Here is a 144,179-nt window from a genome sequence, read left to right as displayed (position 1 = left end):
TTAACATTAAAGCCTAAAAAAAATCTAGATCAAATATAAAATGTAGATACAACTACACAATAAGGGAATGTAAAAAAAGGCATATAATAAAATTAAAAATAAAGTTAAATAAAGCAGCGCAAGGCAAATGACAGATATAGTGCAAATCAATGAAGTGAACAACAGTGCAGATAAAAGATTTTTAGTGCAAAAAAAAATCACTTATTAAAAATATCTTATTAATTCTGATTAAAGTGACAAGTGACAAGTGACAAAGGCTCAAGAGCAGTTATTTTATTTAACTGACTGATGAGGTAGTGGAATGACGTCAGTTCCATGCCGAATGAGGTAGTGAGCAGACCAATGATGCACAAAGTGACTAGTGCATGCCATCATATACTTAGTGTGGGGGGGGGGGGGTGGGGGTTCATAGTTCAGTGGTGCCTGGGGAAGAAGAGGGGAGGGGGGGGGGGCAACTTCGGGATGGAGTTCAGCTTCCTGACAGCCTGATGGATGAAACTGTCCTCCAGTCTGCTGGTCCTGGCCTGGGGACTCCACAGTCTCCTCCCTGATGGTAGCAGGCTGAAAAAGCTGTGTGATGTGTGAGTGGGATCACCTGTGATGCAGAGGGCTTTGCGGGTGAGACATGTTCCATAAATGTCCTGGAGGGAGGGGAGAGAGACACCAATGATCTTATCAGCTGCTCTCACTATGCGTTGCAGATTCTTTCTGCAAGAAGCGTTGCAGGCGCCATACCACCCAGTGATGCAGCTCGACAGGATGCTCTTGATCGTGACTCTGTAGAAGGTTTACATGACGGGGGGTGGGGCTCTGGCTCTCCTTAGTTTGCGGAGGAAGTAAAGACGCTGTTGTGATTTCTTGGCCAGTGCTGCGGTGTTTTCAGTCCAGGAGAGGTCCTCTACGATGTGCACACCCAGGAACTTGGTGCTGCTCACTCTCTCCACAGTTGATGGTTAGAGGAACGTGCTGAGTATGTGCTCTCCTGAAGTCTACAACAATCTCCTTTGTCTTCTCCACATTCAGAGACAGATTGTTGTCACTGCACCACTTGTCTGTGGTGGGGGCTTGTAGTCCGTAATGGTCTGTATCCCCTGCCACAGGTTCCTAGTGTCTCTGCTGTCACTGAATTGAAGAGCTATCCTCCTGGAGTGCTGTCTCTTAGCCTCTCTGATGCCACGGGACAGGTTGGCCCTAGCTGTTCTCAGGCCCACCTCATCTCCAGCTCTGAAGGCAGCATTCCGTGTCTTCAGGAGTCTGTAGACCTCCCTTGTCATCCATGGCTTCGGGTTGGCCCGGACAGTGATGGTTTTTGTGACCGTTACATCATCAATACACTTGTTGATGTAGGCAGTGACAGTCTCTGAGTACTCCTGGAGGTCAGTGGTGTTATTGCATGTGGCAGCCGGTTTAAACATGTCCCAGTCAGTTGTGTTGAAGCAGTCTTGAAGAACCTCTGATGATCCTTCTGGCCACACTTTAATCTGTTTGGTTTGGTTTGGCGACTTTAATGAGCGGTCTGTATGCAGGCATTAGCATAACAGTGATGTGGTCTGAGGCTCCGAGGTGGGGGAGGGGGAAGATTTTGTAAGCTCCTCTCTGTGTGGTGTAAACAAAGTCCAAAATGTTATTACCTCGTGTTGGAAAGTTGATGTGCTGGTGTATTTTTGGAAACACACTCTTAAGGTCAGCATGGTTGAAATCCCCAGCTATGATGAGAAAAGCATTAAGGTGTGCTGTCTGCTGCTTACTGATGTGCTGGTACAGTTCATTTAGTGCGTCGTTCCTGTTGCTGATAATGTTGAACGGGGGAATGTACACTGAAATGAGCAGTATAGCAGTATATTCCCTCGGCAGATAGAACGGCCGGCACTTAATAATCATAAACTCCAACAGGGGTGAGCAGTGTTTGCAGATCACAACAGTATCGTGGCCCCACGTGTCATTGATGTAAACACAAAGCCCGCCACCGCGGGTTTTTCCTCCCGTGACAAGAGCTCTGTCCGCTCGATAGCACGTCATCTGGTCGAGCTGAATAACGAGGTCTGGAATGCTGTTGCTAAGCCATGTTTCCGTGAACACAAAAACACAACAGTCTCTTACAGTCCTCTGAGTTGAGCGTAGTAATCGAATGTAGTCCAGTTTATTGTCCAACGAGCGTACGTTAGCCAGTACGATGGTGGGGATAGATGGCTTGTGTGGGTTAGCCGTTAGCCTAGCCTGGATACATCCGCGCTTACCCCTCTTCTGCTTCCTCTCACGCCGCTTGTGGCGCCTCCGCTGTGGGCGAGATGCAGTAGTGGGGGTCGGTGATGGTGAAGGCCTCCGTAGCAGACCAAGATCCCGCAGCTGTTCCGCGTGTGCAGAGTTTAACTGTAAAAATGCGGTTCTGCTGACATTGAGCAGAAACTCGCGACTGTATTTGCGCTTACAGACAGGTAGATGCAACAACAACGTACAAAAACACTGCGACTCACAAGACAAAAAACACAAAAACACCGTTCTGTCTGGACAGAGAGAAGCCGCTGCATGTGAACCATGCTAATGCACTTCCATTAATGCCAACAAAGTGTTCAAGTCTATGCAAAAAATGTTGTGGTCAATTGTGTCAAATGCAGCATTAAGATCCAATAAAACTAATAGAGAAATACACCCACGATCAGATGATAAGAGTAGATCATTTGTAACTCTAAGGAGTGCAGTCTCAGTACTATGATACGGTCTAAATCCTGACTGGAAATCCTCACATATACCATTTTTCTCTAAGAAGGAATATAATTGTGAGGATACCACAAGTATGGTAGAACCATCACTTCTACCACAAAAGACTGCTTGTTAAGTTATCTTCCTGATGTATCCAAATTCCTTAGCATATCAAAAACCTAAGAACAACTTGATAATGTAACAAAAACTATGGACTCTCTCTTTTCTAGCACTTTAAATACAGTTGCTCCTTTACACTTAAGGAAGGTTAAGAAAAACAGTTTGACACCATGGTATAATGAGCATACTCACACCCTAAAGAGAGCAGCTCGAAAAATGAAGCGCAGCTGGAGGAAAATAAAACTAGAGGTATTTCGTATTGCTTGGCGGGAAAGTAACCTATCCTACAGAAAAGCATTAAAAACTGCTAGATCCGATTACTTTTCTTATTTTTTAGAAGAAAACAAACATAACCCCAGGTATTTATTCAATACAGTGGCTAAATTAACAAAAAATAAAGCCACAACAAGTGTTGACATTTTCCAACTCCACAGCAGTAATGACTTTATGAACTACTTTACTTCTAAAATCGATATTAGATATAAAATTGTAACCATTCAGCCGTCAGCTACAGTATCGCATCAGACAGTGCACTGTAGACCCCCTGAGGAACAGTTCCACTCATTCTCTACTATAGGAGAGGAAGAATTGTATAAACTTGTTAAATCATCTAAACCAACAACATGTATGTTAGACCCTATACCATATAAGCTCCTAAAAGAGGTGCTTCCAGAAGTCATAGATCTTCTTCTGACTATTATAAATTCCTCATTGTCAGTAGGATATGTCCCCAAAACCTTCAAACTGGCTGTTATTAAGCCTCTCATCAAAAAACCACAACTTGACCCAAAAGAACTAGTTAATTATAGACAAATCTCGAATCTCCCTTTTCTGTCCAAGATACTAGAAAAGGTGGTATCCTCACAATTATATTCCTTCTTAGAGAAAAATGGTATATGTGAGGATTTCCAGTCAGGATTTAGACCGTATCATAGTACTGAGACTGCTCTCCTTAGAGTTACAAATGATCTGCTCTTATCATCTGATCGTGGGTGTATCTCTCTAATAGTTTTATTGGATCTTAGTGCTGCGTTTGACACAATTGACCACAACATTCTTTTGCATAGACTTGAACACTTTGTTGGCATTAATGGAAGTGCATTAGCATGGTTTAAATCGTACTTATATGACCGCCATCAGTTTGTAGCAGTGAATGAAGATGTATCATATCGATCACAAGTGCAGTATGGAGTACCTCAAGCCTCAGTACAAGGGCCGCTACTCTTCATGCTTTATATGTTCCCCTTGGGAGATCTCATCAGGAAACATGGTGTTAGCTTTCACTGTTATGCTGACAATACTCAGCTCTATTTTTCTTCGCAGCCCGATGAAACACACCAATTTGAAAAACTAATGGAATGCATAGTCGATATAAAAAACTGGATGACGAGTAATTTCTTACTGCTAAATTCTGAAAAAAAAACCAGAGGTGTTAATTTTAGGACCTAAAAACTCTGCTTGTAATAACCTAGAACACTGTCTAAGACTTGATGGTTGCTCTGTCAATTCTTCGTCATCAGTTAGGAACCTAGGTGTGCTATTTGATCGCAATCTTTCCTTAGAAAGCCACATTTCTAGCATTTGTAAAACTGCATTTTTCCATCTCAAAAATATATCTAAATTACGGCCTATGCTCTCAATGTCAAATGCAGAAATGTTAATCCATGCATTTATGACCTCAAGGTTAGATTATTGTAATGCTTTTTTGGGTAGTTGTTCTGCACACTTAGTAAACAAACTACAGCTAGTCCAAAATGCAGCAGCAAGAGTTCTTACTAGAACCAGGAAGTATGACCATATTAGCCCGGTCATGTCAACACTGCACTGGCTCCCTATCAAACATCGTATAGATTTTAAAATATTGCTTATTACTTATAAAGCCCTGAATGGTTTAGCACCTCAGTATTTGAATGAGCTCCTTTTACATTATAATTCTCTACGTCCACTACGTTCTCAAAACTCAGGCAATTTGATAATACCTAGATATATCAAAATCAACTGCGGGTGGCAGATGTTTTTCCTATTTGGCGCCTAAACTCTGGAATAACCTACCTAACATTGTTCGGGAGGCAGACACACTCTTGAAGTTTAAATCTAGATTAAAGACCCATCTCTTTAACCTGGCTTACACATAACATACTAATATACTTTTAATATCCAAATCTGTCTTGCTTAGTTGGGGTCACTTCATCTACAGCGATATCGTTGACTTGATTGCAAATAAATGCACAGACACTATTTAACTGAACAGAGATGACATCACTGAATTCAATGATGAACTGCCATTAACTGTCATTGTGTATTATTGACACAATGTTTTCCTAATGAATGTTGTTCAGTTGCTTGTGTTTTGTTTAAAGCGCTATATAAATAAAGGTGACTTGACTTGACTTGACTTGACAAAAAAAAAAAGAAAAAGAAAGAAAGAATGAATTGACTGAACTTTTTAGCACAAGGGGCCCTGATCAGATCCCGTTTCCAGAACATACAGTGGATGGATATATATATATATATATATATATATATATATATATATATATATATATATATATATTAAATTAGAATAAAAGCGAGGCTATCTTATTTGACAAATGGCCGAATGGCCAACCTGCTCTCCCTGCAGGGTTAAAATGAAGCAAAGATGGGTTTAAATACCTGGGTGTATATCTGGGAGATTATATGACTGTTAAAAAAAAAAAATTCTAAGGAGTAGAAGAAAAAATAGTTGATCGTTTGAATAAATGGAAGCTTTTACTTTACAAAACGTCTTATAGGGGACGGATTTTAATTATCAACAATTTGGCAGCCTCTGCTCTTTGGCATTGATTAACATGTATTGATCCACCACACTTTAATTTATTTTGGGATAATTTAGATTGGATTTCACAAAGTGTTTTATTTTTGTCTAAAGATGAAGGGGGACAAGGTCTGATTCATTTGCAGAGCAGAGCGGCAGCTTTTAGGATAACATTTGTACAAAGGTTCATTGATACTTCTCTAAATTAAATTTGGAGTTTTGACTTTGATTTGTATGAACCCTAAGAAAATGTCTGTATCCAAGTTACCTGTTTATTATTGTAATTTATTTAAAGTGTGGTCACTTTTTAAAGTGTTGCGATGTGAAAATACTGACTCATTGTATTGGACTCTACAAGAACCACTGAGTTTTGGTACACGTTTGGATTTGTCAAAATATTTTTTTTTCCTGTTTTGACAGACTTTCTTATCAAGTCCCATGTCACTACTCGTGGGAGGCTAGTTTATATAACTTGATCTGAACTTTCTAACACCAAAGCAATGACGAAAAAGTTTGGTCTGAAGTCAATTCAAGTAATAACGCAGCTGTTGACTAAGTGGAAAGAAAACGGTACTGAAGAAGAACTTAAAATGATCAGAGACTTAGAAGAAAGGCGGACTCAGCCTGAGAATGATGTGTTTTGTTGTTTCCGGTTTTGTGTTTTTTTGATGTGATGTGTTTTTTTTTTTTTTCTTTTTTTTTTTTTTTATAATTTAGTTTTGTCAGGGAAAGGGAAAACATCTGTTAAAACTATGCATATGTTGTGTTAAAGATTTCAACAACAACAAAGAAAAGTCTTGATGGAAAAATAGACACACCTTGGCATAATGTTCTACACTTTAGTGAAAATATAATCAAGAATGTGTTACCAAATGTCCTCATAATAATTTCTCCAATAATTAAATTGTACAAAACCTCCTGTAGAGACAACGATGCACTTACCTAAGTGATCTCTGTTACACATTCAAAAATCCAATAGTTTTAGATCAGAAATACTGTGGCTGTGTAACATTTAGTTTGTGGAATCCAACAGATTAAGTCTTTTTCTATTGGAACTATTTGTTAAAGCAGCCATCTGTCAGACTACAATGTTCTGACAGGCGCACAAGATTGAGCTGCACACCGAATTGAATAAAGCAACAGACTCTGTCCTTTAATCTCACAAACAAACCTGTGTATTCTGCATAATAATAAGAACATTGCTCGCAGCAGGGGATTTGAAGTCTGATAATGATTGCCCTGAAATTTCTTGTTTAAGTGAATTTGCACACAATCTTTAATCAGTGTAGTGGCTGTGTAAAAAAATATTATAAATAGAAGGTTTTACTTTGCTGATTGCACACTCTCAGAGAACTTGTGTTTTGAATTATTTGAGAGCTGGTTCTCTTTTTGAATGCATCACCACTAAATATATTAAACTTAGGCTATAGTTGGCATAAAAAACACAATTATATGTTTGCAGATATTTGCTAAGCTCACATACTTGTTTCTCTGAAAAACAATGCTACAGCAAGTTATTCTACTTTGAAATGTGTCTTCTGTGTCGGCATCTAAAAAGTTCCGTTACCAGAGGCTTATTAAATAAATCAACTCATTAGTTTATTTTCTCATGTTCAGCTTGTCTTGTTATAGTTTTCTTTGGGTTTTCTGTTTGGTTCCTGTTTTTCCTTATTTGGTCATGTTCGTGTTTTCATTAGTTCCTTTGCTCATTGCTTCGTTTGCTTGCAATTGCTTGCAAAATCGTGATAGAAGACAGGACCAAAAAACATGATGTCAAGGGCTGAGGACAAGCTGTGTGGGCTACTGCAAAGTGGTCGGATTGCTGTTGAGCATTATTTATATGTATAGTATTTCAAAGTAAATAATTCTGTAATATAAATAAAAATCATATCTTATCACATCTTATATAATGTAAAACATATTGCCTCCTTAGTAGTTAGCTACTTGCTACTTTTTTAAAGAGTAGCTTGACTTTGATAACAGCTTGAAACGTTTCTCTTCATTTCTCCACCTGTTTTCAGTAGGTGAGATTTGGCTGAGTGAGCGCTGTATCGTGGGAAAGTCTAGTTAAATTGGTGCCAACTTTTGCAATCCTCTTAATGTCAGTGAGAAACAGAGTAACTTTAACAGAGTTAACAGGATGTACTTTCACACAGGACAGTAACAGACTGAGTCTTTAAAATGATACTTATACTGTCCCATCTATTATAATATTAGCATCAGGGCTATTATGGTTTAAGTCTTGGTGATGAGTTGGGTGAATTTCCCTTCATCCTCCTGAGGTGTGACTGTTTTGAGTCAAAGACAGGTTTTATCATGTCAGATTTCCCTTGACCACAGACATCACGGAGATTGGCCCAAATTAGATTTTGTTTCAAATGTTCTTTTGTCAGTTTGTCAATGGCTACTTAAAATAAAGTATTGTGGTTTCAGAAAAATAAGTAGCACAACTGTTTTCAACATCATTGATTACAATCAGAAGTGTTTTTGAGAAGCAAATCAGCATATTTCTGAAAGATCATGTGGCACTGAAGATTGGATACATTGCGTTTTGAAATGGAATCAAATAGAAAATTGTTGTTTATAAATGCAATCCAGTTTCATAATATTGCTGTTTTTTTGTTCGTTTTTTAGTTTAGATTTGTTTTGTTTTGTTTGTCTGCTTTATTAATGCAGGCTTGTCTTATCTAGCCTTCACTTTTCAATGATAGTATAAATATAATTCTGAAGAATGCATCACAGCAGTTTTTATTTTGCTAAACATAATTTTATTATCTTTAGCAAACATAATAAAGTGGTTTATTTTTATTTCATTTGACAATTATTATTTTGTCTAAGATTTTCCCTGCTGAGTTACAGTATGATTATAACGAATGTAATGAAGAATATAACAGTATGAAATGTATTTTATTTTTTTTAAATCACAGTAATGGGAATAAGTCTATATGAATTATTATAATGACAGTTGGTGAGAAAATGTGCTTAACTGACAAAATAATGCTGCAATACATAATATTAAATCTATAAAATAGGCATTAATTTATTTACGGAAAAAAAGTATTCAATTTATTTTATTTTAGTTTAGTTGAGTGTTCGTGTGTGTTCTTTGTAAATTCTCTACCGTGTGTGTAACTTAAAGCACCTTGGGATATTGTGATTAGATTTTAACAAGCCTGTTTCAGTTCCAATCATCAGATGTTACTGAGAGGCTGATGTCAGAACAGTTCCAGATTGGCCTGGAAATCCTCCCGCTTTAGTTTTGTTTGGTAGCTCAGTTTGGGAGGGTTTAAGAATGCAGTCTGCATGCACTTTTACAGGACAGGTTGATGTGTATATGGGTTTTCTCTTTGCATTTTTGTGCGCATGTATGTATGTATGTATGTGGGTTAGTGTTGTGCTTTTATCTGAGTATGTGTGTGTGTATGTTGTTTCTCAGTATCTCTGTACAACAGTGTGTGTGTGTGTATGGTCTGGTCTGCACATGCTCCATTTAGACATCAAAGAGTGCTGCTGATGATTTTGCCTTGCAATCCCCCCTCTCCTCCATCTGTACAAACAAACCCCGACGGCTCGGCCCAGCCCGAGACGTGTCAGGTGATCATGCACGTGAGCGACGGGAATCAATACGCCTCCCGCGTTTATAAGGCTAAAAACCCTTTTAGCATCTCTTTTATGTAGTTTCTGAAGCGCGTTCTGATTTTCAAGGGATTTAGAGGTGCTTTTTAAGAGCCAGCCTGAGTCTCGTCAAATTAAAACCATCTCTGAGAAGAATTCTCAGCCTTTTTATCTATCAAATACAAACATTTACGATATGCAAGGCAAATGGTACAACATAAAACTCAACCCCTTAGTGGGTTATTGTATTGCTTTTTTCTTATTTTCTTCCACACAACAGTCTATAAGACAAATCAATAAGTCCTGAATAAAGGATTATATTTGTGAAAACCTTTAGAGATTACTGCCCCTTCCAACAAAAACAAACACAATGAGAAACATGCAATGGTTTGTTGTGCCATTAATGGATTTGAGTGACCGTCATTGTTTCTTGCCACCCAGTGGCAAATGTTCAATACTTCAGAAAGGGTATATATATATATATATATATATATATATATATATATATATATATATATATATATATATATATATATATATATATATATATATATATATAATCAATATTGCCTGATTATGGTTCTCATTCTTAAACACAAATGCATTTGGGAGATGCTTTGATCGAAAGAAACTTTGCATTAAAGGTATGCATGTTATCTGTTCAGGCATTACCTGGGAATCAAACCCATGTCCTTGCTATTGTTAGCACCATGCACTAATGTTTGTGCTACAGGAGTATTATTACTCAGGAGGAGTATGGAGTTACCGTATCATTCCAGCAGGCTTTTGTGCCTGACTAGTCACAATAATGTGATGTTTATTGAGAAGAAAAGAGGTCCCAATACCGAAACCTGAGGTACACCGGTGATAAGCTGGTTTCACCAGTGTGACTAGCTGTGTACAATATGTAGTGTTGAAGACTGTGCTGCTGCTCTTGCAAATATTTAGTTTGGAATGAGTGAAAAAAAAATATATATATATATCATTCAATGGCCCTAATTTTTTTTCTGATCTTAACTGTGTAAAAGCTATTTTTGTTTGAAATTTATTATGAAACCTTGCTTAAAGTTTAGAATTTGCTTGCTTGTCCAGCTCCCTATTTATTCCTGTTATTTTTTAGTTATTTATTTTTTGTCATCTGTGATAGACAAATGACTAACCAGCCAATAAACTGCAAATCAGAACTTTGTTGATGCAGTAACATATTAATATAATCACATTTCTTGTCTTGTGATACTGCATCGATTCCCTGAACCTGGCATTCTCAGTGCTGTCAAATCTACCTCTACATGCAAACTGTATGAGAGATTGAAACATTTACATTATGTGTACATTCTGAGTCTCTCTCTTAAAGGTGACATATCATAAAAATCTGACTATTCCATGTTTTAAGTGCTATAATCAGGCCCCTGGTGCATCTACCAACCAAGGAAACATGAAAAAGATAAATACAGTAAGTTTGTTTTGGTAAACATTTTTCTGCATGTGTCTAAAAAAATGAGTGCGTCTGATTTCACTCCCTTGCTAACGTGGCAAAGGAATCTCATTATAATATTACCACCCCTTGTCTTCCAGATCCTCACAGTCAGCTGAAGTGAAAAAAAAAGTGTTAATTACATTTGAAATCTATATATTGTTCCTACAAAAATGCATGGATTCGCTACAAGGGGCATTTATTCACCCCCCAGAGCTGTGTGAGGGATGTTTTATTACAGATGCAAGCACTTTATTTCACTTCTTCTGAACAGATGACAACAAACACCCACTTACCCTCATTTAAAGTCTTGGAAGAGCAAGGACAATTTTTAATATAACTCTGATTGGATTATTCTGTAAGAACAAAGTCACATACACCTAGGATGCGTCGAGGGTGAGTAGAAGATGGATGCATTTTCATATTCGGGTGAACTAACCCTTTAATATGTACGTTTCCACGCACAGTGCCATCATTTTCGCAAGCGATAACAGTGTCTAATGCCATGAAAAAAAGTTTGAGCAAAACATGCTAACTGTATTCTGCACTGATGAGCACATAACACAGTTTAGAGCGCCAACCTCAGAGGAAACAACAGAGCAGTGGATTTATTAATTTATTTACTGTATATTGCTGCTGCCACACTGATCTAAAATAAACAAGCAATTTATATCCCAGCTGTTTACCTTCACAGACATAACCGACTCATGTGTGTTTTTCTGTACATGTGCTTCAGATGTGTGTTCTGTATAGCAGTATAGTTTGAACTCATATGGTATAAAACACATAATTTGAGTGTGATAAACATGATAATCAGAACCAAAATAGATGTTTAGCAGGTATAAACTGTAATGGCGGAGCTCTATTCTGAAAAAAGATACATGGAGCAGCAGCTCATTTGCATTTAAAGAGACAGGCCTGAGAAAAATGCCCTTTAGGTTACGAATGTAACCCTAGTTCCTTGAAGGAACGAGACGCTGCATTGAACGCTTTTGGGAAACGCATTTGGCAAGATCAACTCTGAATATCGTTTGCAATCTGTCCAATGGAAGGGTGTGATGTCACGAGCGGGGTGACGTAGCTACCAGGGAGCTATAAAGGCACATGCCACGCAGCTGACTTCAGCTTCGAGTAGGGAAGCAAGCACCGACAGGTGTGCTGGGAGTATGGCTATGCAACGCAGCGTCTCGTTCCTTCAAGGAACTGGGTTACATTCGTTACTGCGTTGAACGCTTTGGGGAACGATGTGCCAACACTGCCAGACTTCCAAGCCCCTGCCTAGTGAGTATCCGAAGAGCACAGCTAAGGCAAGAGGACAGAAGAGCCAGGAGCGGCTCACATATCAAGATTGTAGAATCTGGCAAATGTAGAGGGCGTGGACCATCCCGCAGCGTTGCAGATGTCCAAGAGGGACACACCTGCTAAGAAGGCCTTAGAGGCAGCCATACCCTGAGTTGAGTGAGCCTTGGCTTCCAAAGGAAAGGGAAAACCAGAGGACTCATAGCCTCGACTATTCAACGACTTAGGGTCTGCTTAGAGGCAGGAAAATCCTTTTTTAGGAAGACCGTAGCAAACAAGCAATTGGTCTGATTTTCTCCACAGGGGAGCTCTGTGGACGTATACATCCAGCGCTCGAACTGGACACATACGGTTTAGCTTGTCCTGGTCTGGCTCCCGAAAGGGAGGAGGGCAGAAGGCCTACATTACTATGGGTTGTGGCATAACAAAGGGAACTTTAGGAACGTAACCTGCTCAAGGGTATAAAAATGCTTTGACAATACCAGCGGCAAAGTCTAAGTAGGTAGGGACCACCGAGAGGGCCTGAAGGTCTCCAACTCTCTTTAGAGAAGTAATAGCCAGTAATAGGGCAGTCTTAAGGGTCAGATGTCATCTGAGATATCATGAATCGGCTCAAATGGAGCTTTACAAAGAGCTTCTAACAGCACAACTAAGTGCCAGGGGGGAACACGGGACCGTACTGGAGGTCTCAGCCTCAGTGCACCACGTTGGAAATGTGTAACTAGGGGGTATCTACCGTCGAGGAGAGAGATCAGATCTGCGAGCCATACTAAGCCCGGCCAGAACGGGGCTACTAATACAAGACGGACCCTGTCCCGGCATATTCTCGCCAGAACTCCCGGGAGCAGAGCGATAGGGGGAAAGGCATACAGACAAAGCCTCAGCCTGGTCTGTACCATAGCGTCCAGTCCCAGAGGAGCTGGATGAACTAGAAAGAAACAGAGGGGACATTGCAATATCTCTTGAGTCGCAAAAAGGTCCAAAAACTCTCCATATCTACTTCACCCCCAGATTTGAGCTACAATCTGTTTGACAGTGAGCATTTTGAACTTCAGTGACATTACTGAGAGGTTTAGATGACGTTAAGTCTAAGATCGGACGCAACCCCCATCCTTCTTTGGAACTATGAAATACCGGCTGTAAAACCGGGACTTCCTGTCTAGAGGAGGGACCACCTCGATGGCCTCCTTCCTTAATAGGGTATTCACTTCTTGTTCCATCACCAGAGCCTACTGGGGGCTGACTATTGTCGGTGTAACCCCACTGAATGTCAGTGGTGGATGGCTGAACTAAATGCAATAGCCTCTTTCTACTGTGTGCAGGACCCATTGAGATACATTTGGCAGTAGTTTCCACGCTGCTAACTAATGTACTAAGGCAATCAGTCTCTCGAGACTGACCTCTGGTGTAAGAGGCCCCCTAAGGGGCAGCAAGCGTCTCAGCTCCGCTACGCTCACGGGCGGAAATAACTGAGAGCAGTGCTCGCTGGAAGCCTCTGCGCTCTGAAACTCTGGCAGGCTTGGTAGACCCACTTCCTGAGGGAGAAATAAAGGCAGAGCATCAAGCCCGATGCTCGGGGGGGAGAACCGAAGCTCAGGCTTCGGGACACCCAGGAATTGGGCAGATCTGATGGGTAAAGTAGGAGATAAGGACGTGCCCATCTCCATTCCCTCCAGCAGATCGAATTGCGAACCCAACGAATGCCGGCGCCGCTCCGCCTCCGTGAAACCGGGACCGGTATCGCGAGGAACGCTTGCGAAAGCTCACTTCTCGAAGAGAGCCCTCAGGGATCGAAGCGCACGTGAAATCATACGCAGCGCGCTTCGATCCCAGGCAGACTACTCACAGACTGTGTGTATCCCTGCCTCTATTGTTTAGCTTTGTTGAGCAGGGAGGAACACACAATCTGAACGAGGTCTGGATTCACCCTTCAGATGCCTAGTCTTAGCTTTGCTCTTTGACATACTATAGCTACTTAAAGGAGCTAATAGTGACAAACGATAATAAATAAGACTGACAAGACAGAATGACATGCATACACAGAGCACTTGCTGAAAGACAAGAAGCTGAAGTCAGCTGCGTGGCACGTGCCTTTATAGCTTCCTGGTCGCTACGTCACCCCGCCCGTGACATCATGCCCTTCCATTGGACAGATTGCACACGATATTCAGAGTTGACCTTGCCAAAGGTGTTTCCCCAAAGCGTTCGAAGCAGCTCGAGTTCCTGAAGAGGAACAGCTTGTTTCTGCTTCCACTGAAAATAGGCATTTTCAAAATGATATAATAAATGATCTGTGGACAGGGGCGTAGCAACCGGGGGGGACGGGGGGGACATGTCCCCCGCACTTTTAGAAACAGGTGATTCTGACCCCTGCTAATTTTTTTTTTTTTTTTAGGATCCAGCGTGAATATTTCCTGTAGTGTTCTCTGATTTGTTACTTAGATTTGAGTGAAGTAACATTCAGCCAATCACAGAGCGAATCATCTCCTGGGCGCGTCTGCTATGAGCTTCAAATCTCTTGTTGCTCTTCTGAATTTTCGTTCGTTCGTTTGTTCACTTTGCTATTAGGCAGTCTGGGATAAAATGCACCCCAGAAAAAAGCAAAGGACGATTACATCCTTTTTTCAAACACACACTGTAAGTATGTTACAGTATGTCGCGATGACACGAATCGCGCGATAAAGTTTTCATGTTATGATTTAACCTATTGAACCCGTATGGACCTCGTCACGTCGCGCCGGATTCAGTGTGTTAAATGCTCTCCTAATTGTCGCTTTGGATAAAAGCGTCTGCTAAATAAGACGTAACAATATTATTGGTTTCTGCTGTCTTTTGTTTGTCTACGTGCTGCTCGCGGAGTAAAATTATCATTTCACAATAAATCATATTTGTTTTGCAACGAATATCTTAAAATACTTTATCAAATTTTATTATTTTAATTCATAACTGTTACTTTATGTCCTAACTGGTCTGTAGGAAAGGCAGGCTGTGACGTCACTGGCAGAGAGAGGGGGCAGTTGCTCAACCTCTCCAGAATGTGTACAGGTGAGATTTGTATTAAAAAAAGCAGATTGACTATCTTAAAGCTGCGGTAGGGACCTTTTGACGCTCTAGCGGTTAATAAACAGAACTGCTTGCGTCTTGCGGAAGAACATCGTAGCCGGAACTACTTCTCTCTGTTTATGTCTATGAAGAATCACAAAGGTACTGGGTTACTCCGCCGCGGTATCCCCGAAGCAATCTAAAATAGTCCGAATATAAACACTTATTATAGGTGCACCCTAGTGATTCAGGACAAGCCAAAAACACGGTTTGGAAAATGGATTCATGGTGTACTCGCTTATTATATACATTTTTCTACATTTTGAACACAAACAAAGTTACGGACCGCAGCTCTGATTGGTTATTTTTTACCGGGAGTGATGTATTTCTGCAAATGGCAATTAGACCACTGGGAGGAGCCGGAGGAGCTTGATTTTTTTCACAGATTATCTGTCTCATATTTTTCATAAAATGTATGTTGTATAAAATTACTGTAGATGTAATCTGTATACTTATTTAACACCTGTTTTTGTCCAACTGTTAAAAAGAAAAGTTATTGTTCAAATGTAGTGCAACTGAAATATTGTAAATATCATAAAATATCTTTATTTCATAAAAAATAAAAAAAATTATAGATGGTCTCCCATTGGTCTCAAAGTCCTGCAGTATTTTTAAATTTTGAGTATGATTTAAAAAAAATAGGTTCCTGTAAGCTATCATGTCATGTTCCCAAATTTGAAAAAGTAAAATGCCAATTGGTATTCTATTTAGAATTTATTATGAACATCAGCTTTGGGTCAAATCACCATACAGCTGTCCCCCCCACTTTTAAAATGGCTGCTACGCCCCTGTCTGTGGAGTATTTTGAGATAAACTTTATAGACACATTCTGGGGACAAAAGAGACTTATAGTACATATTGTAAGAAGGGGCATAATATGTCTCCTTTAAATCAAATCGATGCAAAATACAGTACTTACGTAAACATAGACATCTGTTTCTATATGCATGAAAAATGTAACAATGATTTCAGTTTCTTTCAACTGCTTACACGCAAAATCTTTACTTGTAACAAAATTTCTGAAAGCTGACACTCAAATAGCAGAAGCACACACCAAATCTTCAAAACCATACATTAGTTTGTGGCCATTGACTCAGTTTTCAATCAAAAAACCTTTAGCAAAACACATCACACAATTCTTAATATAACACACAAAAATGTAACAGGAATTAATATTACAGCAAAGGTGTTTGCAAATGTTTGCTTTTGAGGTGTGTTGATATTTCGAATCCAGTGCTTTCATTTTGCAATACATGCCAGGCATTTTGCATTTTGTGTGCAATTCATGGAATTGTGTGTAAAGTTTTGAAAATGTGTGTAAGCAGTTGAAAAAAAAAAAAACTACTGTAATGAAAGTTCTAATAAATTCATACTATATTATAATTATCTGGCCAGTTCAATAAACATTTGTGTCTAACAGTTTTCAAAGAAAAAAAAGCTAAGAGTGTGTAGAGGGCTATGCGGCTGGTTTTGTCTATAGGGTGGCATTCTGCTCAATTCTGCTGGTACACAGGCCTTAGGTGCACGAGATGAAGAGCGTTTAGATGGCTTTTGGCTGCCCCTGTGCTGCTGGTCTATCAGAGCAACAGTGGCAGCAATGAGGGAGAGCTCGGGATCAAATGCTGCTGATTTCCCAGACAAAGGGGGAGGATCAGCCACTAACCCACGTGTGTGTGTGTGTGTGTGGTAGTGAGACTTACATATCACTAATGGCTCAAGGTCAGACTACTTAACTCTGTATTATAAGAATAACTAAAAGGTCTCTCTCTCTCTCTCTCTCTGTTGTTTAAACAGCATTCATTTAACTAAAAGTTACAAGTTGAGTTGTCCTTTCTCACATTTCATGTGTTATTAAGCAACTAAATTAAGTATGATATAAGAGGATGTTCAGCAAGGTAAAAGTGTAAAGTGGGATTTAATTTTATCCAATGAGAATTGATTGGATGTTAAAAACTGGACAGTTGAAGAGGAATGAGCAACAAAAATCATTTTAGAGGAGGAGCAATTTATCAAATTATATGTTGATTAATGATCAGTGATTACAAACCTTTTTGCCTTTACAATAATAACTTCCTTTTATTTATTTAGCAAATGTGACATTGTATTGAAGGTTTGTATTTTTATTAGTTCATGCAAATTTGCACAAATGCATTGTAAATTAATTCAGTAAAAAAAAGATACAAATCTTTAGTGAACTAATTTTCCCAGTGTTATTTTGCTGGGAGGGAATATTCTTCTGTATGCTTAGTATCTGGATGAAATCACTGGTTTGCTGTCAAAACAAATTTGTTCATAAATGTGCTTTTCCGATTTTTCATCTCTTATTTTTGTCTTAAACAGTTATGCTCCCGGTTTGATCTTCGCTCATTGGGTAAATATAGAGTTTCTGTCCAAACCAGTTTTGATTTACAATCATGAAATGACTTGCAGAGCAGTTCAGTTATGCAGGAAGCTTGTAAGTCCTTAAGCTTGGGATATGGGAAAAGTAAACTTTTGCGCAAAGAAAATTTGAATTTAAAGTTGAAAGCGGTTGCAGCGTGTGACACTGGGTGCTCTTGACCCATTTGGAGAACTTGTGCACCAGAACTGTGCAGTCATTACAAGTGCATCAGTGTACAGCAGTAGAGCACATCACCCGCTCTTTAAACTCTTTTGAAGCAGCAGAAAGTTAAATCTATGCAAAGTAGAATTACACCCAGCCATAGAAAGACTGAACCTCAACACTTTGAAGTGTGAGAAGGATAGAGATGTTCTGCGGTCTGTTCAAAGCCATCACGCCATTCTGTTCCGGAGCGTTCTGCAGAACGACTACATCACTGAACTCTGTTTTAGAGAAGATTTACAGAGGATCTGGAAACATGATGAGCAGAGAAGCTCTGATTCGTCTGAAATGAAGGCAAGATGAAACAGGCCCAGATATTAAATATAGATGTCTGTGTAGAAAGGTGTCCTGGATTTCTGCTCGTTTTGTCGTGTTTGTAGATCTGAAAGGTTACTAGTGAACATGAGGAAGCAAGACTCTTTTTCCTCTTCCTGACATGCTGTTTGATCTACGATAATTGTGAACCGACAGAATTTTGGTGGATCAGATGGTCGGGACTCATGTATGATTGTGAAAAGTACACACTGCATATTTAAACGATATGGCAGGGATCATTCGAAAACCGTTTCACAGTTTATTTTTTTGTTTTTTGTTTTCTTAACGTACAACCGTTTTCATCTTTGATAATAGCAGCATATTAGAATGATTTCTGAAGATCATATGACACTGAAGACTGGAGGAATGATGCTGAAAATACAGCTGCGCATCACAGCAAGAAATCACATATTAAATATAAATTCACATAGAAAGCAGTTATTTTAAATTTAATTCAAATGTAATAATACTTATGTTTTACTGGTAGCACTTTATTTTACAGTCCTGTTCCTCGTGTACATACTATGTACTTATTATAGTAATTACAATATATATGTAATAACTAGGTACTAACCCTGAACCTACCCCTAAACCTAACCCTACCCCATGCAGTTACCTTGTATTACCAGAACTTTCTTAGATGTTGACACTGTAAGTACACTACATGTTAGTACACGTACTGTAAAATAAAGTGCAACTGTTTTACTGTTAATTAATACTATGTCACTGAATGATACATAGTGCTTTGAACAAAAACATTGGGTTACAGTTTATTGTAAGTATTGGTTTTGTTGTTACGGTGTAATTAAATACTCTGTAATATGTATTTACTACATGTACTTACCATGAGACTATGGTTAGGGTTTAGTTTAGGATTGGTTGCTTTCAATTACTTGTAACAACTGTTATTACTAAGTATCTATATGTAATGTGATGTGTTAATGTCTTCATTATGACACCTTCAAACCTTAAATCATGTGGCTTGTTATGGAGGGGCATACCATTACTTCTGGGTAGCCCTTTATTTTACAGCCTTTTTCTGCATTATTATATTATATTATATTATAGTAATTACAATAACTAGGTACTAAAACCGAACCTATGCCTAAACCTAACCTTGACCCATGTAATTACCTTATATTACCCAGTACTTTCATAGCTAAATACACTGTAAGTGCACACACTGTAAAATAAAGTTCAACCCTTTTTTAGTCTGGTGAACAATAAAACGGATGAAAAAAAGTTGCACTCGATTCACTCAGACCAGTAAAAAAAACCACCTAATTACCACAATTAGCACTTTTTCAACTTTTTCAAGGGTGAACAGCTCTCACATTTTCTTCTTCTTCAAAAGAGTTAAAATCTCACAGTGCACTATTGTTCAGTGTGATGTATTTATGTTGCAGCTGTCAGCTTTATTTGTGCTGCTCTGCTTATACAATTCCTGCAGGGCAACACAATGGGAGACGTGTCACTGATCAGAGTATGTGAGTGGAGTGGAGTGGCAACAATTTCCCCTCCGCGCTCAGAGCATTTAATAATCACTCCGCTCCAGCTCCGCTCCGGGTTCACAATTTCCCGCTCCCGCTCTACTCCGCGCTCAGTGATACCAGAAACACCGCTCCGCCTTCGCTCCGTGGCTAAAGTATTTCAGTATGTTTGAAATGTTATGTTCATAACGTAGCCTATATTAAAATAAAAAAATAAAATAACAGGAGAGTTTCAAAGTGGTTTAGGCTATTGTGTGCAAAGTTTTTTTTCCTACCACATGCCAAACTAATAACATGGATGTCAGCATTAATATAATTACTGTATTCTGCTGTGCAAATTTTGTTTGTGATGAAAATAACAGTACATTTTTATTTTATCTACAGATCAATGCATTTCTTAAAGATTTCTGCTCATTCAAAATCAGATACAGATGAAGTAACACTGTAAGATTACATTTGTTTGAATGCATTATTGCGAAAGCGATTGCGTGTGAATGTGCTGTAACTGTTTAAATCATGCTTCGACCCGAAAATATTCAGTAAAAGGAACAGACAAACTCCTTGAGAACTAACCTATAACTTCCCGCTCGGCTATTGTCATCATTGTAACCTTCTGATTTGAGAGATCCATCTGTATCAAGCTATAGTTAAATATGTTTAACGTGAATACTTGCTAAATATGCAGTTATATTACGGGCCGTTGGCATGAATTGTACTCGTGATGGAGCGGTGGTGGAGCGCTCTTGGAGCGAGTGAAAACCACAACGCTCCGACTTTTAAAAAATCCGCTCCTCGCTCCTGTCAAAACCAAACCGCTCCACTCCACGCTCCGCTCCCACTCCGCTCCGCTCACATACTCTGTCACTGATCCGTCCCACGTATGTGTGTGTGTGTGTGTGTGTGTGTGTGTCCCACAGTTCCAATGGTGAAGCTACATCACCGTTCCCCTCGGCGAAGAGGACAGCAGCCCAGGCTCCTGAACAGCCCGAAAGACATTCTTTATTACAGCCATCTCAATGTGAGTTCAAAGCCTTTCATGGAAGCCTTTGTCTAACTTTGTTTCCAGATGATAATACAATTAAAGCTACCTGTGCCAGACCCCCGAGCCCCCACCCCCACGCTGCTCCGCCGTTCTGTTGTCTCCACCATGTGCTTTGGCGCTTTATCTGTTGCTTTCATGTGAGGATGTCTCCCTTCACGGTGAATAATTGATGTGGTTTATCAAAGCCGAGCAAGATGCCTGCCTCATCAGCCTCAGCCGCACGCGCTTTGATCAAGAAAAATTATGCTGTGACTTCTGATATTATCAGCATCTGCACACATTCAACACAAAATCACTTTGAATTAAAAATTAATGATTCTCTCGCGCATGTTCGTTGCTTCGCGCTTGTCTTTTCTGAAGCTTTACTAACTCTGTGCATGTGTGTGTGTGTGTGTGTGTGTCTTTGAGTGCACTGGTTCTGTGTCCTCTCTGCAGAGAAGTCTGGATTATCAGGGGAGCAAGAGGAAACCCAGAAAACTGGGGTAAATAACAGCTTTCCTTCTTCATATCTAAACACCCCACCAGCGCAGGAGGGGAGCTGAGAAGACCACGGCTCTGTTTGCTTCTCATGCAAATGCGCAGCTGAAAATACGAGCTATTTTAGACGCGCCCTTTCCCCCCTATTATTTTTGGGAGGAGAGAAGCGTGATATAAGAATGCATGTATTAATTGTGAGATATGTGACCTCACAGTCTGTGAAGTTAAGCCTGGTTCCTCTAATACCTCCAGCAGGCTGTATATCAGCACTCTTTATGAAAGGATTAACCGTTTCTTGCTTTTCCTTTCTTTTATTTATTTATTATTTTTAACCCCTGTGAAAAGTAAGAGAGCTTTCTTGCCTGTATAATTTTAAAACACTATTTAGCACCTTTAATTTGCAGCACTGAAGTTGCCTCACCACAGAGATGTTTCAGAAACAAATTCAACTGGAGACATGAGAAACTCAAAAGAGACAGAGAAACACACACATTAAGAGTCGGAGAAATGGAAATGGTACTGTGAAAAAAGTAGGGTTGATAGAGAAGATGCTGTGGGGACTTAATGGGAGTTAGTTTTAGTATTTCAGAGTGATAAATGATCTTCCTCCCACAAAGGGAAATTCTGGATGTTTTGACTCTGAAGTAAGTAGTTGAGATAGAGGAAAGGTCATTGAAGTATATTAGAAAATTAATACAAATGAGAAGAGACATGCAGCCAATTAAATTTAGAATCTAATTAGGGAAATTTGCCTGTTCTGCAATTTTTAAATACTTATATTTTTAACAGTATTTTGCTAATTTGTCTATCATTATTATGTATGCAGTTTTTATGAGCTCAAATTAGTTGAGAAATTATGTTTAAATGTAATGTAAATTTAATTAATGTTATGAATTAATTTACCACACTATTTCATTGGACTACTGAAGACAAAGCTCAAAGTATACTTTATTTGCCTCAAGGGGAAATTTATGAAAAAAATAGTAATATTAATAATAATAATTATTAATCATAATAATAATACAATTGTGAAAATAAACAAATAAATACTATTCAATGAAGTTGAGGTCATTTTAAAAAGCTGTACTGATTATTGAACTTGTTTCATTTGTAACATGGAGCTCTGTATCTCAGAAGGTACAAATGATGAGAGGTATCACTGAATTTTCTTCATCTGGTGAAGTATGCAGTGCTTATATATAAACTGAAGATTATGGCGCTCTTTCCTCTGCATTATTCTTATTGCTATGTCTATACCTAGTGCATCAGCTTCACACTAAGATTTCCAAAACACACAGGTATACCATAACTAAAAAATTTTTTTACACGATTGTCTTATCAATCTTACAAAAACAATATGCATAAAAATACAACCTTTGATGTGTGTAAAAAAAAATATATATATATATATATATATATATATATATATATATATATATATATATATATATATAGTACAGACCAAAACCTTCTCATTCAAAGAGTTTTCTTTATTTTCATGACTATGAAAACTGTAGATTCACACTGAAGGCATCAAAACTATGAATTAACACATGTGGAATTATATATGGAATTATATACATAACAAAAAAGTGTGAAAAAACTGAAAATTTGTCATATTCTCGGTTCTTCAAAGTAGCCACCTTTTGCTTTGATTACTGCTTTGCACACTCTTGGCGTTCTCTTGATGAGCTTCAAGAGGTAGTCACCTGAAATGGTCTTCCAACAGTCTTGAAGGAGTTCCCCGAGAGATGCTTAGCGCTTGTTGGCCCTTTTTTTTTTTTACATTTAAGATTTGAATTAAAAGTGCACATTCAGTACATTTAAACACACTTCTTTTTCATAAGGTTATGCTACTCATACAATTAATAATATGAAAACGCATTCTTGCACCAAGTTTTCACCCCCCAGCTCTTAGTGCATCTTGTTTCCTTCTGGAGTATCAGTGAATGTTTGAACCTTTTTAAATAGTTGTGTTTGAGTCCCTCAAATGTCCTCAGTGTGAAAAGATGCATCTCAAAATCATAAAGTCCCTGCTGGAAAGGGTTCAAATATGTAAAGATGCTGGAAAACTGAATAATCTACAGGACCTTAAAGATTTTTCTGAAGAACGCTGCTCAGTTTAACTGCTCAGAACAAACAAGGGACTCATGCACAACCATCACAAAACAGAAAGACAGTCGAGGATCATCAGGTAACAGCACACAGTATTAAGAACCAAGGGTTCCCAAACTTTTGAGTGTTTTTTAATAATTTCAGCAATTTGTTTGTCTTGTGGACTAAATGTTAATATCTTTTATGTACAATATCTTACTCAGGACAGTACTAAATAAAAAATAACATGCATTTAGTATGAAAATTACTCATATTTTCACAGATTCTGCAAGGGGTGCCCAAACTTTCGAGCCCCACTGTATATATATATATATATATATATATATATATATATATATATATATTTTTTATATCCATGTTATGTTTACTGCAAGGAACTACTTGAAAAACCACCTAAAAACCTGATATATTCAAGTTAATTCAGTTACATTAATTCTTCTTATTATTGTATTATTTATGTGTGTATGTTTTTATGGATATATCCAGTTAATTTAGATTCTGTTTTACATCAAGCACATTTTTAGATTCCCAAACAATTTATATTCTGTTTGCCTTAATGTATCAGTGACCCTCTTATATTTATCTCTAATTTCTCAGGAAAATCAAGCTTTTGGATGGATATGATGAATATTAGCAGTTACTGTCCGCTATAGATGCCTTCCCTGAGAAGGAAGTTTTATCTGGCTCGTCCCAGAACCCGAAGACTGCCACTTCCATGGCCCCTCCCATTATCTCATCTAGATTCATTTAACTCCGCCCACCAAATTCGGTGAGAGACCACTGTCCCAGTACACAGTTAAACACAGACTAACAGCCAGCACCTTACATGGTGACCAAATTATCCACTTAGATACATATTACATCATGGATATAAGTACTTAAAGGGACAGTTCATCCAAAAATTTAAGTACTGTCATCATTTAGTCTCCCTAATTTTGTTACAAACCTGTGTGACTTACTTTGTTCTCTGAAACATATAAAATATATTTTAAGAAAACTAGATTTATAAATTAATTGATTTGTTTGTTTGTTTGTCCTTACCATGTTTGATTACAATTTTTTTTTTTTTTTTTACAATTACATATCGAGTCCTATAATCAACTTCTTTAAAGCATGACAAAAGATTATAACTTTTTTTTTTTTTTTTTTTTTTAAGTGTAGTGATATCCGGTTCCCGAACAAATCATTTGATTTAACTGGCTTTTCCTGAACCAGTTCACTGAATCGAACTGAATCGCTTGAAACGGTTTGCGTCTCCAATAAGCATTAATCCACAAATGACTTAAGTTGTTAACTTTTTTAATGTGGCTGACACTCCCTCTGAGTTAAAACAAACCAATATCCTGTAGTAATTCATTTACTCAAACAGTACACTGACTGAACTGCTGTGAAGAGAGAACTGAAGATGAACACCGAGCCGAGCCAGATAACGAACGAACGAACCGGTTGCATCAGTTTTTGTACTTGTACCAAGTAATAAAATTAGTGTAGAGAATTAATATAGAATTAATAACAATAGAATAATAAACAAGTTTATATGTGGTCTCAGGTAGAGCTGTGTGTTATAAAATGAACATTGTCTTTTCAGAATGTTTAAATGATCAGTCCAGCATTCCAGATCAAGGTTGCATCTCATTGCTAGTTTTACTTGATCTTAGTGCTGCGTTCGACACCATAGATCTTGACATACTTATAGATCAATTACAGAACTATACAGGAATTCAAAGGCAGGGTTTAAGATGGTTTAGATCCTACTTGTCCGATTGCTTCCACTTTGTTTATTTAAACGGGAGTCATCTCAATTATCACCAGTAAAGTATGGAGTGCCACAAGGATCCTCTGTCCAAGGTCCTCTGCTATTTTCAATATATAATAACAATAAAGCAATAATTATTGCTTTATTAAATTGGCTTCAGACATGACTCATACAGTCAGATTTTAGAAACTCAACCATCTGTAGAAGAAAATGAATGAAGATGTATCCTCGTCACAGGACTGGCAGTGGCAGCATCTCTCTCTGTTCTTCAGAGAAACATGTTTCAGTCTTCAGTAACTTCAAGCACAGCATTACAATCCCAACAATATGAACAAATCACTCATTGGCTGCTTTGTTATTTGTTGCCCTTTATTTCTTCTAATTTTTTCACCACTTTCTGTGACTGTAGTCTTGTTTGCTATGGCAGACTGTCGGATCAGACACGTTTCACCCTAATACACCTGACAGACAGTGCAGATGTCACATGGCATGAATGAATGAAGAATTTAATGACAGAGCTCACTGAGTTTGGAGACATTGATGTCCTGTGGTGTCGTTAAAGTCATTCAGGACACAACAGCAGTTATTCTGCAGAAACTCTGACTTTCTGATGACTTTCTACTCATATACAGTGGCCCCAAAACATACTTAGACATTAAAAATACATTAACATCTCTGCATTATCAAACCAAGTGGCATTTATTTTAAAGATAGCAAACACACTTTTAAAGGAAAACATTGACTGAAATTTTACTAATAAAATAGATAACTATGCGTGTAAAATTGTGAGATATAAATGAACAAAATTTGTGAGAACAAAAAAAAATCTTTCATAGTTTTAGTCTAGTTTTAGTCTAGCTTTAGTCGACGAAAAGTCATTGCATTTTTGACAAGTTTTAGTCATTACTATTAGTCAAGCTGAAGTTACCAACATTTATTGTGGTAGCTATTTTATATGTAGTCTTCAAACTAAAATATTCAGTAATATTTCTCTATTGTTGCTGAGGTCATTGTTTCAGATCACTAGTTCGCTTTTTTTGTAGGCTATCCATACACTACGCCTGCCATACTGAAAATAGATCACAGTCTATGGACTTAGACTAGATATGCAAATGCCCCTTATCCGACTGCAATCCAGTAGCTAAAGACAGTAGCCTATAGGATGTATTTTGAATGTCCGGACGCGGCATAAATTTTGTCATGGTTTTAATCATCAAATATTAGTTTTAGCTTGTCAACATCTCATCTTCGTCACAGATTTTTTTTTTCGTTAACGAATATTTTCCGTCATTGTCTTCGTTAACGAAATTAACCCTGGTGCAAACATTTTTTTTTTTATCATTATTAGATAGTGGAAAGGAGCTTTTTATATAACTGATTAAATGAATCAACCAGTAATGTGACACTTTGTGGTTGTGAGTTTTGTTACATAGTAGTGCATCATGTTGATAGTTAGTGTGATTGTCTACACCTTTGGTTCCTCTGCTAGTGGAACCGTGTCATATATCCACTGAAAATCACCAAAACACCAACTGAATAAAAGACATTAAAGGGGGTGAAATGCTCATTTTCACTCAATCTCCTGTTAATCTTGAGTACCTATAGAGTAGTACTGCATCCTTCATATCTGCAAAAAGTCTTTAGTTTTATTATATTTATAAGAGAAAAATAGTCTGTGCCAATTTTTTTCGGAAAAACACGAGCGTCTGGAGGCGTGACGTGTGGGCGGAGCTAAAGAATCACGAGCGCGAGTAGGCTTTTGCGTTGAGAGCGCTTGGAAGCTGTGACATTACCGTGAACCGTGAAAAAACCATCATCCAAAACAAATCATGGCTAACAGTCAGATTCAGAGTTTATTTATGATCCAGAATCAGATCCAGAGGCTGAAACTGAACGAGAGCAGCAGCAGCAATGACTACAGCAGGACGTCTCTATGTGGTATGTATTGAAACTGTATATATTTGCTTAGCGGTTTTGGAAAATGACTAAGTTCCACTTTATGTCGTCTTTTTTTTTTTCTTTAAAGGTGTACAAGGTTTACTTGATGTGCTTACGCGCCGATAGCTAAGTTAACAACACAGAGATATTTTAAGCAGTTTTACTCACCGCCTGCGGTTCCAACACACGATCGTGACCCTTTTTCGTTGGGACTGCATCATTCTTAAGAAATAAACGATGTGCAATTCCGGCGTCAAACTGGGCCTTGTTTGTAAAACAAGCATCTTCGAAATGCAGGGGAACAAACACAAACACTTGCACAACTCCATCGATGCTCTGTAAAAATAAACTCTGTCCACTGGTCCCATAATGTTTTTTATTTTTTATTTTTGGTAATCTGTGCAGGGTTGTCTTGCCCTCGCAACCAAAAACAGACTTGTTTTGTGACATTTCGCGATGCTCTCGCTCTGATCAGTGAAGTCTGTTGTGCTCTCAGTGCTGTGCTATACGGGACCGTGCGCTCTTCCGGGAGAAGTGCCCTTAGGACCCATATAAGGAAATTCCGCTCCATCTAACATCACACAGACCCATATCGAAAAAAAACTTTCCGAAACTTGTGACAAACCGGAAGGAGTATTTTTGTAACAAAAATACTCCTTCAAACGTACAACTTAATTTTTGAAACTTTGTCCATGTTTAGCATGGGAATCCAACTCTTTAACAGAGTAAAAACTCAGTATGCATGAAATAGCATTTCACCCCCCCCCCCCCCCCCCCCATGACACTCAGACATGTTTAAGTGTAGTTTCAAAAAAGGTTCTTATATAAAGTTGTCAAGGTAATTTACCCCTAATTTTTTTTTTGATATCATAAGCAATAAAATGGTGCTGAAAATCAATTAATAAATTAACTAAACATTTAATGAATGTTTGTTTAAAAATATTTTAAAAGAAATTGTCCTCATTGTGTAAAACTGCTTTTTAGGGCCCTTCCCCGTTGAGATGTTTATGACATTTGAACCCTGCACTCTCAGAGATGGATTTGACCTTATCTCGTAGCGTCAGGCAATATCTGCATTTCAAAGCCTCTCATGGTTATGGAAAGTTTGAGGAATACCCTACAATGTCTTTCTTATTTTTGATTCACATCCTTGATATAATTCTTTCATTAAACACAGTTTATCAAACCAATAATGATACAATCATTAATTTGAATTCTCCTCAAGGAGGCAGATAACATTAGCACATGAAAAGTGATTCTTCGCGTTTGATCCCCCCTCAGAGAAACACGGAGACAAAAAGACATGAAGAGAGCAAGATAAGACTGTTATGAATGCCTCGCATTTCAAATTGTTTTCAACTTTGTTCTTTAAAAAAAAAAAATTTTATTACTTTTTCTCCAAATCTTTTATTCAACACCTCCATTCATGGACCTGCCGTGATGTTGGTTGTAGATGAAGAATTCCGGACATAGCTCTCTCTGGGATGAGAAGGGCCGCACCACGCACACAAGCCGGTTTGTGGCGCTGTTTTTTTTTTTTTATTTGCATATCATTTGGTTCATCTGCAGTTGTTGACCCCGCAGGGCCCGCAAGAAAATCTGATCTTTAGTGAAGATGTAGACAGATCTTTTTCTCTCAAACACCCTCCATGTCTTTCAATTGCTTTCAGGTCAAACAAGCTTGCTTGCCTTATTGGCAAGGTTAAATTTTCAAAGAATGAATAAATATTGCACACAAATTCAAACACTTGCAATATTAGACAGATATTTACAATACAAATGGTGGCTATCAGGGGATGTATGTTAAAGTGCTATTTAAATAAAGGTGACTTGACTTGACTTGACTTAGAGATGGCAAAAACTTTATGAAGGTTTTTTTTTTTTTTGAAAATTATGAAGAAGTGGAAGAGGTTGCCTATATTTCGGTTGAAATGATGTATGACATTTTTTAACAACCCAATCTGGCATTTTTTTTCAATAGATTTCTGCCACTAAAGAAGTGGATCAATTTGCTCTAGTGTTTTCCAAGTGACTTTGTTGACAATCATCCCATTTTAATTATTATAATCAACACTTTGGGGTAATGAATCATCAGATCAATCTGCTCATCCTGCACATTAAACCCTCTGGGGTCTGAAGTGATTTTGGGGTCCTTGAGATGTTTTGACATGCCCTGACATATTTCAACTCCTTACTTACTACTGTTGGTCAATATATATATATACACAGGTACTGGTGAAATAATTCGAATATCATCAGAAAGTTATTTCACTAATTTCATTCAAAAAGTGAAACTTGTATATTATAGTCATTCATTACACACAGACTGATATATTTCAAATGTTTATTTCTTTTAATTTTGATGATTATAACTGACAACTAAGGGAAATCCCAAATTCAGTATCTCAGAAAATTTGAATATTACTTAAGACCAGTACAAAGAAAGTATTTTTAGAAATCATGGCCAAATGAAAAGTATGAACATGAAAAGTATGAGCATGTACAGCACTCAATACTTAGTTGTGGCTCCTTTTGCCTGAATTACTGCAGCAATGCGGCGTGGCATGTAGTCGATCAGTCTGTGGCACTGCTCAGGTGTTATGAGAGCCCGGGTTGCTCTGATATTAGCCTTCAGCTCTTCTGCATTGTTGGGTCTGGCACATCGCATCTTCCTCTTCACAATACCACAAAGATTTTCTATGGGGTTAAGGTCAGGCGAGTTTGCTGGCCAATGAAGAACAGGGATACCATGGTCCTTAAACCAGCTTTGGCACTGTGTTGGAAGTCCTGTTAGTAAATGAAATCTGCATCTCCATAAAGTTGTTTAGCAGCAGGAAGCATGAAGTGCTCTAAAACTTCCTGATATACGGCTGCGTTAACGTTGGACCTCAGAAAACACAGTGGACCAACACCAGCAGATGACATGGCACTGCAAACCATCACTGACTGTGGAAACTTTACACTGGACCTCAAGCAATGAGGATTGTGTGCCTCTCCTCTCTTCCTCCAGACTCTGGGACCCTGATTTCCAAAGGAAATGCTAAATTTACTTTCATCAGAGAACGTAACTTTGGACCACGCAGCAGCAGTCCAGTCCTTTTTGAAGCGAGACGCTTCTGACGCTGTCTGTTGTTCAAGAGTGGCTTGACACAAGGAATGTGAAGCTGAAACCCATGTGTTGTATTCGTCTGTGTGTAGTGGTTCTTGAAGCACTGACTCCAGCTGCAGTCCACTCTTTGTGAATCTCCCCCATATTTTTGAATGGGTTTTGTTTCACAATCCTCTCCAGGGTGCGGTTAACCCTATTGCTTGTACACTTTTTTTCTAGCACATCTTTTCCTTCCCTTCGCCTCTCTATTAGTGTGCTTGGACACAGAGCTCTGTGAACAGCTAATGCAATGACCTTATGTGTCTTGCCCTCCTTGTGCAAGGTGCCAATGGTCATCTTTTGGACAACTGTCAAGTCAGCAGTCTTCCCCATGATTGTGTAGCCTACAGAACTAGACTGAGAGATCATTTAAAGGGTTTTTGAGTTAATTATCTGATTAGAGTGTGGCACCAGGTGTCTTCATTATTGAACCATTGCACAATATTAAAATATTCTGAGATATTTAATTTGAGATTTGAAATAAATCAGTCTGTGTGCAATGAATGAACATAATATACAAGTTACACTTTTTGAATGGAATTAGTGAAATATATCAACTTTTTGGCGATATTCTAATTATATGACCAGCACCTGTATATGTATGTATATGTATACGTATACATAACTTCAGATGTATAACTTCATAAAAGTTGGGGTTTAGGCATCAAAAATAACTAAGTAACTAACTGTTTTATGGATGCACTCTCAAAAAAAAAAAAAAAGGTACAAAAGATGTCACCGGGGTGATACCTTTTCAGAAATCACACCATTGTACCAAAAGAGTCCATAATAATATATTATAGGTTAATATTAGTAGGCCTACCTAAAAAGGTTTTTCTGAGAGTGTGGTAACTGTAAAATTATTACTGAAATCTTATTAGTATTAGATACGCTACTAGTTAATGTAATATTATTACTGTAACTAGATACTGCCCAATACTGCTTATAACAAACACTCATTAGCCAGATTTGGGTTTTGGAATTCATTTTTATGTTCAACTGAAAGTGTAGATTTATTTCGGTCACACTTTATTTAAAGGTCCAATTCTCGCTATTAACAAACCATTAACTATAACTTTTGCCTCAATAAACTCCTAATTTGCTGCGTATTAATAGTTCATATGTATTAAGTATTGGGTAGAATATGGTCATGCAGAATATGTGCTTTATAAGCACTACTAACTGCCAATATGTTAATAATAGGCATGCTAATAAGCAACTAGTTTTAAAAATTGGTCCCTGTGCTAAAGTGTTACCTTTATTTCTTGTTTATTACAAAGTACATGTAGCTTTACATGTACGATTATTGAAATGAATTAATGCGTAATTATAAAGGACAGTAATTCCTATGCCTGCAGACAGAGGCAGATAAATGATCATCATAAAGTTGTGTTAATAAGACGTTTGGCTAGCGTGAGTGTGCTGAATAGTTCTAGTGCTAATCACAGCTGGCTGTGTCCAGTTTTCTAGCGCTTGGATGAGGCAGTAATGAGAATATTCTGCGAGTATTATTCCCCGTCTGAGAATATTTAGTTCCTCTGAAAAGCGCCAGCTGAAATAGGTCACTCTAACACCCGCGAGTGCCTCTTTAAAGAACATCGAATCCATTAAGAGAGATCTTGTTCCCTAGATTATTCTGGCCCTGATTTGCCATGGAAATCAATTTTGAACAAGCTCTCTAGTTTTTGTGCTTGCCTCTGAAGTTCGCCCTTTTATGGTGTAAACTGTTCTTCAGTGGGCATCCTCGGCTAACCGAGACAACATCAGACTGAAGAAAGTTCGTGTGACGTATTGTTTAATAATCAGAAGCAGGTTCAGAATTAAAGAGAGCTGTGGAACTGTCAAACACAATGCTTTTATTGACAAGCTAAAGCAATCGATGAACCCTAACTTGTGTCTGCTCCGGTAAACAATGCTGGGCCGGCACCTGTGCTCTTTAATATCTCAATAAGTCTCCATAAAACCAGGACGGCCTATTCTTTGCGCTCATTAAAGCACCCTCTGCATCTGGAGCACCCGGCGATCTCTTTTAATGTGGTCGGCACACAACGCCGAACAGTTTTCCCCTGTTTGTTCTAGAGCATGTGTTTTCTTTTCCAAGTATGTGGAGATATTTTGCAGCCGTAATCTTTAGATAGAGCAGTATTTATTGTCAGACAGCACACTCTCTCATACTAATAGACAGGGTGGACTTCAAAGGGGGAACACAAATAGACTGGCATTGTCCTGTCTCTATATCCTCTAGAGTTCAAAGGAAGAGTTTTGAATAGCAGTGTTTCCAAAGCCTCTCTTTCAAACCTGCTGGGATGTAAAGCAGGTAACCTGCCATTGATACACAAGAAACACACACACTCCTGCGTATATGTTCATTTGCTATGTGAGCCACATCTCGTAATCGCGTCGGGATAATAAGACTGGGAATGAAAGTAAACACTTTATTTTGCCGTCTTTGCTCGCCGCCCCTCAGAATAAACAGGTACTTTAGGATATTTGCAGATTAGCGGTGTGCTGCTTTTACGCTGACTGATGTGTGACAGACAGGCATAAGAGCCAAACAGATGTGGGGTGCAGGAGTGGGCGCCCTCCCCGAAGACCGATTTAATGAAGAACCGCGGAAAGAGAGCGGGGTAGAGGAGAAAGACAGAAGGAGAGAGCGGGGTAGTGTAAGATGTAGAAAGAGAAGGGCTGAGAGGGGGAGAAGGAGATAAAAGAGTGAGTGGAGTACGCACATCAAAGACTTGCTAATGATGCTGGATGCCATTAGGGCTTGTAGTGGCCTTTGTTTCGGTTTCCTAACACCTGCAATTTGTTGAGGGCTTTCTATGCCCCGCTGAATTACCCACATTTGCATGAGCACTAAGTGAATACCGGAGGGATAAAAGTGGGAGATTTTGCCCCACTGCATTTGGACTTGAATGTGGGCTATGGCCAAATCTGGCCAATGTTCGGCATCTGTCTCAGGAGTAATCGCTATTAGCCAACTGGGTCTAAAAGATATACCAAACTAGTCTTTACTTTGCCAGTTGATTTACATGAACTTAAGTGTGCTTCCTCAACTATAGGCTCTTTTAGATCTCAAAAAAAAAAAAAAAAAAAAAAAATCCAAAAGTTTCTGGAAACTTTTCACCACTGCTTAATTTATTTTGTTTTTTGTTTTTTGTTTTTGTTTTTTACATTTAAAAATGACTTTATGTGTACATTTCATCATTGTAGCCAGATTATTGATCCTAAAATATATTGTTAAAACTGTATTTAAAAATTTTATGAATTGTTGCATTACTAATTGTTAAGATTTTTTTGTTGTTTTTGAAAGCATTTATTTATGATTTTTTTTTATGCTCACCAAGACTCCGTTTATTTGATCGGAAATGCTGTAAAAAAGTAATATTGTGTAATGTTATTGCAATATAAGATAGCTTTATAGTTGCATATATTTTTAATTAATTATTTTGATCAAAGAAGAATTTTCTGCATCATTAATCAGTGTCACATGATCCTTCAGAAATCATTCTAACATGCTGATTTGATGTTAAAAAAATAATGTTGAAAACAGTTGTGCTAATTAATATTTTTATGGAAACTGTGATACACAAGTTCAACAGAACTGCAATACATATTTTATTGTTTTGCAAACAAGCTTTTAGTTTGTAAAACTTTATAAAAGCGGTTAAAATATGATTAAATTGTTAATGTAGGGTAAATAAAAACTGTCAAATCAGTATTAGCAAGCAAAAGAAAATGTTTAAAATTTATTTTCCACCACCGAAGGCTATAACAAAGACACAATGAAACAGAATGATTAATTTGATGCATCTAAATCTGCTGCGAAAAACTAAAATTAAATAGACTGTGAAACGTGTGATTTAAGGGAGTTTATCTTTCCAAGAGTGCCTATAGTTGAAGAAACAACTTTGAGCCTGAAAATGCATGAGTCTGTAATCATGAGGTATGATCTGAAGTCTGTCCTGCGTGAGCACGGCCATAAGGAAGCACATGTAGCCCATATCTCCTGAAAATGAGCTCAAGTTTCTTTTCCTGCGGGGCTTGGATAGATGTCTGGGGAAAATCAGAGCATGAAATTGTGATTAGCCCCTGTTGTTTGTGCAGACCAGGAACAGGCTACAGGACTTGGCATGGCCGAAGGTGTAACCTGCTTTGTTTGGCCTTGCTGAAGCCCTCCCAGATGGTGCTCGCAGCTGCCACTGAGTAAACGCAAGCAGGACGAGCGCTGAGAGAAGAAGTGGCCACGACCTGTTTACATTCAGGAGAGACAACAACAAATCTGTCCCTCACAGTCAGAGCAAGCCATGGTTTCTTACAGCTCGTCATAATCATGCACACATAACCATTATGGGAAGTAATTCACCTAATTCAGCTTGAAACATTCGCTTCTCTACACTAAGCACTACAGAATAACTACATTCTGTAAATCACAAAAAACTACAGAATTCTGCAATCACAAAAAAAAAAAAAAAAAATTGCTGTGTTTTTGTCAGTTTATTGATTTCTGTTTTGTATTATTTTTTGTATATATATATATATATATATATATATATATATATATATATATATAGTTATTTTAGTAAATCAAATTAAATGATGCGAAAATAAGAAATGTTTCCTGACATAAAATAAGTTTAGTCTTTTTGTTATATTTAAGTTTAGTTTTTTTGTTATATTATATTTCAGATAGTATTTATTTCAAGTAATTAAACTTTTTCATGGTTTTAGGTTTAGTTTTAATTATTGACCCTGAGTGAGATGACTAATGGGATTTAAAATAATCCCTAAAATGCCAAACTAAATATTTAATATCTCAGTTTTGTCCGTGATTCAAACACAGATTAAATGACACAAAGTCTGTTGCTCCTGATTCACCGATTTTCATGCTAAAAATAAAAATACCCCAGGTATTCTCTTTTTTGGCTAATTTTTTAGAAGGGGTCGAAATTATTTCTAAAATTTTAATCAGATTTGGCAAGATAGTTTGTTGACAAATTAATTTTAATGTAAACTCATCAAATTCTCCCAAAGCCTAACAATCTGAGCTGCTATCTACAGCTACTTTATATCTCTATAATTGTATTCAAGTGATTCTATATGCATTTCACAGATTTGCAAACAAGAGCACGCAGAAGACACTTTATTTGAGATAAAGTTGACACTTAGTATAAGTACAGCTGAGAACTTTCTGAATATCTCATATTCCAGTTGGACAGCTATTGTTTAATATTGATTTGCGCACAAAACTAAATGTTAATTATCTTGCTTTCTGTGATTAATTCAGCAGCGAAGAAAGCCTCGATTGTCTCAAGGACAAATCTGCACAGTGCTTCAAACCAAATCCGACTGAATCTAAAGTGAGAGTAAAAATCCATAAACTAGATGTTCTGGCCCCTGTGTATAATCCTAAACCTCTGATCACGCTCGAGGAAGCCAGACGTGACCCCCACAGTTACCCCGGGCCGGCGGGAACAGAGCGGGTCAGAGCTGCGATGCCACACACAGCGGAGAGCGGGTGTTTAAGGGGCGACCTCTCCCTCAGCTCCTGACCCGAGGCCCGTCAGCACACCACTCCAGCCTGAGCACAGGCAACAGGATCAGGTTTCAGGGGAAAATGTTGGAAATTAGCAAGAGCAGAGTCAGGCTCAGAACACAATGGCAGCTCTCTGTCAGGGGGAGACTTCAAAGAGCCGCTGAGTGACTGCTCTGAGTTGGACTTTGTTGTAGATCACTGAGGAAATTCACAGATGTTTTCTCATACGAGACACCATTACTGAGGCTCTCGCACCCGGTAGCCCCGAGCATTTCTCTGCCTTTCCATCTCTCCTGCTCTTGTGTGCGAGACAGATGTGGAACCCCTTTTTTCTTTTTTGCAGACTTTTCGCTTTATTTTCTTCTGCTGTCTGTCCAGAGAGCATGAAAAGTTAGGCTCTGACCTGTCCGAAAGAAGCCTTAAAAAAAATCAAGAAACTCACTGTTGATGCTTTCATCAAAAACGCACAGACGATGCTGTGATCCTGTCAGAAGACATCCATTTAAAGTTGTGCATCACCACCAAACTCCACCAAACTTGGAGATTATAGACTGATATTTTACATTATTTGCATGTGATTTGATTCAGCTCATGTATTAACCCTATAAATCTTAATGTTTCTTGGCATCTAAATTATCAACATGATGCTGAAAAACAGGCTTTTGAGGAATATTATTTGTTCATCTCTCAAAAAAACATTGTATTGCATTGCATAACATCTACTTCTGCTTTATTTGTAAAGATCATTGATTAACATTACAAGCTATCAGAATGACATTTACACCATTAAATTTGTGTTTTATGTAACCACTGAAAACTAATCCCCCTCTTTTTTCTTTAATTGAAGATTGCTTTCTCCAGACTTTTGCTACAAAATATGCTGTATATATATAAAATAATGAGAGGTAAATATGTATGTAGCAATATTTTCTCAGTATTTGGATTTCCGTTTTTATTACGAAAGACAAATGTGTTATATATCAGTTTTCTTGTAAAATAAAATGGAAAAATGCAAACTGTTGTTAATTATATAAGGACTCCCCATGGTAGCCTGTTGAACTGTTAATATTTAAAATAATATGATGACAAGAGTAAGGGCTGACACACTGTGCTACATTTGTTTCTTTTTTTCTGTTTTGTCTGAGCGACAGACCGAAGTGTGTACATCCTCTTGGGAGAAAGTGATCAACTTGGGTGTTTCACAAGTTTCACTTGTACAGTATTACTGTCTCAATATAATCTTGTCAGCTGTTTTGTATCCTAATCTATCTAAAAATAAATACAATTTAAAAAATCAAGTTTTGTCATTTATTGTGTGCCGACTACTTTTAAAACTCTTTGCATGAACCACATATACTAAATTAAGGTTGCAAAACTTTTTTTAAACGTATGAGCCTGTGGCACCCAGAAATGTAGGTTATAAATATGTAGTTAAACACCATATAATTGTAGGTGGCCGTTAAGAAGAATAAACAGAACTGTGCCCTCTTGCATTTCTCTATGGACCGCAGGGAAACAGATCTCCTCCCGGTGGGAATCCCCCTCCTCCCACATTAGTCTGTGAGAAACCTTAATCCCATCAAAAGAGCTGATCTGCTTCCACATCAACCCCTCCAAACTGCTGGAAAGGGACAGTTTAAAAAGTCATAGATTAAACACATCTCTCTGTGGGTGTTTACTTGTCTTGTCTGTGTTTTTTTTATTTTTTATTTAGTCTGCTGCTCATATTCGAAGCTGCACTGATATGACAGCCTGCAAAACTCCGAAACTCCTAAACACATCCTAACTTTGAGGCACTTTTGGTTTTTACGATGCTTAGTCCTTGATTCCTGTGATATTTGCGGAGGTGTCACATGCGCTGGAGACTGAAGGCTTGACTGGTTCGGGGCGGAGCAGAGGGAGGAGAACTGGAAAATGTTCAGACTTTCTCATAGATTGGATCTCCTCCTCTTTGCCAGCCTGCAAACCACACAACTAAGACATCATCAACATCATCATCATCATGTCACCTCCACACCTTGATGTTGTGGGATTGTTCTTTCCTGAACGATTTGTCTCATCAGCTATGAAAACAATAAACAGTTGCTTGTGCTTTTTGGTCTTTAATCACAAGCAATTAGTGCAACCAAAGAAAAAAAAAAGTTTTATTTGTTAAAAATTGTCTGTGGGAAAATTGCTGTCTGTGTTAAAGACATATTTCATGTTTCATTATTACTGTTGTAACTAAATTAAAATGGTTTTGTTGCATTTACTCACAGGACCGATTCCCTATATTTTATTTATTTGTTTCAGTTGTTCAATTTTAATGTCTTCATTGTTGTGTTTATATTAGTGCTGTCAAACAAATAAATCGCATCCAAAATAAAAGTTTTGGTTTACACAATATATGAGTGTGTACTTTGTATATTTATTATTTAGATATAAATACACATACAAGCTCATACATATTTAAGAAAAATGTTATGTTTATATATTAAATAGATTTAGATATTATATTAGTTATATGCTTATAAATATATACATGTAAATATTTTCTAAATATATGCTGTATATTTGTGTCTTTATATATACTTAATAAATATACACTGCACACACAAATATCTAAAAAAAAAAATATTTTTTATTTTGGATGTGATTAATTGTTTGATAGCACTAGTTTATGTATTGCACACATACAATATAAGTGTATTTTATGACATGTTATATCATGAATAACTGCGAGTTAACTGTGATTTTTGGAGAGAGCCAACAAGTCAAACATGTGATGTATCGAGTATAAGCCTAAATGGCGGGACAGAAAAACTACGTGTGAACTTTCTACTGAGTCAAATGATTCCTCCCTCGTTAAGTTATCTCGTGAACCTGTACCAGATCTCTAGAGATAGCACACCGTCCTATTGTCGCACAACAAATCCTTAATTACAGAAATGGGGATCGGGTGACTCTGGCATCCAGTAGCGGGGTCTCTAGGCGGCGAGGGGGTCTTTGATCAAGAAAATCCAATTATTTGTGTATATACATTTCCCACATTGTGATTACTTCATTAATTGTCCCGCCTTTATCCCCACCCGTCCCATCCCCCCTCTAATAATCAGCCCTTTTATCCAGAGCAACAAACACACCATAGGAGCTTTGTGTGGATTCAGAGGATTTGCTTCCCCCTCTCAAAGAGCCGCTCTTCTTTGATGATTGGGCAGCGGCGAACTTCAAAGTCATAAATCTCACTCCTGACTGGCTGGCGGCCCACCAAAGTCCTTATCAAATCCAAAGAAGTGATCCTTCACTCCCTCAGATAGTCCAGGGATAGCTGGAGGAGAGGAAGCGACGCGCGCGCACTTTCCGTGAGAATACGTTTTCAAGTATTCGTGAAGAAGTGAATTTGGCTGCTTTTAAACCGGGAAGCTTGGGGAACTCGAGGAAGTGTTGCCATGGCAGCTGTGGCTGTGCTGAGGAACGACACACTACAGGCATTTCTTCAGGTTTGTCAAAAGTTTGAGATGTTGTTGAAAATGTCCTTCCTTTACGCGCGTGCGGCGGATAACGGATATAAACGGTGCTCATTGAACTCCGGCAGATATACTTTGTTTTGGCGATTTCATATAAAAATAAATAAATAAATAAATAACAAGACCGTAGCAGCTGTAGGACTTTAACACGATGTTTCCAGCCATGTAATTAGTAATTACAGAGTTTTTGAGAGTTTCAGTTCGATTTTCATCATCAGTAATTATTTTAGTGGAACAAAAAGTGCAATAAACTTGCTTTGCACTTATTTAAATTTGTAACGCTGCAGTCAATCTGCTTGTTTTTTTTTTTTTTTTTTTTTTTTTTTTTTATAGTATACATAATTAGAATGGTAAACACCTCAGATGAAACGTCATTTTTGACAGTAAACGTATTTCACAAATGCAGCTAATGTTATGCATATTGAAATAACCAAATTCCGTAGCTTTGCCCAACTTGAGAAGAGATTAAATGTGGTTATAGTTCAATTTACTCTTTTTAAAATCAAATCTGTCATTAAAACTAAGGTAAATCATTGAACACAACATAATAATCATAATAAACAAGCTACAAAACAAAATCTTATCTTCAAAAAGGCTTCTTTTTTATTTTTTTAAATGTTTTAACACTGCTCTTTCCTTACGATCCAGGACCGCACTCCCAACTCCTCGCCGGAAAACAGCAAACACTCTCCTCTGGCGCTTCTAGCGGCGACATGTAACCGGATCGGTCATCATCACGGATCCACACCCACGGACTTTATTCAAGTTCCCTACGACACGACCCTCGGGTCTCCGTCAAGGATTTTCCACCCTTGGAGTAACGAGGCCAATCCGCAGCCCTCGCTTTCCAACAATTCTTCGTTTGGACTGTCCTCCAAATCTCACCTGCAGGGCTCCTACACCACCCACCACGAGCTCCCCTTGACCCCTCCGGCCGACCCCACGTATCCTTATGACTTCTCTCCGGTCAAGATGTTGCCGTGCTCCATGCAGTCGTTACAATCAAGCTGCCCACCGACCTACGTGCCGGCCGTCACCTACGCAGCGCCGCCCCCCATCCCGCATGGTTTCGTCCCGGGACACTCAGGGCTAGTCCATCAGCAGCAGAGACAGCTGTCTCCAAACCCTGGGGAGGAAATACCATGGTGGAGCCTTCAGCAAGGAAACCACGTCAGCCACCCGGCGAGCCTCGGCCGCTTCCCCATCCAGAGGGGCTTGGTGTTGGGACACACAGACTTTGCACAGTACCAAACTCAAATCGCAGCCCTCCTCCACACCAAATCCCCCCTGGCCACCGCCAGGCGCTGCCGGAGATGCCGGTGTCCTAACTGCCAGTCGTCCAGCTCCAGTGACGAGCCGGGGAAAAAGAAACAGCACATCTGCCACATCCCCGGATGCGGGAAAGTATACGGCAAAACGTCCCACCTGAAGGCGCACCTGCGCTGGCACTCGGGAGAGAGACCCTTCGTGTGTAACTGGCTCTTCTGCGGGAAGAGCTTCACCCGATCGGACGAGTTACAGAGGCACCTGAGAACTCATACCGGGGAAAAACGCTTCGTGTGTCCGGACTGCTGCAAGAGGTTCATGAGGAGCGACCATTTGGCCAAACATGTGAAGACGCACCAGAACAAGAAGAGCAAAAGTCACGAAAAGACCTCTGATTATGTCAAACGAGAAGACCTGAGACCTGTGTAGTAGTAGACTTGGATGACCATAGACTAGTGCAATATATACAATCTTCAGGATCCTCATGAAGCGAAAACATGTTTTTTATTATCATTATTATTATTAAAAAGGTTGATGAGACTTGTAAGACTGGGAGTCTCTCTTCATTTTTTCCTTTTTTTTTTTTTTTTGGGACTTGTAAATAAAATTTCAAGTCATTCTCAGTTCCTCAAGGAACCCTGGAAAACCCTGTTTCCTGTCCATGAGCTACTCAAAACATAAACAAGTTTTGACTTGTGTTCAGATCTCTGTCTTCGGTGGAAGATTTCTTTATTCTGTAGATATATTGATAGCTTTTGTTGAATGAAAGTGTCAGTTCTCGCTCCTTGTGGGGTGTTTTAGCATGCTATTGAAAAACTCTGTTATCAATGTCTAGAATGAGCTGAGAATGAAGCACTGTGAAATTTATGAGTTATTAGGATACATAGAGCTCTAATGTTCAGTTCAAAGGACAGGTTTTTTACAGCATTATGTGAGTTTAAGAACAAAGTCGGCAAAAATGACAATAAAACAAACGCTAAATAAATGACATCAACTGTAGTTTTCAGTTTTTCGTAGTGTCACTCGTAAGCATTTTCTACATGCTGTCAGTATTTGATATGTATAATACATGAACACATCCCCGTACTATTCTACAAAACATGTCTGTAAGAATTTTTTTTGCACTCCCTCGCAATCCTAGAATCACATTAAAGAAATATTGTGACTAACTGTATAAAAGATGTGCTACTATCATGTCAGGTTCCTAAGTTCATATAATACCATCTGTGTGACCCGATTAGAAAACTGAATATCAGAACAGTGCTCAGCTCCATCTTGATGCAACATATTCAGATGCACTGTCTGCGAGTAATAGAAAAACCTCATTTCTAGGCAGATTTCGATGTGCTTACATTCGGATCCTGATGTTGTTTTTGCTGAACTGAAATCTGAGTCAGTTATATCCTCAGTCTCTGGGAGTATCGTAGTTCTAATTAATTCCCTGTCTGAATTATACTGAGCGTTTTGCACACTGAAAGACAAAAAAAATACTTAAAAGTTTATTATTATTAAGGTAGGTTTCTACTTAAAGTTTCTATTATCTTGCATAAAACTACATCCGTTTAGAATACATTAAGTATGTGTGTGTTACTATATTTGGAAGGGGAATTTTTGGCACCTGGAAAGATCTTTGAACCCTACTGTGCAGTTTCTCCTGCAATAGCGCCTCTGTCGGTGAAATCCTGGCACACATCACTAAACCCTGCTCTAATGTTGGGCCAGTTACCTGTGTTTAGCAGATCTAGCTATACTAGTTCTAGCTGTACTAGTTAGGGTTAGTCTCTTAAGTCTCTACAGAAGGGAAAAACAGCAACACCTGTGCCATACTGCTCGGTCATTTAAACTGCATTTATAATGGTTACAGTTTTGGCGTAAAATATATTAATAGTAGTATTAATAATAGTTTCTTAGACATACTATACAATAATATATGTTTCATATTTTCTAACTGGGTACATGCACTGGATCTTTATCCATCAACACCAGAGAGCTGAATATTTTAACAACCATATTGTGAATTATGTAAAGGAGAGAATCCCTAATCACTGTTTGGTTGTTTGTTTGGAAGGTTTTTTTTTTTTTTTTTTTTTAAATTAATCCTAAAATGTAAATATGTTGATTGAACTTTATGAATAGTGAAAATGAATAGTGATTTTCTCAACTATATACCGATTATTGCTTTTTGTTGAATGTGTAAAACAAGAAGACTAATTATTCAGACATTCGTTTAATCACTTCACATTCATTCATGTTTAAGTATGTAATTTCTTGGTATAGTGATATAAAAATACACGATCAGTAAGTTAGGCCTTACACATCATGAGAAGCCTATGCAAAGTAGTTCAGCCATTCACTAAAGCATAAAATAGATACAAATTGCGATAAGAGCATACTGGTATTTGCTTACAATAGTATAATGTTACTAAACATTTCCAAGATGAATAACAAAATACAAGCAGAGTATTAACTAACATAATCTTGATTTACAAAATAACATCAAGTGCTTTTGTAGATTTTTGACTAGAATGAATAATAACTCAAAATGTCCCAATATGAAGTGAAAGAGCAATCAGTGAAGGATCTGCGCATGTGGCTTGTTCAGGTACTGAGATACATGTCTCCACGAGCCTCTTCAGCAGCAGGCAGTGAGTTGTTCCCACAGGGCAGACAAGGCTGTTCCTCTCCTCCAGAGGGTGAGATATGGTCAGGCTATCACAGCAGCACATGTGGCGTTGCACCGAGGGACTGCTGGAGGGAGTTTGTGTTTAAGCCTCACCGTGACCTGATCTGAATGCCACACTCTGATCTTCCTTTGATGTCAGTCTGTTGAAAGGCTGGCAGAATCAGGCGTTTAGACACACGTACTTAAGCATGCATACTCGCAATCTTACATGTGCTTGTTTATTTTAGAGTATTAAATGTGAAGGAAAAAAATTAAATAAACCCAGGTCTAGCTGAGCATCAAAGGTTGTTTGGGGTGTGTTTAAGAGCATCACTTCTGGCTGCAGAATGAAGTGATATTTTGCATGAAAAGAGTGATACATTTCTCACCTCATACCTACTATTCCTTTCCTTTTCCCCCTCTCTAAACAGCCAATTTATTTACTTTCTTTATTAAGCAGAGAAAAGGTACTTTGCTATATTGTGACCTGACTGATCTTTGCTTTTAAAAAAGAATTACATATAAACATAAAAAAATATTGCATACACATTTTTTTTAAACATAATTGTATTATGCTAATTTACTAAGTGAAATACTTCCACTAAAATATATAGTCCCTGTGCGCTATAGAGTCTATAGCGCACAGGGACTATATATTTTAGTGGAAGTATTTCACTTAGTAAATTAGCATAATACAATTATGTTTAAAAAAAATGTGTATGTCTATAGTATAGACACTGTGCAGTGTTATGATAAACAAGACAAAGCTGTGACCAAAATGTTTTGTTTACCAATCAGGGCCAAAACTATTAATTTATTCATTTAAATTCGCTATTGATTGATTGATTGATTGATTGATTGATTGATTGATTAATTGATTAGTTTTTAGGCTATGAAATCTTTCTGTTTACCATCACTGGGATTATTATTATTATTATTATTATTATTATTATTATTATTATCAATACTTACCTGTAGCTATGAACTCTTGACCACATTCCAAAAGGCAAATGTCTATGATTTCTAAGAATTTTTTTTTTTTTAATTATTATTATTTTATTGCTTAATGGCATAATTTGCATAGATGAAGCAGTTGTGCGTGTGGCCTGAGCTTTAATATACCAGCGCCACCTTGCGTCGACTTGAGGTTCTGAAGCTGTAAATAAAGGATCATATTCTGCTTGTGTTCTGCTGCTGCTCACTGAAATGACCATGGCGTGAATCAAGAAATATGGCGTTGTTTTTGCTTTATTAATCGCATCCATAGACCGACTGCAAGACCAAAAAGAGTTCAAATCCAAGTTGCTTTATTTTGTAATGACCACATATGTCTATACTGCTAATGTCAAAATAGAGATAGAAAATAAACTATTAGGTAAACTGTTAAAATTGAAGGGTTTGAAGTTGCTCAGTAAGGTGAGGTGTGCCTGCCAATCCAAGACTCTATTCAACAGAAAAAGGATTCTCCGTTGAAGAGGGATCTTTGAGTTGAAAAAAAAAAAAAAACACTTTGTAAGCAATAAACAGTGGGTATGATTTATTTATTTATTTATTTATTTATTATTTTTTTTATTTTTATTTTTTTATTTTGCATACCTGCAGATCTGAGTCACATAGGGAGCTGTCCAGGTGCTGAAGATACATTCAACATGACAGAATCCAGAGATCAGTAGCCTATTACTCCTATACAGTCATTGCATTCCTTCTTATAAAAAGTGTTTAGGTAGAATAATACTTGAGGATTTTTATCACCTTGATAAAAACAGAAAAAAGAAACCATAAAAGCACTGCATGCATGAATTAAGAATCGGCTTTGGTTTATTGCATTAATTGAACGCTTGCTGCCACCATGTGGAGTTCTCCTACAACACCCGTCTGAACAGCGTTCACATTCATAAAACTTCTCAGACAAGAGCTTCTCTTTTCAAGGTTAAGAAGATCACTTAGCGCATAAACATAAAGGAGAACCCTTCAAAGCTCGACGAGTCTCTCGCTTATAGATATTTATGAAGAACCTGTTCCAGAACAGTAGCTAAAACGCAAGAACTCTCCGAGCAGTGTTGTCCTTGATGTCTGAAGGGCAGACTGACCCAGACTGACTGCTCCTCTCCGGAGCAGCATGTAACTGTGCTGTGCGCTGCTGTCGTGTCAAACTTGGAAAGTGTTTGTTCGTGAATTGCATTCTCATTTAAGACACAAAGTCCTTCGGGAAGGTGCCACAGCTGTCGTAATAACGCTCGTGCTGACGCTTCTGTAGAAGTGAGATGTGTTTCAGAGCCAGTCTGATGTTGTGGAGAGGTCCGAGGATTACTAACCGCGCGTCACGCGCATCCAGTCTCGAATAAATAGACGATTTACGCTTTGAGTAGCAGCAAGTAACACATCGCCTCCGGAGAGGTCATCGAGTTCCGTCGAGAATTATTTTAGATATAGTCGTGAGCTGATTTTGGAGGGAGAGCGCATCTGACGTCGAGGAAATTTAGTTGCGTGGAGATTTTGGATATTGTTGAATATCTCGTCTTTTACAGGGTGAGCGGTTTCTTGGACTTTTTAAAAAAATGTTTTTGTTGATCTTCTAAAGTAAGACTGTGATTATTCATCTAACAGGTGTTTCACAGCAGACAGGCGTTCAGTACTGTCTGTGCTTTTGTGATGTAGGCTATGCTTATTTGGTAAAACTGTGGATTTTATGTCATTTTTAAAATACAAATTAATTAATAAATAAATAATAACAATACTAATCTATATTGCATACAGGTATAGGTTTCTGTTAACCTTTCAACAGCCATCGGTTTCCTTCATCCATATCTCATCTGAATTGAGAAATCAATATGCACCATTTCTTAATCAATGTTAACATGTGTAGGCTATATTAATCCTGACAATATGTGATTGGCATGAATCCATTTCTGTGAATGAAACTTTTAGAGCACCGTTTCAGATCTAGGAGTCTTAAAATCATTTGACATTTTGATCCAGTAGCATTTTCATTGATGAGAAAAAAAACAGTCGTGAAATGTTTAATATAATCTCGGTTTATTTGATTTATATTTGAGGAAGTAAGCCAACAAGAAATCATTTTAAGGCTCGGCAACCTGTGTGAGTAGACTGGTTTCTAAAAGGTAGGCTACTTTCATTATAATAATTGTTTGATTTTAAACACATCCACTTAAATAATCCTTCATGATGAAATGGTTCTTTGTTAAGGTTCTGTTTAATAATAATAATAATAATAATAATAATAATAATAATAATAAGGTTCTGTTTTCCAAGGAAGCTTGTCACCCAAAGAACCGAAAGTATTTTATTATTTTTAAAGAAAAGAGTAGCACATATAGGCTATAGTAGACTATCTAATCCATTAGCATATTCGATTTAGTTATTATTTTAATTTATGATATGAAAAATCTTTTTTTTTTTTTTTTTTTTTTTTTTTTTTTTTTTAATGCTAGACCTTAAATGATGCCGGTGTTGATGCTGAACTTCCTTCTCTCTGTCTCTCCTCCAGTCAGCTTGACTGTGTGTGTCTGCTGAATCAGGAGCAGTTTCTCTGAGAGTGACAGGGCTCTTTGGATTGAGGACTTAAACACTGGGGCTGATGGCGGCTTCCTCCTCCTCCTCCTCCTCTTCTGGCGGAGATCCGGATCCCAACTCGACAAATTTACGGCCACCCTCCTCAAGTAGGTCCATCACCGATAAACCGCTATTTCACTCCGGCTATTTGCTTTGTGGCCAACGCCATTAATCTTGTCGCTGAGGCGAGAAAACGGCGCTGTTCGCGACGCGTCAGGAGCAACAAATCACCGCAGCGTTGAGCGCGCGGCGCGTCGGACCCCCGCATCACCCAGACAGACCAATGCCGCTGTCAACATAGGTGATGGCCTTTAAAGACACCTGCACACAGACAATTAGTGAAGACAGACGATCAGCCAACTCTGATCCGACATTAGTTTTCAGATGCACGGGAACACACTATTGTTTAAAATGTAAGCTAGCTATTATTAAAATTAGGCTATATATAATATTTGTAATTTAAAATTAGATATTACTATTATTAACATTAGCTATTATTAAAATGTATTAGGTAGCCTATCAAGCTGTCATTTTTATGTTGCAGGACAGTTTTATAGCTTCAGTAGGCTATTGTAGCCTACTTCTTTAGGTAGCCTATATTTTTGTCATCTTGGTCCAAAGGTAAAAACGGGAACGAGTCTGTCTGTCGAAGTGTCTAATCACATGAAGTGTATCTATAATTGTAGGCACTCTAAATCGGTAATGGCCCGCTGCTCGCGTCAGTGTGTTTCTGTGTGATGGCGGAGGCAAACAGCTCTGTTTATTAATTTCCTTATGGCCGGAAGAAACATGCTCTTCAAAAATTAGCCACGGTATATTGTGACTGTGTGTGTCTGTAGCTGCGGGGTACATTTACTCACATTCATCCTGGGCTCTGTTTTCTTTATTTTTAAAATTAGCAATTTTAGATTTAATTTCTCACATTTCTATTCTGATAGCCTTATTATTATTATTATTTTTTTTTTTGAATTTTCCAAAAGCATAAAATCCTCGCTATTTGTTAAATTCATTGTTCTATTCTTTGAAGTGTCCTATATGACGTCTTTTCAAAACAATGTGAATAAATTCGTCATATAGACCCTCATTTAATTGTGAAATCTAAAAAAAATTAAATAATAATAATAATAATAATAAATGCATCAGATTTCAAGATTCGCTTTATGTTTTCGTGCCACGTTTATCTGCCAAGCATGCCAATTATTTACATCAAGTAAATCAGAATTGCAGTTGAAATAGAAAACGATTTAATGCACCTGAGATGAAAAGAGGAGAAGGCATTTGGAGAAGAATGGGACGGGATGCTGGGAGAGATAATGAGCTGCTGGTCAATGATGCTGAACTCATAATAGCGCTGCTGAGGGTTTGGGCCGAGGGGAGGGAGCTCCTCATCCACCTCTTGTCCTGGTTTGGCCTGCATTAATGCTGGATTCTGTTCAGCTGCCTGCCACATTAATTTCATATTAGGAGCATAAAGGATGGTGCATTTACCGCTTGGGTGCATTTAGAAAGATTGTATTTTGTGGATAGGCGGGGACCATATAATTATCGCTTTATTTGCCAGATTACTTAGAGATTTCGCCGTTTTCTCCCCGTAGACTATGACTGGAGTGGAGTCGCTCATGGATGCACGAGGAAACTTGGAATGAAGATATGCGGTAAGTAAAAAAAAAAAAAAGGCTAAATATAAACAATTAAGCAGTGAATATGATGGAAGAGTTTCATGGTTTTCAGCCCTACTACGCCAACTATTTTGAAAAACCACCTGGCACTGTGGTGCATAGGCTAATATGTCTGTATTAATTGCTTTCTAACGAGCAGATGTGTCTCATAGCGCCCCCTTTTGGTGGTTTCTGCTGGTCACCTAATTGACCGTCAACAACAGCAGCAGCAATTACCTCCATTATGTGCCGATGAATGGAGGAGAAGACTGAAAACGAGTTTCTTTTTAAAATGAAAAATTGCCTATTGGACTTCGCTGAAAGACTGAAGCTGCACTGCAGTTAACAGACAAAACAAAACCAGAACAGCCTACAGAATTTGCTTGAAAAATGTTGCTTTGCTTAACCATACAATTTAAAGAAAATCCCTTCGGTTCGTTTATTAAAGATAACGCTTTCCGATTGTTTTAGTCCGGCATCGAGTTGAGAGGTGAGCAGATGAATCTATGTGTGTCCCGAGAGAATTTGTGCTCAGTGGAGATCTATTAAAGCACAATCCGTCAAGCCTCTGTTTTGCAGCGATAACACGAACCCTTTACATAACGCTTACTGATAAGAGCTGATTTCAGAAGAAATAGTCTTTCGTGAATTAGTCGCGTTAAATCGGTTTATGGCTGTTTCATTAGATACAGACGAATGGGAATATAAATAGTAAGGTTCGAATATAAATAAGATTGCATTTAGAATGACAATGTGGTTTACGGTTTAGGATATATATATATATATATATATATATATATATATATATATATATATATATATATATATATATATATATATATATCCTAGGTTCATCTGGCAGACTAGAAATGTGTCGTGGTAGAAGAGCCATGCACCGCTTGAATGATCCCATATCAGCTGAAGAAGATGAGGATGAAGACAATGAGGAAGCCGCAGAAGACAAAATATAATAATCTGCAGTGGCGTTGATGTGCGGATGGAAAGCTCTTGCTGCTGTCTCGATGCAGGGTTTTTTTTTTTTTTTTGCTATGCTGTAATAATTCCTCTGTAGCCTAGCAGTGTGATGTCAATTCTGCACTCAGTTATCTTTTGCTGTTTGTTGTTTTTTAAACGAAGACACCCTAAATAAATAAATAAATAAAACTGTTTAACTGTATTTATTGTTATGGCTAATAACTGTACATGTAGGCTAACTGCATCTATAAACCGCGGTATGGTTCCTGTCGTGACGAGCATCAGCTGCGCTCGTGCCTGCTCTCTGTGATGTCGAGGGTTCATTTACAGTCCATCTACACCCCTGTGACACTGAGCTCATCATGTGATGGTCACCTGTGTCATGAACACACATGGGACGGACACTGCTCCGAGGAGACCTTTACAGACACTTCATCTGTGTCAAAGTATGTGCTGCAATGTTTGGAGAAAACGGAGGCCGCTCATTTCAGTCTTCTTCTCTGTGTAATAATACAGGATTTTTGCAGAAGAACAATAACGTGGACGACAAGAGTCGAATTGTCGGGTTTATTAACGAACAGCAGCCCAAGAGCATCTTAACACGGGACAACGCGCGAGACGCTCGCTTCAGACGCGCAGAGACGGACTTCTCCAATCTGTATGCGCGAGGTGAGGCACACGGACCCCCTGATCATCAGGCTCGCCTTTTACTAAAATAACTTGATTATTAAATGTTACATAGGCTAAGTATATTTTTAGAATATAATTTATAATATAATTTGCAATGGGATTCTTTTTTATGTACATATGTACATATTTATTTTGATATGCAGTTAATTATGTTTAGAATTTATAAAAGGGCTCAAAAATTAAAGCAGTAAAGCAGATTGATATTAGCCTACGTTTTACATAGTTTGCCTGCAAATAGTTTGTCAGTAAATGATTATTTTTTATTTTATTTTAAATGTTCTGCTTTCCACTCATACAAAAAAGAAAAAGAAAGAAAAAAAGCTTGAATTATTTTGATTTTTTTAATGTTTTTGAAGGAAGCCTTTAATTAGACAATTAAACAAAAATGAAATATTATTAAATTATTATTTATAATTTTATCACAATTTTTAAGTTTTGTGTTTGAATACATTTTAAAATGTGATTTATTTCTGTGATGTACAGCTGTATTTTCCTCATCATTACTTCATGATCTTCAGAAATCATTCTCATATGATGATTTGCTGCTCAAGAAATGTTTCTTATTATTATCAATGTTCAAAACAGTTGAATTTATTTATTTTCTTTCTTCTTTTTTTAAAAAAAACTTACCCCAGACTTTTGTGGTAGTGTATCATTTTTGACATTGTGGTAATAATTTCATTTAAAAATGAAAAGAAAAATATTTCATATTCTGATCATATTTTGATCAAATGAATGCAGCCTTAGTGAGCATAAGAGACGTCTTTCAAAAACATTAAAAAGAGAGAAGAATCTCTCTTTCACCAGCATGTGTAAATAGCCTATTTTTCTACGAATGAAGGAAACTGTAAGAACAAGCAGCAGTTTGATTGACGGATACATCTTTGTAACAAATGTGGTCACAGATCTGCTTCCTGCTAAGAATGGAGAGGAGTATACGATGCAGTTCCTGCTGGAGGTGGTGGACATCCTCACTAACTATGTGCGAAAGACCTTCGACAGATCCACAAAAGTGCTGGACTTCCATCATCCGCACCAGCTGCTGGAGGGAATGGAGGGCTTCAACCTAGATCTGTGTGATGAGCCCGAGAGTCTGGAGCAGATCCTGGTGGACTGCAGGGACACGCTCAAATACGGCATCCGCACCGGTGACCCTCACCTGCTCCTCCGATTCAATAAATGCTTCACAATCTTACAGTGACACACACTCTTAAAAACAAAGGGGCTTAAACGATTCATCACAGCGATGCTGAAGAAGAACTATTCTTTTTAGAATACGAAGAAGCTTTTGTGAAACAGAAAGGTTCTTTATGGAACCATTTAGACAAAAAGGTTCTTCTATGGCATCGTGAAGCACCTTTATTTTTCCGAGTGCATGCATGTGCATTGGTGTTGGTGTGTCATCTTCTTTCCTTGTCTGCAGGTCACCCAAGGTTTTTTAACCAGCTGTCTTCAGGTCTAGACATCATTGGTTTAGCTGGAGAATGGCTGACTTCTACTGCCAACACTAACATGTGAGTTCCTCCCTCCTTCCTTCATTCATTCAGCTTCGTTGTTTTGCACGAGGCAAACAATTTGACCAAATAAGACAATTCAGCAGTTTACAATTAAACTTTATATTTAACCTATTTATGAAGTGTTATGGTACTTGCAAGACAGAACTAAAAGAATATTCTTCAAAATCTCTAATGTTAAGTATTAAACATCAACTATTAATTTAGTCCAAACTGCTTAATTTATAGCCTCAATTCAAGCCTTGACAGATCATTTTAGCTTTACAACTGCTACAACTGATAAAATGATAATAAAATAGATTACAATATTAAAATCTCCCATTGACTTGTGGTTGAACATTCACCACAATGTGAAAAGTGGTGGCCTGCAAGTATTACCTTAAAGAGCTTTTTGTGCCTGATTTAGCTGGTAACATGGAGTTTTTCTGGTATATCTTGATGTACATTCGAACCAGAGTTTATTCAGACACCTTCAACACTTCTCGCGTTATCACAGTTTATTTGCTATAGTTTTAGAGAATGGCAACTCAGTTAAACTGTGTCAGAACAAATTCATCTGGATCATGTCAGAAACTTTGATTGAAAGGTATGCATGCATTTGATTGAATAGCTGTCTGCTTTTAAATTTAAGAACACAATTAATACCAATTTTGGTCAACCAGTTACCGAGCAATGCTTCATTTAGTTCAGTCTGTGTTGTAAAAAGGTTGCATTAGCAATTAAAGAAAAACACTTAAGCAAAACATGGTCAAGTCAAAGTGTCTGAATAATTTTTGTTCCCAAATGTTTATTAATTTTTACTGGCAATCCACTTTATGAAGAATCTTTGGGTAAAATATGTCACAGTTCACTTTATTTTGTTATCCTCACTTACATAAGTGAACTATAGTGTCCTGCACCCGCTAGTGAAAAAATATGTATATATCTGATTTCTGAATAACTTTTGACTTGACTGTATGTAGACTGGCTCAGTGATGTTAAATAATAATGCTGACTCGAATAAAACCACTTATTTTATTCATTTTTGTCATTGCAACAACAATAACATCATTTTTGCATAGTTAGTCAATTTGAACATGAAGTCATTTGTATATTTCTCCTGCATAGATGTCACAAAACATAACTGTGCTGACGCAGCGTTTCATTTACATGGAATCAAATAAACATAACATTTAAAAAGAAACATAATCATAAAACATTAATTTAAACGAATAATAAAACATATTAGCACTGTTAAATTCAGGAAAAGCAAGTGTAATGTTGCTCTGTTAACTGAAGACCAGGATATATATATATATATATATATATATATATATATATATATATATATATATATATATATATATATATTCAATGTTTGTTCAGATTCTGAATCATGAGAGATAGTAATAGTGATGCTTGTCTTAGTAAACACTGCTGTGCTTTTATTGTCAGAACAATATTCTTTTTTTAAATGTACTTTATTATAAAAAATAAATTGTTTATTGAATCTTTGGACAAATTGGTAAAAAAAATCTGCATACATATGTGTTTTTTGTTGGGGATTACTGTATATTTGGCACATTTGGCTTTTATTGTTAGTGTGCTAATGGAGAATATGGAGCTCATATTTGAGGAGGGAAAGCTGAACAAGACATGCAATTTGGTGCCGTTTCTAATATTTATAAGGCCAAAAAAAAAAAGAAAAGCTGACAGCTTGTAATATAAATCAATGACACCTTTATAACAGTATAACAGATTACTGACACAAAATTCATATAAATATCAGTTGTTACTCTACATCTCCCAATAATCTGTCTTAGTAAAATGATATTTAAATTCTTAGTTTTATGATCAAAGCTCAGTATTTCTGAAGCACACAATACAATGCAGTACAATGGTGATTGAGACTTCTTAAACATTCTTAAAACTGATTTTTTTGATACATTTCATCATGCATTTTCTAAACATGATGTATGGATAATCAAGAAAACATAAGTTGATTCAGGCCAGTAAGTGTTCTTGAAATATTACTAATATAAACGTTATCCTTATGTTTTTTTTTTTTTTTTTTTTTTTTTTTTTTTACATTTTTACAATTATACAAAAATACAGTTTACTTGAAAGGTATTCAAACTGGAGTAATTTTTTTTTTTTTTATATATATATATATATATATATATATATATATAAATAAATAACATTCAGATCTGCTTTTAAAACTACCTTGTTTGTCTGGAAGTACTGAATGGACTGTGTGGTTTTATTGTATTTACCCAACAGTAAAAAAAGGTAATTTGTAAGAGATAATGCACAAAAATAAATAAATAAATACATTTTTTGTCATATATGTTTGAATATAAAATATAAAAGTACTGCTAGAGAAATCATAACTATAAATGGACTTTTGACTAGAAAACCTGTGACAACTAGCTCCGGTCTCCGCAGTATATGATTTCACCTTCTCAAGCTTGCACGGGTTCACGCTGTCTCTAAATTATACGTCAGTACTGTTTATATTGATTAGACAGAACTGCATGAGCACTTGACATTTGCATGTACTAATGAGCTGCTCATCATCACTAATCACCGTGGATGATTATTGACTGGCGCTAATAGGTTGAAGATGCCTGCAGTGGGCTTCCTCCCATCACAATGATTCAGTGATGGACTGAACAGACTGACATGAATACAGAGAGTTAGTGAATTACCTCCTGCTGTCAGGACACTCATTAATGTGGGACGAGCAGTAACGAGGTGTGTGTGTTTACAGGTTCACATATGAGATTGCACCAGTGTTTGTACTGATGGAACAGCTCACCCTGAAGAAAATGCGAGAGATCATTGGCTGGCCGAATGGAGAGGGCGATGGCATTTTCTCACCAGGTGTGGTCAAGTAAACAACAGTTGCTGATATTTATATGGCCATTTATGATAACAAGAGGTGTGTGGTAGATTGTGTACAAAAGCAGACTTTTGATTATGTTGATAAAGGCCTTAGAAATATGTGCATCAGATATGACATAGTAAGCCGTATAGGGCTACTTACAGACCTGTTGGATGTGGTAAAATGTGTGTTTTATGCAGGAGGAGCAATCTCAAACATGTACAGCTTGATGGTGGCACGGTATAAACACTACCCTGAGGTTAAAATCAAAGGCATGGCAGCGGCTCCCAGATTGGTGCTGTTCACCTCTGAACATGTAGGTCATTTACACGCTCTCTGTCTTCGCTCTCTTTCGCCACGCTGTTAGATGCTGAGCCTGAAAGTATTCCCAATAGTTATCACTCCGAGTGCATTGTTCCTACAGTATCAACTGTTTCTGTAGTCAGCCTATAGAATAGAAATGGGACAAAATATGTACATTCTGTCATTTTTTACTCATCCGTATCATCAAATACATGTTTTGCAGTATACCTTGGTTTTTATTTCTCATGCAATGCATGCAGCAAACTCCAAAACTTACAAAACAGGCACCTTAAATGTGTATTATATTATAAGACTTCTGAAACCATATGTTAGCTTTTTATGAGACCAGTTCACTGTAAATCTTTTCCTTTTGCTGCATCTCTCACATCTCATTTGCATGCATTAAACCGATCTCGGTTCCTTGACAGATCAATGACATCAAACCCGGTGTAATGTGTCCTTATGCACAATATTTGAATGTATGCAAATGCAAATGAGATGTGGGAGTTATGCTGGCTGGTGCTTCTTTATATGTCTCGTCTGTCAGTTTAGAAGCTTTGAATGTAATTATACAAGTACAAGCCCCACCACTTACCAGTCCATTACAATGTTGTTTCCAGAGTCACTACTCTATAAAGAAGGCCAGTGCAGTGTTGGGATTCGGCACAGAGAATCTGATCTTGCTGAAGACAGATGAGAGGTAAGTGGAGGCTCTATGTGTCGGTGGACTGTCTCATCAACGAAAGTCTGTAACATTTGCATGTTTTGTTAGAGGTAGAGTGATTCCGGCTGATCTGGAGGCCAAAGTCATTGATGCCAAACAGAAGGTGAGTCTCCAGTGCACAACCAAAAGACTTCAACATCATATGAGACTTTTTTGTTTAAATTGCATCTTTGTATAGAGTTCTAATCCAGTCATGAAATTACTGTCACAATCATGCACTCCTTCAAACACGGTCATTTAGACAATAATGCATAATAACGTTCATCTGTTTTCGTCTTTTTTATTTACAGCTCCGATAACACATGGTTTTGTAAGGTAGAATTAATAGTGCTTGAACAAAATACATACTGCACAATCCTGCATTCACACCTTTAATTTCTTACACTACAAACTTTGATTGAAAGCACATTGGACTTCTAAAGCTAAAACGTCTCTAGGTTACATATGTAACCTTAGTTCCTGGAGGGAACGAGACGCTGCGTCAAAAACGCTTTGGGGAACACGTTTAGCGTGAGCGACTCTGAATATTATATCTAATCTGTCTTATAGAAGAGCGTGACATCACGGGCAGGGTGACGTAAGCGACCAGGAAGCTATAAAGGCAAGAGCCGCGCAGCTGGCTTCAGCTTCGAGTACCAGCAAGCTCCGGCAGGGGTGCTGGGGGTATGGCTCCGAGACGCATTGTCTCATTCCCTCGAGGAACTAGGGTTACATACGTAACCTAGAGACGTTCCTCTTCAGGAACTTGAGCTGCGTCAAACAACGCTTTGGGGAACGAGTACCAACGCGAACTCCTACTCTCCTCAAAGAGGTAATAGCCAATAGAAAGGCGGTTTTAAGCGTCAGATGTCTGTCTGAAATATCTTAAATAGGTTCAAATGGAGGTTTGCACATTGCCTCTAACACCACGACCAAGTCCCACGGGGGAATACGGGACCGTACTGGAGGTCTCAGCCTTAGCGCACCGCGGAGGAAACGTGTAACTAAGGGGCGTCTTCCCAAAGACTGGCCATCGAGAAGGGCGTGATAGGCCGCAATGGCCGCCACGTAAACCTTCAACGTGGAGTGGGTCAACCCTGCAGAGAGCCTGGCCTGTTGGATCTCCAGAACTGTACCAACTGGGCAGTTTGCTGGGTCTAGCTGGCGGTCTCTGCACCATGAGGTGAAGAGTTTCCACCTCAAGGCATACAGCTTCCACAACTCCGGGCGAGGGTGAGTTATTGTGCCATGCCCCTGTGAGAGTTGGTCTGTCCTGATCGGTATCTCCCATGGAGAGCCGTCGAGGAGCGAGACCAGGTCTGCGAACCATACTCGGCCCGGCCAGAACGGGGCTACTAATAACAGACGGACCCCATCCTGGTGTACTCTCGCCAGAACTCCCGTGGGCAGAGCAATAGGAGGAAAGGCGTACAGACGAAGCCTCGGCCAGGTCTGTACCATAGCGTCCAGTCCCAGAGGAGCTGGATGAACTAGAGACAACCAAAGGGGACATTGTAATGTCTCTTGAGTCGCAAAGAGTTCTACTTGAGCTGTGCCAAAAACTCTCCATATCTGCTTCACCACCTCTGGGTGAAGCCTCCATTCCCTGGGCCTCGGCCCCTGCCTCGACAGTATGTCTGCTCCCATATTTAGTTTCCCAGGAATATATACTGCTCTTAATGAGAGGAGTTTGCTCTGGGACCACACAAGGATCTGGTGCACCATCTTGTACAAGGGGCGTGAATGCAGACCTCCCTGGTGGTTGATGTAGAGACCACCGATGTGTTGTCGGTGTGCACCAACACATGGTGACCCATTAGGTCTGGGAGGAAGTGCTTCAGTGCACGATAAACTGCTAGCATTTCTAGACAATTGCTATGCCATGTCAGATGGCGACCGCTCCACAGACCAGTGGCATGGTGGCCACTCATGACTGCACCCCAGCTAGTGAGGGATGCATCTGTCGCTAGTATTACACGGCGACAAGGAGCTCCCAGCACCGGGCCCTGATTCAAGAACCAAGGTTTCTTCCACATGTCTAAGGCACGGAGGCAGCGCCACGTGACCTTGATAGTGCGAAGTGGATTGCTCCTTGGGGAAAATCCCTTGGTCTTCAGCCACCACTGTAGGGGTCTCATGTACAGCAGGCCAAGAGGTATCACTTTGGACGCAGCTGCCATCAGACCCAACAATCTTTGAAATTGTTTGACAGTGAGTGACTGGCCTTCTCTGACTCTCTCGACTGAGATGAGGATCGACTCGATATGAGCAGGGGACAATCGTGCCTGCATCGGGGTCGAATCCCATACTACGCCTAGATAGGTGGTTCTCTGAACTGGAGAAAGTACACTCTTCTTGGCTCTCAGTCTCAAACCCAGCTCCCCCATATGGGCGAGAACGACATCTCGATGCCGAGCCTACTCTGACTGAGCTAAAATCAACATCGTCGATATAATTGATAATGCGGATGCCATGCATGCGCAGAGGAACCAGAGCCGCGTCTACACATTTTGTGAACGTGCGGGGTGAGAGTCGATATTGGTAGGCTTCGCGCCCGAAAGCGAACCTCAGAAACTTCCTATGTTTTGGAAGGATGGATATGTGGAAGTATGCATCTTTGAGATCTATTGTGACAAACCAGTCCTCGGACCTGATCTGAGCTACAACATCCTTGATCGTGAGCATTTTGAACTTCAATCTCATAACTGAACGATTTAAGACCCTCAGGTCTAATAATCGGATGCAACTCCCCATCCTTCTTTGGAACTATGAAATACCAGCTGTAGAACCCGGACTCCCTGTCTCGAGGAGGGACCAACTCGATGGCGTCCTTCTCTAATAGGGTTTTCACTTCCTGTTCCATAACCAGACTCTGCTGGGGCAGACTATCATCGAAATGACCCCGTTGAATATCGGCTGAATACGGTAGCTTTTTTCTACTGTGTGCAGGACCCATTGAGATACATTTGGCTTTTTAGATTCCATGCTGCTAAATAATCTACTAAGGGAATCAGTCTCTCGAGACTGACCTCTGGTGTAAGAGGCCCCTGCAGGGGTGGCGAGCGTCTCCGCCTGGCTGCGCGCACGGGCGGAAGATACTGAGAACGCTGAGGCGAGACGGGGCACCGTGTGATGTGTTGTATGCCGCTCTACCCCAGTAGGGGCTGCCCTCTGCAGTCGTGACCGAAACGTGTCAGGACTTCTTAACCGAGGGCCTCCCAGCCTGAAGTACGGCCCTCAGATCCGGGAAAAACCCTGGTTCAGAGCGTTGCTTCAGCCTCCGGTCCCGACAAGGGGGATCGCGGGCGGCAACGCTCTGACGATAGACTGAGAGGGCTGCTCCCGCCCAGCAGCACCTCCAGTATATATAATTTCTCCCCAGACAGCAACATAGTGTCGGCCCAGATCCGGCCCGCATGAAATCCATGCGGGCCAGAAGTGGGCTGAATCTGGACCGAAACTGCTTGCTGTCAGGGTCAGAGTGAGATAATTGTCATAATATTCCTCAGAATTTAATGCAAACAAACAATTAGACGAGTAAACACGGTCTGCCTTGTTGATATAATTCATATCTAACTTCTCATAGTCATATAAATACTGAATTTAATTCCTCAGAATTAATGCAGTTAACCAATCAGACGAGTAAAGACGGTCTGGTTTTGGTAAGATTCACATCAAAACTGAAATGATGTAATACACGCGTTGCCTCGGCAGCACGCGAGCTGCTTACACAAACAATATTAATCTCCTCGGAGATAAGTAGCTGCAGCTGCGAGTTCACAGAGGGGAAAGGAACCGCTGCGCGTGCTTCCAAACCTCGAGAATGAACTCTAAATCTAGGGAACACGGGTGGAGATAGGCAGAGCCATCTTCGCCTTGTTCTTAGATATGCGAGAAGCACAGTCAGCCCCCCTATTTTTTCCAGAGAGCTGACTGCGTGAGCTGCGCTCCTCATTAATGCTGCTTGTTATACAGTTATGCATAATAAGCTTGTGAAACTGATGCTTGTGTAACTGTTGTCTGAGCAACTGATGTTTATGCAGCTTATGTTTGTGCAACTGCAAGCTCATCGATGCCCTCCATTTCAATCTCCTCGGAGAAAAAAAGGCGGTGTGACACGGCGTCACTCGGGGAGAAGGACCGCAACACTCGGGCTTCCGAACCCGGAGATCGGGCAGATCTGGCGGGTGAGGTAGGAGATAGGGACACGCCCGTCTCCATACCCTCCAGCAGATCTTATCTGCGAACCCAGTGAGTGCAGGCGCCGCTCCGCCTCGGCGAAAGCGGGACCGACACCGCAAGGAATGCTGGCAGAGACTCCCTCCGGGATCGAAGCGTCCACTCTTGCTTGTACCAGTGCAGGCAGTCGGCTCCCTCAAGAGCCGAAACAGCGTGCCTCGATCCCAGGCAGACCGCGCACAGACCGTGTATTCTCACTCGTGATGAACACACAATCTGAAACGCGATCTGGATTCACCTTTCAGATGTCCCGTCTTAGCTTTGCTCTTTGACTTACTCTTTGAGGAGCTAATAGTGACAAACAACAATAAATAAGACTGACAAGACAGAATGACATGCACACACAGAGCGCTAGCTGAAATACGCGAAGTCTGAAGCCAGCTGCGCCGCTCCTGCCTTTATAGCTTCCTGGTCGCTTACGACACCCCGCACGTGACGTGACACTCTTCTATAAGACAGATTAGATATGATATTCAGAGTCGCTCACTCTAAACGCGTTCCCCAAAGTGTTTTTTGACGCAGCTCGAGTTCCTGAAGAGGAACTGTATTGAAATAGCAACATTTCTTTAATATCACTATTTAAAAACATAGTGCAGTTGATCAAACATGGGTTTCATTTAAATAATATTTGTTTCAGATGCATTTCATGAGTTTAGTTTGAAAGATTTAGTGTTGAGCGACTCTTGTGCATGTTATCTGGTGAAATGGTTTTGTTGCGTCTTTGCTGTCCAGGGGTTTGTGCCAGTGTTTGTGAACGCTACAGCTGGATCTACAGTGTATGGAGCCTTTGATCCAATCAATGAGATTGCTGACATCTGTGAGAAATACAACATCTGGCTTCATGTGGATGTACGTTTGTGATTAGCATTATTCACTTACTGATTATGGTCACACTCTGAATAAGATGCTTTTAAACTTATGGTGTCAATGTGTGTTTTAAGGGAGCATGGGGTGGAGGTTTGCTGATGTCTAGAAAACACAGACACAAGCTGAATGGCGTAGAGAGGTATGGTGAATAAATTACACTCCAGGGGCAAAGGGTTGGTCTGAAAAGAGAAGATATATTAAATAAAATCAGCTTGCTTCACGAGTAGTATTTGGGTGATATAACATTCACATAGTAGTCATAATTTGATAAGAAGAAGCTATGTAGTAATGTTTAACACTTTGTTGTTCAGTCTTGGGGAAAAGAAGTGAGCTTAAACGCGCAGTATGGAATTTTTGGCCACCAGGGGTCACTCAATCAAAATAATAACATAAGACGTACTTTGATGACGTCGGGAAAGAGCGTAAGGCTCATGGGAGTTGTTGTTCATTGGAACACGCGCTCTGTCGCTCCCTATCATTCCTCACTCATTCTAACTTAACTTCCGGTAGACTTCCAAATAGAATCAATAACAACAGCCAAGTCCCTCTAGAGTAGATATTTTTTGATAACAAACAAAATGTTTGCTGCGTGGATCAGGCGGACTTAATGAAAATGCAAATTCATTATTTGCCAACAGGAGATGTTTTAAAGCATAGACATAAAGCGCGAGAAATAGAGGTTTCCCCAGTAACAGCTGTAAACGAAGCAGAGCTGGTACGCTCATACGCTGCTATCAGGCATATAACATGCAAGTCTTTCTTCAGAAATACAGCGATATAAAAACACCTGTGCCTTGCTTTGATATTTAAACATATAAATGTAAGGAATTATTATTATGAAACGTACAGTAAGTAACGTTACTCATGTTTATTCAATGAAGCCTTTTTGAAAAAAGATCAGTTTTAAAATTGTGGCGAGTCTCCAAAAATAAATAAATGTATGGGAAACACACCCCGCAGCACAAACACCTGAGCCCAACTTCAGTCTACTCATCACCTTGCCTTTAACTGCGTTTGTAGAAAGCACCGCAGCCAGACCGATATACACGACCGTGCGCCCGATGAAACCGTCTATATGAATTATGAGACCCCTATCAAATCAATATTCCATGTAGCTAGTAGTAATATATGTTAAAAAACACGACCGCCTTTCGTTAATAATTATAATTACGTTATACTATGTTATCGAACAAGTTACAGAAATGCATTTGAAGCTACTTTATTCAGCTAGATATAGAACAAATGTAGATTTACATGAGAGCTAGTCCCACTGCGTTTTACACAAGACAGTATATCGTTTCACAAAATATACGGATAGATAAAGTTAGCTGAATAGATGCATACCTGTTTATCAGAATGCAAGCGAGTTCGGCTTCACAGAACGTGCAGGCAAAGCATAATCATGATCCATAACTAAGTTATTGATTGAGGTTTAAATACAAATATAAATATAAAATTAATAGTCTCAATCAAGGCTACTATTTTTTCTTCTTCGTGTCGTCTTTGTTTCTGTTCACCTTTGTATTTGGCGGTTCCGCAGGAAGTTAGATAAACTAGAGGGGTCAAAGTTTATATGACGCCATAGACGGGCGACAAAACGGAAATAAAGAAACGTGCCGTGTCTTCTAATTAAACTATAATTTTCTCCGGATTTGAAAGTTCGTGGAAACTGTCGGGATGATGTAAGTACACAACTAAAAAATATATACAGTATTGTTCAAAATAATAGCAGTACAATGTGACTAACCAGAATAATCAAGGTTTTTCGTATATTTTTTATTGCTACGTGGCAAACAAGTTACCAGTAGGTTCAGTAGATTCTCAGAAAACAAATGAGACCCAGCATTCATGATATGCACGCTCTTAAGGCTGTGCAATTGGGCAATTAGTTGAATTAGTTGAAAGGGGTGTGTTCAAAAAAATAGCAGTGTGGCATTCAATCACTGAGGTCATCAATTTTGTGAAGAAACAGGTGTGAATCTGGTGGCCCCTATTTAAGGATGAAGCCAACACTTGTTGAACATGCATTTGAAAGCTGAGGAAAATGGGTCGTTCAAGACATTGTTCAGAAGAACAGCGTACTTTGATTAAAAAGTTGATTAGAGAGGGGAAAACCTATAAAGAGGTGCAAAAAATGATAGGCTGTTCAGCTAAAATGATCTCCAATGCCTTAAAATGGAGAGCAAAACCAGAGAGACGTGGAAGAAAACGGAAGACAACCATCAAAATGGATAGAAGAATAACCAGAATGGCAAAGGCTCAGCCAATGATCACCTCCAGGATGATCAAAGACAGTCTGGAGTTACCTGTAAGTACTGTGACAGTTAGAAGACGTCTGTGTGAAGCTAATCTATTTTCAAGAATCCCCCGCAAAGTCCCTCTGTTAAAAAAAAGGCATGTGCAGAAGAGGTTACAATTTGCCAAAGAACACATCAACTGGCCTAAAGAGAAATGGAGGAACATTTTGTGGACTGATGAGAGTAAAATTGTTCTTTTTGGGTCCAAGGGCCACAGGCAGTTTGTGAGACGACCCCCAAACTCTGAATTCAAGCCACAGTACACAGTGAAGACAGTGAAGCATGGAGGTGCAAGCATCATGATATGGGCATGTTTCTCCTACTATGGTGTTGGGCCTATTTATCGCATACCAGGGATCATGGATCAGTTTGCATATGTTAAAATACTTGTAGAGGTCATGTTGCCCTATGCTGAAGAGGACATGCCCTTGAAATGGTTGTTTCAACAAGACAATGACCCAAAACACACTAGTAAACGGGCAAAGTCTTGGTTCCAAACCAACAAAATTAATGTTATGGAGTGGCCAGCCCAATCTCCAGACCTTAATCCAATTGAGAACTTGTGGGGTGATATCAAAAATGCTGTTTCTGAAGCAAAACCAAGAAATGTGAATGAATTGTGGAATGTTGTTAAAGAATCATGGAGTGGAATAACAGCTGAGAGGTGCCACAAGTTGGTTGACTCCATGCCACACAGATGTCAAGCAGTTTTAAAAAACTGTGGTCATACAACTAAATATTAGTTTAGTGATTCACAGGATTGCTAAATCCCAGAAAAAAAAATGTTTGTACAAAATAGTTTTGAGTTTGCACAGTCAAAGGTAGACACTGCTATTTTTTTGAACACACCCCTTTCAACTAATTGACCAATTGCACAGCCTTAAGAGCGTGCATATCATGAATGCTGGGTCTTGTTTGTTTTCTGAGAATCTACTGAACCTACTGGTAACTTGTTTGCCACGTAGCAATAAAAAAATATACTAAAAACCTTGATTATTCTGGTTAGTCACATTGTACTGCTATTATTTTGAACAATACTGTATAACATAGATATAGTGATTTCTGCTATTTTTAAAGCAGAAAAATTACATATTGCGCCTTTAACTGTATTGAAACCCCACTTGTAGTGTACTTCAACTCTTAAAATTTAGGAAAACTGTACATGCGGATAATATTAATGAGATAAACAGACACTTGAAGTGTACTTAAGAGTGTACACTTATGTGGCTGTTTCTTAACCCACTTAAAACTCTTTTAAAGACTGCACTTTTGAAATTATGTCAAATTAAATATTTTGTGTTTTTGATGTGTTTTCTAGAGTCAATTGCAGTTAACGTGGATTTGTTTTTTTATTTAGTTTATACAGCTGGCTACAAATGTTATCTTCACACTGCTTACAAACAACATAAAACAAAAATACAATGATTTTCAAAAAGTGGGGGAAACTTCATATTTCAAATGTTATAGTGCTTGCTATACACCTGCTAAACACATACTCTACTGTGTTCTTATCTCTTTAACCAACTACACATGTGTGAACAGTGTGTTCTGATCAGTGTTGTCTCTGCAGAGCAAACTCTGTCACATGGAACCCACACAAGATGATGGGCGTTCCACTACAGTGCTCCGCCATTCTGGTCCGAGAGAAGGTAAGAGAGAAAAGGAGAAATGGGGAAAATAATTAGTCTGAATATTAATAGAACAGCTTAAAGTTCAGTAATAGAATGCAAAGAAAGCTGGGTGAGAACAAGAGGAAAAGAGAGGCAGAGAGACAAAGAATCAAAAGAGAGAGAGCTGCTTGCTGACATGTTGTTATTATGATCATCTTCACTTACTGTGTGTTTTCAGGGTCTTCTTCAGGGCTGTAACTCCATGTGTGCAGGATATCTCTTTCAGCCGGATAAGCAGTATGATGTCACCTATGACACAGGGGACAAGGCCATACAGTGTGGCCGTCATGTAGACATCTTCAAATTCTGGCTCATGTGGAAGTCAAAGGTGTGTGTGCACATCCATTAGATCAGAACCTCAGTGCTTGATAATGTGCTACTCGTGAATTAATCAAATGCAAGATACAGAAATCATGGTTTTAATGCAGTGATGAAAAACAAATCAGATGGATGGATGGATAAATGAACAGTTGGACAGATTGGATAGATGGATGAATGCATCGGGTAGACGGATGCATGAACATTTACATGGATGGATGGATGAATGAATGAATGAAAAGTAGCAAAGGGTAAATGGATGGATGGATGGATGGATGGAAGGAAGGAAGGAAGGAAGGATGTATAGACAAAAAGTTGGATGGTTGACGGATTAATAGATGGATGGATGAATATTTGAATGAATTAAGAATAAATTGGTGGAAGATCAATGGTTTTATGTATGAAGTTATAGATGCATGAATGGAAGGAAGAATGGATGGATGGATGGATGGACGAATAGATGGATGAAATGTTGGATGGATGAAGGATTATTTGATGACTGGTTGAACAGATGGATATAGGAACAATTAGATGGATGATAGATGGTTGAATAGTTGAATGGATTATGGATAAACGGGTGGAAGATGAATGGTTGTATGTGTGAAGGGGTGGAAGGATGGATGATGGATGGATGGATGGATGGATGGATGGGTGAACTGTTGAAATTATTGATGGATGGATGCATGAATGGAAGGAAGAATGGATGGATGGATGGATAGATGGATGGATGAAAAGATGGACAAAATGCTGGATGGATGATGAATTAATTGATGAATGGTTGAATGGATGGAAGGATGGACAATTAGATGGATGATGGATGGTTAAATAGTTGAATGGATGATGGATAAAGTAGTGGAAGATGAATGGTTGTACTATATGTATGAAGGGGTGGATGGATGGATTAATGATGGATGGATAATTGGATGTATAAATGAATGGTTGGATGCATGGATGGATTGATGAATGAATGGAAAGATGATGGGATGGTGGAAGACTGGTTGGATAGATAATAGATGAATGGAGGGAAGAATGGGTGGATGAACAGTTGGATGGATGAATGGTGGATGTATGTTTACTGTATTGTAATCAATGTTAATCCAGCTCAAAGATGTGTTTGTAGAATATCAGATGTGATGTTATGGATCTGTTGTCTTTAACAGGGCACTATAGGCTTTGAGAAGCACATTGACAGATGTCTGGAGCTGTCTGAGTATCTCTACCACAAGATAAAGAACCGGGAAGGATATGAGATGGTGTTTCAAGGGGAGGTGAGTGAAAACAATCACATACTAGTACTATTCAGAGTCAAGGTTTCTTTCATAACTTTTTAATGATGCCCTTATGTCTGTTTCTTAGCCCCAACACACTAATGTGTGTTTCTGGTACATTCCTCCAAGCCTGAGGCTTCTGCCAGATGGAGAGGAGAAAAGACAACGACTTCATAAGGTAAGTAGATACTCACACACTTTCCTTCTTAGTCATTTCATTTAGCCAGTAACCTTAAGTTTATGTCCTTTGAATTATATCTAGGTTGCTCCCAAGATCAAGGCAATGATGATGGAGTGTGGAACAACAATGGTGGGCTACCAGCCTCAAGGCAATAAGGTCAACTTCTTCAGAATGGTTGTCTCTAATCCGGCTGTAACCAGGTCTGACATTGACTTCCTGATCGATGAGATAGAAAGACTGGGCCAGGATTTATAGAGTGCACAGGGTTGGATATTCAGTAGATGTTAGTAAATTGTGTAGAAATATAGGAAATGGAGAAGATGTTTTGAAGCAATGTATCAGCTGGACATTCCAGAGTATTAGACCAATGAGGTGCTCTAGAATAATGAACCTCTCTGATGTTCTAGAATGTTCCACTAAGAAACTGGACATTTCAGAATGCAGAGGTGGTGAGCTCTTAAAGCTATAATTTCATAATGAAGGATCAGATTTCCTCCTATGACATTATATGTCCTCTCTTCTTCCCTTCCCCCTGTTCTCTTGTCTCATGTTTATTGTGTTCTTTCTATTGTAACACTTATAAGGTTCCCTTTCTGGTTAACTACATTTGTTGGCATGAACTGACATTGCCAAAATACTTAATGCATATATTAATCTTATTTTGTTATTTTTAATATTTACAAATACATCTACAATTATTTAATGGACCTGAGCTAACTTGAATTAGCAATGAGCAGTTGTATATTTATGAACTAAGGTTAACAAAGATTGATAAATCTGTTATATTATATATGTTATATTAATAAATAGTGCAAATACTTTGCTCATTACTCAATGTCAAATACTTGATCCTGATTGACTGAAGAATGTTTTAGAGTTTTACACTGAAAACTGAAAAGCTGCATGTCTTTCTCAGAAGTGAGATGGTAGCGTTGCTGTTCTTGAAGCCGTTAAACTTACAGTCCTTACATCACCACCTTAGGTGTGCATTATTTTCTAATAATCCAAAAAAAGTGTCCATTTTCAATTATTCAATATTCAATTATTAACTCATGTTAAGTGATGAAACCTTGTTGTAGAGTGTTACCCTTTATTTCAACAGGAAATATCATACTATAGAGCACAACTGTACATTTAAGAAATGTTCATGGTTCAGTTCAAATTAAGCTCTATGACAGTGTCTGTGATAAAAATACTGTCCCTTTCTACAAATAAAATAAAATTGTTCTTACAGTATTGCTTTCTCAGTGGAAATTGAACAGGCAAGGCATTGGAGTAGCAATACCTCACTGTATCAAAGTCACAGTCACAATTACAATAGAGAAACCTGCAGTTCAAATATCATAAGATAAGCACTTTATTAAACAACTGAGACTGACTTTTTTGTTTTGCTTTGCCCCATAGACATCCACTGTAAATGCATTAAACACAATATTTTTGTTCAGACTGAGGGACATAGAGCATAATGTTTCAACTGTGAACATTTCCTTTAAAATCCAGAACTAATCTGAATTCTTGATAAAAAAAAAAAGTTTAAGAATATACAGTAATATACCACTATCTAAGAGCCATCTGGACCGTCCATGTGATTGCACAAATGCATAACTTCTTAGCTGTTATGTCATGAAGATTAACTGAAGTATGTACCATTGTACCAAGTACTGTGTTTTTAGAATTTATGACTCTTTGTGTAAATTGTGATTGTTTGTGACAAACATTTATCACATAGTTTTACAGTAAGAAATGTTTGAATAGTGGTAAAGATATTATTCTCTCCAAGTATTTTCATTTGTATTTTGAGATACAGTATTAATCTATATTATTTAAAACAGTGCATTAGAGATTTTAATTCATTTATCAACCAAAGACATAAAACAAAAATTCTAACTCTGCTACATTATATGGCCAGAAGTATGTGAACATCCCATTCTAATGAATGGATTTTGCTATTCCTGTACCTCCAGTGAAGAAACATTTCAATGCTACACCATAATACCCGTCTAGAGAAGTGGTGGTGCCCAAAACAGGGTCCACATATGGTTTACTAAGTCTGGCGTGAACCCCACTAAAAACTACTTTTCCAGACCCCCTGACCCAACATCAGTGCCTTTGGCCATATAGTGTATCTAACTAAGTTTAAGAAATGAATGTCTAGCCTAAGATATCAATATAACAAAGCATTTTGTAACCATAGTGCAATGAATGCTGTAGTTGAGATTTAGTCAATGGTATTCATGAATTATTACAAAAAAGGAACTTTAAAAAGGGAAGAAAAAATCTAAAATAAAGTCTCTTAGCTTTTGTTAAGAGAAAAGCACAGCGACGTCACAGCGATGATCCTCCAGAAAGGGGAATGTATTTTATTAGCAGCTATATTTGTAGTATTAGTAATTAAGTTTAATTTCTTCAATATAGACCAAACACAATTTAACATTCCTAAATCAACAAACTATGCTAATATTTTGTGGACGCTTTGCTTACTTTAGTCTGCACATTAGATGTAAAGCTAATGATCTCTAGCTTGAAATTCCTGAGTGTGTACTAACTACAAAATGTGCATTTTAACTGGCTTGCAGTACTGTATGTGCAATATCACTGTTCACTGTTACCAGTAGAAATAAACACTCAGCTTGAAAAATCTTGGTTTATTTTGTGTGTTTGCATAAATGAAGGGGATGATGGTTGTGGGGATGATCAATGAACGGTACGCTAGATCAAGAGTTGCACTGCAGAAATGACTCTATCTATATATCTGAGACCATCCAAGGTGTAATTGAGTTTGTTTCTTCATCAGATTTGGAGAAACGTAGCATTGCATCACTTGCTCAGCAATGGATGCTCTGAAGTGAATGGGTGCCATCAGAATGAGAGTCCAAACAGCTGATAAAAACCACAATAATCTACAAGTAATCCACACCGCTCCAGTCCATCAGTTAATGTCTTGTGAAGTGAAAGTGTGTTTTTTTTTTACTTTAATCTGTCACTTCTGGCCAAAATATGAGTCCATAATCCTTAACATAACCTTTTCCCCTAGTGAAAAAGTCCATTCCCTAAGTTTAGAACTGTTTTGGACTGATTTTACTTGATCTGTGCATATTTCTCTCCTGATTCAGACGAGATGACTTTTTTCACTGGAGAAAGTATAGCGATGATTAATGATGAATTTGTTTCTTACAAACATGCAGCTTTTCGTTTCACGTGATGTTGACTGACGGACTGGAGTGCTGTGGATTATTGTGCAGTTTTTCACAGCTGTTTGGAGTCTCATTCTGACGGCACCCATTCACTGCAGTGGATCCATTCCTGAGCAAGTGATGTAATGCTACATTTCTCCAAATCTGTTCCTGAAGAAACAAACTAATTTACATCTTGGATGGCCTGAGGATGAGTACATTTTGCAGCAAATTTTTATTTCTGAATGAACTACTCCTTGAATATATAATAAATGCTGGACTCTACCTTATAATGGTTTTCTGTGTGGAAAAAGATGGGTTTCTTCAGTGCATCGAACAAGCACTGTGGTGAGGTCACCATTCATTGTAATTGACAAAGAGGCCACACCACTCATTAGACTCCATAAGAGGCTGGATTTCCATGTTCCAGCTCATTTCACAGGGATTATCTGTGCATTTCACAGCCATTGGATATAATGTTGAGACACAGCTGCAGCATTAAATGCAACTCTCTAATCGAAATGCAATCACTACAAAACGCACCATTAATTTACCCAAAAAGCTTCTTGTGGCAGATTTCAGAAAGTATTTTGCAGAAAATGAAAGTGATTTGCCTGAGGACAGGGAAACGAGACTCCCGTCTTACACCCAGCCTCCTCTGTCACTCCTCATTTCTCTCATTAATATCCCTGAGCAGGAGTTTTACTGAGTGATCGCAGCAGTGAAGTGTTTCCAGTCCAGTTCGCTCATTATTTACCTCTTTAAAGATATTTATCATAAAAGCCATCAGACCTTGTTCACTTTCGTGAGCAAAGGCGGCCTGTGGGGAGCCAATTTTTTAGCATCCTTTTATCTGGGCTGGGTTAATGCAGGAGAAAGGTATAGTTCAGTTTTTTTCTCTCTCTCTCATTTCAAGCTGGGTTTGATCCTGCTGCATCCTGCTACGGTGTGATTTCTGGCATTGCAGAAGACATGGAAAACAACAACAGCTTTACATTTTTAAAAATAAAGCCTCTTATTCTAATTGTATAATAAGGCATTGTATAGGCCTATTGAATAATGTTAGCTCTTTGACAAATTGCTTTGTTCCTCTTTGTTCCTTTGGATAAAAGCATCTGCTAAATGCATGAATGTAAATGTAAAGGTTTGCAGGGTTTCACAGTGATGCCGTAATGATATATGGACATCAGTTAAAGAATTGCATGATTAATGGTATGTGTATGTAACGTCAATTAATTCTCTGTTGTTATTTATTTATCTTCTCTCTCTGTTTGAGATTCCACTGATACACCTTTAAGTGTAATTTTCCCATAATGTCAAAAGGAAAAGCCTTGTGAAAGCGGCCAGTAGTGCTCTCACTTACTCACATAATCTTCACAGTCCTAGCAGAGCTCTTCTGCACCCATCCAATCCAATTACAAGCATTATTAAACTTAGAGCTGCATTGGAAAGAATAAGATTGGCTCTATTCCCTCACACACACACACACACACACACACACACACGTCTCAGGTGTGTGCAGTAGACTGAGAAAACCAGCTGTCTGCTCTGCCTTACTCCATATATACTGTAATGCAGTTTGCTCTCACACACTTTTGCCATTGCATAAGATGACCATCCAAACCAAAACAGATTGCTGTGAAACCTCTTTACGGTTAATGTCTTTTTTTTTACGATAAGTAGCACTATTTTCTTTGAGGTGCTTTTGAGTACTGTGTAAATGCAATGGTGCATATGGTCCTCATGGTCAATCATGGTGCATATCAAAGTAATGTGGCATTACCACCTGAAACTTTGGCTGTATCTCAGACAAACACGCTTCCCATTCATACTTACTTTATTCAGAATCTAGTTTGATTATTAGATATGTGTGGTTGATTTTGCTGTACGGGTGAAAAGCAGTGCCCATCTAAAACGGGTTTGAGTGTGTGGTGTTAGTCTCAGGTCTCAGGTTGGGTTCTTGGTGTTTTTAAAATGTACAGATTCTTTGGGACTATCAAGTGCACCCCGAAAAATAAGATAATTATTTTACTTGAAATCAATGCTGCTTTGAAACTAAATTGGTCCACTTTTTAATTTATAAAAGTGTTAGAGAAAATCATTTTTGTGAACATCAAATCATATCACACTTACAATTTACAGTTTTTAAATTATTTTTGCTCTTTTGAGTGTACTACTAGGTTCCTATTTAGGTATTTATTTGTATACTCAAGATAAACATTTTTCAGACTTGTGAAAAAATAAAAGGAGATATCCCTGATGTAAATAAATAAATAAAATACTCAACAACAACAACAACAACAAAAAAAATGAACCTGCGTGTCTTTAGCCAATGTCTGTCGATGTGCAGGCCAATGTAAATGAGTGCCTTTTGTTTACATAATGCATAACTGAAACATAATGTTAAATGAAAAACAATTGTCTCAGTGCACAGTGATTAATCTGCTGATGTTTTGCTTTAGCTGTAAATATATGGCTTAAAGTTAAAGCTATATGTATGTGTGTTAATGATTTATGTATTACATGAAGAGACGTGCTCCTTTTGCCGTTTAACTTGATGTGTTGGTTTAGGCTATAATATGATTCTAGTCTGTGGGATTACAGGTAATATGAAGTCATGTGACAAGACTGCTAAGGTTTACAATGTTTGTAGAGGAATAATGGCACAGGCACATAGCCTACTGTTACGAAGAAAAGAAAAGTAAAGAAAAGGTAGTGTGCATCAGTGTGTACCGCAGTGTGCAGCAGGCCGTGAGTTAGTATGTACTTCAGACACAGTCCTGGTCTGCAGCGCCCTCCAGCGGTCTGATCTGATCTGATCTGGTCTGTTTCTGGTAATCTTTGTTTCCCTGTCGTTCTCGCCTTTATTTGTTCCTTCCTAAATCGTTTGCTAGAGCGCAGTGTAATCTAACACTTTAACCTCTGCATATACGAGCGTCTTGTGCAGTCCTTACTAAATGATGCTGTTAACCATACTTCACTGATTACTCATTCAGCAATTATTCGTAATGATTGCTGCATCATTATCCATGCCTAATCGGTTATGTAAAATAAGATTTAGAGCACCTTGCAAAGCATCATGACTTCCACAAGCCTGGTTCAGGAGTGGTCTGCTCCTCAGTCAGTAGTAGTCTGTGTTTGCTCCACCTCCTGTTAGTCTTTATATAATCATTGAGTTACTGAGATCCTAAATATTTACATTTGTTTTTTATCTCCTGCTAAAATGAAGAGATTCTGAGGGTGCAGACATTGAGTAACGATAGTGTGTAAGAGTCAAGATGATGATGATGATCTTTTTGTTTCTAGACCTTGAAGCATGTATTGATTTATTTTTATTGTATGTAATGTGTTTGATTATATTCATATCTGTATTTTTTTTTTTGTACCATAAACCAACCCATCTTTAGTTACATTTTTAGCCTAAGTTGTGCAAGTCTGATCATTAATTTTTCATTTATGTTGTCATGTCACCAACATGTCCGGCAAATATTGACATCATAAACATAGTTGCAATATATGAAACTTGCATGCAACATGTGTCTTAAGCACAGAAATACATTCCCACTACTTGTATATGATACATTAAAATTGACGGCGTTTACAAGGTGGCTCAGCTTACCCCACAACAATTTATGAATATAGATTTCAGAGAAATGCATTGCATTCCGTGTGCATACTGTGTGCATTACTTTGTAAGGCCAGTAGGTGGCGCAACAGACCTTCAACCAGATTCAACACACTCAAAGATGCTTCCCGGCATTTATTTGCAATTATTATTTTAACAGGACTGTACAATTTATACCCAAAGTACATTATACAGTGGTTTGAAAAAGAGCAACAAAGCAGCAAAAATCAAAAAAGCACACCAGGAAACCAAATTTACAGGAGAAGAAAAAAAAGGGCAAAATGTTAAACCTCTGTACAGAATAAATCTGCTGAAAGCTAATATCTGAAATCAAGGTCCTGTACAACAAATATACATGAATTCTCCTTTTATTCTGTCCTGCATATGATTCTGTACATTGTCATCCGTCTACATTTGGTTCTTTTGTGCATTTAACATCAGCCGCTCTGTATGCAAGAATGACATTCTTGTAGCTAGTTGAACAAAGCAAGGAAAGCTAACACTGTTGTCTGTACCACATGACATTACTACAGAGTGAAGAATGAAAGCTGTTGCTCTTAACCCAGCAGAGGTCGTGGGAACTGATAGTGGTTTCAGGTCTCGCTCCTCTTTGAACGTGGAGGCAACCGTGTGAAAAACCAAATGAACACAGTCCCATCTCAAAGTACTTAACAGTAGCAGTGCCCTATCCAGTCTTCACAAGGCCTTATTTTTCTTCAATAATCGCGACATTCTCTGGGTGTGTCTGAATATTCATGCTTTATTTGTCTTCATTCTCTTTCCAAATGCTTTTTCTCAGTAAACCCAAATCTCATTTCTGCAAGAGCACAATAATTCATCAAACTTCCCGGAGCTTGTTCTCCTCCAGCCGGGCTGTGTCTGCGGTCAGTAGGAGCTGGAGTTAGGAGCCAGGGCTCCTGAGGAACTGGGCCGTCTGATGTGAGGCAGCAGGTACGAGTCTCTGCCCAGCTGATGCACATCGAACCGGTCCTCCTTCCTGTAGGCCAGACACCGGCGGATGAACGCCTGCAGCAAACAGTGACACGCCATTTATTACAAATCACAAAAAAGTTTGCACTAAATCGTTTGTGTCTAAGAAAACATGCAAAATAATTATTGAAACTCAAATGATCCTTCAGAAATCACTCTAATATACTGATTTATTACTAGAATCATCAATGTGCATCAACAGTTGTGCTGACAAATATTTTACTGCGATACTTAATATAAATATTTTCAAACAATTATAAATCTTTGCTATCACTTATCAATTTAACACATCTTTGCTGAATAAAAGCATTAAAAAAAAAAAGATTAAAAAAATGTATTGGCCCCAAACTTCTGAACTGTAGTATATTTTGTTAGAAAATATTTATATTTTGAATAAATGCTGTTCTTTTTAACGTTTTATTCAAAGAATCTTGAAAAAAGTATCACAGTTTCCCCAAAAAATATTTGATGCACATTGATAATTCTAGTAATAAATCAGTATATTAGAGTGATTTCTGAAAGATCATGCGACTCTTCAGACTGAAGTAATGACTGATGGAAATTCAGCTTTGCATCACAGAAATAAATTATATTTAAAATTTTAATTTTTTTTTATAATGTAATAACATTTTGCAAGAGTGCATTTTTTTTCTGTATTTTTGATCAAATAAATGCAGCCTTGATGAGCAAAAGAAACTCCCGTAAAAAACATGAACAATCATTTGCAATCATAGAGTGGTACCTGATTGGCATGATTTTTTAATGTTGTCATGTCACTAACATGTCTGACAGGTACATACTTGCCGTGTATAACACTTACATGCAGAAATAGAATAAATGTCATTAGGTTGTAAAGATAAATATACCCAAATTTGAGTTTTAAGCAATTTCTTGTGACGCTCTTAACAATGAAAACTTTGTTTGTGGTTAAACAAGTGACTTGTGTTTTAATATTAATATTCTATACACAATACAACAAACAAATAACTAGCAATAATATGTGCTAAGCCCAGTTCACAAAGCAACGAGACCCCATTGATTTGTAACGTGGAGCTGGGGACATGTGTGACAGAATGAAGGAGCGTCCGGAGACACAGCAAAGCTGAGAGAGCAGATTTAATAACGTGTGTCAGGAAAGAAACGCTCAGCAGTTTTACTGAATCAGATTCATTTAATGATATAGCTGATTATAGGACGCAATGAGCAGATTAGCACTGCTGCAGTCCATATTAATACGGTTTTCTCCGCATAATGTTCCTTACTGGGAGAAGAAAAGGTTTGTCAAATTCAAATCATTTTTAGGAAATGTTGACAGTCTGAGTGAAACTGTTTATCGAAAGTCTGGCTAACTATTCAATGCACTAGCACCGCTGTAGTTTACATAACCGTTCTTAACAGCACAATCTTACTTTTGTTACAAAACTGTTCATTTTGTCATCTTTTTTCAATTTAATCCCATGTTAAATGTCCTTTATGTTTAGTCAACCTTATCCTATGTTGTTTGAGTATTATAATTTTCCTCTAGTTTTTACCCTTAAGTATTTTATTCGTTCTAGTCGATGAAAACTTGATATTTTAGCATTTTATGAATGAACCGTACAGCAGTGTTTGATTTACGAACGTTTCAGTTCACCTCCTCAACAACTTTTTATTCACTGAAGTGCTACTGTTTTAGAGGAAGCAGAACCTGCGTCAGTGTCATGTCAAGCACACAAACTCTGCTCCATAATTACAATACAACATTTCATACGGACTGTTTTTCAAAGCACATCTGAACTGACCTTGGCCTCGTTGCTGGCGACGGGTTTGGAAGGGAACTGAACCTCTGTGGCTTTCAGGATGGTGTTCTCCTGCAGGATGTCCTGCTGGGACTGGTTATGGCCAAATGGCTAGAGAAACAAATCAAGATTGCGAGGTTAAACATAACTGCAGCGTACTAAAAATCAGGAAAATTCCCATTCTCATTCGTTCAGATATTTGCTCCTCACCTTTCTTCCATAGAGGCACTGGAAAAATATGACACCCACAGACCAGACGTCCACCTTATTGGAGATCTTTGGAGGCTCTTTACCCACCACAAAACACTCGGGGGGTAAGTACCTTACAGCCGAAACAAGACACGACTGAGTTACATGCTTTAACAGGCTAAAGCAGAAGTGTTGGAGGATCTGAGTGTGTGTTACCAGTAAGTGCCTGCCCCTTGTGAGGTCAGGTCCATCCCATCTACTCCATAGCTGTCATCGTCCATGATTTTAGACAGTCCGAAATCTGTGATCTTTATCTCTCCGCATGCATTTCCATCTACCAGTAAAATATTCCCTGCACACAACCACACACACAAATAAATACACATCCCCTATACTGGATATCTTTTTTATATCTTTCACATATGCATAATAGGGGTGGGGGGATAATACATATCCTACCATTCAAAAGTCTGAGGTCGGTTAGTTATATAAGTATTTTTTTTTTAAGAAATCAATACTTTTATTCAGCAAGGCTGTATTAAACTGATCAAAAGTGAAAAAAATTAAAAAATTAAAAAAATTCTGAAAGATATATAAAGCTGTTGTTTTAAAACCCTTGTGCGGTCTTCGGTCATTTCTGACCAGAATATTTTACGTTTTGAAATGTTAAAAATCACAGCTTCATCGGAATGATATGAAATGCGGTGACCTTCATGGCATTTGGGGTGTGAACGCACAAAAAAATTGAGGGCATGATTCGAACAGTCTAAGTGGGCGTAAAAAAATAGTAACACTCAGGGTCTTCGGTCAAAAATGACCGTCCATAGGAAATGAATGGGAAATAGACAAAAATACAACAATTCAGAGAATATGTGTGTACACAATCTACAAATCGATCACAAAACTGAAAAAAAGTGCACAGCAGTGAAGGGATGACACTATAAAACATCAAGAGTGTGATATTGACACATGCAATCACACACAGATGCACACACACACATACTTACACATATACACCTATGAACTACTGTGTCTGTAACACAGAGCAAAGTTTTGAGAATGTGAAATCCATTCAATAATTCAGTCATAATGCAGAGAAAATCTAACAGCAGTGAAGGTATGACACTCTAAATAATCACATACACACACACACACACACCTATGACCTGCTGTCTGTAAAACAGCGATGAGAAGCAAGCGCTGCCTCTTGGGTTTGTCAGTGCACTTAGAAACTCAGACTTGGTCCTTTGCACCATTCTGAGGATTCTTATTTTTTATTTTTTTGCAGGAGCTCTGTGCCACTGAACAATATGTTCAGGTTTGATTGCAATCATAATGCAAAAACTTTAATGCAAATAATGCATGAAATCATTATTTATAACAGAAGAAATATAAAAAATATACAAAAAGTACTCTTTAGAATGTATTAATATATATTCAAGTCCACTACTTAATATGAGTAAGCAATTATGTCCAAAAACAATAAGGGAATTCATAAGCCTCTCTATAAATTCCTATACTGGTAATAAGTGGTTGCACCATGCACTTACATGTTTTTCTTTCTTTGCTCTGACCAGGTGGCGCTAAAAAATCTTCAAAAAAATGTATTTGAAAGGCCTAGTCTCTGGTTTAATCTGAAATACAACATTAATTTGAAAATAATTTTGAAAAATTAGAAAAAAAAATTATGTACTATTTTCTATGAGAAAAATTATTGCATAAATAGGAATTAATACCTTAATATTTTTTCTTTTGTTTTTTGAGAACATTTTATTGAATAAAAATATATTCCACTGATTTTACTGGGGGGGGGCAAAAAAGTTACATTTCAGGTGTCCGGTCACTTTTGACCATGAAGACCCTGAGTGGACTCCCAAATGAGGGCCGCACAAGGGTTAAACGTTCTACATATCAATTAATCCTGAAAAAGTATCATTACATTTTCTACGAAGATATAAAGCAGTGCAACAGTTTTCAGCACTGATATAAAGCAATGTTTTTTGTTTTTCAAGCAGAAAATCTGATTATTAAAATTATTTCTGAAGAATAATGTGGCACTTTTATTTGTCGTTTTTACTATATTAAAAAGAAATAAATTATAATAACTGCATATATATTTCTCAACGGTTTTAAACGGTATACACGTGGTATATATATCTAAATGCACATGGGTCAAAGACGAAAAAGTGTTTAACCATAAAAAAAAAAAAAAAAGTGTAATACTGCTTTAAACTGTTGTAGTTTTCCCCCACAAAAAATTTCAAAACGTTTTCTGTTTTATTTACCGTAATTGCAATTTTTTTTTGTTTTTCTGAGCAAAAAATAAATATCATACATTTTCCCCTGATTTACAGAAGACACCCAGTAAAATGTCATTCAGTGTAACAATCTTGTCAGGAATATTTACAACAAAAATCAATTTATGACATATTAAAAGACTAATTACTTTCACCCCAAACACTAATGAGTTGTAATTTTAAATTTTTATAATTTGCCACTATCCTAGGTTTTGCCCGTTTGTCAGTAAGAATTTTTTACGAATTTAAAACGCAATAAAATTTAGTATGCTCCATTATTCTTTTAGATATTTTAATATGTACACGTCAGAATAAGCATGTTGTTAGAATTTTTGCATAAATATTGTGTTACACTGAATGACAATGTATCATTATTTTAACCAAATTTTGACATTTTATTCTCCAAAAACTTATTTGAAACCTTAAACGTAGACATTTTATTTACATTTAATGTGCTTTCTATGGACACAAAATCACTTTTGTACATTTCTTTTGATGCGGACATCTTAACGTCTTTGACCCACATACAGGTTAAAAACCAACCTGTATATAACCTGCGTATATACAAAAATAATAATACCAACTTTGCGTATTTGAGTGTTAGGCTGGTGTGTGAAGTAAAACGCAGAGAATGTGTTCACCGGGTTTGAGGTCATAGTGTATTATGGGTGGCTTGATCTCGTTCAGGTATCGTAGAGCATTAACAATCTGCATGACGATAGAGCGAGCTTCTTTCTCAGACATCAGCTTGTGCTGTTTCAAGTAGAAATCCAGATCATTTCCTTCACAGTACTCCAAAACCGTGCAAAACCTGCGGGAAACAGAAACTGATGTCACGGATGTGTTCGGACGGTTGAAAGCTGAACTGTGCAGGGCTGGAGCTAACTCACGTGTCTGTGTCCAGGGAGAAGTAGTCGTACAGTTTCACTATTCTGGGATGATCCAGCTGTTTATGTATTCGGTATTCCCGACAAGCGTGTCTGCAGAGAACAGAGGCACGGGTTAACATGGCCAACAGTGGGGAGACCCAGGCGAACAGCGTCATGAGACACAGACGCAGTAAGGTTATTTTGACTAGGTTAAAAAAAATATATCTTTAAAAAAACAGCTAACACAATAAAACCCAATCAAAACATGACAGCATAATGAAAAAGGTTATTTTTTAACATTTTTATACGATACGATACGATAGTATAGTGTATCGACGTTAGTCAGAGATATTGACATAAGCAGATTTCTCTGTCTATAATCAAGACAATATTATAGGCTCATTCTGCTATTAATGTATTAGATTATAATAATAATAATAACTATTATTATTCTTATTAGACGGCCAATTATAGTTCGGCTATCAAACTGCCCAGCTATTTCACTTCAGCACCGAATTTCACTCTCACACACACACACACACACACACCCCCCCACACACCACAATAGAGGATTAGAGCCTGTATTCGTCAAAGTTGTAATGCTTTGACACTGATAACTCGTTAAAAAATCCATGAAACGAAAGAGATAGGAAACAAGGAGTTGGTGTCCCACACATTTAATGGCTGCTACACGACAACGCCGCCTTCTCATACATGAGAGATCAACTCTTTCTTGGCGTTACAAATAAAGTACAGACAAAATAACAACAAGCAGAGACAAGGCAGCAGACCGAACTTAACCATAGTGGTTCTCATGTAGTCCTTCTTTTAAAGACTGATACATGAGAATAGGGCTGGGATAAACGATTAATCTAGCGATTATTTTTTTGATGCATCGATTAATCTAACGATTATTTTTTCCAGTCCGATTCCATTATCGATTATCTCCCCATTAATTGACTAATAGCAATTTATACATGTTGATTTACATATCTGAATGAAAAAAAACATGAATTCCTTAACATTGCAATATATGTTTATTGATCTTAAAATTCCAAAATAAAACATTATACAAGTGCAAAATAATGCTTTTCTTAGTCAGAGGTAACATTCAATAAAAACCTTGAAGTGTGACATCATATACCTCTGTAAATCAATACAATTTAAATACACGTCTTGCACACTTCAATGCACTTTGATTGGAACATATAGCTACGTTCGCTTCAAACTGGAATCATGGCTGAATATCCTGTGATGACCACTTCGCAGGGCACTTATGTTCGAATAGAACAAATGTCTGAAGCGCTAAGAGAAACGTTCAAAATGTTCAGAGCAGTGGGGCGCGAGGACTGCAATTGAGAACCGCTGCTTTAGAGCAGTGTTTCTCAAACTTTTTCAGCACAAGGACCACTTTATCTTCCAATTTTTTTCTGAGGACCACCTAACAGAATCCCACTCTAACACGCCCCCAAAAACCACCAAAATAGGAAGCTAAATTTAAGTTTATTATGCAACTGTTTCAAGTAAAAAACTAATTATTCAAACACAAATGCAATAATATGATCAGAAATTATTATATACATTTTTTTTTAATTTGAAAAAGTAAATGTGAAATGAGTTGCAGCTTAATATGAACAACAAACTGCACATGTGGAAAAAAAACTGCAATTAAACATACTGTAACAGCCTAGGTCCCACTTAATGCCATTCCAAAGAGCCATTAGTTTAAAACTGAGGTGGTGGGTATAGGAAGTCTATGGTTGTAACTATGCTAACAATAAAATGCTGAAAAGAATGTTCCCCTTAATGTCCAATATCACTGAAATTACTGGGATTTTACACATGAAACAAAAACTAGTACATTACAAAACTAATAGATCTGTGGATTCTAGATTTTGAGATTTCCATCTAAAACTTAACGTGAATATTAATGAGACGGGTGGTGCTGCTTATCACACATCAATGTCTGGCTCCAAACACTTGCCTAGTTTAGGTCATCGTTTCGCGGACCACTAGGGGGCGATGGCGGACCACTAGTGGTCCGCGGACCACACTTTGAGAATTACTGCTTTAGAGGAATGAGTGCGTGTCATCTTGCACGTCTGAAAGTCTGAGGAGCGAGTCGAGTTGCTTCTACTCTCCGAGGCCGCCATTTTTGTTTTGGGTCTGACAAATCGATGTGCAAATTTTGCGTTTTGCGTTGTCCCAGCCCTACATGAGAAGCACTATATTTTATGCACACCACACTATAATGTGATGCATGCAAAATACAGAGTTTTGGCCGTTACAACGTCTTCATCCAGTAACAGACATACATCGTCTGCAGATATAAGGTATCTCATTGCACTTTAACAAGTAATCTGAACAGCTTGTATATGTGCACTATTTTAAACGAGTCCTCACTAACTGAGTGTAATGCCACAGTTATGTTAGAGTGCATCTCATTCTTGTTTCTGTGGCGGTGCGTCGGTCTCGTCATGAGGCACGCGGTCCGGAGCGCTGTATGACTGATGCAGCGGTTCAATTAAACTTTACTCCAAATATGTCTTTTGAATAGTTAATATTTAACATGTTCGTTTATGTCCAATATTAGTGTTAAACTGTTGTACTTTAAATTAAATGTACTATTGATTTTCATTGTTGACTGATTTTGCAGAACATTTAGACTTCCGTAGATGTGGCAGATTTGTCACAGGACGCACGATATGACAGCAGCGTAGGGCTGGGTGATATATAAAAAAAAATGATATCTCGATATTGTCAAAATTTTTACGATATTCGATATATATCTCAATATGTTTGCATTTGCATTTAAATAATAACAAAAAAAACATGATATTCTTTTGCCCATTAAAAAAAAAAAAAAAAAAAACTATTTAGATTAAACAGCTAATTTAAGCCGTTAAAAAAAATCTAGACCAAGAGATCACTTACTGCTTTTTATTAAATGAATACATGTAGGTCTATATGTAACTGAAGCAGTGCAAATTAAGTACAGAAAGTGCATTCTGTCAACTTTTTAGTGCATGCAATTCACAATTTAAACTATGCAACTGGGATAAGTATTTTATTTTACTTTTTTTAACAAGTTTTTAAGCTAAGAACACAAGTCTGTCAACTGTCTGCAGTTTTAAGAGAAGCTCTGTGGCATGAAACTATGTTCCTACTGACATTAAAAACCCTCTTAGATGGGGAGCTAGTTGCTGAAGCACATAGCTATTTCTTATATATATATATATATATATATATATATATATATATATATATATATATATATAAATGAATACCAAAGACTTTTGCATTCTCTCTGTCTATAGTATGGAAACTGGTAAACATATCAGTGAAATTCCCCAATAGTAATTCGAAATGGCCATAGCCTATGTTTCTCTATTCAAACATCAGCGGTCGAGTAAGTGCATTTATTTTGCGATCACAAATGTAAACAATACAGTTGAGATCTCACGACAGAACACAGACCGGCTGAACGACGCTTTCATTAGATCGCTCAATTCCAGCTTGTTAGTGTTTTCAGATTATCGTCGGCGGCTCTTCCGCAATGAGGAGTGAGCACGTGCGCATGGTTGCCAGATTGCTTAAAATAAGCAAACACCGGGCAGAAAATGTATCCTTGTAACAGTGGAGCTCTGTTTCGGAGATTTAAACTCTTGTTATCTGGCAACAGCTATCATTAAGCTCTCGTAGTAGAAGGGCGTAGAGCAGTCAGCAGTTACAGGTTCCTTTTTTGGACATTCGGCGCGTTCTTTTGGGAAAGTATGCTTGAATTTGAAATATTCAATATTCCCGATATATTCAAATTTTACATCGTCGTCAAAATTATTCCGATACTATCGCTGATATTCGATATATCACCCAGCCCTACAGCAGCGTATGACTATATATGAACTAGCTGTTTTAAATATAGTATTTTTATATTTAACGTTAGTTTATCAGTATGTTTGAAAGTATATTTTTTCCATTATAGGTGATTCCATAGGCTCTCTTTCTCGCGCACCTGCTCGGTTTAAAACACCAAATAGTTATGATATGATAAGTACAGATAGTCTCTCTCTTGCTCCACCCATGCACGATAATATCGTGTATCGTCAATCTCACGGGCTGACGATATGACGATTTGAAAAATGACCATATCGCCCAACACTAACATGCAGATGATCATCTTCAAGGTTCACAACAACATACCGAACGGATTGTACAGCTTTTTTCTTCTCTCTCTTTCGGTCAAATTTCACATGATGTCTATCTACCCTGTTAGAGTTTTTTTTCCCCCGTTTATGCAATCTCTCTGAAATCTAATTCCTCACTTGTGATGGGCAGCATGCCACAGATGTAGGGCCCTATGAAATCCATTTTATAATTTCCCTAAATTCCATTAGATTTTTTTTTCAAATTCAGAGTTTCCCATTTTATTTTCCTGGATCATGTTTTTTTTGTTTTAATGAAATGAAAAAATGTAATGAAATTTACACAATTTAACAGCATTATTATATTATATTAATATAGATCTTTATATTGGCTCAAGTAAAACATTTCTGTCAGTTTCTTCAAGTTAAACCAGACTTTTATTTTGACGGGTTGCTGTGAAGACCTTTACGTTTCTGTCTGCGCCGTTCCTTCACAACGAGACGTGCAGAAAACACAGGATTGGTCCTTAAATAGTCTTTTTGCGGTTTAATATTCACAGACACTAGTCCATATCGTGTTCTGCTTTAAGTGTACTAACCTACTTTTGATTTATTCATCCAAAATTTGACAAATTCTATGACATTCTGCGTTATACAGTGAACCTGCATTTTCATGCCTGGATTCAGTCCTTGTTTTCCATATCCCAGAAATCATAGGGCCCTATACAGATTTAACAAAAACATTTCCTTGAATAGCATCAGAGAGGAGGAACATACTTGTGGTAATTTTCTTTCTTTTCCTCTCTCCAGTTTTTGTTGAGCTGATGAATCTTCACAGCAGTGTAGCGCTGCTCAATTAAGTCAAACGCCTGAAGAGCAGAATGATGAATCAAACGATGTTTTTCTTTCTCAAAGGTCAGCTTATATCAGGCTGGGTTATAAATGAGGGGTAAGGGTACCTTGTAGACCTCACTGAAGCCCCCCCTGCCCAGCAGATGTAACAGCAGGTAGCGCTCATTCAGGGTGGGATGGTCTTTGAATCTGAGAAAGAAGAAAACAATAGGAGAAAAGGGGACGGTCGGTGGAAAATAATCATGTAAAACTAACTCATGTTTTGGTGAAACAAACAAAAATTTATAAAATGTGAACTTGGACCACAAAACCATTCATAAGGGTCAGTTTTTTTTTTAATGAGATTTCTACATCATCTGAAAGTTGAGTAAATAATCTTTTAATTGATGTATGGTTTGTTAGGAGGACAATATTTGGCTGAGATACAACTATTTGAAAATCTGCAATCTGAGGGTGCAAAAAAACATCTAAATATTGAGAAAATCACCTTTAAAGGTCCCATGACATGGCTTATTTCCTTTTCTTTAAACGCTTTTTAATGTGTCCTTAGGTGTATTTATATTGTTAGTATGATTTTTACATTTAAAATTTAGAAATAAAAAGCATTTTTATATCCTGACATTAGCCCTCTGGCTTGAATGCTCTGTTTGAAGGGGCGCGTCTGCTGTGAGACTCAGAGTAAACCACAACTGTTGTGATTGGCTGACATCTTTGCATTCGAATGCATATTACATGTGAAACCCCTCTCAAATATATATATATTGTCACGGGAGGAGCACAAGACAGACACAGTGGGCGTGGCGTCAGGCCTCGGAGAGGCTTTTATTAACAAAACTCAAATAAAACATGGGATAAAAGTGGCCAAAGGGGAAGGGTGTCCAAAATAAACAGGGAATCTGGTGTCCTCGTCGTGCTGCAGGGTTCGTGTGGGTTGGGCAGTGTTCATTGAGGAAGGGTCCAGGTAAGGGGCGGAGTCCGGTGGCCGCACGCGCTCCCCTCTTCGGTCCGGGGCGCGAGGGGCGGCGGCTTCCTCTAGCGGCCGCATCACTCTCGTTGGCCGCGGCGCTGGCAGGGGATGGACAGCCCGGCATCCTGGCCCGTCGGCCGTGTAAACGGGTGCGGTTCTCTTCCGGATAGTGGGTCCGGCAGCTCACGTCTCTTGTGGCGCGGGAGTCCCTCAACGCACCCTTCCTGGACCCACGAGGACACCAGCGTGCATGCACGGGGAAGAGACCGGTCTCTCGAGGAGAGGCGCGTTGGGCTTTTAAACAGCGGCGGTGATGAGGCTCCATTCCCTTCAGGTGTGCCCCATCACACGCCGCCAGCCCTGACTCGTCCAGCGCCCCTCCTCTCACACACCCACTCCAGTCGGGAGCCTGGTGAAGGGCGGCGATTTAGGACGGGGTGCCGGTGACAATCAGGGAGGAGGCAGCTGACTCGTCACAATATATATTACTATTACAGCTGTCGAGATTAACGAATCGTGGAAGTGTTGATTATATAATTATTTTTTCGATCTTTTCCCCATCACATGAAAGGCTGCAGTGATGAGCATTGAGTAGACAGAGTCTGTTTATCGCGTGGATGCAGTGATCTCGTCATTATTGCAACACGTTTAATCTCACAAAATGCTTTCACCACAGCTAACAGCAAACACATGAACACAGTAAGAGCTCCGTTGTGCAGCATAACAGCATCATTCATTGTAACGGCAGTTTGGGCAAGTGTGCAGATATACTCGCGATGTGTAACAGCTCCGGAAAAAAGCGAGCTTTCTTTGATCGCTCTCTGTAGTTAAATCACAATTTAAATAACAGATTTGTTTCATGCTACTAAGAGAAACAACGTGAAGTTGATCGTTTAGTCACTGGCTTGATTCACTGATGCATAAACAGTATTAAACGATTTAGAAAGAAAGTCTGTGTGAACTTGAATGATTAGCTACACATCAGAAATCACTGATCACAGATCAGGCATTAATGAACTGTATGTAAATATTTGGGCGGGCAAAGCAGAGAAAGGGGAGGTAACAATTCTCGTTACAACGTCACAACGAGGAGATTCAAGATCAGCCCGGTTGAGCTTCCATTTTCTCAAAGGCAGAGAAAGATAGAAAAATCTCAATTTACACCGATTCAAATTTCTAGAAACTTGGGGACCATATACAGGCTAGGGGAACTCATATTAATGTTAAAAAACCTCAGAAAGTAAAATGTTCATGTCATAGGACCTTTAAAGTTGTCCAAATTAAGTACTTAGCAAGGCGTATTACTAATCAACAAATAAGTTGTTCTATTTATGGTGGGAAATTTACTTGTTATCTTCATGGAACATGATCTTTACTTAATATCTTGATTTTTGGCATAAAAGAAAAATCTTTAATTTCGACCCATACAATGTATTTTTGCCTATTGCTACAAATATACCAGTGCTACTTATGACTGCTTTTGTGCTCCAGGGTCACAAATGTGTTGAATGTGGACCCTTTACAGTCAGTAAACTCATGGCAGTGCTGTTAATATGAGGAGTCAATGTCTAGTAAAGATGACAAAATGAAATGAAAAAGATCATAGGCTGATCGTAGTGTGGGTACATACTGTGAACTGTCTTCATTGTTTATTCGTTTCAGCTCTCGGATGTGAAGATTTCGCACCCTCTCCAGCCTCTCCAGCTCAGCCTGAATCTCTGCCTCCTCCTACAAAGGCACAAACACATTAAGAAACAAAAACATACATATGTAAAATCATATTGTGGTGTATTCTGCCACTTCTGCTTTTTTGAAAAGTAATGCTGTTTTTTAAAGAAATAATACTTTTAATAAGCAAAGACACATTTAATCGATCAAAAGTAACAGTAAAGACATTGACAATGTTACAAAAGTATATGCTACTCTTTGGAGTACTTCTGTAGAAACAAAGACAGACATTATTATTATTATATATATTTTTTTATGTTCTGATCTAAATCATACAGGAGCCACTGACCTTTTTAAGATTGCCGAGTCTCAGTTTGAGAATCTCCTCCTGCTCATGGTACTCAGCTAAAGTTAGCCTGCAGGAGCATCAGAGGAACAGGGTTAAAAAACCTCAACACATGTAATGGGCTAGGAAGATCTGACTGTCGAAGAGTGCAAAACAATCACAATTTGGAAGAAGCTGATGCAATTTCTCCACACTGGTTTCTTAGAGACTTGTGATGAAGCAGAAAAAAAAAAAACATCATCTAAATGAACCTAATAAATCAAGTCCTGCAATTCATCAGAAACATGTCATTCAAGAGAGTATTAAAAAACTTTGACTTCCAGCTCAAAGATCTTCTAAAGGATTTTCAAGGCAGTTATTTGTGAATGTTAGTGATTTCGCTGCAGTTTTCAGCAGCACTCACAGCTGAGGGAGGCTTGGTTTGAGGAAAGGGTCGTTCTCGGCGCCGTTCACAGCCTTGGTCTTGCGTGGTTTGGGCTCAGAGATGGTGCTGGGCGACTGTGAGCTGCTGGCTGATGATGGCTTTCTCTTAGCTAACAGTTTCCTCTGTCTCTCGATTTCTTCACGTTGTTGAATGATCCATTCCTGCTGTCTGCATAAAAACAGGCAATGAGAAACAGTTCATACAGGCAAATCTGTAACCTGTAATCAGGGCTGCTGCAGGACTTTTAAGCTCAAAATTAAGACTTTTTAAGACCTGCGCAAATGAAATTAGACTGCGTTTCTAGGACCCTATTGTAAGAGCTGCTGTGAACTTGAGTGTTCAAGGGGGTGTCAGCAATCACAATTTAGCCTAATCAGCTGTGCAAAACAGTTCACTGTGATGCTAGATGTTGTTTATTAGTATGCGTATTCAAATTATTTTACAAAGTACTAATAAATCACACTAATTTGTACTGCAATTGTTTTACATTTTACTGCATTTTAAACTGGTCACACATCACAAGCTAATAAACTGAAGTCTCGCACATTCACAAGTCTTTCTTTCCATTAAAACTGAATTTACAACATGAATTTATATAGAAATATATTAGGTTAAATATTACATTTAAACAATTAAACAACTACATAATTCCTTAAAAATAATAATACACAGAATTGAATAGCAACAAGTGCTTTAAAAAAAAGTATGTGAGCCGCTGATACATGCATACAAAAAAAAAAAAAAAAAAAAAAAAAAAAACCTATAGGAATGCAGTCTGCTATTGCAGGAATACCCTACTCACAACAACAGGCTTATAGAAACTACACATTCATTCTCTGCCAGCAGGAGGCGCTTTCGGAACTGCACAAATAGAACCGTTTCCACAGTAACAGCAGAACACAAAGCAGCAGCAGCTGACTTTGATGTGCATTTAATGAAATCAAATCCCTTTAAAGTTTAATCATCACATTAATATGTGTGGCAATTCTGGTCCATATCCAATTTTAAGACCTCCTGAAATCATAATTAAGACTTTCTTCTACAATTTAAGACTTTTTATGACCTTTAATTTGATACAAGTAAATAAACAAGAAACCTACTATAGATAATCTGAGTGAAATAAGCAAGTGCATAGTTACTGTGCTGCCCACAGTTGGAATCAGCTTCCAGAAGAGATCAGATGTGCTAAAACACTAGTAACATTTAAATCTAGACTCAAAACGCATCTTTTTGGCTGTGCATTTATTGAATGAGCACTGTGCAATGTCCGAACTGATTGCACAATTTTTTTACTGTTTTATTTTATTTTATTTTTTTATGTAAAATCATTTCCTAACTGTTTTTAAATGTTTTAATCATTTTAAAAGTTTTAAAATTGCTTGTTTTATTTTTGTTAATATTTTTTCTTCATGATTATTTTACTTTCTTTTATGTAAAGCACTTTGAATTACCATTGTGTATGAAATGTGCTATATAAATAAACTTGCCTTGCCTTGAAAACTGACAATTGTTGAGGGACTTTAGTCCAAGGTATCGTAAAGTGTTCACACATGCATAGTAGTGTCTGCTTTTATAAAGCTAGAGAGGACTGCATGTGCAAATACAGAAGTCTACTTTGGGCTTGTGCTGTCAATCTTCATTAAGCGTCTTACTTGACGAGGTTCTGGAAGGCGTAGCCGTCTGTCCACTGCTCTGTAAACGAGGCTCCGTGTCTCACAGAGGTGAAATGACCCAAACGCAGTCGATCCTGCATGCTCTTCTCCCGACATGCCTGCTTCTCCTGTGTGCTCTGGACAAACACACACAGCTTCAGAACAATCTCATTCAGTTTACTGTTGAAACTATAATGATGGCATTACACCGCAACCGTGAACATTTACAGATGAGCACTGGGTATTTTCACATTCAAAAGGTTTCTGGAATATCACCAGGATGCTTCACCTTCTCAATCAGAAGTTTTTTGCTCATGGTGATGCACTTGTTTAAACGTTCCTTGTACTTTTCTAGAAGCTTTTGCTGCTCATCTATTTGTCTCCTAAGATCACAGTTTGCCTGCACCAAAGAGGAAGAAAAAGTACATATTTATATAACGTTTATTTTCAAAGTTAGGATTACACCAAATCTGATGCACTTAAAATTTGCAGGACACGGATGATTTCAAATCAAAAGAGTTTACAGCAAATTTGTTTTGGAATCATTCTTATTAATTAAATGAATAATCTCCTCTCACCCGCAGAAGATCGTCTATCCTGCCCTCCTTCTTCTCCAGGTCCAGGTTTTTATTGCTCTCTATGGTGGCCAGCTTTACCACAGTCAGGTCAGTCTACAGGACAAACACACGACAAATTCAACAACTTATGATAGATATTCTTCAAATAGTCATTTTATGTTACAGGACTTCATTTGTGATCAAAACGGATTTCACTTTTTTTTTGTTATATGAAAATTAAATGACAATAGTCATGAAAACCTTTTACCATGCATTAACTTATTTGTGCTTCTTTCCAAATGCCTTAAATTGGTACATTTTATTGTTTTATCATTATCCCAGGCACATTTCAACTCAAAGTAATTTATGACAGCCATAAAAAAAGGCTAAATAAAAAAAAAAAAAAAAAAAAAAAATCCACTTTTCAAAAGTTAGCAGACTTGTTTACTAAGAAGAGTATTATGCTAACTACAAAAATCCACTTAAATTATTAATTGTTCTAAAACGACTGGCAATGAGATTCTTGTTATTTGACAGTAAGTCCTACCTGAACACTCTTGACCGCCATCGGTCTCGTAGAAATCATAGAGTCCACAAAACACAGACTAGTGGGGGACGAGCTGCTCTGCCGGGTCTGAAACACAACATTGTACAACATTAGACTGTACTGTAATGTCATAGTACCATTGCAGTAGGGATGCAACGATTATAGATTAGTTAGTATGATTATAGTATGAGGAATAATCATGGTTGCTCGATTATTACAATTATTATGCATTTATTCATTTCAAAACATTACTAGTATATAAATTCACATGAACAGTCTTTAGATTTTAAAGTGTTATTTATTGCTGCCTTTTGAACCAGAAAGAACACCGTAACCAATAATAGAACACGGCACAAAATAATAATAATAATAATAATAATAATAATAATAATAGAGACAACCAAAAGTCCTTGGAAAACTTGGAAACGGTGAAAAAAAAAACAAGAAACTGTCACCTCTCTCTCTCGCTCTTGATCGATCAATGTAATAAATTAATTCAAGTAAGTGTGATCTCTGTGCACTACTTCATCTGGTCTGAAGCGGACAGAATGAGAAGCCAACAAGCATCAAGTGATTTTGGTTTTTAAAATTGTTCAGTGCACAGCTAGCCATGTATTATCCCTTGTGATTTTTCGCTCTTTAGCAGCAGTTTTTTAAGGCAATATTTAAATGACACCATGATGTACCCAAAATGCTCCCACACAATCCACTTGGGGCATTTATTTGGTGGAAATAAAGGGTCGCTGTTTGGTTCATTTGTCACAGTTAATCTAGTGTGTGTAGTAGCCTCTGTTTCTCTCCACTACACTAATACTTAGTGTAGTGGAGCCTTTACAATTAATTAACATTGACACTTTAAATCCTGCTGCACATACGGTATAATGGTGGTGTAATGTTACACTAAAATTTTCAACAATCAACTTGCTTTTAATGTGAAGGTTCAGTATGTTTCCAGTACAGCGGGTTAAAACAACAAACTTGTTTTTTTCCCTTTTTTATTAAACAGTAGATTACGGAGTATGTCTCTCTCTCTCTCTGTAAATAAATAAAGTCTGTCAATACTGCTGCAACACACTGTATTAGTAATATAACAGTTTACAGTGAAGTTGGTGGAAGACACCTTGTGGATGCTAAATAATTTAGCAAAATATATATTTTATTCCAGTTACTATTTATTATGCTCCTATTCTACCGTGTTCTGTCTTTTAGACACTCATGTGCACGTTAAGTGAAGTCTGTGAAGTTTATCAAAGACTAGCATCCCTTATTTTTCAGATGTGTTCACAATAGCATCCTAAGGTTTGCCCAGACAGAGGGTTCCACACATGAAAGACCTCTATCAAACATTTCCTGCACAAATACATGTATTTTCCCCTAATTAGCATTAAGAGCACCCTGACATGAAGCATCACACATTCGAAGTTCTGTTAATACAGATACTGCACTAAAATACTTTAGAATCTGCTCATAACAATAAGCATGGAGTGGTGAAATCAGAGAATCTGATCACAAGTGTTCACCAGAGACGCATCTCTTAACAGCAGCAGGTGTAAGCAGGGTATGAAGGAGTGTGTGACGTACGCTGGATCCCGGTGCAGAGTGGGAATGTGAGTTCTGGGGTGAGCGGATGACTGGTGGAAGACCTCTAACTGGACTGGACCCATTACCAGCCTGAAACTACAGATAGAGGGAAATAAACAAATCACGTGCTTTTAATGTAAGCAGCTCTAGACACAACTCCACTGAACACCACACAGACTGTGCTTCTTGGAGTTTGACAGCTACTGATAATGCTGTCATTGCATGGAAAAGCAACTTTTTTCACTCCGAGTGAAGAAAAACCATTTGAGTTTGGAATGACATGAGGGTGACTAGATGACAAATGTCATTATAGTTTTCAAAGGTGATGGCGTAATGTTAAAACACTTTCTGCTTTCCTAGCTTAATGTGGAGAGAATTATAAAAACGCCACACTTAAAACTTGGTTCAGTTTGAGCATCGTCCTGATATAGCAAAACTGGTTCAAATTTGAATCACACCGATCCATTTTCAATTCATGTAAATTTGTGAATAAAATAAAAAAAAATCCTTATTGTGTCTGACTCATTAGCTTTATCATCAGAAGTGTCTTTGATCAATGTAAAATCTTTCACCACTTCCGAAATGACTTTGATGTTACCAGAATATAACATTAATTGTATTCATATTTAACATTTATTATAAAAATACTACTCTTCACTATCCAATTACGTCACTTAAGAAATGAAGTCCACCCTACATCATTTTCTGTTTTGCTTGAAAAGGTTGTTAAGTGTGCTGCAAATATGATTTCGTGTTTTTAAAACAACATCATCCAAGCTGCAAAACACTACATATCAGTTACGCTTTCATTGAGCCAATGCCAATAATTTATCATCTGCTTTCATTAGCTTCCCCACAAATTACTGACAGATACTCACATCAAAATAATCACTAATTTTGGGTCCCCGAATGACGGACTTCCCTATGAGAGAAAATAATAAAAAAAGATGTATGATAAAGCATATTAAGCTAAACGTAAAGAACATACTAGAAAACAGAGAGAGAGAGAGAGAGAGAGAGAGAGAGAGAGAGAGAGAGAGAGAGAGAGAGAGAATGGTTTACCCTGACTGCTCTCTGACTGGATGTCAGCTTTCCTCTTCCTGCCCCGTGATGATTCAGAGTGCTTCTTTTCAGGAGTCTATAAATGAGAAACATTACATTCATACACCATTTGTTATGAATTTATTCAGGTCTTATTTTGCACCCGATGCACAATAACGCTGGCCTCAGCAAGCAATGAACAGCGCATTTAAATTCATCGTCTCCCGAGAGCAAATCGCAAATCTCTGAATAGTATAACGAGACATACTGTGTGTCTTCAAACTGTATTTAATGACTCTTGAGTCTAAATGACTCTAAGAATATCCCTAATGTGAGAGTGCATAATCCAGGGCCTGGACCAATAATCGCAGTCTATTTTCTGTCTCGCTGGGGAAAGGATGCAGAAATATCCTGCTCTTTTCAGCACAGACAAAGAGGGGTGTGCTGCCAAGGGCATCTTTGTATTCTGATCAGAGAGGAGTTCTCGCTCAATGGCTTGGACTGAACCTCCTCGTCTGCCACCAAACCCCAGCGCAGATTTTGATACCCACACACTAACGCTATTAAGAGATAAACAGAGTCCTAGACACACACAAAAAAGAAATGCCGCCTCATCTATATGTTGATTTAAATGCTAATCTTTTCATAGCTGTGAAACAAGAAAGAGTGTTTCCAAAACAGATGTGGTTAAACACCGCCTTTTATATTATACATTACTCCTTCATATTAATTTCTCATAATCTAAGATTAATTTGAGATTATCATAGAAAATGATGAAGTCTTGTGTGGGCTAAGCCTGTGCTTTTCTGGAAACCACACCATGTATTTCCAAAGAGAGGAGTGCCGATGTAACTGAACCAAGCGCCTCAAAAAGCATCATTTGTGTCTCTTTTCAATTCTCACATGACTGGGACTGAGAGACTTACTGAAAATGCAGGAGAACTTCCTCTTTTCCCATCTGAGCCCTGCAACAGAGAAAGAGGAAGAAAGAATGAGAGAAGAGGAAAAGGGAAAGGGAAAACCAATAAAATGAGGAAAAATGAAATGAGGAAAACAAATAAGGAAAGGGTTAGACAGAAATTCTTGGAAAAAGGAAAATGGAAGAATAAGGAAAAGGGAATTAAAAATAAAAGGAAAACAGGAAGAAAGGGTAGGGAAAATAAAAATAAAAATAAATTGACGAAAAAGGAAGAAGGAAGAGAGGAAGAGAAATAGAAAAGGAAAAGAGATGATGAAAGGATAATGAAAATGAAAAGACGATAATAAAATGAAAAGAAAAATGGAAGGATGAGGAAAAAGAAATGAGAAAACAATGGAGGAAATAAATTAAGAAAAAGATAAAGAAAACAAAGGAGAGAATGACAGCAAAATGGAAACAAAAGAAAACAAAAATAAAAAAATGATGAAAGGAAAAGGTCAGGAGAAGAAAAAAGGAACAGGAAACCAGAATGAAGAGAAAATCATAGGATAAGGAAGAAGAAAAGGGAAGTAAATGAGGAAAATACAGGAAGGACAGAAAATACAGGAAGAGGATAGGAAAGGGAGAAAATGAAGGTAAAAGAAAAGAATATGATAGGAAAAAAATGGAAGAAAAGAAAATAAGGGAGAACAGGATATCAGCAATAAGGCTAAAGAATGAAAAATAATTAAAGAAAAAGGATAGAATAAAAAAGGGGAATGTAAGGAAGACAGAATGAAAAGAAAATGGAAAACAAAATAAGAAAGGAGAAGGAACATAGATGAAAGGAAAAGGATAAGGAAAAGGAAAAGCAAAAGGTAGAGGAGAAACAGGAAAGAGTTTTTAGATGCGAGTGGGTCAGGAGCTGCAGACTACAGCACATGAAGCTGCTGTTTATAATTAGCTCTCAGTGACAATGACAGAATGTCACGGTGGCCCTAACGAGCCAGCACAGCCTGATATTGATGTTCTGCACGCGCCACACTGGCACTTTTGGGTCACAACGACCACAAGCTCAAAGCAAACAGCACAAAGAAACACGCTCACCATCAGAGAAAATCAATTACTAAAGCTCCAGTATAAGATGCTGACGCGATACAAAGGCAAATATAATTCAGTGCATCATCTGTGCTTCTTCATCTGTCAGTCGTCATTTGATAGAAGCTACAGAGGAGTACACTACACTGCGCACGAAGCCTTCTGAAATATAAAGATTATGTAATCTTCATTCCGGTCATTTAAAATGGAAATCCTTGATATATACATATACTCAAAACCATAATAAATATGCAAATCGTCCTGCATTAAACATGTCATGTGCTTCAGGCTGCAGGTGTCGGAGGCTGTGATTAGCGTTCAGGGGATTATGGGTAATCTAGTGTATGTAGTCTTGAGGTGGGTCTGTAATGGAGGTTTTACGGGAAGTCTGATGGGTGTGTGTGTGTGTGTCTACACTATCTAGGTGTCTGACATCTGGCATAATAAGCAGCTCACAGCCACATGAGAGGAGTTTGTTCTCAACCTTCCAGTTCACTTTCTCTCTCCCTTCATAACTCGCTCCATTGGCTTCCTCCTCCTCTCTTGCTCTGATTTATGTCACAGCAGGTGTGTTGTGCGGGGGGAGGGGAGAACAATTCTCCTTATGATATGCTGTGTGTGTGTGTGTGTGTGCATGTGCATGCACATGTGTAGTGCTTCGCCTGCTGATGGTTTAACTATTGTGGCTTATGACAGATGCCAACCCAGTTTGAGTCTGCTACAAAACCTAAACACACACACACACACACAGTGACACAGCATCCTCTACAGTATTAGGCAGAAGCACAGCCCTCAGCACACACAGAACTAGAGCTTCATTACAGGGAACATTTACCATCGGCCTGAGTCACACTGACACACCAGCATCAATTTCTCTGTATAACGCTTTGATTCAAAAGAAAACACAGCAGAACGTCTTTGCACCATCTGCTGAACTATGAACTGAGTTATTAACAACAGCTTTCATCAGGACTCAACCGTGCGCAGTTAGAAACAGAGCATCCATTACAGATCTCAGTTTGGAGCAAACACTTCAGTGTAGAATTAAATAAAAATTAGCTCATAAAATACTCACCCTCAGGTTATCATAGGTTCATATTACTTTGTTCTTTCAGACAAATCCAGTCGGAGTTATATAAAAAAAAAATCTTTGATCTTTCAAGATGTTTAATGTCACTCAGCAGGTGTTGCATGCATCAGTCCAAAAGAAGTTAAATAAAAAGCGCCCATCCGTAAAAAAAACACTCACACTGCTTTAATCTAGCTTGTGCTCACTGTTGTACACGGAAGAAGATTTGGGAGGATGGCAGTATGAGGTATGAGCAGTATGAGGTCGGCATATTCCTTACTTTAGCAAAGGAAAACGTTAGGTTACTTGCATAACCCCAGTTCTCTGAGAACAGAGCGAGGTATCTCACTATGAGAGACGCCCCAGGCGTGATAGAAAATGGAAGCATCAATTATACCACGTCTGTCCGAAGGACAGACCAATCACAGCTCATGACAAGGAGCCCACCCCCACTACTCATACATATCTGTGATCCTCGAAAATTACATTCTAAGCATGATCTTCCCCAGTGTTATGCAAGTATCTCACTTTGGGAATGATCTAGCCAAATCCAGAAATGCATGCTTTCTGAAGCTTCCGAACAGACCTGGGTGCAACTCATTTGAAGTAATGGTGCTTCATATAACGTTATCCATAGAATAATGTTAATTTATACATAGAGACTTTATTAAAGAGTTTGGTGATTTTACATCCAAGTTAGTTCTGGCTGCAGATAAAGTTTTAATATTTGGTGATTTTAATATCCATGTTGATGTGAAAAAGATGCATTGGGATCAGAATTTATAGACATTCTGAACTCTATTGGGGTTAGACAACACGTTTCAGGACCTACTCATTGTCGAAATCATACTCTAGATTTAATACTGTCACATGGAATTGATGTTGATAGTGTTGAAATTATGCAGCCAAGTAATGATATCTCAGATCATTATTTAGTTCTGTGCAAACTTCATATAGGCAAAATTGTATGGAAGAACCATCACTTCTACCACTAAAGACTGCTTTTTAAGCTATCTTCCTGATGTATCCAAATTCCTTAGCATATCCAAAACCTCAGAACAACTTGATGATGTAACAAAAACTATGGACTCTCTCTTTTCTAGCACTTTAAATACAGTTGCTCCTTTATGCTTAAGGAAGGTTAAAGAAACCAGTATGACACCATGGTATAATGAGCATACTCGCACCCTAAAGAGAGCAGCCCGAAAAATGGAGCGCAGCTAGAGGAAAACAAAACTAGAGGTATTTCGCATTGCTTGGCGGGAAAGTAACCTATCCTATTGAAAAGCATTCAAAACCGCTAGATCCGATTACTTTTCTTCTCGTTTAGAAGAAAACAGACATAACCCCAGGTATTTATTCAATATAGTGGCTAAATTAACGAAAAGATGGTATCCTCACAATTATATTCCTTCTTAGAGAAAAATGGTATATGTGAGGATTTCCAGTCAGGATTTAGACCGTATAATAGTACTGCTCTCCTTGGAGTTACAAATGATCTGCTCTTATCATCTGATCGTGGTTGTATCTCTCTATTGGTTTTATTGGATCTTAGTGCTGCGTTTGACACAATTGACCACAACATTTTTTTGCATAGACATACACTTGGCATTAATGGAAGTGCATTAGCACAGTTTAAATCGTACTTATATGACCGCCATCAGTTCGTAGCAGTGAATGAAGATATATCATATCGATGACAAGTGCAGTATGGAGTACCTCAAGGCTCAGTACAAGGGCCGCTACTCTCTATATCATCAGAAAACATGGTGTTAGCTTTCACTGTTATGCTGATGATACTCTGCTATATATTTCTTCGCAGCTCAGTGAAACACACCAATTTGAAACACTAATGGAATGCATAGTCGATATAAAAAACTGGATGATGAGTAATTTCTTACTGCTAAATTCTGAAAAAACAGAGGTGTTAATTATAGTCAAAACTCTGCATGTAATAATAACCTAGAACACTGTCTAAGACTCGATGGTTGCTCTGTCAATTCTTCGTCATCTGTTAGGAACCTAGGTGTGCTATTTGATCGCAATCAGCAAGAGTTCTTACTAGAACCAGGAAGTATGACCATATTAGCCCAGTCCTGTCAACACTGCACTGGCTCCCCTATCAAACATCGTATAGATTTTAAAATATTGCTTATTACTTATAAAGCCCTGAATGGTTTAGCACCTCAGTATTTGAATGAGCTTCTTTTACATTATAATCCTCTACGTCTGCTACGTTCTCAAAACTCAGGCAATTTGATAATACCTAGAATATCAAAATCAACTGCGGGCGGCAGATCCTTTTCCTGTCTGGTGTCTTAACTCTGGAATAACCTACCTAACATTTTTCGGGAGGCAGACACACTCTTGCAGTTTAAATCTAGATTAAAGACCCATCTCTTTAACCTGGCTTACACATAACATACTGATATGCTTCTAATATCCAAATCCGTTAAAGGATTTTTAGGCTGCATTAATTAGGTAAACCGGAACCGGGAACACTTCCCATAACACCCGATGTACTTGCTACATCATTAGAAGAATGGCATCTACGCTAATATTAGTCTGTTTCTCTCTTATTCCGAGGTCACCGTAGCCACCAGATCCAGTCTGTATCCAGATCAGAGGGTCACTGCAGTCGCCCGGATCCAGTACGTATCCACACCAGATGGTGGATCGGCACCTAAAAAGGACCTCTACATCCCTGAAAGACAGTTGAGTCCAGGACAACCAAGCCCCAGATACAGATCCCCTGTAAAGACCTTGTCTCAGACGACCACCAGGACAAGACCATAGGAAACAGATGATTCTTCTTCATAATCTGAATTTGCTGCAGCCTGGAATTAAATTGCTAGTTTCGTCTGGTCAGAGGAGAACTGGCCCCCCAACTGAGCCTGGTTTCTCAAAGATTTTTTCCTCCATTCTGTCACCAATGGAGTTTTGGTTCCTTGCCGCCATCCCCTCTGGCTTGCTTAGTTGGTGTCACTTCATCTACACCGATATCGTTGATTTGATTGCAAATAAATGCACAGACACTATTTAAACTGAACAGAGATGACATCACTGAATTCAATGATGAACTGCCTTTAACTATCATTTTTCATTATTGACACACTGTTTTCCTAATGAATGTTGTTCAGTTGCTTTGACGCAATGTATTTTGTTTAAAGTGCTATATAAATAAAGGTCACTTGACTTGGCAAGAACTAAAGATAACCTTTCACTTCTCCAAAGAGCCAACATTGAGAACTACATGAGCCATAGGAGGTGTAGTGACATGCAGATGTTAAAATCTGATAAATGTATGAGGGAAAACCCAGCTTGAACAATGCCCACATGGTAGCCATACCCCTTGTTGAATGAGCCTTTAAGACTGATGCGAAATGAAGACCCATAGATCTATAGGCCAATTCAATCACCTCCACCATCCGATGGGAAAGGCACTGTGAAGAGATCGGCTTACCCTTACATTGAGTGGCCCATGAAATTAATTACTGATCATTATTCCTGAATGATCGTGTCCCGTTTACATAATAGTGTAATGCAAAGTGTGCAATTTCCACTCCTCTGAAGAAGAAAAGGAGGGGGTAAAAGAAACGCAACTCCAAAGCAGAGAAGTTAAAATATATAATCTGAATCACTGACTTTGGGAATGAAAGCCTGGTTATGCAGCAAAGTAACCTTGCTGTCATCCAGACATGCCCCATGGACCGACAAAGCATGTAACTCACACACTAGCTTAGCTGAGACTAAGGCAAGTAGTAAGACTGTTTAAAGATAGGAACTTAATATCAGCACTCTCCAGAGATTCAAATGGGACCCCAGTAAAAGCATTCAGAACCACGGACAAGTCCCATGATGGAACCAGATACTTAAATACTCATCTCAAAAGCTTCACCCCCTTCAAAAAATGGCATATAAGAGGGTGCCGTCCAACTGAGACTCTTTTGAAGCTTACATGACACACCAAAATAGCAGCCAGGTAAACTTTAATAACAGAAAACGCTCTCCCATTGTTCATTAAGCTTTGTAAAAAGCAAAACTGCTTAAAAAAGAATAACTCCTTTACGAGTACACCGTTCCTCAAAGACACCATTTAAGGCCATGCAGTGAGTGCGCTGATGGCGCTCTAGTGCTCTTGATAGTGTTTAGAACCTCCTGCAGAAGCCCGAGTGCGTATAAATTTAACCCTTCACCAGCCAGACCCAAAAGATCAACTCATTCCGGGTGTGGGTGAAATACACACCCAAAAGGCACATTTTCGTCCCTGAGAGAGAAATAAATCAGACAACTTGCGTCAGCCTTGCTGTACATCCCCCAAATCTAATCCAACACCTGTGGGTGGAACTCCCATACTACATATAACGGGTTGCCCCTTGACAAGAGATTTCACCAATACATTCAGGACTCCTGATACGTGTGACGCGTGCAGTGAGGTGAAGTGCGCACAACGGATTTTAACTGCACTGCGTTCGGCAACATCTATCTTGACAGTTCGTTTGTGAATTGAAGCAGCGCAGAACAGGTGCTGAAGGAAAGTCTTCATGGGTAAGAGAACAAGATTGCTGTTTTCAGGGATCACAGACATCAATTACACCACATATATATATAGGGAGGGGGTGGGCTCATTGTCATGAGCTGTGATTGGTCCGTTCTTCGGACAGATGTGGTGTAATTGATGCTTCCATAGTCTATCACACCTGGGGGGTTTTTAATAGTGAGATACCGAGCGATTGTCTGAACAAGTCTAGTCCTGGCCTATATCAAAATCCTCCGACATTATTCTTTACAAATCCTCATTTTGTACTTGTAATTTGTGAACGTTGTTTTGTTTTGAGCTCTCCCCTGCACTTCTGCGTTAACGTTCCTGAGCAGCGCATGGGCAAAGCCGACCTCGTATGTCATCTGCCCGGGAGCTGCTTCCGTGTACAACAGTTATTTTTATTGTTATTTCCCTTTAGTGACGTCAAAAGATTACAATTTGCATATCTCACTCAGAGTACATCATAGTTTGTGATGTTAAAGCTTTCATCAGGAAAACTTATGTATTTTATCAAGTCTGCTTTTGTAACTTTTCCTTCTTTTTTTTTTTTTATTCAAAACGTTTGCTCTGTCTAGATGTGCATAAATCTGCACTAACGATGTGCCCCTGCTACGTATTACACGTGCAACTTCAATAAGCAGACAGAAAGTAGGTTAATGCATTTACATTGAGAAGCAAAAGAACTACCTGTGTCAACCGGTTTATGCTTATGCCATTTATGGCCTTACTCCGATAAAAGAAAATGATTTACATGACCACACACATTTCGGCTTAAGCATAACAGGCTTAATGTGCATCTAAATGCGCTCAATAAATGAAGAAAGCCAATCTTTTGTGTGAATGTATTTTGAATTTGTATTTTCTGAAGTGTTTGACGAGGACATGCAAATTCAACACAGAATGGATATTTCTCAGAGAATTACCAAGAATAAAAGATGTGGTCATATGTTTAGCACAAATGCTTACTCAAAATGAACTAATAAAAGATATAACGAAATCAATATATTCTGACCAGGCCCTCATGTTGTACCAAACCCATAAGACTTCTGTTTATCTTTGAAACACAAATTTAGATATTTTAATTAGTCAGTCAAAGTTATTCAAAGTCCATAGCTCATTAGAGAGTAGCATTTTTCTAAATATTTTGCTATATTACATGTTTTCACAAGTTTTATGTACAGTGTAAATGTTTAAATAAAACTTATTTGAGACTTAATAATTTCAATGCATTACTATTTTTAATAAGATCAACAAACATTGAACTTCCTTTGTTTTTTATTTTGTACTGTTCTCTAAGGTCCACTTATGTTATCAAGATTTTTTACATAAAAAAACATCATCATATAGAAGTAATAAGCTATTTTTTGTCCTGTTTTTGAGCCCCTCATCAGATCGCTCTGTTTGAAATGGCGTGGAGGATTGTAGACTCTGAAGTAAATGCCCACTGCTACAATGGCTAACACTTGTGTATGTTTGACAGCTTACATTCCTCATAGATGGTCATTTAGGTCATAAATCCATTACTCAATACATATCAAAGATTTGTAATTAGAGAAAGCAATAGTGACCATGTAATGAAAACAGTTAAAAACATTACATTCGGATCAAATATAGTTGCACAGCACTAGTGTTGTCACGATACCAAAATTATTGTTTCGATACTGATACCTAGTCAAGAATTGCTTTTTCTAAACTTTTCCTGAAAAGGGAAAATACTCTCAAATATCATTGCGGTGCTTTATTTTAAAACCGGGACAACATTCTAATCATATAACACACTAATAAATGAACAGCAGATATATTAAACTTTTGAACAAAATATGAAATAAAAAATAAATTAGAGCAATGACATTCAAGGTAAAGAAAGAATACATTTAGCAGCATTATCTCAGTTATCATAAGAAACATAAGAGTAATAAATTTATCTTGATTCTGAACTTTGAATAAAAATATGAACAGTGATTATATAAAACAATGTTTCTGAACTCAGAAGATTAAATGTCAAAAGACAAATAATATCAATTTAAGCAATGGCATTCAAGAAAAAAAAAAGCAAATAAAATTTAGCAGCAATATCTCAGATATTGGAACTTATTCTTTCAGTTGTGCAACATTTTCTTTCAGTGGAGAAAACTCCAGTGAGCTTTATTGAGCGTCATCTTTTTCTACAGTTGTGGACCGGTGGCCACAGTATCACTTGTGCTCGCAAATGCAGCCTAGTGATGCGCGGGTCGGGTTTTTTTCTTCCAACCTGCGGGTCCCGCTTTTATGAAATTATTTGGCCCGTCCCAGACCGCAAATAAAGTAAGATTTCTTTACCCACCCCGACCCGCACATCGGGGACATCACGGAAGATACGTTGATACTTAGACCCTCGTACTTTAACCTTATCAAAAAACCTAATAAAATATGAAAATATATATTCCAAATATTTCTCGTTCACTGAAGTTCTTCCCTCCACAGCAGCGCGCGAGTGCGGCACTATTAGTAGCGCATGCGCAGCTCGTGAACAGCTCTGTGAACCGTTTCATCCTGTCAAAGTGTTACTCAAGATGTGACAGAGCATGTGATTTGTTGAATGTAGTGAACGAATCTGCCCTTCACTGAACGAGATCGAGAGATCTTCTCATTCGTGAATGAGTTGAATGAAATGACATCTTGTTTATGAACGAAATTAATGCGTATACAGGGTCAGTGAGCCAAGAATGTAAATCTCGATCAGCAATCAGCAGATACAAAGGGCAGCTATAGGTTCTGTGCAGTTACACTTGTCTTCATATTTAGCATACAGAACACGTTAAACTCCACGTTTAATCCCCGATTAATGTGGATATTATATATGAAACCTCGTGCTTCGTTCATCTGAACAACTTAAACTATTTAATATGATTATGCACACATTTTAGTAAAGACAAATCAGTTTAGTAAAGCCACTAATGCAGCCATCTCTGTAGTGCTTTTTTTGCAGCTTGCATGAGGAGAAAACACACAGACGTCCATAGGGAGGCACTGGAAGCGTGCGTCGCACACACCAACATGAAATACGTCTCTTACAAATCTAGAACACAGTCATTCTTTGAAGTATTGATACTAATAAATTTAGGAATCGTGACGTTTTTTAATTTCTGAGAATCGCGATACTTTTGAAGTATCGGTGCACCGTGCAACACTAAACAGCACTGTCTTTTATTTTCAATCTTTCTTAAAATCAGTAAAATTAAGGGAACAAAGGACCAAGTTCTTACTGATGGGGTCTGGATCTTCATTAAAAACATTCACTCTTTCCTAACTTTGGCAACGCAAGTTGTTTTTCCACAACTTTTCACTGCACAGCATCTTATTTTCTTCAGAGCCAACATTATCGGTTGGTTACATGTGAGAATCGTTGGGTGGGGCTTAACAGACAGTGATGCAGAATCAGTGGGTGGAGCTAAACAGGCAGTGATGTAGAAACGGTGGGTGGAGCTAAACAGGCAGTGATGTAGAGACGGTGGGCGGAGCTAAACAGGTAGTGAAGTAGAAGCAAACATTGATCTGTGGAGGAAGTGCTTATCCACACTATTACATCATAGAGTTGTACATTCTCAAGGTTGATATTTTGGCAGACTGCCTTCATACTCAAAAATGCTTACAAGCTAACACCAAAGTTTTAAGACTAACAACTGAGTTTTGAGTTCTGAAACTTACAGGATGATTTTAAGGTACAATGATCTCTTATATGTCAAAAGATCACTTGAATTTTGTTTTTTCAGTTGACTCCTTTAAAAAGTTCATGGAGACATCATAAATGAAAACGATATGTACCTAACAGAGACCTGACTGAAACAAGGCTGTTTGAACATCCATTTGACATCTATATTTGATATGCTCTGTGTATATGGGTTTATCAAGCTTTATACGTGAATAAAGGCCAAAAAAGGACTTTTAGTGGAGGGACGTAAATTTCTATAAAATATCTTCTTTTTTTTGTTTTGAAGATGAATGAAATGCTTATTGGCCAATAAATTAAGCTGTTGTAAATCTTCAGGTGATTAAATATCAACTGATTAATCATGGCGATATCAATCAGTTGCTAACTGCAATTAATCAATGTTATAAATCATGATGAGATTATTTCCCACTGAATACTCTGTTTAAAAACAAATCACAATATGTAACAGGTATATGGTTTAAAGGTGTTCGTACGATCATACAGAATTAAACTCACCTCTGACTCTTTATCACTGGAGGAGCCTAAGCTACCAAAACTGTGATTGGAACATTCGTTGTTTGTCAAGGTCTGCAAAGGAGAAACACATTTCCATGAGTCGATGCAGATGAGCCAGGCAGATGAATATGAGGTATTCATGCAGCAGGTGTTATGAATTAATTATTTGACAACTTCAAGGAGAGGACAGTTGTATAAGCAAGGCAACATTACACAACAACAGAGAATTGCATGTTTCAATATGATGCCCACTGTAACCTGACATGAACCTCACGGTCACAATGTCGTCCCTTTCAGAAAACACTAATTTCTTCAAAAGTAGGAAGACTTTGAGCCTCTGCCATGAAACTGGCTGTGTTTTAAACAAAATTAAATCAAGCAGCATCCGGAGGCAAGAAGCCCAAGTTTGTGTAACATCCTATTAGGGCTGCACAAAAAAAATAAATGAATAAACATGCAAATGTATGCAATTTCACTGATTAAATGTTTGTTCAGTGTGTTTTAGAGTGAAGCACAGCACTGTGTTCTTTTAAGGGCTCCCTGTTTTCCACCAGATTAAAAATTTGATAGTTTACATTTGAAAATCTAGAAATTAAGATTAAATGTGTAATTGTATATCTGAAATGCAAACAGTTGATAATTTTAATTATATACACAATATAATTAGTTCTAGGGATGCAGCGCAATGAAAATTCTTGGCCGAAGCCAAACAAAGTGAAACACTGGACTAAAGGTTGAATACCGAACATGGTTTTTCACGTTTGTTTCACAATTGCATAAATTAAATAGCCATTTAAATTAAATTAATAAAAGTTAGTAAAATAATATTTTTTGGCCATTTTTTGAGACTCCCTTATTGAATCAATCATGTATCTTTTACTGTACAAATAAAAGCAGCCTTGCTGAGCAGAGAAGACATCTTTTAAAACATTAGAAAATATTACAGATCCCAATTTGAACACTGTGTGAATGCAATAATAAATTAAATAATAGTGCTATAATGTAATATTGTATTGATATAATTATTAATATTATTGTCTTTTTTTATTTTATTTAATAGAACATAACCAAAAAAGTTTTTTTTTTTTTTCACTATTTTTGGCCAAATAATTTTAGTTGCCGAACATTTGGTGCATACCTAATTATTTCAATATCTATCTATTAGGGGTGTAACGATACGCGTATTCGTATTGAACCGTTCGGTACGACGCTTTCGGTTCGGTACGCGGTACGCATTATGTATACCGAACGGTTCGTTGGACTAATTAATTATATTTGAAAAAAAAAAGAGAAATATAATGATATGCGTTCAACAAGGTAGCCCAATAACCCAAACGACGTAACAGGCAACGCCCCTGACACTCCCGAAGAAGAAAAAAACACCAACTTATGTTTATGTTATGTTATGACTCAGTCAGGCGCTCGCTCACTCAGTACGCGCTGAAGGCTCGTTGCAAAATGGCCAATGCGTTTAACAGACTAGAAAAAGAAGATGACTCTCAAACATATTGTTTGAGATGCATGATTCCATCTATGAGCTGCTCGATCAGAGTGACATGAGAGCCCCTCCTTAGAACATTATTTGTAAATCCATGTTATGGTAAGTGTGCACGTGAAGTCTTTGCACACTTTCTGAAATCCACACTGTGGTAAGTTTGCACACTACACTAGTGCTCTGCATTCTTTCTAAAATCCTATATAGTGAGGGCTTCGCGCGGTTGCTTCATTGCTTCAAAAAAAAAAAAAAAAAAACACCAGCGGGAATACTTGAAACATGTCAACTCATTTACGCCGACATCACCTTATTGTGTCAGTATCTGGGAAAAGACGAAAAAAAGGAGAAACATGCACGCAACAAACTATGCCTGCAGCATTTAGACACCAGTATTATAGCTTACAGGGAATCCAAAGTGCACCCAAACACCAGACCTGTTGGTTATTTTAGGATCTTATATTTCTGGTCTGTTAAATGCATTAGACATTTTGCAATGAGCCTTCAGCGCGTGCTGAGTGAGCGAGCGCCTTAGGGGCCGTTCACATATCGCGCCTAAAACGCGTGGAAAACGCTAAGCACGTCTTTCTCCTCCTTTCCAAAGCGCTCGGGCAGAAGCGCTCATGAGGCGTCTGTCTTTGCTAAGCAACAATGACGTGCTCTCTCCATGAGACGCGGAAATTTAAGCAAAGGATAAATGGATTTGCAGCTCTAAAAATCGCTTGCAGTAGCTCTGCTACTAAATTTATTTCAAAATTGCAATCCATATACAACTATGATCAGCTGTTCCTTCATCTTGGCTGAGTTTTCAACGTTGTTATGGGAAAGGATGAAGCTGATTGGTTAGTTCTTGTCACATGACCCGCGGTGTGCTTGCGGCATTCTGAAAAGTTGAGATGTTTTTACATTTTGCTGTATCTAAAACGTACCGAACCGAACCGAACCGTGACATCAGTGTATCGTATCGAACCGAACCGTGAATTTTGTGAACCGTTACACCCCTACTATCTATATATCCATCTATCTATAATATATAATTTTTTGCTTTACAGGGATAAATTGAAAAGGAATAGTTTTGATTAAGTACAATTTATATTTTTATTTAGTAGTAGTAGTAATAATAATAATAATAATAATAATAATAATAATAATAATAATAATAATATAAAAGAAAGCAGCCTGGATGTACGTATACTTTTTCACCTATAATATCCCAACAGTCGCCAGTTTAGTGAAAAGAATAGGTGTCTGAACAATCAGTTGAAAAAAGTCAATGTATAAAAAGTAACCTTTTTCCTAGGGACTATTCCTAGCAAGAAATAAGCATTACAGTCAATAAATATGTGCTCGATTAGCTCTAAACCTTGCTTGAAATTGTTCAACATCATAGGCAAGGCGTAATGGCATCTTGAAAGCCACAGAAGTTCTTCATACAAAAATGCTACCTCCTGCCACTACTACTGTTTGCAAGCTTGTGTGTTAGCAGTAACAGTTGGATGATAAACTCAGCCACTAACTTTGGTTCCTCCGCTAGCGCTGCCAGTGCTGCCCGCTGTGTTTCCACTGACTCCGCCCAGAAATCTGGCCTCCAGCAACTCCTGCCGGCGCGGGTCCAGACTGTGCAGCTCCTCCATAGCACCTGAGTGATAACACATACACATATAGGTCTAGAAGTGTTTCAGCCTTGAAAAGTGCTTTGTTTGTACTCTCTTTATATAGGTAGACAGGACAGAAAAAAATAACATGCACTGTGTTATATCTAACAGTCTCCTGGGTCATGTGCTCACAATCACAGGTACAACACTCCCCAGAGCTTACACAGTACTCAAAACTAGATCACAAACAGGTGAAACAATCAGAGACACGAAAACATCCAGTGTTATCCTTCACTAGGGTTATGCATCGTTTGAATGTTAGTGATAAAATCAGCAGCCTACAGAACACTGCAAGAGTTTGCCTTTGATTTTCACCAAAATACCACTAAAAACAACTAGACTTCAAATATTAAAATGGTAAAGACAATAAACAGTCAGTAATAAAATGGGAACAAACAAATCAAGTAGCAATAGCATAAATAAACTGAACAAAATTTCAGGTACAGAAACTGTACTTAAAAATTTTAAAGCACTGCATTTTCTTTTCATGATTGAAATATAGATTCATTAAAGTTATTAAATGTATTGAGTCAAGATCAGTGAATGATTTTCTTTTGTTCTTTGATTAACATTAATGACAGGCAGCTTGTTTATTAGGCTGCTGTCTCTTTAACACAGAACGCACACAAATCTAAACATACTGTACACGTGCATTTTCTTTCACATCTGTTTGCATTCACTTAAGATAAAAACGGCTTGATTGCGAGATTACGATTTTTTTGTACACAGTAATGCAGTGGTTCTCAACCTTTTTTGGTCCAAGTGCAAGTCTCGCGGGCCGCACGGATATAATTTACATATTACGTGCCCAATACAAACCAACCTGATTTATAATATTATAGCCTAAATATTATGATATCTAATCTATTACATTCATTGAAATAAATAAATAATTCTACTCCCCATAAATAAAGCACCTGGGGCCTGTTCTTCGTACGTCGCTAACTCAGTTAGCGGGATTTGAATGTTGACGATTTGGGGTGATCTTGGATCGTTTGGTTCTTCGAAGCTCATCCCGGAGCTAGGCCTGGGACGGTATTGAATTTTTCTTACCGCGGTTGAAAAGCAATAAATTCCTTTTAAAAAAACCGCAAGCCGCAAACCCCACCCCACCCCACGCCACCGTGAACGATGGACTTTCACTTTCGCACACACACGGGAGGCAAACGAATATAAGGAACAGGTTTTTCACTTTTTTTTTTTTACATTTAGAACATGAGCATTTAGAACAGAAATGGAATGATGTCTGAAATAAAAATTCTGCTTAGGCGAGCCTTCATATTTTTGGGGGGCGATATCAGATCTGATCGCAATTCACAACAGAGATCTGAAGATAGAGCATCATAAAGACAAAAACACATTTTTATTTATCGTATTGATCCGTAATAGATATTAATTTGCATGTTTATTTTCCATATTTTTACCTTCAGATAAGGCTACAGTCGTTGTCATCAAACAGTCACTTAAACTATAACGACTTTTGCGCACACAGAGGCTAAGGCAATTGAGCATAAGGAACACGTTTATTTAACATTTATTATTTCACATTTAGAATAAGAACATTTAGAACAGAAATTATGTCTGAAAAAAAAGTGCTGGCAAAACGAAATGCGCTATGGTTTACATCCCAGCCTTCATATTTTTTGCTAGAAAAACTAGCATGTTCACTTTGTCAGGTTTAAGGGAAGCCCTGAAAGACATAACGACGTTACCCGCAGCACTGAACACACGTTCTGAGGGAATGCTTGTAGCGCAAATGGTCATATAGCCTATTTTCGGGCGGGGACATTCATCATCTCCTCCATGAGCTCATCCTTCACCTCGTCAGAAATGTCAATATCCTTATACCTAGGGTCGACAAACGCGGTCTTTGCCAATAGCTGTTGAGTTGAGGGTGCACTGTATTTTTCCATCAAAACGGCAGACATTTTTTCTTTCTATTTTAATATTTATATAGATATTACGTGTGCGCTTTTTTGTCTCAGTGGTTAATGAAGGCTATTTAACGAAGGCATAAAGAGTAATATAAATATGTAGACATATAGGCTTAATTAATATAAATATTTAAAAATCTATAATATATATAAATATTATTTATATTATATATTTTTACATATTTATATTTATTTAGCCTATATCTCGTGTGCGCTTTGGTCTCAGTGTGGTTCAGGGCTATAATTTAACGAATGCTATTTAATTTAACAAAGTGTCGCTGCTCACAATATTGTGGTTGTTTTTTACTTACAAATAAGATAAATATAAATAATATTTATAAGTAAATAAAAATAATATTTATAAGTACTTAAAAAAAAAAAAAGACGGTATTGTAAGATGCGTCATCAGGTTTGACGTATTTGAACGTGATACCCGGAATCTTTTTGTAGCAAATTCTACAAATGGGCTCATTAAAATTGCCTGGAACTCCTTTTTCATCAGGTTCAAAGCCTAAATGTGCCCATATAGGCGACGTGACATTTGGCTTCGCCACCAAGTTAGCCCTCTCTGCCATGTTTTGATGGAATAGTATCTTAAATGCGCAATTGTCGGCTGCACAACCACGTGAGAGAATTGTGTTAAGCAGAATAAGCATGTGCTATTAAAAACTGAGGTCCTGCTTTTTTGGCATTCACATGAGTCATCAGCCTGTATTTTATGCTTTAGTAAAATGTATATATAGGCTTCAAGACATTACACAGGGACTCTAGTCAATACAAATGGATGGTGCATAGATAAATTTTTTAATCTAGATTAATCTCACTGTAATCTTAATCTTAATCTAGTTTAAAATGGCTCATTTGACTTCTGCCGAAGGCATTCAGATGTGCAGGCCAATGTTTTTTTTTTTTTTTGTGCAGTGATGACGGTTACAGGTTTAGACCCGCGGTAGGCGTCACGTGACCGCCGTATTGCGGTAATGCGGTAACCGTCCCAGGCCTACCCGGAGCTGCTGTCATAGCAACAGGTCCGTCAGCTTAAACCTGCTCGGGAGCAGGCTTATTTCATGTAAACAGGATTAGATCGCTTCTTTTCAACCAGAACTGATACTCAAAATATGTCTGCTACCACCGCTACTTTATTACAAAAGTATCGTACTGATCCAGGGACAATAATTTAAAATAATAATTTAAAAGATTATTTTATTAAATTATATAAAAAATTATTTAAAAATAATATAAAAAATGCTACTATAGACACAGCCTACTATAGACAGCCAGTTTTACTCACTGAAATATTTGTCATATAATTCTTACTTCATAATTGTATTAGAGTCTTAAGCACATGCTATACAGATAATAGAGTCGTGCATTATTTTGAGTGATGACTGCTATTATAAGAGTGGCTTGATGGAGCGCAGGAGATGCAGATAACATGATATTGACCCTTAATAAACTTTCATTAATGCTGTCACGTAACAAATCTGTCCAAATATAAAATGAAATTAATAGATAATTTCTATATTGAAATAAAAATGTAAAGACTGCACAACTATTATAAATTGCGAATCCAAATAATTGGGAATCATGAAAAAAATTCTAATAAAATAAAAAAATGTATCTATTATCCGTTTCGTGTATCTGTTATAACATTTATGTAGTTTTGTTTGCTTGGCTGTTTCCTTATAAAAGTCCAGAAATTTGTCAAGTTTTTCGTCGGGTGTCGTTTTAAATTATATGACGTCATTACATTGGCGTCTTGCCACCAGCCAGTCGCTGCACTGCTGATCATGGTTTCGAGTATCGATACATATCCCCTTTTAAGCAAACACATGAACGCGCAATTATCTCCGATAACTCAATCCAGCGATACTAATACACAACAGGTGTGTTCGAAGAACCCAATTAGCCGGATCATGATTAGCACGATGATATCATCTTGGATGTGTCATTTGATCTCGGATGTAATAAGCGACGTACGAAGAACGGCCCCTGATGCTGTCGGGAGCTAACCAATTATGTGAGATTCAGCTCGAAAGGAGTAATAGCACAAAGAAGTTTTGATTGTAAAGCCTGTGTTATACTTCCGGATGAGCAATCCGGACGCTTACATGGCCAGCGAGGACGCAGACTTCAATTTATACTTCTGAATGCACAGGCTGATGGTTCGTCCTGCAACAAACATGTTAACAAACAATTGCCCAGAATTATTGTACATCGCAGTCTTTATATTCATTTATTGACTGATTCCACAGGTTCGAGTAGCAATGAGCTTCTTCACACTGCCTGCACATGTGCAATTGTGCTTTTGAAGCCTACTGACCACGTGCACCTATCCGCGCGGTTGTCTGCTCAGAGTCTTGGCACACATTCTCCGATGACGATTTTTACATCACGCCTACCTAGCGATCCATAGCAGACTCGCGGACGCAGAAAGTATAAGGAGGCTTTAAGATGCAGTAAGACACGCACGGGAGCATGACTTGACGTGCGACATTGCAGAAAATGTGCATCAAAAATGTAGCCTATGTTGATCCAAATATGGAAAGCCCTTTCAAATTTAATAATATGAGGTACTCTCCAGAGATGTTTTGCCACATTTCTGAGCAAAAGGAATGCATTCATAAATGTATTCATCCAGAAATTGTTGCAGTTTATTCAATGGAATGAATTACACTATAAGAAGTCAAAATTCTGAAGACATCTAATTCTGTATTATTAAAATATTAATGTTATGACAAATAGTCATCAAAACTATGGGAATATGAAAAGAAAAGTGAATACAACTCTTATTTAAGCTTCCTCTGTCAAAATTCCTGCACAGCTCATTCTGGACGTCATCAGCTTGCATGTTCAAGATCCGCATCCTTTTCTATTTGTATTTTAATGGAAAAAAGCAGTTCAATTCCAGTGGTGGACAGTAACGGAGTAGCTTTACTTCGTTACTGTACTTAAGTACATTTTTCAAGTATCTGTACTTTACTGGAGTAGTTTTATTTTGAGCAACTTTTACTTTTACTTCACTACATTCCAAAGCATAAAATCGTACTTTTTACTTCACTACATTTCATAAAACATATCGTTACTCCTTATAATATCATGTGCTCCGACACGCAGAAGCGGTGTCTGATTCACCATGAACGAACTGAATCTTTTCAAAATAAACTTTTAAATCGGATCGCGAATCACACCAAACAATTCGTTTACGAATTAGAATGATCCGATTGCAGCTGTTCTGGTGTCGACCACTCACTGATTCAAATGAACCGTTTAGTGCGAGTCACCAGAAGTAAGAACCGGGAGATCTTGTGAGCGCGCGTGCGTCTGATGTTGCTAAAAGTAAGTTATTAATGTCGAAATTTTGGATTAATTATTGTAACTGAAAATCATATTTAGGTCAAAACTGTCAGTTGTTTGGGAACTAAATCCTTTGTAAAGAGTGATCTATTTAAGCCCACTGAAATGCTCGAGTGCAGACGATGCAGACACGTCAATTTTAGGTAAAAAAAAAAAAAAAAAACAACAACAAAAAACCCCATAAAATAACACACATTAAATACAATAACTCATGCACGTTCAAATTCACCGCTGCCGTAATGTTAACAGTTTAATTAAAATGTCCTATGTGACGTCTGTTTTTATATTGTTTATCGACAGTAACGTTATACATATGTATATTGTTTGGATTAACTAGACGACTAGACAGACATGAATGTTCATCGTACTGAAAATAAGTAAATATTGTTAGCTGATGCTAACTGTCTAGCTAACAAGCTTGTTGGTGCTAAGTTGATGTAATTTTTATAAATAATGTCCAAATATTTTTATTCAGCCACCTATAGACCCCTTTTGCGCGGACGTCACAGATACGTCACGGCGCTAGCTGGAGGCAAAACAAACAGAAAACTGGAAAAAATCCCACCTCTGTTTGGAATGTTTTCCCTCAGCATGCTTTCTCTCAACTTGGTGGTGCAAAATTTGCTTTAATGTGTAATTATGATATTCATAAACTCCCTGTCAAGCTATCTAACTTTCACCAACAAGTCCTTCTGGCGTGGAATCTCATCTACAAACATAACTTTTCTCCTCACCGATGTTATATATGGAACAATAGGTATATTTTGTTTAAGAATAAATCTTTGTTCTATAATAACTGGTTCAATAATGGAATATATCATATTAGACAGCTCTTTAATAACGAAGGTCTGCTTTTTAGGTATGCAGAGTTTCTTTCAGAATATAATATACCGGTAACTCCCAAAGAATTTGCCACAGTAATGGATGCTATTCCTTCTGGGTTACTTATGCTTTTTAAAAACAATACTCTCTCTTTGGGTTCGTTGTCTCATCCTGAGCTTGTCAATACACCGATTGGAAAGATGTGTTTCACTGAAAAAAAAGGAAGAAATTATAAAGTAAGAGTTTTATTCCTTGAAAACATTATTTCTGCCCCTCCCGCAATCTCATATTGGAATAGGCTTTTTGATAATTTAAACTGGAAAAATATATGGTCCATACAGCATAAATTTTTCCTGACAAACAAAGTAAAAGAAATATCTTTTAAATTAGTTCATAATATTTACCCAGTCAAAAATTTCCTTCAGAAAAAATTCAGATCTGATATTGAAACTAATTGCTCTTTCTGTCAGAATGACACTGAAACTCTTCTTCACTTGTTTTGGTCGTGCAGTTACACTCAGAAACTTTGGAAAGATGTTAGTTGGTTTATCTCAAGAAATATCTTACAAAATTTTTGTATGAATCCCCAAATTGTTATATTTGGATTTTTTGAAGCGGATTCTAATGCCTGCTTTATAATAAATCTAATTATTTTCCTGTGCAGATTTTATATTCATAAATGTAAATTCTCAAACTGTAAACCAATTCATTTGGTATTTTTGCATGAGATAAAACATTATTTAAATACAATCTCATCATCTCTTAACCCAAAAGCGATCAGAACTTGTAAAATTTGCACGACTTATGGACTCTTTGCCTTGTTAAATGTTTAGATTTTCTTTCATGTGAGCAATGCCCTCTTTCTGTATCCTTCTTTGTTTTTGGTAATGTCATTTATTTATTTATTTTAAACATATTTTTGTATTATGTTGTTGTAATGTTCTCTGTCTCTATTTTTGTTATTTGACAATTATTGTTTTGTTCTTACTGTTTAAATAAAAAAAAAAAAAAAAAAAAAAAAAACAGAAAACTGGAGGCGGCTAATACAAACCAACACAGGGTCGGCTACTCAGGGAGCTTAAAATGTCGTATTGTTGTGTAGTTGGTTGCCAGAATCGACGGAGAACATTTCATATGCATTGTTGTGATTAATTGTGACCGGAATTTAAGAACATGGTAAGAAGAATAAATACAGAAAGTTTATAATTAATTTGCAGTCTTCAGAATTTTTATTTCTAGAAAATATTTACATCTTAATAATAATTTTACTGTAATGTCACTCTTTATTTAATCTAAGGATTTATACGCCGACAGTTTCTCTTTACTATACACGCTCGGTTTCTCTATCAGGTAAGTGTAGATGTCAGGCCACTCAATCGGAGGTAATCCTGTCAGATCGTCCATCCAATGAGTGATTGTGTACGGGTCGACCAATCTGGTTCCGTCCGTTAAAGTTAACTTTTTCAAATAATTATCGCGGTCCCGGACAGTGAGTGACCTTAAATATTCAGATAAAGCAGATATATTCAGATTTTCTCCAGCCATTGTTAAAAAAACATAACAATGGCTGGATGATTCATAAATCATTATGAATTTTTTTTTATTATTTTTTTCCTTAAAATGTTCTTCCTAACTTCAGGCCTTATTATCATGTAATATATACAGTACAGACCAAAAGTTTTGACACACCTTCTCATTCAAAGAGTTTTCTTTATTTTCATGACTATGAAAATAGTAGATTCACGCTGAAGGCATCACAACTATGAATTAACACATGTGGAATTATATATGGAATTACATACATAACAAAAAAGTACGAAACAAAATATGTCATATTGTAGGTTCTTCAAAGTAGCCACCTTTTGCTTGGATTACTGCTTTGCACACTCTTGGCATTCTCTTGATGAGCTTCAAGAGGTAGTCACCTGAAATGGTCTTCCAACAGTCTTGAAGGAGTTCCCCGAGAGATGCTTAGCACTTATTGGCCCTTTTACCTTCTGTCTGCGGTCCAGCTCACCCCTAAACCATCTCGATTGGGTTCAGGTCCGGTGACTGTGGAGGCTAGGTCATCTGGCGCAGCACTCCATCATTCTCCTTCTTGGTCAAATAGACCTTGATGCCTTCAGTGTGACTCTACAATTTTCATAGTCATGAAAATAAAGAAAACTCTTTGAATGAGAAGGTGTGTCCAAACTTTTGGTCTGTACTGTAACTTTGATGTTCTGTAAAACAACTAACTTTAAAATACTTTGTTCTTACTGGTGAAAATCAGATGGTCATCTCTGTTTTCTGTCAGGTACATCACAGTGTAAGCTTCACAGTGAACATTACTCTCGTCAACGTAGTCCATATCAACAACAAAAATATATCTTGACTCTATATAGTGGTTATTTTGAAAAAAATCCAAGGTATTTTGAGCAGTAGGATTATAAAAAAATGTGCTAATATAAAATTAAATTAAGTAGCCTATATAAAATTGCAAACATCTATCTTGCAGTACTTTTTTACTTAAGTACATAAAAAATTGAGTACTTTTGTACTTTCACTTGAGTAAAATTGAAAAAGGAGTACTTTTACTTTTACTGGAGTAATATTTTACCATATGTATCTGTACTTTTACTCAAGTACTTGATTTGTGTACTTCGTCCACCACTGTTCAATTCATTACATTTAGTAAAATAAAAAATTATATGAAAACGCTCCAAATGTGTTGAAAATGAAAAAAGGATTTAACGCATGTAAATACAGTATCACATGACAAAAATAAATGTGTCCCTGTCTGAATGTTGTTCCCATCAAAGCTTTGTTTTTTACTGTAAAGTTGCTAAATATATTTACACTTAAAATCACAGTGAAATGGCCTAACAAAACGTTTTTCACTGTATCAATATTTTTATGATCCCATTAACTTCACACAGCATATTTGAGTTGCATGAGCCAAGTCAATTTGTGCTGCGTTTCTTAGCCACGTCAAACTGCAGCTGTCTTGACTGTATGCTAAAGGGTGTGTGAAAGATCGCTGCTAGGAGGATGCCATCGTTACACACACCAGAGTATGGTTTAATAATGCTAACTGAAAGAAAACACGCATTGTTGAATGGTTTTACATATAAATTAGACAGAAATAGGATGCATTCTTCCAGTGTTTCATGAAAAAGCCTCATTGACAGACTATACAGGAGTGGTCATATGGATCTGTGAGAGCATGCATTTTAACATGCAGTGAGGAGATGCTGCAGCACACCCAACAAAAGCACATTAAAACTGACATTTGAACAAAAATGCCATTGTTCACATGATTACTGTCTCTGCACAGCCACCCCATCCCTGTTTTCCCTTCAAATCGTCCACTTCCTTCAGCTTTTCTCCCCGTCCTCCATCCTCTATTCTCCCCTGTGCTCTCTATCTGCCCCTGAGGCGTGATGGAGCGAGTGTCGCTGTGAGGTTTCTCTGGGTGTTCTCCTCAGGACTCACCCTGCTGTCATTATCTCTCTCTAATGAGCCGCCATTACGGCTCAACTCCAAGCAGTTACCGCAGCTCAGTGCAGGAACCACAGAGGAGCTATTCCACAGAGAAATAGTTCTATACTGCTGAGAGCGGTCCAAAAAAAACCTCCATAACACTTAATTATGAGGAGAAACTTGTATATTGCTGAGACTGCAATATTACTAAATATAACCTACACACAATTGCACAGTTCCAAAATATCGAAGACCATTTTTTAAGGCATCGCAGGTGCGCTTCTGATGTAAAGGGATCTTCATTATGCTGCCAAATTCTAAGGTGACAGAGCATCCTTCATGGAGATTGAGGACATAATCCACTTCTTATATAGAGTTGAAAATTAGTTTTGATGGTCCATGGTGGCTAGGAGGCTGATTTAGAGGGCAATTGCATTTAAAAAGCAGTACTAAAGCAAAGCTTCGTGTTGTATGCAGTTCATATAATGCTAGGAGAGTTTAAACATTATGCTAAGCATTACAACCGAACTCATTTATTTATTTTGAATTAGGCTAATTCACTTGAACAACCGGTATTTAATATGTAAAACTAAATGTGAAGTTTTGATGGGATGAAATGTCTATTAAAACATTAAAGGCATATCACTTGTCTGTGCTATAATTTACTTAGGCCTATATAATTTTCAGTATTAGTGTTTGGTATTCAGTTTCTGAATGGTTTAGGTACAAGCCAACAGTTTGGTGATGCTGTCTCAGCCTTATGTCATCATTTTTTAATTATTCACGGTAATACCGTATACCGAGGTAAAATAGGGAGGAGGTTTGACGCTATCAAAATTTGGATACCGCCCAAGCCTATATCAGCATCAACTAATGTTTCACAAATGGTGTCTTCATATTAAACAGTATATCGGTTCATTTAAAACTTGTCTTATAACACTGCCCATTACAATTACTAAACTAGCAATTAACCAGGAACCACTTTTGACAGTACTGATATTACAGAACCTCCAGAAAAATGCAGATTTTTTTTTTGATCGTTGCAGGCAAAAATCCTTGATTTTGCGGCATGTTTTCTTAAAAAATGCGATGGAATAGGCGGGATATATTTGCCATTTTATGTGATGAAATTGCGTGAACTTGCAAAAACTGCGGTTTGATGAAAAACCTAGGCTACTACCTCACTAGGCTACTACCTTAATGTAAAGAGTAATTTCTTATTACTTCCTATGATAAGCGAGCATACTAAATCACAGAATATTTAAGTTGCAATCTCTTACTGCAACGAAAATTATTTTACATACTACTAATATAATTAAAACTGTAAGTTTCTGGTACTGTTCTTTAACAAAAAAGTGCAATCTTACAACTGTAAAGTTGCATCAACTTCTGAATGAAACTACAACAGTGTTAGCCTAGTGAGAAGGGGGTGTTGGGGGAATCACCTTTTTTTCTCTATTTCATCAAACCGCAGTTTTCGCAAGTTCTCGCAACATAATTTGACTCCACTGTCATGTAAAAAATCGGGAAACTGCTTCACGCGATCTTTTGCGCTTATTTTTGTTGGCAAATAAGAAGCTTCAAGTTTCACCGCGGGGTTTGCAGATGATGTTCACGTCACGTAATTACGTCACTTCATAAGGTTCCCATGGCAATAGGGGGAAAATGGCGCTTTACTTGTGTAAAGTAAACACAACATTTTTCAACTTTCTGCTAATATATATGCAAGTTTTTTGCAACGAAAATACAGGGATTATGAAATCATGCTAGCCCCGCATATTTTGCTTTCTGAAATCTGCAATTTATGCGGCAAAAAAGCGTTGTATTTGAAAAAATGCGACCCTGCATAATTATGCGGCCTTTGGCTGATTATGCATTAAATCAGGCGATCGCATAATCGCGTTTTTCTGGAGGGACTGATATTAGTGGTCCAAACAATGAGATTTTCTTAACTGTAATAACATCATATCACCTACATTACCAGCCTTCAATAACATCTTCATATGTTTCCACATCAACCACAAACTAGAAAAATAAACAGCGTTTCATCCCCTCCACTGGGACTCATCTAAACCCAAGAGTCTTTCTTCCAAACCAACAGAGATGCCCAAAGCACCATACAATATACTCAATGTTATAGAATTCACTTTCAATAATTTGCTTCATATGACAGAATTGCTCTGAAAAACAATGACCAGCTAATTCGGAGAGTGCAATGTCAAATTAAGCATCAGGTGACTGGAAGTGGCTGACAGCACTGTGGAAACAGACAGATATTCACACTTATCAATGGCTCTCTTATGGAGTAATGCACATACAGACAGGTGAGAGTCTGATGCCATACTCCTCCACCGATGGGTGACCGCGCACACACACACACACTCAGCTTTTCTCCTGTACTAGCAACGCTCTATCTATTAATGCGGATCTGGTCAGCAGAATGCTCAGACAGATACTTTAAGAAACCTGAGAAGTGTCACCTCACATGACAAAGAACACAACATTCACACCCGCAAACTACAGTCTGGACCAGTGAAAAACCTGCAAAATTAACATAAAAAGTGTGATCTTAATCAATTTGTTCAAATGAAATTCAAAAAATTTAATTGATAAACCTTACATTAGTTCCTGGGGAAAAAAGTTCCTCGTGCAAATGTTCCGGGTAATTTAGGTGGAAACGCGGCATTTTTTTTTTTTTTTTTTTCATGGTTGTCTTTTTTTAGTTTTTTTATAATTATTATATTACTTGGTAAATGGTGCTATCAAAAAGGCACTGTTTTGCACTTACAAAAATGCAAAACATTTGAATAGCTCATGCACAATTTTGTTCCAACTAACATTTTCGAAATACATCAGAATGGCTTTACAAACAATTTACAAAAAAAAAAAAAAAAATATGTATTGTGTTTCATGACTGAGGCCCACTGGGTTTACTTGCTAATAGTAAACAAAACATCAAGCAAATATACAAAAACCAAATAAATCTTTCCAAGACTCAAAGCCACAAAGCTCATTATGTGTAGAAACAAACACATACTTCTCCAGAAACATTGACTGTGCACCACAAAACTGCATAAAGCCAGCCAATCAGATTGGAGCTTTTGATTTTGAGGATGCTTTTGTAATTTAAAAATAAAAATAATAAAAAAATGAATGGAATGTGCATCAGCTATTCCATGAATGGTCCGTGACTACATGCCTGAGGCTCAGAGCATCAAGCTGAAGTTTACATAAAGCTCTACATTACAAGTAATGTCTCAAAGGACTAATGTCACCCACAGTACAAATCTGTTTTATGATACTAGTTCATAGAGTTTGTTTAAACAGCCACAATAAAACATTTATTGCAACTGTGTAAATGATAACTGTTCTGAAGAGGCTCCCACCCACTCAGGCACTAAATTAAATGAGAGCAGACGCAGACGGTGTTAGTATTGCTTGCTTCATAAATATGAGAGATTATTTAATCAGTGTCACTTTGACAGAGATAAAACAACTTTGTGACACTGTAGCACCATGTCACAATGATAATACAAAGAACATCTTAATCCTAATAGTCCTACCACAAAGTTTCAGACGGTCACATTCCTTCTGAACATACAGTTGCCTCAAAAAGAATTTGGATAGTCAAGTCACATTTTAAAAATGTCTGAATGTTACTGCATTAGACCAAAGTAAATGAAGTAACATTATGTTAGTCAAACGTTAGCAGATCACGTTGATAGATATTCTGCTAGAAGAACACCTGTGTCAATCTGGGGAAAACTGCTGACTATTTTCTGAAAGGTTCAGTAGTCTATAATGGCTGTGTGTACATGCAACCTGATAATGAGTTAATAATCCAATTAAGGATGTCAACGATTAATCAGCAATCAATTGTCGATAAGATATGCAATCCATTAAAGCTAGCGCTGTATTAAAATGGTTTTAATTTTGGGCTGCGAGCGTCTCATGCGCAAAACATGTGAAAGCGGCTGAGAGTTACTGTGGCCAAGCTAGATCTTTGGCAAAAAATTATTTACTAATGCACAAATTACGCTTTTAATGTGATCCAAACTTTAAAAGTACATTAAAACAGAAACTTTAAGAGGGCCATATTTCAGTCATTTGTTCCCTGGAAAACCTATGATTTAACTAAAAAGAGGGAAACAATTTAGTCATAGGAAAAAATTCTTAATTCGTGGCCACAAATTCCTTTATTTCCTCCTGCATGTTTACAACGGTAAGAAATTTGAAGTCAGTGATTAAAAGAAAATGACAATAAACCTGTAAAATTATAGAGGGTGAGATTTTCAGTATTTGGAAAAAAAACAAAATAATTATATACATACATATATATATATATATATATATTGGCTGAATACCTCAAGCGTGTGATGGAAATGCTACATCCCTTAGCGCTGCAGTAGGTAACTTTTGTAAAAATATTTTTTACATATTTGTTAAACCTGTCATTATGTCCTGACAGTAGAATATGAGACAGATAATCAGTGAAAAAATCAAGCTCCTCTGGCTCCTCCCAGTGGTCCTATTACCATTTGCAGAAAATCATCCGCTCCCGGTAAAAAAATAACCAATCAGAGCTGCTGTCCGTAACTTTGTTTGTGTTCAAAATGTTGAAAAATGTATATAATAAGCGAGTACACCATGAATCCATTTTCCAAACCGTGTTTTTAGCTTGTCCTGAATCACTAGGGTGCACCTATAATAATTGTTTATATTCTGACTATTTTAGATTGCTTCGGGTGTACCGCGGCGGAGTAACACAGTACCTTTGTGATTCTTCATAGACATAAACAGAGAGAAGTAGTTCTGGCTACGATGTTCTTCCGCAAGACGCAAGCAGTTCTGTTTATTAACCGCTAGAGCATTAAGAGTTACCGAATGCAGCTTTAACATACGGTGTTATGTGTTTCGCCTCTACAGGCTTTGTCCTTGCAAAGTTGGAACTGCCTCACTTTTAGGGTTATGTATCGGCAAGAATCTGGCAATACGATACACATCACGATACAAGGGTTGTGATGAGAAGCACTGCAGTTCACTGACAGTGTGGAAGTTACCTTTGGGGCCAATAACGTCAATTGTTTTGAGTGGCATTTGCATATTCTGTCACAGAGGTGACTATATGCCACTGCAATAGACAAATTTTGCAGTATTAAGGTTAACAGTTAATTGATTGTTAATTTAAATGACGATTGACTGTTGAAATAATTGAAAATTGTCATACCTAAATCAGACTGATGTATAAATCAGAACCTTAACTAATCTGAGGGAGCATGATATGAATAGAAATTTAATGTAAAAGAAAGAGCTGGTGTAGATCTTAATCTGTTAAATATAAAAAATAAAATAATAATAATAAAAAAAAAAACAAGAGTTTGTTATCAAGGACAAAATACCAAATATTTAGCTGTTTCTGAGCAAGGCGATTGACGCAGTGTATAGATTAAAAATTTAGCTTGAAACAGATGTAATGCATAATGGAAAACACTAGAAATTGTCTTGCAAAGTTTAAGGCACAATTAAATAGTACTTTCTGAATGCACAGTTCTATTGGATAAGGGGTTGGGCGATTCTACAAATTTGGCATCAGACGATGTCTACAGTAGGGCTGGGCGATATACCGAATATTAGCAATAATATCGAAATAATTTTGACGACTATGTAAAATTAGAAAATATCGGGAATATTGAATATTTCAAATCAAGCATACTTTCCCGAAAGAACGAACCGTACATCAAAAAAAATGGGCATGTAACTGCGGACTGCTCTACACACCTCTACTTCAAGAGCTTTCATGAGACTGGTTTCCAGATAACAAGAGTTTAAATCCCCCATTTAGAGCTTTGCTGTTACAAGGATTTTCTGCTTGGTGTTTGCTTATTTTAAGCAATCTGGCAACCATGTGCACATGCCGAAGTGCCGATGCCAATGATCTGAAAACAAGCTGGGCCCGTATTCATAAAGATTCTAAGAATCCTCTCAGAAAACTCTTAATTTAGCTTAAAAACTTTTACGTAGGAGTCTTAGCTTAAGAGCGATTCAGGATCGATCTGAGAGCAACTCTGAGTAAGGAAAAGACAAAAACTTTCATCTTAGTGAGGAGGCGGGGTTGACCCTGTTGCTATGTATGGCACAATCTTTTGAAGACTGTGATTGGTTGGTTGTCCAAGAAGGAAAAAAGAGTGATTTTAAGTATAGGCTCTATTCTAATTCTCACTTTGAATTTACATGCGTAATTTATCCTATTTGACCGTTCTCTCTCTCTCTCTCTCTTACACACACACACACACACACACACATTATATGTGTGTATATAAATCATTTTTTTATTTAACATGCTTTTAATTTCCTATAAGGTATTTGATTGGCTTAGAATGATAAAAATTGTTTCACTCTTTCTATTTACAGTGATTGAAGTAGCGGTTTGAATGTTGGTTTTAATATATCAAACATGGGATCAAAACCAAGAAGGACAAGGAAGCCAAACAGTGTTTACTGTTAGCCCAGTTAGTGGATGAACACAAGGCCATTCTTAAAGGATAATTCGGGGCTGGGTATCACAGCAAGGGACAAGAAGCAGACATGGGAGCATATAGCACAAACTATTAACGGTTCATTCCCCCTGACACAATAAGATGTTATGAAAGGACTGTTATTGTTTGTGATCACTCTGCTTACAGAAGGTTGTGACAGACCCAAATCATCACTATTGCATTGTTGCATTTTCCCAGTTGCCAAATACCGTAATGTAGTGATTACTATAATTTCTGGCGCTATGGCATTTCTGCGCTGTGTCTGAGATGTTAGCACATCTCTAATAAGATCATTCACAAACATGATCGCTGCACAATCTAGGCAAGGCAAGGCAAGGCAAGTTTATTTATATAGCACATTTCATACACAATGGTAATGCAAAGTGCTTTACATAAAAGAAAGTAAAATAATCATGAAGAAAAATAATAACAAAAATAAAACAAGCAATTTTAAAACTTTTAAAATGATTAAAACATTTACTTAAAATGAATTTAAAAACAGTTAGAAAATGTGATAGACACTATCTAATCTATAGCATCTAATTAACTTCCTGTCAGCCATTGTCTGCAACACATTTCTTCTGACTCTTCGTCTTTCTGCCATTTTCTCCTCTGCTAAAGAAACTCTTAAGTCTCTTAAAAGTCCTCGTCTGTGCTCCTAACAAGTTTGACCTTAAGACCTCTTTTAAGGGTTAAGATGCTTTCTGAATTACTTTTTTCTTTACTAGGATTTTTTCTTTAATTTTAGGAGTAAACGCCCACATTTCTAAGAATTTTCTTAGAATTTTGTCACTAGGAGCTACTTTTTGCCTTAAGATTCTTTATGAATACGGGCCCTGGAGTTTAGCGATCTAATGAAAGCGTCGTTCAGCCATGAGATCTCGACTGTATTGCTTGCGATTGTGATCAATGAATGAATGCACTTACTCGACTGCTGATGTTTGAATAGAGAAACATTGCGGATTTAAACCCCCTATTTTCTCCCCTATTTTCTTTATTTAAATTTTACTGAGAAATACACACTATTCCTCATTCTGCCCAAAGTCCTTAAAACAAATGTGTCAACTGAATGCTATGAAAACATACAGTGCTTAATTTATTAGACCACCTGTCATAAGACAAAACATAAAAACATCAAAAAAGTAATTCTAGAATTGTTATTGTAATTTTTGGACAAATAACAAACTGAAACAACTAAATAGTATTTATTCACAAAATAACAAAAATGGCCTCAATTACCTTTGATAACAGCTCACATGCTTGCTGGCATTGTTTATATACTGTTTGAATAATTGGGTATCTGAATTAAAAAAAATATTTATAAAAAAAAAATTCTGCCTTTCATAACAGCAATAATTATATTTTAGCATTAAAATCATCTTACTACGGGTTATTAAAAAATATTACGCATATTGAAGGACTAACCAATACAGAAAAGTAAAACATTATTTTGGTAATTACCAATACTATAAGTTAAGAGCATCAGAGGCACAAACCTCAACCAAAAACCATACATAAATTTGTTTAAAAAATATGTTAATCACTGTAGGCTACATAGTGAATATAGTTTTAGGCAATATAGTTTAAATCACTAGATCAAAAAAAATAAATAAAATAATAATAATAATAAAGACGAATAAAATCACGGTAATGCTCTGCAGGAACATGCGTCGCCTGAACTTTGATCAGTCAGTCTCCTCTTACTGCCATTTCTTTATCCTGTAAAAGTGTCTGAAATTTATATTCAGACAATTACACGCTGCTGTAAACGTTAAACAACAGATATTAACTAGGGCTGGGCTATATGGCCTAAAAATAAAATCTCAGATTTAATTTTTTTTAATTCGATTTCCGATTTTTTTTCCGATTTTCCCCCCTACTTAAGGAAAGCAATAAGTACAAACAGCAGACAACTTAAAGCAGATATTGCTTTTATTTAATCAAAAGTAGGGGTGCTCTGATCACAATCGGCCGATCCTTAATGCGCATCTTGTCAGTAAAGCCGGTTCTCTAATCAGCGGTTTAAATTCCATCAGGTGCGTGATTTCACATAGAGCAGCTGTTACTACACAGAGCCGTTGTTAACTGAGAAGATGCGCAAATAAACGCTGAAAATGAAGTGGATTTGCGCATCTTCTCAGTTATGGCTCCTTGTAGTAACAGCTGCTTGGTGTGAAATCACGCACCTGAGGGAATTTACCGCTGATTAGAAAACCGGCTTTACTGACAAGATGCGCATTAACGATCGGCCGATCGTGATCGGAGCAGCCCTAATCAAAAGCAAGACAAATGTAACCCCCATTTTCATATTCGGCTGGTGCCTGCTGCTTTTGATTAGGATGGGCTTTAGGCAGCGTGGGGTCTCTTGCTCCACGTCTGTCGCAGCAAACCCATACCAGTTCCAAACAACAGATGATTTTATTCCTTTCTTGGGAACAAACTTCCAACTCTCACCGGTAGCCATGTTGTCGCTTGCTGTTTCGTGTGTGTGCTATGATGTTGTTGTTGTCGCTTGCCATACTGTCATGTGAAACTAACGATACGGAAGCTCCGGGGAGCCAAAAATGCACCATTACACAAAAACTCGATTTACTTATTTTTTTAAATCGCCTGTAACAAAAAATTCGAATAAATTCATTCAATCGATTTTTCGCCCAGGCCTAATATTAACACACGCGCCCGACTCGCAGTTTAAACCTTAAAATAAATATTTCTCTGGATCACGTACCTTTCCTGCAGGAGCTCATTCTGTTTCCTCCACTAATTTTAGATGCAGAACAAAAGGAGCTTTGACCTTTGTTTAAAAAAAAAGACTTCCTCGTTGCCTTTTTCTCTATCACATTTTAGAAATCATCAGAAGTTATATATCACTTGAAAACATAAAATCTCAAAATTCATCCTTTAAAACCCATTTTAAAATCAGACATTGCATTACCATGTAAATGGCACATCAAAATCATGTTACAAAATGTTTTCAGTCATGAATTATAAAAATTTAGGTTTGTATCATGCACATGCATGTCTATCTTCAAAAACGTGAGTGACAGTTATCAGGTTAAATGCTTAAATTAAGCTTAATTATATTTTAGAGAAAATTAGAATGATGGCAAGTTGACATTTGTTACCAAAAAAAAAAAAAAATTGGATGCAGTGTCAAGTGTTCCCTACCGTAAACTTTGACACAACTGTACTGTATAAACTTGACTTGCCCACTGATCAGATCAGCTTTTCAGCTGTGTGTTACTGTAAAACACATATTGTGTTAAGTCATGCTGAAACATGGGACTGATCAACAGCATAAACGAAGCCAGCAGCTCTCTGAAGCAGACACTGCTGTATGACACTCTTGCTGGCAGCGTAGTGTCTGGCTGAAGTCTTTTAACCAGGCCTATCCCTCTCTCTTTAAAAGACCAAGAGCCAACATGGATGCCCAGCACATTCCCACTGACACAAAATGGCAGTGCAAAGATCAGTGGAGTTATCAGGCCAGGACACAGAAAAGACCGCAGGGGAGCTTTATCATTAGAGTTCGTAATGGAGGCCGACGAGAGAAGGTGAGGCTATTCTGAGCAGCCTCAGACTCACTGGATGTGTTTCAAGAGTGCTAAATAATCCAGTTATACTTCAAAACCAACACATCTGGGAGATACAGCTCGAGTAAACAGATGCGGCTTAATAACATCACCCAGACTTGATAAATTACCTTTCCACATCTCTAAACCCGAAAATAGAGACAAAGTGACTCAAACACAAAACCGTGTAAAGGACAGCACTAGAAGAGTTAATACTTTCTTGCTCTTTGTCCTTTACACACTCTCTGGTGAAGAGGCATCATTTTCTTGACATTTTGCACGGGTCTCCTGCTCTCAGGCCCCTGCTCATGCACCCGGGTGAACCCTTACAATACAGGGATGTCATTTCAGCTCTGCTCCTCACAGACACAGTGTCCACCTGTTTCTGACACGGACTTCTGCTGTCAATCAAACACACCTACTCTGGGCTTTATGCCATAACTTTTACAATGCTCTGTGTGTGTGAAGAATGCATCATTCATTCATTCATTCAAAATTATGTTCTTATTTGCATTATTATAGATAGATACAATTAAATATAAACCAATACAAATAAATAAAGACTTGTGTAAACAAACAATTAAATAATAAACTCTGCATGTGATTTTTTGCAATCTCTATTCTTGCAGTAAAACAGCTCTTTAGAGGCTCTCACCTAAAGCTCTCCCTGGGGGAATATCACTTATCTTTAGTCTCTTTGTAATGAAAACAACACATGCAGAAGCAACAGCACGGAAAGAGTACACCTAAATTATCTCCTTTTTTAGGCATGTTGACAGACACACACAGACTAGTGTTAGGATGTGATGCTCGTGACAGGGTGAAAGCTCGGTTGTGTGCACTGACACAAGTTGACAACTGGCCAACAACTCCAATAATATCCCAAAAGCCATACGTGTGGAAGTGGACGACACCTTAACAAGGGCACAGTGCCAAATGTACAAGACCAAGCCCAAAGTGTGAGAATAACAGCCCTCTGTGTTTGACAGATCCTAAAAGCTTTAATACACACTTGTGCATGGAAACACGCACTGTGATCAACTCTGACAATTAACAAGTGGTTTCACAAGAGATGGTAATAAAACGCGTAACGGAAAACAAAACAAATCCATTTATTCATCATGAACCAATGTTCAAGTCTCACTCCTGCTACCTGAAACCTCAAATCTTACGTTAAAATGATCTGTTTCCAGCGTAACTTCATCTTAAAATGCGATATCAAGTCGTCAATGCATGTTTTAAAACAGTAAGTTACCAGTTGACGCTCTCTTTATTTCTTATTTTGACTCGCTGGAGCACATACTGAGCAGTTGCACTGTAGTACAGTAGGAGCTTATGATGCTAATTAGCCGAAAGCTAAAATGCTACAGTGCTAATCGCTCAACGGTAAGAGGTTTCCAAGCTAACCAGCTGCGAAGCTAAAATAGCTAGTTAGATGCTACTTCTACTGTTAGTTTTGACAGCACAAGCTAGGCGGCTAACTAGCAAGGAAAACCAACACGCTACCATGCTAAAAATGCTAACATGCTTTTCAGCCAATTACAGAGCTAGCAAATTTGCTAGTCCGGCTAAAATGCTAAACCGACCGAATGCTAATCTCACACTATAGCTTGCAACCCAAGTCGGTCGAGTCATTTTACCCTAGTTTTAACTCCAATGGCGGAACCTTCCACCAAACCATGACACGACCCAAAACTAGAAGGTGAAGGGAATAAAAGAAGCACACTTTACCGTCTTCGGCTGGTGCGAGCGGTGCGCGGAGCGTGACAATACGGCGCGCGCTGGTGCTAAGATGGCGCCCCCTCCAAACTTCCACTGCTACTTTGCGCACTCATCCAGCCACTTTAGAGAACCAGATAGCACAACATCAATCAGCGACATCAGACAGAATGTGGGAGGTTAAGTGAATGATGATTTTTTTTTTTTTTTCACGGGGAGAGGAGGGGCTGTCAACACTTGGGACAGACACACAAACCTTCATCGCCCTCTGCAGTGCGTCCAGAAGCGCCTTGTGCTGCTGCTGCTGCTGAGGAGGATAAAGATGACTAAACACATGAAACTACTCTCTTAAAGTACTTTCTATCGCGATAGTTGACACTCATCCCATGAAAGCCACTCAGAAATCACGGTCCCCTCAGTCTAAACATCATTTCCATCTCAAACAAGGTTATGCATGTGTGGTAAACATACAGCAGTGGCTTAAAGGGGGGGTACAATGGTTTTTCGTGTATTCAGAGTTGTTAACAGTGTTAAAGAGATGGATTCTCATGCTAAATATGGCCAAAGTTGTAAAAAATTATTTAGAAGAATGACTGAGAATTTCTGTGCCGAAAATCTTACTTCCGGGTTGATACACATTTAGGCTGTTTTGTTTTCGATCATGGATCTAATGACGTAGAAGAGAAGGGAAGTCCTTATATGAGCATTTCTCCCAGAAAAGCGCGCCCGCGCACACACTGACCAGAGGAGAGCAAGACCGCGCACATCAACACGCTTCAAAATTGTCGGCAGTGCTGCATAGGATTTGTTCGAGAATGCCTCCAAATAAGTGCATTTTTGGATGGGAGGGAAAGTTTACAGTGTTCTGCTTCCCCAGGAACTCAGCGTTACATGAACAGTGGATGAAATTTGTTCTTCCGGGGCAGCAACGGAGTGTAGCAAGTCGTTTGTGTGTTCTGGTCATTTGAGTGATGAATGTTTTATAAACAAGGCCCAAGGCTAAGCTGGATTTGCACATCTTTTGCTATTAAAACATGGAGCCATCCCTGTGATAAAAGACCCAATTCATGTAAGTACAATTGCAGCAGATTTGTGTATTTTGTTGGAAATCAGCACATAAGTGAATATAATGGAAACATCACGAAACATCAGTATTATAGCTCCGATCATCGGAAAGCTGTATTTTTCGTTTATAAATATGATAAAACTAAAGACTTTTTGGATATATGAAGGATGCAGTACAACTCTATATACTCAAGATTAACATGAGATTAGTTAAAACTGTGTATGGTATGTATTCTTTAAATTATTAGGACTCTAGACTTTTCACCAGCTAAAAAAATGGGTTTGAGTCACTTGTTTCTATCGATCAGTGTTTCAGCAGCAGGAAATATCAGTTTACCTTTCCATTCATTTTGCCTTTAATTGTAACTAGATTAAAAAAAAGTTTGTAGACAAACTTTAAATTGGCCTGAAAGGGCCAAGCCAGAAACTTGTAGGATTAGGTTTTTACTTGCATGTAACTATGCAGAATTTATTGTTATTGTTATAGTAAGTACATGTAACGTGAAACAAGCACACCTTAAAATAAAGTGCTACCCATAACTGTAATGTGTCATCAAGTCACCTTTATTTATTTAGTGCTTTAAACAAAACAGATTGTCAAAGCAACTGAATAACATTAATTAAGAAAACAGTGTGTCAATATGCAAAATGACAGTTAAAGGCAGTTCATCATTGAATTCAGTGATGTCATCATCCATCCTTCAGTTTAAATAGTATCTGTAGATTAATTTGCTATCCAGTCAACGATATCACTGTAAATAAAGTGTCCCCAACTAAGCAAGCCAGAGGCGATGGCGGCAAGGAACCAAAACTCCATCGGTGACAGAATGGAGAAAAAACCTTGGGAGAAACCAGCCTCAGCCGGGGGTCAGTTCTCCTCTGACCAGACGAAACCATCAGTTCAATTCCAGGCGGCAGCAAAGTCAGATTGTGCAGAAGAATCCTCTGTTTCCTGTGATCTTGTCCTGGTGGTCATCTGAGACAAGGTCTTTACAGGGGATCTGTATCTGGGACTCTAGTTGTCCTGGTCTCCACTGTCTTTCAGGGCTGTAGAGGTCCTTTCCTTTTCAGATCCGGGTGACTGCAGTGACCCTCTGATCTGGATACAGACTGGATCTGGTGGCTACGGTGACCTCGGAATAAGAGAGAAACAGACTAATATAAGCGTAGATGCCATTCTTCTAATTATGTAGCAAGTACATCGGGTGTTATGGGAAGTGTTCCCAGTTCCGGTTTACCTAATTAATGCAGCCTAAAAATCCTTTAACGGATTTGGATATTAAAAGCATATTAGTATGTTATGTGTAAGCCAGGTTAAAGAGATGGGTCTTTAATCTAGATTTAAACTGCAAGAGTGTGTTTGCCTCCTGAACAATGTTAGGTAGGTTATTCCAGAGTTTAGGCGCTAAAGAGGAAAAGGATCTGCCGCCCACAGTTGATTTTAATATTCTAAGTATTATCAAATTGCCTGAGTTTTGAGAAAGCAGCGGACGTGGAGGATTATAATGTAACAACAGCTCATTCAAATAAAAAATTCAATCAAAAGCTATTTAGGGCTTAGTTAATAAGTAATAAGCAAGATTTTGAAATCTATACAATGTTTAATAGGGAGCCAGTGCAGTGTTGACAGGACCGGGCTAATATGGTCATACTTCCTGGTTCTAGTAAGAACTCTTGTTGCTGCATTTTGGACTAGCTGTAGTTTGTTTACTAAGCGTGAACAACCACGCAATAAAGCATTACAATAATCTAACCTTGAGGTCATAAACGCATGGATTAACATATCTGTATTTGACATTGAGAGCATAGGCCATAATTGAGAAATATAATTTTGAGATGGAAAAATGCAGTTTTACAAATGCTAGAAACGTGGCTTTCTAAGGAAAGATTTCTATCAAATAGCACACATAGGTTCCTAACTGATGACAAAGAATTTACAGAGCAGCCATTAAGTCTTAGACAGCATTCTAGGTTATAACATGCAGAGTTTTCAGGTCCTATAATTAACACCTCTGTTATTTTTTAAATTTATTTAGCAGTAAGAAATTACTCGTCATCCAGTTTTTTAATATCGACTATGCATTCCGTTAGTTTTTAAAATTGGTATGTTTCGCCGGGCCGCGAAGAAATATATAAAGCTGAGTATCATCAGCATAACAGTGAAAGCTAATACCTTGATTCCTGATGATATCTCCCAAGGGTTAACATGTAAAGCATGAAGAGTAACGGCCCTAGAACTGAGCCTTGTGGTACTCCATACTGCACTTCGATATGAGACATCTTCATTCACTACTACGAATTGATGGTGGTCATATAAGTATGATTTAAACCATGCTAATGCCCTTCCATTAAAGCCAACAAAGTGTTCTAGTCTAGCCGGCAGCCATATCACCCTGGAGCCCAAGACCGGTTGCCCACTGAAGCTAAGCAGGGCTGAGCCTGGTCAGTACCTGGATGGGAGACCTCCTGAGAAAACTAGGTTGCTGCTGGAAGAGGTGTTAAGTGAGACCAGCAGGGGGTGCTCACCCTGTGGTCTGGGTGGGTCCTAGCACCCCAGTATAGTGATGGGGACACTATACTGTCAACAAGCACCATCCTTCGGATGAGACGTTAAACCGAGGTCCTGAATCTCTGTGGTCATTAATAATTCCAGTGTGACCTTGCCATCCTGGCTAAATTTGCCCACTGGCCTCTGACTATCATGGCCTACTAACAGTCCCCATATATGCTGATTGGCTTCATCACTCTGTCTCCTCTCCACCAGTAAGCTGTTGTGTGGTGGGCGTTCTGGCGCAATATGGCTGCTGTCGCATCATCCAAGTGGATGCTACACACTGGTGGTGGATGAGGAGATACCCCCTGACTATGTAAAGCGCTTTGAGTGTCTAGAAAAGCGCTATATAAATGTAATGATTTATTATTATTATTATTATTATTATGCAAAAGAATGTTGTGGTCAGTGGTGTCGAATGCAGTGCTTAGATCCAATAGCACTAACAGAGAGCAACTACGATCAAATGATAAGAGCAGGTCATTTGCAACTCTAAGGAGAGCAGTCTCAGTACTATGATACAGTCTAAATCCTGACTGGAAATTCTTATAGACCATTTTTCTCTAAGAAGGAATATAATTGTGAAGAAACTACCTTTTCTAGTATCTTGGACAGAAAAGGGAGATTCGAGATCAGTCTATAATTAACTAGTTCTGTGGGGTCAAGTTGATAGGTAAAAATTGATAGCCTGAAAGCTCTGTAAGTCGCTTTGGATAAAAGTGTCTGCTAAATGCATAAATGTAATTTAATTTTAATTTAAGTTGTGTTTTTTTTTTTTTTTTGATGAGAGGCTTTTTACAGCCAGTTTGAAAGTTTTGGGGAAATATCCTAATGACAATGACGAATAAATTATAGTCAGGAGAGGATCTATGACTTCTGGAAGCACCTCTTTTAGGAGCTTAGATGGTATAGGGTCTAACATACTGTTGGTTTAGATGATTTAACAAGTTTTTACAATACTTCTCTCCTATAGAGAATGAGTGGGACTGTTCCTCAGGGGGTCTATAGTGCACTGTCTGATGCGATACTGTAGTTGACGGCTGCATGGTTACAATGTTATCTCTAATAGTATCAGTTTTAGAAGTAAAGTAGCTCATAAAGTCATTACTGCTTTGATGTTGGAAAATGTCAACACTTGTTGAGGCTTTATTTTTATTTTAATAAATACCTGGGGTTATGTTTGTTTTATTCTAAAAGGATGAAAAATAATCAGATCCAGCAGTTTTTAATGCTTTTCTGTAGGATAGGTTACTTTCCCGCCAAGCAATACGAAATACCTCTAGTTTTGTTTTCCTCCAGCTGCGCTCCATTTTTTCCATTTTTAAAATCACCAAACTCTTTAATAAAGTCTGTATGGTGCCCTGGTGGCCTGTATACAGTAGCCAGTACAAACATAACAGGGGATTTATCTTTAACATTTGTTTCTCTGGATAATGTTATATGAAGCACCATTACTTCAAACGAGTTGTACATGAAGCCTGCCCTCTGACAAATCCTGAAACCATTGTTATAACTTGAAGCAACACCTCCCCCTTTGCCTTTTGGAAGCGGCTCAGGTTTATAACAGTAATCTTGGGGGGGGGGGGGGTGTAATCATTTAAAATAATGTAATCATCAGGTTTTAGCCAAGTTTCTGTCAAACAGAGCACATCTAGATTATGATCAGTGATCATATTATTTACAAAAAGTGCTTTCATAGAAAGGAATCTGATATTCAATAAGCCAAGCTTTATCATTTGTTTATCCGTATTGCATCTGTTTTTTGTTTTTTTTTTTTTTTTTTTTTTTCAATTAAATTGTTAATTTTAGCTTGGTTTGGACATTTTTTGTATTTTCTAGTTCGGGGAACAGACACAGTCTCTATAATGTGATATCTAGGTGAAAGAGTCTCTATGTGCTGAGAATTAACTGACCTCTGTGACGAGAGGCAGCTTAGCAGACAGTCGGTTTAACCAGTCTGTCTGCTTTCTGACCTGGGCCCCAGTTAGTCAAGTATAAACTCTAAGACTATGCGCCATATTTCTAGAGAGAAGAGTGGTGCCACCCCAGGAGGGATGAAGACCATCTCTTTTCAACAGGTCAGGTCTGCCCCGAGCTCTCGTCCAATTGTCTATGAAACCTATTATTCTGTGGGCACCACTTAGACATCCAGCCATTGAGTGATGACAATCTGCTATGCATCTCGTCACCACGGTAAGCAGGGAGGGGACCAAAACATGTTACAGTGTCTGACATCATGCTTGCAAGTTCACACACCTCTTTAATGTTATTTTTAGTGATCTCCGACTGGCAAAGTCTAACATTATTAGCGCCAGGTGTCCTGACATTTTATCGTACCCGTCAGATTTTCCTACCCCAGGTTTACTGTGCATGTGCACATCAATATCGCGTCCTTTTTCTCATGCTAAACAATTATATTTAATGTATCTGCATTACTGCTAGGGTAGGTTTAGGGTTGGGGTAGGTATAGACTTTAATAAAAATACAATCTAATTGGTAGAAAATAATATTTATTGTTGGTTTCCTGCAGCTGTATCCTTTTAGTTACAACCGCGGATATAACACATAATTACTGTATTTGCAGTACTGTAAGGGTAGGTTTAGGGTTGTGGTAGGTGTAGACATTAATAAACCATAACTTAACAGTAGCATTTTTCATTGTCGAATTGTACTACCCCCTGTTTTAGTGGGAGGTAGGAAAACCGGCATGAATAACAATCTCACTGTATGTACGTTTAGCATTAGCCAGCACTTTTACATTTGCCAAGATGTCAGGCACTGTTAACAGGCGCTCTGTTACAGTTAGTGAAAAAAAAGGTTTGATGCCAGTTTTTCTGATGTAGCTATGCAAAGATTTGATATAAAAAACAAGTACATATTTTTTTATTTAAATCTGTATTTTACTTCAAAACAATCTCAAAGTAAAAAGAGGTGCTAAAGTCTGATTTTGGTGGTTGTGTTTCGAAAACTACATTTTTATCATCGTAATTCAAGTGATTAAAGATTTTGAAAGTCTGTTTTGAGCATTGCTGTAAGGTGAACCCTGCTTTAATGTTTCAAAATTCATATTAAAAAAATCATGTAAAAAAAATCATTAGAAATTTAGAAAAGTAATCGAGTAACTGAAATAGTTACACTACTTAATACATTTTAAATATGGTATCTTGTAACCTATTACATTTCCAAAGGTTCCCAACACTGCTTATTTTGACTGTAAAGCATGTTTATTTGATTAATTATAATGTATTTAAAGTCACTTTTAGAAGAACTGCAGTTTACTTTCAAGACTCCAGTAATGCTAATTACTTGATTAAATAATAATGTACTACAAGACAATGCATTCATTACAATTAATTGAAACCTAAAAAAGGCACATGGGAAGTTAAAAGAAACATAAAATTTGATTGCATTCTTGTTTTTGTTATGTTATATCTTCATCATCTTCTATACATGAAGTCTTTCACAAAGGCTGTGCCCTTTGAAATCTTGAGAGGACTTAGTGTTCAAGGCTCTTAGCCCAGTTCATTCAGACCAGTCAGATAAGGCTTCCTGTATTTGCTTTGTATCCACAGTTTGTACTTCTTTCCTCTGTTTACCTGCAATCTTCTGTCTTCCAGATTGTAAAGCTCCTCCAGACCAGCATCAGAAAACAACTGATGGACTTCATCTGTGTAGAGATCAGGATGTTCAGCATGAAGAGTAGGTGTTTATACTAGACAAAAACTGGATGGATTCCAAAAATAAAGATCAGCTGAAACAGTATTACCTTTTGTGAAGAAAGTCACACAGGTTCAACAGAAGGGTTAGAAGTGTTTTAAGCAGATTAATCTTTTATTTTTAACAGAGTGGTTATAAAGCCATCATGTGGAATCAGATGAGTTTGAACATAACAATTTATCCATATTATTTGTATGGACACATTTTTATAATATTTAATATAACTGAGATACAATTACAGCTTTTTGATTTAGCTTTTAGTTTTATATTTTAGTTTCATTTGTTACGTGCCTCCCTTGTCTAGGGTCAGGGCTTGTATATGAAGCTATATGGAGTATAACAGCATATTATATTGAGTGTGTATGTGTGTGAGAAAGAGAGCAATTTTTGAACGAGGTAGAAGACAACTTTTCTACCGACCACCTGGAGACCTTCTCTCCTGTCCCAGCACGCCACAGAAAACCACACAGACTTGTCGCAGTTTAGTTTTTCGGTTTATTTAACAAATTCAAAGAAAAAGATACTAAAAATGAAACAAAATTACGCCAAGTACATAACACCCCCACCACCAAATTTACAACCTTAAGGATTGTAAACACGGATTCTTTTCCAGTGTACAGTAGCATAAGGTCATCTCAGTCAACATCAGCATCACAGGCCCTAGAGAGTGCATCCGGCACCACATGTCCGTACCTTTCTTGTGCTTGATGTTCAAGTTATATTCCTGCAGACATAGTGACCAGCGCATCAAACGCTGATTTAGGTTGCACATGCGGGAGAGAAAAACAGGGTACTGTATGGTACTGTAGTTTCGTTGACACTTAGAGAACTTCTTAGAGAAGTAGCATACTGGATGTTCTACTCCCGCACCATCCTCCTGCAGCAGGACAGCACCCTCTCCAACAGCACTTGCATCCACTTGTAGCTTAAATGGAAGATAAATATTAGGGGCAGATAGAACTGGAGCATTACAAAGAAGATCTTTGCCTGCAAGAAAAGCATTTGCACAACCAAGGACTCCAAACAAACTTCTTCGCAGAGCTAAGTAGGTCAGTCAAGGGAGACACCACTGTTGCAAAGTTTTTGCAAAATCCACGGTAGTATCCGGCCATTCCAAGAAACAGGCATAATTGACACTTGGTAATGGGAGCAGGAAATTCAACAACAGCAGCAACCTTTCTTGTATGGGTTTTACACAACCTTGACCCACCTTTTTTCCAAGGTAAGTTACCACAGCTTTAGCAAACTCACATTTTGCTAGATTCAGAGTTAACTTGGTATTACTCAACCTGCTAAACACCCTCTCCAAGCTATGGATGTGTCCTTGCCAATCAACTGAATAGACCACAATGTCCTCCAGGTAGGCCTCACAGTCACACAACCCTGAAAAGACTTTCTGCATGAGCCTCTGGAATGTGGCTGGGGCATTTCGCATCCCAAAAGCCATACAATTGTACTGGAGGAAGTTATCAGGGGTGGCAAAAGCAGAGATTTCACATGCACATCCAGCTAAAGGGACCTGCCAATAGCCCTTTAATAGGTCTAGCTTTGTGACAACCTTAGAAGAACCAACTTTATCCATACAATCTTCCATACGGGGCAAGAGGAAATAATCGGGCTCTGTGATGCTATTTACCATTCGATAGTCAGTACAAAAACGAAAGGTAGAATCGGGCTTTGGGACCAGCAAGCATGGAGAGCTCCAGGTACTTTGGCTAGGTACAGCCAGCCCATTTTTAAGCAGGTAGTCCACCTCAGTCTACATGATCTCTTGTTTTGCCGGATTTACTGTTTGGGTGCTATTTGATAGGGACGGAGTTACCTACATCAATATCATGAGATAAAACTGTGGTTCTTCCTGGAATATCAGAGAACAGTGTGGGATACATTTATAACAACTTTGCAACATCTTCACACTGACTTTTTGTCAAGTATGACAAATGTGAATCGATTTTACCCAAAATGGCAGAATTATTCAGACACACACTAGGAGTCTGAGGTTCAGCCAGCAACAAATCTCCATCAACAGGAACATAGTTGGGAACTACAGTAACACAAGGTTTACTCAGTGGCACAGAGAGTATTGTTGGTTTATTGTTGGTAAAACTGCTAGATCTGATTACTTTTCTTCTCTTTTAGAAGAAAACAAACATAACCCCAGGTATTTATTCAATACAGTGGCTAAATTAACGAAAAATAAAGCCTCAACAAGTGTTGACATTTCCCAACACCACAGCAGTAATGACTTTATGAACTACTTTACTTCTAAAATCGATACTATTAGAGATAAAATTGCAACCATTCAGTCGTCAGCTACAGTTTCGCATCAGACAGTGCACTATAGACCCCCTGAGGAACAGTTCCACTCATTCTCTACTATAGGAGAGGAAGAATTGTATAAACTTGTTAAATCATCTAAACTTACAACATGTATGTTAGACCCTATACCATCTAAGCTCTTAAAAGAGGTGCTTCCAGAAGTCATAGGTCCTCTTCTGACTATTATTAATTCCTCATTGTCATTAGGATATGTCCCCAAAACCTTCAAACTGGCTGTTATTAAGCCTCTCATAAAAAAGCCACAACTTGACCCCAGAGAACTAGTTAATTATAGACCAATCTCGAATCTCCCTTTTCTGTCCAAGAATTCTAGAAAAGGTGGTATCCTCACAATTATATTCCTTCTTAGAGAAAAATGGTATATGTGAGGATTTCCAGTCAGGATTTAGACCGTATCATAGTACTGAAACTGCTCTCCTTAGAGTTACAAATGATCTGCTCTTATCATCTGATCGTGGGTGTATCTCTCTATTAGTTTTATTGGATCTTAGTGCTGCTTTTGACACAATTGACCACAACATTCTTTTGCATAGACTTGAACACTTTGTTGGCATCAGTGGAAGTGCATTAGCATGGTTTAAATCGTACTTATATGACCGCCATCAGTTCGTAGCAGTGAATGAAGATGTATCATATCGATCACAAGTGCAGTATGGAGTACCTCAAGGCTCAGTTCTAGGGCCGCTACTCTTCACGCTTTATATGTTACCCTTGGGAGATATCATCAGGAAACATGGTGTTAGCTTTCACTGTTATGCTGATGATACGCAGCTCTATATTTCTTCGCGGCCCGGTGAAACACACCAATTTGAAAAACTAATGGAATGCATAGTCGATATAAAAAATTGGATGACGAGTAATTTCTTACTGCTAAATTCAGAAAAAACAGAGGTGTTAATCATAGGGCCTAAAAACTCTACTTGTAATAACCTAGAACACTGTCTAAGACTTGATGGTTGCTCTGTCAATTCTTCGTCATCAGTTAGGAACCTAGGTGTGCTACTTGATCGCAATCTTTCCTTAGAAAGCCACGTTTCTAGCATTTGTAAAACTGCATTTTTCCATCTCAAAAATATATCTAAATTACGGCCTATGCTCTCAATGTCAAATGCAGAAATGTTAATCCATGCATTTATGACTTCAAGGTTAGACTATTGTAATGCTTTATTGGGTGGTTGTTCTGCACGCTTGGTAAACAAACTACAGCTAGTCCAAAATGCAGCAGCAAGAGTTCTTACTAGAACCAGGAAGTATGACCATATTAGCCCGGTCCTGTCCACACTGCACTGGCTCCCTATCAAACATCGTATAGATTTTAAAATATTGCTTATTACTTATAAAGCCCTGAATGGTTTAGCACCTCAGTATTTGAATGAGCTCCTTTTACATTATACTCCTCTACGTCCGCTACGTTCTCAAAACTCAGGCAATTTGATAATACCTAGAATATCAAAATCAACTGCGGGCGGCAGATCCTTTTCCTATTTGGCGCCTAAACTCTGGAATAACCTACCTAACATTGTTCGGGAGGCAGACACACTCTTGCAGTTTAAATCTAGATTAAAGACCCATCTCTTTAACCTGGCATACACATAACATACTAATATGCTTTTAATATCCAAATCCGTTAAAGGATTTTTAGGCTGCATTAATTAGGTAAACTGGAACCTGAACACTTCACATAACACCGTACTTTCTACATCATTAGAAGAATGGCATCTACGCTAATATTTGTCTGTTTCTCTCTTGTTCCGAGGTCACCGTGGCCACCAGATCCAGTCTGTGTCCAGATCAGAGGGTCACTGCAGTCGCCCGGATCCAGTACGTATCCAGACCAGATGGTGGATCAGCACCTAGAAAGGACCTCTACTGCCCTGAAAGACAGCGGAGACCAGGACAACTAGAGCCCCAGATACAGATCCCCTGTAAAGACCTTGTCTCAGAGGAGCACCAGGACAAGACCACAGGACACAGATGATTCTTCTGCACAATCTGACTTTGCTGCAGCCTGGAATTGAACTACTGGTTCCGTCTGGTCAGAGGAGAACTGGCCCCCCAACTGAGCCTGGTTTCTCCCAAGGTTTTTTTCTCCATTCTGTCACCGATGGAGTTTCGGTTCCTTGCCGCTGTCGCCTCTGGCTTGCTTAGTTGGGGTCACTTCATCTACAGCGATATCATTGACTTGATTGCAAATTAAAACAGACACTATTTCAACTGAACAGAGATGACATAACTGAATTCAATGATGAACTGCCTTTAACTATCATTTTGCATTATTGAGACACTGTTTTCCAAATGAATGTTGTTCAGTGCTTTGGCGCAATGTATTTTGTTTAAAGCACTATATAAATAAAGGTGATTGATTGATTGATTGATAGTTGAGTCACATGTAACATAGGACTTCAACATGTTAACATGACATACTCTATTCTTGCGTCTGCGATCAGGGGTACCCACAACATAATATGTTTCACTCAGTTTCTGTTCAATGACATACGGCCCTGAAAACTAAACCTGTAGAGCTGAGCCAGGAATAGGAAGTAATACAAGAACAGAATCACCTGGTTGAAAACTGCGCTGTACTGTTCTTTTGTCAAAGTGGACCTTCATTTTTGACTGTGCCATAGAAAGATGAGCTCTTGCCAGTTCGCAGGCTTTATGCAGATGTTCACGGAAAGAACTGACATAATCTAGCACAGAAATAGGTGCACTATCCTTACCTATTAACTGCTCCTTTAACAACTTCAAGGGGCCACGGACAGTATGAGCAAACACAAGCTCAGCAGGGCTAAATCCTAATGACTCCTGAACAGACTCTCTCACTGCAAACATGAGCAATGGCAAGGCATCCACCCAATCCTTTCCAGTCTCAATACAAGATGTGCAGAGCAAAGTTTTTATGGTTTGATGAAAACGTTCCACCGCTCCCTGTGACTCCAGGTGATATGCACTAGACATGTGATGTTTTATTCCCAACTCTTTCAGCATTTGTCCAAATAACTTTGAGGTGAAGTTTGACCCCTGGTCAGTTTGAATAACTCTGGGCAAACCAAATGTTGTGCAAAACCTTATGACCTCTTTAAGAACTACTTGTGCTTTTAATGTAAGCAATGGTATGGCTTCAGGGTAACGGGTAGCAGTACACATTATTGTCAAAATATACTGGTGACCATGTTTCGACTTTGGAAGAGGCCCTACACAATCAATTACCAACCTCTCAAAAGGTTCTCCAATGACAGGAATTGGCTGAAGAGGAGCTTTAGGAATGGTTTCATTTGGTTTACCAGCACGCTGACAGATGTCACATGAGCGGCAGTAACGAGAGACAGCAGACTTGATTCCAGGCCAGTAGAAATGTTTAACAATCCTCTGAAATGTTTTTGTGACACCAAGGTGTCCAGCAAGAACATTTATGTTTGCCAATTGCAAAACATGAGAACGGTAGCTGGAAGGCAAAACAATCTGATATACTGTTTGCCAGTCACCTCTATCTGAAAACTTGGGCTGCCACTTGCGCATCAGAATCCCATTGTCCCAAAAGTACGCTACCTTTGCCAACAAAAGATTGCGACTGTCACTGCAGCACTAATGCAGTTTACAAGTGTAGGGTCTAATTTCTGGGCAGCAGCCAGATGTTCCCTACCCAGTATGGAATGAAGTTTGACTGGAAGCTGGAAGTCATGCTCAGAGACCATTTCATCTTCAACAGATAACGTGCACTCTACCAGTTTAGGTTGCTCCCTCATGAAAGAATCAGAGAGATCAACAACATCTTGAAAGCTTCTTGACTGAGAACGTATAACAGCACATGCTGGAAAAGCTAGAGGATGTGTTGCAGAGAGATCATGGGAATCACAGACTATTGGCTTGCTTAAAACTATTGGACTGGGAAAAACGTTACCACCAGCAAGGTCATTACCCAGTATGAGGCCGACATTATCTACAGGCAACCGGTTACGCACACCCAATTGAACCAAGCCTGTAACAAGGTCAGATTTCAAGTTAACGTTGTGTAATGTAATGCTAATGCAGCCCATCTCAATACCACGCACAAGGACATTTGCACCAGTATATGACACATCAGAGAACGGCAGAACATCCTCAAGCACAAAGGACTGAGCCGAACCAGTATCTCTCAGAACCTGCACACACTTCTCTGCAGAGTCACGAGCTAGCGACACATAAGCATTCAGAAGAAAAGGACCATAGGACGATGTGTCAACAGCAAACAAATCAGGAACGGATTGTACAAATGCAACAACTTTAGGCTTTATATTTGAGGCTTTCTGCTTCCATGCCTTACAATCCCCAATCATATGGCCAGGATCGAGACCGTAAAAGCAAACCCTCCTATCTGTTCTCTTTGAGGATGACTTCCCTCCACCACTAGTCTTGCTGACATTCACTCTGAGTGCATCTTGAACTCTAGACTCTGTGGCCAGGGATGTTTTAGATTGACGCATTGAGGATAAGAGAGTTCGGTGAGTAAGTGCGAATTCATCGGCAAGCACGGCTGCATCAGAAAGTTTTGCCACTTTATGTTCATTTAAATGAACGACAATGTTTTCCGATCCCGAGCCCAAGGACGTAACACATTTTAATTTAATTTAAGCCTCCAGATTTAATATTGAACATTTGATGTATAAAATGATTTATCTGATGAGGCCACATCATTGGAAACATTAGATCTCAGACTAAGAAGAGAGGCTAGAGACATTTTATTAATGAAAACGGAAAAGAAGAGAAGCTAGTCAATGGTACTACGAGTACAAATACAGACAATGTGAGCCTATTCAAGGAAAAAATATATATATGCTAGCCATTCTGTAACAGTTGCAGCCATTGAGTCAGAGAGAAATGAGTCCAAGAATGAACTTCATGTTTTATCATAACATTTTTTGGACTGGTCTAAGGATTGATCTAAGTCAAGTCAAGTCACCTTATATATGGGGTTATACAAAATGGGGTTAAGTGAGGTTAACTAAAGTTCGGGAGCAGGGCCACGCCTCAAACAATCACCTGACTTCCAAACCTCCATATATACCGGGCCACCTCACACCACTCTGCTAGTCTCGTTCTCGAGAAGGACAGGTGTACTTGCCTGGTCTGAACGGCTCGCTGATTCATCGTCACTGACGACACTCGACGATCACCTCTCATCATTCTGATCACAGTCTCTTTCAGAGCGTTCGCGTTCGATCATCCACATTCTGGGTTTGAGCGCCCACTCACACACTCATCTCAGGCGGATCCTGAGCCCAACCTCCTTGCTCTCCGTCAGTGAGATCCGCGGGCCGAATTCGCCATCTTCATTAGCGCGGTGAACGCCGAAACTGAATTCCCGCTCCCGTCTCGGCCGCTC

General features: G+C 38.1%; 3 protein-coding genes across 4 annotated transcripts; 2 read left to right on the top strand and 1 right to left on the bottom strand.

Annotated features, from left to right (window-relative positions):
• The first annotated feature begins 38,330 nt into the window (after positions 1–38,330).
• On the top strand, positions 38,331–40,882 carry LOC113109129 (transcription factor Sp5-like). Its single transcript, XM_026272694.1, has 2 exons — positions 38,331–39,005; positions 39,681–40,882. Exons 1-2 carry the CDS (start codon positions 38,955–38,957, stop codon positions 40,725–40,727), a joined length of 1,098 nt encoding a protein of 365 aa, XP_026128479.1. The 5' UTR covers positions 38,331–38,954; the 3' UTR covers positions 40,728–40,882.
• A 5,676-nt stretch (positions 40,883–46,558) lies between these two features.
• On the top strand, positions 46,559–66,866 carry LOC113109128 (glutamate decarboxylase 1-like). The gene is made up of 16 exons (XM_026272693.1): positions 46,559–46,640; positions 48,129–48,188; positions 49,683–49,835; positions 50,762–51,004; positions 51,280–51,370; positions 54,123–54,235; positions 54,437–54,552; positions 55,160–55,239; positions 55,312–55,366; positions 60,214–60,330; positions 60,423–60,487; positions 64,216–64,294; positions 64,494–64,643; positions 65,794–65,901; positions 65,990–66,079; positions 66,164–66,866. The coding sequence occupies exons 1-16, from the start codon at positions 46,559–46,561 to the stop codon at positions 66,335–66,337; spliced, it is 1,776 nt and encodes a 591-aa protein (XP_026128478.1). The 3' UTR covers positions 66,338–66,866.
• Positions 66,867–73,000: 6,134 nt separating this feature from the next.
• Positions 73,001–129,450, bottom strand: LOC113109126 (serine/threonine-protein kinase tousled-like 1-B). 2 transcript variants are annotated; one of them, XM_026272691.1, is made up of 24 exons: positions 129,401–129,450; positions 129,157–129,267; positions 107,605–107,726; positions 104,596–104,667; positions 93,707–93,745; positions 92,802–92,877; positions 92,618–92,661; positions 91,740–91,835; positions 90,159–90,245; positions 89,633–89,725; positions 89,344–89,454; positions 89,055–89,191; positions 87,382–87,570; positions 86,982–87,048; positions 86,595–86,692; positions 84,105–84,186; positions 83,923–84,014; positions 79,025–79,114; positions 78,776–78,945; positions 76,054–76,189; positions 75,859–75,970; positions 75,652–75,759; positions 73,715–73,906; positions 73,001–73,668 (listed from the first exon to the last, which is right to left on the bottom strand). In XM_026272691.1, exons 3-23 carry the CDS (start codon positions 107,719–107,721, stop codon positions 73,766–73,768), a joined length of 2,157 nt encoding a protein of 718 aa, XP_026128476.1. In that variant the 5' UTR covers positions 107,722–107,726; positions 129,157–129,267; positions 129,401–129,450; the 3' UTR covers positions 73,001–73,668; positions 73,715–73,765. The 2 variants fall into 2 exon arrangements, with proteins under 2 accessions (XP_026128476.1, XP_026128477.1); XM_026272692.1 differs by lacking the exons at positions 93,707–93,745; positions 129,401–129,450 and having other exon boundaries at positions 129,157–129,341.
• Between the last annotated feature and the right edge of the window lie 14,729 nt (positions 129,451–144,179).

The sequence above is a fragment of the Carassius auratus genome, chromosome 9 (assembly GCF_003368295.1).
Source record: "Carassius auratus strain Wakin chromosome 9, ASM336829v1, whole genome shotgun sequence".
NCBI lineage: Eukaryota > Metazoa > Chordata > Actinopteri > Cypriniformes > Cyprinidae > Carassius > Carassius auratus.
Note: the sequence above shows the minus strand (reverse complement) of the source record. Positions and strands in the feature narration are given on the sequence as shown.

Coding starts and splice junctions, on each gene's coding strand:
- LOC113109129 (XM_026272694.1), top strand. CDS start 38,955: ATGGCAGCTGTGGCTGTGCTGAGGAACGACACACTACAGGCATTTCTT. Junction 39,006..39,680: donor CACTACAGGCATTTCTTCAG/GTTTGTCAAAAG, acceptor CTTACGATCCAG/GACCGCACTCCCAACTCCTC.
- LOC113109126 (XM_026272691.1), bottom strand. CDS start 107,721: ATGGAGGAGCTGCACAGTCTGGACCCGCGCCGGCAGGAGTTGCTGGAG. Junction 89,455..89,632: donor GGATAGACGATCTTCTGCGG/GTGAGAGGAGAT, acceptor TCTTTGGTGCAG/GCAAACTGTGATCTTAGGAG. Junction 87,049..87,381: donor AAACCAAGCCTCCCTCAGCT/GTGAGTGCTGCT, acceptor ATGCTCCTGCAG/GCTAACTTTAGCTGAGTACC.
- LOC113109128 (XM_026272693.1), top strand. CDS start 46,559: ATGGCGGCTTCCTCCTCCTCCTCCTCCTCTTCTGGCGGAGATCCGGAT. Junction 51,005..51,279: donor CAAATACGGCATCCGCACCG/GTGACCCTCACC, acceptor CCTTGTCTGCAG/GTCACCCAAGGTTTTTTAAC. Junction 60,488..64,215: donor AAGCTGAATGGCGTAGAGAG/GTATGGTGAATA, acceptor TTGTCTCTGCAG/AGCAAACTCTGTCACATGGA.